The sequence below is a fragment of the Rhinolophus sinicus genome, chromosome 1 (genome assembly GCF_057876585.1).
Source record: "Rhinolophus sinicus isolate RSI-liver-muscle chromosome 1, RSI-T2T, whole genome shotgun sequence".
In the NCBI taxonomy this organism is placed as follows: domain Eukaryota; kingdom Metazoa; phylum Chordata; class Mammalia; order Chiroptera; family Rhinolophidae; genus Rhinolophus; species Rhinolophus sinicus.
In genome coordinates, this window is record NC_142501.1 from 117,027,937 (window position 1) to 117,157,613 (window position 129,677).

Genomic DNA, 129,677 nt, shown 5'->3' on the forward strand with positions numbered 1-129,677 from the left:
TTATGACTTCAAATCCAGGCATATGAACTGGACCAACTCCTTTCTTTATCATTATTAGCATATGTATAGTAACAAGGGGTAGGGAGGAGGAGGGAGGAGGAGGAGATGGAAATGAAGGAGAGAGAGGGAGAGGGAGGAAGAGAGAGGGAGAGAGGGAGGGAGAGGGGGAGGGAGAGAGAGGAACAGCGGGAGGGAGAGAAAAGGAGAGAGGGAGGGAGAGAGAGGGAGAGAGGCCCTTGGCTGTGGACTTGGCTGAAATCACAGGGAGTCCCAGACTGTAGGGTCAGTTTTCCAAAGGGAAGCACTGATGGTTAATAATCTGGGGTCATTCACTGAACTTCCTAGAAGTAGGAGCTAGGAGCTAGGAGAGAATTCAGTGGAGGGAGAAGCCTTCTATTAGGTTGGTACAAAAGTAATTGAGGTTTAAAAGGCTAAAAATAACTGCAAACACCAAAATTACTGTTGCACCAACCTAATAGAAACCCAGAAAAGCAAAATTAGAGAAAAGGAACCCATAGACCAGAGCAAGTGTGGCCTGTTAGAGCAGTGAAATTCCACGTCCTGGGAATGGTGCAAACACCGCCCTCTCCTCTGCGCCAGTTTTTCTCGCCAGTCCAAAGCATCTCATACTTTCTTTTTGGGGTGCTGCATTGGGACTCCAGGAGGATGTGACCCCGTGGGGAGGAAGGCAAGTACAGGCATAGAGCATAGCATTTCCAACTTGGAAAGTCATGAAATCAAAGGGAGTTAGAACTCAAGCCCCAGAGGCCTTGCAGCCCAACACCCTCTCCTTTCTTTCTTCACGTTCTCATCGGCTGTCACACCGACCCTGTGAGTGTGTGGTTTGCCCCAGGCCTCCTGGTGGCTGAGATCCTAGAAGTCGGCCCAGATCCTTCCTGTCCTGTGGTGTCTTCCTGTAATGAGGAGTCTGCTCAGAAACAACTGCAGATGAACCTTTCCAGAGACCCTGGTGCAGAAGCTGCTAACTGTACATTTAAGTCACATTTGTCTTTATGTTTCATTAGGGTTACAGCGATTTCCTGGGATGTCAAATCCCGAAGACTTACTAAGAGCAAGAGCAATAGGTTACCAGCTGTCCATCTAACTGGGCAAGGTGTATACACAGGCAAAATGATACCCTGACCGCCTCTTAAGCAATACACAGCCCACTTGTCCCGAGCCGTCCACACGCAGTGGAGAGTCTGAGTGGGGCAAAGGGATGGGATGGGAAACCCTACACGTCTGAAAGCTCTGTGGCCCGAATTCTCTACATTTGGGGGATACTAAATGAAGTAGCCTCGTCTCTGTAAACACTGTTCTTTACTCTGTATGTTTGGCAACAACATTTGTCAAGAACAGGAGTTCAGAGTGTTATCACTTGTACTGCCAAAGCAAATCAACAAAGGGCAGGCACATCAGGCCCAGCTCTCAGGGCCACCTGTAGGCACACAGGGATTTTGGACAACTTCAATGGTGCTGGAGAGATATCAGAAGAGAGCACAGGCTGGGTTACAAGTCACACGGAGGGAACGACGGAGTGTCCTCGCCGAGAGCATTTGCTGACCATCCCAGCTGTCTGTAGCATTACCACTCTGGGCTCTTTCCAAAATCACCCGCGTCTTAAGGAGCACATAGGGAGTTTTAAAAATTGCCCTATAAAGTTGCATTTGTAAGTAGGTGACTTTTGACACTCACCCAACACCCTCCTACCATGCCTATGTTTGCACTCGCTGTGCAATGCGTGGGGTGCACGCTGCCTCAAAGAGGCCCACCTGTCCACTTTTCCTCCTACTTGCCTGGCTTTTCCATCCAAGCCTCCCTGGTAGCTTCTTTCTCTGCCTGCTGTTTCAATACTAGTGATTCTCAAGGCTCTGTCCTAACCCATTTTCCTGTCACGCTTAACCCAAAACCCACTCATTCTCAGTGAATCCACAGGTCCACTTGGGGGACAGAGTCCAAAACCTCTACTCCCCTAAATGGCACTGGGCACCAGCATAAATAGTACACTATAAATGGGTACTTCTTCTAGAAAGGTCTGCAGTACACATCGAGTTTTGGTGGCGTCTCTGACCCACCCCCAGTTCAGAACGCTGCTCTCTGTTCTCTCCAGGCCTTTTCATTCCGTACCTTAGCGCCAATGTCCCCTGGAGGCTCCAGATATTGTCCTCAGACCCAGGTGCCTCTGCCCAAATACTTTCTGGAAATCTCCCCTATAAGGCCTCACACTTAACACATCCCAAACTAAACACGTCACCTTTCCCTCAAACCCACTCCTCCTGTGTTTCCTTTATCAGTAAAATATTTCACCGTCATGAATCCAGCTGCCCAAGCTCCTGGAGCCAGACAGCTTGCGTCTGCTCCCTACCAACACGTGTCTTTTAGTCAGTCCCTTAATCCTCTCTGTGCCTAAGTTTTTCCATCTTCAAAATGCAGATAATAATCATAACACCTTCATCATTATTGTGAAGTGCCTACCTGCCAGCAAAAATAAAAGCATCAAGTATTCGAGACGTGTTTGCTCATATCGTGATGTGGTCAGGTCACCGCCCTTCCTGCCTTAGATCATTACGACCGCCTCTACCTTAGCTTTTGTCTCGCTCAACCTTGCAGCTCCAGCCATCATTCTGAAGGGCAATTCTGGTCATTGTACCTTTCAACCGGTTCAGATCATTCTTTACATCTAGTCCCCAATCTTAAGATCGATTCCACCGCTCTGAAGATCAAGTTCAAATCTCTGGCTCCCAAGGCTGTTCCCGACCTGTTGCCCTGCTTACTTCCTCACTCTTCCTCTCCCCATCTGCTTGCTCTTGCTCTGCCTTCTGGTCATAGATGAATGCTTATCCTTTCCTCTGGGACCGTGTTAGCGTCCTCTGGGCAGTGACACAGGTTGTTCTTTCTGCTTTGTTCGCAGGTCAGCCACATCCTTCTTCCATAGCCTGTGGGATAACTACTTATCTTTCAGATTGCTTCCTCTGTGCTCACCGCAGAGCCTGAAAAGTGAGGGTTTTACATTTGAAATTATTTTAAAACCATAAGAGGAATACCTTCTTGGGTACATCTCATAGACCCAGCATATGGTTGCATTCTTTTTTAATCCATTCTGACAATTTTGCTTTGTAACTAGAGAATTTTGTTTGTTAATAGATCATATGAAATACAATCACTGATATTTGGGGTTTAAATCTGCCATCTTGCCTTGTGTTTTCTATTTGTTTTTACCTGTTCTATGTTTGTTTTTCTTTACTTTTCTCCCTTTGCTTTTTGATTGACTAAAAATTTCTCTCTTCCAGTTTATATGACTTACTGTTTGTTCTTTTAAGGATTGGCCTTATAAGTTAAAATGTACATATTTATTAATTATTTTTATTTTTTTTCTGCTGAATGCTTTTATTTTTATTTATTTTTTAAATTTATTGGGGTGACAATTGTTAGTAAAATTACATAGATTTCAGGTGTACAATTCTGTAATACATCTTCTATAAATCCCATTGTGTGTTCACCACCCAGAGTCAGTTCTCCTTCCATCACCGTATATTTGATCCTCCTTACCCTCATCTCGAAAACATACATATTTATTAAAGCCTACATTTAACAAAACTTCCAAGATAATAAAAGCATCTTCCTTTACTCACTCCTCACTTATCCATTATTTTTGCCCAGTATTTTAATTCCATATGTACTTTAAGGCCCATGACACATTACAATTACTATTTTATGCAATCAATGCCCATTTACACTTTTTCCCATATTTACCACTGTCTGTTTTTCATTCCTTCTTGCATCTCAAATCTTCCATCTGGGATCATTTACATTTCTGCCCAAAGTATTTCCTTTAGAATTTCATTTACAGAATGTCTTCCAGTGATGAACTTAATTTTTACTTATCTGAAAATGTCTTTTTTTCTCCCATTCCTTAAAGTTGTTTTGAGAATTCTAATTTAGCAGTTTTCCTTTTAGCACTTGAAGATATCATTATATTGTCTTCTAGCTTTTTATATTTTTGTCTGTCTAATTGCTGTTCCTTCTGAGATAATATTCCATCCCCACTTCCTCACCACCTGTCTTTTCATATTTTTCTTTTGTCTTTCTTTCTTTTTATGTTTTGCAGTTTTATTATAATGCACCTATATGTATGAGGTGTGATCAAACAATATGGTGAATGTTTAAATTTAAAAAATGTATTACAGTAAAAGACACATTGCCATTAATCCTCTTCAAAATACTCCCCCTCGCATCAAACACACTTATCCCATCATTCTTGACACTTTCTGAAGCAGTTCTGGAAGTCCTCTTTCGTGAGTGTCTTTAGTTGCACAGTCGTGGCTGCCTCGATGTCCTGAATCATTTTGACTTTCAGGAAGAGCCAGAAGTTGCACAGATCTTATCCAGTGAATAAGGTGGATGAGGACACACTGTAATGTTTTTATTTGACAGAAATTGCCATATACCAGAAGTGATGTGTGACACGGAACATTGTCACGATAAAGAAAGATCTATGGCACACTTTAAAACACACCTTCTCTCAGCCGTAGCTCACACCTGATTGCACTGAATAGGAAGAAACGTGTCACACACTGTTACTTAGGTTGTACACGCCGCTTCCTGTACTAAAGATCCCTGCCTCTCTGTTGGATGGCACTGGGGGGCAGCTTTCGCCATATTTTGTGACCACAACGGAAAGGCTCCGTGTCACACATCGCTTCTGCTACGTCAATTTCTGTCAAAACATGATGGTGTGTCCTCATCCACCTTATTCACTGGATCTGGTACTGTGGAACTTCTGCCTCTTCCACAAACTCAAAAAGATCATGAAAGGTAAACGTTTTCAATCAATTCAGGACAGCGAGGCAGCCACGACAGAGCAACTAAAAACACTCACGGGAGAAGACTTCCAAAACTGCTTCAGAAAGTGGCAAGAATGATGAGATGAGTGTGTTTAATGCGAGGGGGAGTAAATATTTTGAGGAGGATTAATGGCAATGTGTCTTTGACGTAATAATTTTATTGAAACATTCACCGTATCGTTTGATCACATCACATCATAGATCGCTTTCTTCTGAATCTATTCTCCTTGGAATTGGTTGGGCATCTTTCAGTTTATGACTGGTGTCATGCATCAGTTCTGGAAAAAGTCAAAGCCATTACCTCTGGAATATTGCCTCTGCTGATTCCCTCTTTTGTCTCTTCTGGGATTCCAATCAAATAGCTGTTTCTAGTGGTTTTCTCTTGAGGGCAGGGTCAATACATTTTTACCTGAAGACAACTCCACTGTTGAGAAATGATGCAGGACCTTGATTATGGGCCTTCAGGAAGTATCTCTCACATAAATTTGAATACTGGGTAGAAGTTTAGCCCTCCCAAGTATAGTTAATCACAAGATGTGCCAAGTCTAAAATAAACTGACATCAGCAAGAAGGGCTTTACCAATTGCAATTGGAAACAGCAATAATTTTTTATATATGTATATATATACTTTTTAAAATTAAATTTATAGGGGTGACAATGGTTAGTAAAGTTACATAGGTTTCAGGTGTACAATTCTGTAATACATCATCTATATATCACATGTGTGTTCACCACCCAGAGTCAGTTCTCCTTCCATCACCATATATTTGATCCCCTCTTCTACTATCCTCTCCTCCCCCCTTATCTTCTGGTAACCACTAAACTATTGTCTGTGTCTATGAGTTGTTTTTCTTTATTCGTTTGTCTTGTTTCTTTGTTGTTTTCAGTTTCATATCCCACCTATCAGTGAAGTCATATGGTTCTCAACTTTTTCTGCCTGACTTATTTCGCTCAGCATAAAAATCTCGAGATCCATCCATGTTGTTGCAAATGGCACTATTTCATCTTTTCTTATGGCAGAGTCGTATTCCATTGTGTATATATGCACATATTCTTTATTCATTCATCTATCAAAGGACACTTTGGTTGTTCCCATGTCTTGGCCACCGTGAATAATGCTGCAATGAACGTCAGAGCACATATATCTTTACAGATAAATGTTTTCAGGTTTTTCGGGTAGATACCCAGGAGAGGGATGAGTAATAATTTTCAGCAAAATTAGTTAGCCTAATTTTATTGAAGCTTTGTGGTGCTGAGTAACAGCTCTCAGTGGTAAACACTGAAAATGTATATAACACCATCGACTGCCTATTTTCCTTGATAAAAGCAGCCCTCTTTTTATGTATTTTATATCATTACCTAAGAAGGAAGTGTTTCCACAAAAAGTAAAATTCTCCTGAGTCATCCAGTGCTGTTCTGCAGCTTTATGATGGCTCTGGGCCATGATTGCTAGCGGATTCCCCGCCTTCTCTGAACTTTCTTCCTCTATTTAAGCAAGTCTTTCTGCTGTTCCCAGTGTCCTGCACTGCACCTTAAGAACTGTGGTAGGTTGGGGGATCAACGTGGGCTCCCAGGAACAGTTCTGAGAGCCACTTGTTGGGATTCGAGGAAATCCTAGGATATAAAAGGATAAAAACCATGACAAATGACAGATCTTTTGCTAATTATTTTTTCTTCTCTTTTTGGAATAGTTGCAGTTTACAAGATTGGAAATTTGGCACAGTAGTGAAGTCTTTCTAGACTTCCTAACTCTTCCTTGAGAGTTTGAAAGAAAATGTCTTTATAAATATCAGGGGTGCCAAAAACATGTATGCATCTTAAGAGATGTTATCTATGTATTATTTTTTGAAGTTGAATTGAATTACAGTAGGAGTGTGTAGTATGACAGTTGCTCAAAAGATGGTGTTAATCAAATGAATGCTGGTGTCATTCATTGTATTACAATTTTAATACAGTTTTTCTTTTCTTAAAATGTGCATACATTTTTTTGGCACTCTCAGATTTTTTTAGCACCCTCTGTATTTAGGAAACCAAGACTTTCATATTTTTAAAGCAAACATCCCCTCCGATGCAAATTGTCTAGTAGGTGTTAAGTGTTTTCTGCTTGATTTGCCTGCAGGACTGTTTAGTTGCGAGGTTTAGAAATGCTGCACCTTTTCTTCCTGCTGGAAGTTCAGTTAATGGAAGCCTTTACTGGTAATTGAGAATGAACTGAGGCAGGAGAACTCTAATGTTTGATTTACATTGGTGACATTGCTTCTAACCCACTTTTTTTAAAAAAATAGGGTTGGAGCAGTAAATACAGTCAACAGATTTAGAAAGAAATCTGGTCGCTCTTCTTTGTGTACAAGGCTGATTAGAAGTTTTGCTGGCGAAGACGTACTGGCCAATAGGTCGTTGAAACCAGCAATTTTGCACCATATTCTCACACCGTGGAGAGAGAAAACCAAGCTGGGATGGCTAGGTACGTCATTCTGTGTGTAGCCTGGTTCTTCCCTCAGCCCGGGTGTTCTGAAACTCTGCCTTTGGAAGGTCACCTTGTTAGATTGAAAGGGGCTTCTCACAGAAGCCTCACTTGGTGGCTATTGACCCTAGTGCAAGGTATTGTAAATGTCACTAACCACTCACTTTGTAAAATGGTATTGAATTGGCAGTGATTTTTAAGGTGAACTTGCAAATCCATGACTTGGGCTGAAGCACTCATGTGGATAAGGAGAGGTGAAGGCGAGATTCAATTTACACACCAAAGCAGAGAAAAGGTTCTTGTCCCAGACTCTAACCAAAGCTTCCCAGATATGTTCTCCACTTTCTGCCACCTAGTGGCCCACTGGTATATTGATGATGGGAATATGGGAAAAGGGTTAAGCAGGGAAGTAGCTTTTGGGATTAACAGGATTTGTGTTCTAATTCCTGATTTGTCACTGACTGGCTAGGGGACGTTGGGCAAATGACTAAATGTTTCTTGAGTCTCAGTTTCTTCAACTGTCAAATGAGTAATAATAGGTAACATTTCTTTTTGCTTAGTGTGTACCTAAAACATGCTCAGCATTTTTGGTACGTTTAACCCAAATGTAGGTAAAACACTATTGTTATTCTCATTTTACAGATGAGGACATTGACAGTTTAAAGCACTGAAGTCATTTGCCTAACATCACATCGACAGGGGTGTGGTCAGGATTTGAACCCAGGTCTCTGTTTCCATAGTCTTCTTCACTAGGTAGTAATAGTGGATTAAATGATTTCATTGATCACTTTCAACTCTAAAATTTTAGAATGCTACTATTTAACTCAAAAATGAAGAGGAGACAAAGAGAAGGAAAGTTCAGGTACAAGGCTTCTACCCAAGGATTGGCTGCCCTGGGCAATGCAGGTTTTAATGGTCTGATTCTTTCTCTCGGTTAAGAGAAGAGGTTGGATGGATGGGGAGAGAGGGAGCCGTCCTACTAACTGTCCAGGCTCAGCAGCAATGGGCATTAACCTCCCAGGCTCTACTGTCCCATGAGGTCTTGGCCACGGCTTCGCTGTGCAGTGTAGGCGTCCCATCAGTATGGGTTCTAAGGGCCCACTGATACTGACATCACGCTAAATAAGTGAATGGCAGCTCCTACCCCAGTCCCAACCCAAAGAAAGATGGTTTTACCTTGAAACTAATGATCCAAGATTTTACACTTCATTTTGTATTCATAACTTTGTATTGTTTTTCTTAAAGAACTCCCCTCCTTCCTCAAATTACATCGTGGGCTTCAGGTACTGCAAAACCTGTACCCACTCTTGTCCTAACACATCGTTGTTACTTAGAATGCACATAATTTGAATAGATTGAAGTAGGGCTTCTTACTTAAAAAACATGAATTGTTTTAAAGAAATGTTGAGATCAAGTGATTATTCTAGCAAAAAAAAAAAAAAAGAGGGTCAGAAATATCACCCATTTGCTGTGTACTTTTTGTCAAACTGTGGTAGCCTCCACTGAAGGCTTTGTACTTTTTTTTTTTTTTTTTTTTTAATTGGGGAATATTGGGGAACAGTGTGTTTCTCCAGGGCCCATCAGCTCCAAGTCATTGTCCTTCAATCTAATTGTGGAGGGCGCAGCTCAGCTCCAAGTCTAATTGCCATTCAGCAACCCTGTTGCTGAGAGCCCACGCTCCAACCAACTGAGCCATCTGGCCGCCCAGGCTTTGTACTTCTTGAAAAATGACTCTACAACTTTTCAGGAAAATGGTAGAATCTATGGGATTCTCACTTAGGGCTGATCAAATGAATTTGTCAAAGATGGGGTTGGTTAGTAGGAATACAGCTTCAAGTATGAATGTTCTTCAAAAGAAAAAACTAAAATTAGTCCTTTTTGTTTATATTGTAAAATCAACAATTATTAACTTATTTGCCCAAATATAAGGCAAGGAGTTTTTCTTTGAAAATTGTCATTCCCCCTCAAAGAAGTTTAAATTTGCGCTTACGTTTGTGTAAAGTACCTCATATTATGTGCTCCCTCAATTATTTTATTATGAAAAACCAAGTCTTCTTTAGAGAAAACATGTTACCTGAAAAGATCTCAGTCGGCGTAGGTTTTGAATGCTTATAGAGAGCAACTCATAAAATTGGTACTTAAAAAAGAGGCAAAACAGATTCCATCATTATGGAATTGATGGCCTCACATTTGGAAAGATTCTATATCTTTGTAAACATTTTAAGGATCAATTTGAAAATTTTATAGGAAGTGTTTAAATCATGGAGAGCACAGATATATACATATAGGATGAATTTTTAAAACAAATTATCCTACTACGAGGTGAATGGATGCTTGGATCTTGGGGTAATAGTTTCAGTGACAAAATTATATACAGATGCAAAAAGTTGTATTATTCCAACACTCAGAAGGAAGTGAAAATTATGTGCTCTGGAGTACCTGAACACTTAAAAAGTGGCTCTAGTGGTCATGAAGACACTGAGATCAAAGCTGCCGGTAAACTGTTTAGATAAAACTATTCTCCAAATTGTATAAAAGGCAATTTCTAAATTGTGTGAAAGGCAATTTCTAAATCATTTTTATCATTTTAAAAATGCATATGAAATGTACTTACTAAATGTTATACAAAGATACTGACTATTTCACCTACATTTCTAAAAGTTTATATATTCAGATTGTCAAAAAAAAAAAGCAAAACCATTACCCTCACACTTTCATTTTGGCTTTTCTTATTGGAAATATTGGCGATCACTTTGTAGTTGAACATATGGGGTGTGATAAAAAAAAATTACAGTGAATGTTTAAATTTTAAAAATATTACAGTAAAAGACACAAGCCATTAATCTCCCTCAAAATACTCCCCCTCGCTTTGAACTCACTGATCACATTGTTCTTGCCAGTTTCTGAAGCAGTTCTGGAAGTCCTGTTTCATAAGTGTCTTTATTTGTGCTGTCATGGCTGCCTCGATGTCCAGAATTGATTCAAAACGTTTACCTTTCATGGTCATTTTGACTTTGGGAAAGAGCCAGAAGTTGTGTGGTGCCAGATCCAGTGAATAAGCAGGATGAGGACACACTGTAATGTTTTTATTTGACAAAAATTGCTGTATCAGAAGCGATGTATGACACAGAGCGTTATCATGATGGAGGGTGAGGTAAGGATACTCACGAAAGAGGACTTCAAGAACTGCTTCAGAAAGTGGCAAGAATGATGTGATAAGTGTGTTTGAAGCAAGGGGGAGCATTTTGAGGGGGATTAATGGCAATGTGTCTTGTACTGTAATACATTTTTTTTATTTAAACATTCACCGTATCGTTTGATCATACCTTGTATTCTCCTTATAATCAATAAAGATTTCCATTAAAACACACCTAATTCAGTTTGAACAATTAGTTGATATATGTAATGTTAAACATATTTGATTTTTTTCTCCTAGGAATGAAAATGTTGTGAACTGCTTATACCCAAAGCGTGATGCAATTTTTAAGCTGATTTGCTTTCCCTGGGGAGGAGGTGGCTCCACTTACTTTGCCAAATGGGGTGAAACTATTCATGATTCAGTGGAAGGTATGAATTTTTATTATTTTTACTTTGAATAGTTATAGTTCAAAAATTTTAAATGAAAAAATATATTTTATATTTATCTACATTGCTATCATTTTTAACACTTTCTTCCTTGGTATGGTTTGCATTTCTATCTGGAATCATTTTCCTGCAACCTGAAGAAAACATTTTTATAAAACATGTCTGTTGGCAATAAACTCCAAAGATTGAAATTGTCTGTATTTTTCCTTCATTTTTGAAAGCTATATAATCTGGATATACAATGATAGGTTGACATTTTTTTCCTTCATCATTATAAAGATGACATAACAATTGTCCTCTGACCTGTGCTGTTTTCTATGAGAGACGTCAGCAATATTTATTAAGTACATATGCAATTGTCTTCTTTTCTCTAGCTGATTTTAAGACTGTCTGTTTATTACTCTTTTCTTGTCAGTTATGATGTGTGTTGGTGTGGTTATCATACTTGGGATTCAATGAGGTATTTTTGGATCTGTGGGTTTACAATTGTTATTGATTTGGGAAAATTTCAGCCATTACATCTTTTTGCATCTCTCCTTCCTCCATTTCTTACATTCTAATTAAACAGGTTATACCAGTTGATTTTGTCCAACAGTGCACTGGAACCCTGATCAATATTTTAACCCCCCTTTCCCTCTGTGCTTCAGTTTGAATCCACTACCCTTTCCTTCCTAGGATCTTGGTGGTGGGTTGTAGACTTAAATTTTTTCTTGCAGCATGGTGAAACTCAATTAAATACCATTCTTCTTTTCAGTAATTTGCTGCTTATATTTTCCTAATCTCTTGATATGCCTAACTTAAGAAGAACCCAAATACCTTGAGGGAGAAAGCACTGTACTTTTTGTCTCACTGAAATCACGGCCTCTTAATTTCTAGCTGCCTTTGCAGCACTATATTCCAATTTTTGTCTACCTCGCCGTGAGAGAATGCAGAAAACTCTGCGGGTTTCTTTCTCTTAGAAGTAGCCCTTAGCCTGGAGTCTAGACCTCTTGACCTGTGCCAAATTATTGACACATCTCCATTGTGGGAAACAGGCTGAAAGCATCTCAGCTCACTTTTCTAGAATTCCCTTCTCTCCAGGCAAGTCCTAATTGCCTCAGTGGCTCACTGAGGCTTTCAAACAGATTGTGTGTGCGCGTGGGAGTGTGTGTGTGTGTGTGTGTGTGTGTGACTTATTCAGTTTTTCTATTGGTTTAATGAGAGTGTTGGTCTGCTGCAGGCTACTTTTGAATAAGGAGACGTGGAAAGCTGGTTATATAGCATAATATAACAAACCAACTACCGTGTTTCCCTGAAAAGAAGATCTAGCCGGACAATCAGCTCTAATGCGTCTTTTGGAGCAAAAATTAATATAAGACCCGGTATTATATTATATTATATTATATTATATTATATTATATTATATTATATTATATTATATTATATTAGTGACCCGGTCTTATACTATATAAGACAGGGTCTTATATATTATAGTAAAATAAGACCAGGTCATATGCTAAGATGCATTAGAGCTGATTATCCGGCTAGGTCTTAATTTCGGGGAAATATGGTACCTGTCTTTCAATATTACCATTTTAATGTATTTGTTTCTTTTTTTTTTTTTCGCTCTTGATTAAATAAGGTCTCTAATTTTTTAAGCACAATTAGAAAACCTGGTTTAGATTTACAGAAAAGTTGCAAAGATAATACAAAGAGTTCTCGCATACCCCTCACTCTGTTTCCCCTGTTGATGTCTTACATAACTATGGTACATTTGTCACAACTAAGGAACCAATGTTGGTGCATTACTGTTAACTAAATGCCATAGTTGATTCAGTTTCATTAGTTTTTCCCTCACGTCCTTTTTCTGCCTCATTTGGAATAGAACATTACTTAGCTGTCCCACCTCCTTCACCTTCTCTGGCCTGGGACAGTTTCTCACACTTTCCTTGTTTTTGATGACCATGATCGTTTTGAGTACAGTTCAGATATTGTGCAGACTGTCTCTTCATTTGGATTTTCCTGATCTTTTTCTCACAGTTAGACTGAGATGGGTTTTCAGGGGAAAGACCACGGAGGTGACGTTATGTCAGGGCTATGGGCTGTCATCTGGCTGAAGTGGTGTTTGCCAGGTTTTTCCACTGGAAGGTTACTTTTTCCCTCCTTTCCACCCTCTACTTTCTGGAAGCAAGTCACTGGAAGCAAGGGATAAGGAGTTAAGCTCCCTCATCCTGAGGAGAGAGTATCCACATAAATTATTTGGAGTTGTTACGGATATTTTTAAGAAAAAAAATCATTTGAATTTCTTGTGTATCTTTTCTAATCCCATTTCTTTCTTTCTAGTTAGAAAACAAGGTGACCTGTCTTTCTTTGCTTTGCAGGTTAACTAAGATAATAAAACAAATGGGAGCTGGATTCTTTGCCATTATAATACTGTGACTTGTCCAGAGTCACACTGACTAGCTCTGGCAAGCTAGGAAGTTTTGTAAAATTACGTATGGATTTTTCAGTCCTAGTAATTACAGTTTTCTCAATTGGGAGTGAGATGTTTGACCAAGCTCATTTCCTAAGTTCCCTCTAGTTCTAATATTCTCCATTTTCAGGAGCCAAGAGCCTTCCTGTTTGGTTTATTTGAGAGTCAGTTCTAGGCATTTCACCTACAGCAATATTCCCTAAAGTGTGCGACCGCAGATGAACAGGGCTCTTCACTATAGCATTGTTTTTAGTGACAAAACAAAGAAACAATAACCGAACTCCCCCCTCCCTTAAAGTCCTGGAAAAACATCAACATCCATTAATAGAAAATTAGCTAAATTATGGAACATAGCTACAATTGGATATGATGCCACTGTGAAAAAGATTGAGTAAAGTCTATGTGTGTAGATATGGAAAACAGTTTATGTTATATAATAATGTGAGGGAAAATGTGAGTTGTAGAACACTGTCATAGTATGCCCCCATTTGTGTAAAACCTTAAATATATATATATATATATATATATATATATATATATATATATATATATGTTTTTGTATGTATGTATACACAAATAAAGTATAGAAGAATATACACAGAAAAGATACGGAAGGCACACAAAAACATGGCAGAATACACAAAACAATGATTTCCTTTGAGGTGATGAAATATGATTGAGGAAATAGGAACATTTTTCCTTGTATTTAATGCATTTTTATATTTGTGGGATTTTTTTTTCTGGTCACTTGCTTGCTTTACTTGGAAATGGAAACATTATTTTCTATACTTCCACTCTACAGACGTAAGGAAAGAAGGGTTTTCTCCAGGTCCCAGCACTAAGCAGATCTGCTTGGAAGTATTTTGGAAAATGTAACCCACTTTGTAAATGGGAACCATTATTGTTCTTTGCAAAGCAAAGATTGGCCTTAGTAAGAACTTATCCACGAGTGTGCACAGTTATACACAAGCATTTTCTGGGGTTTCCTTTTCTTGGCATTATTTTTTATGCCAGCCCCTACATCCATCTTCATTTACAACAAAGGTCGGACCGTAATTCCTTGGGGTTTTTTTCTTTCAATATTTTATATTTAGGTATGATTGTTATAGCTATTTCAAAAAAGAATTTGAATGCTTTCCTTCTTTTTCTATGTTCCGGAGAGTTTAGGTGGCATTTGGTATTACGTCCTATGAAAGTTTAGAAGAATTTTCCTAGAAAACCATCTAGGCCTAGTGCTTTTTTTGCATGGATCCTTCAGTAACTCCCTCTATTTCTTGTATGAAAATTATCTGTTTAAATTTTCTATTTTTATGGGGATCAATTTTGGTAAGTTGTATTTTTAAAAGAGACACAAATTTCATGTAAATTTCCAAATGTACTGCATAGAGTATTGCCAAATAATGTCCTTTGATATTCAAAAATGTCCTCAAGTTTCAGTTATTTCCTCTTATTTTGTGTATTTGTACTTTCTCCTTTTTCTCTTAAAGTTTTATAGTGGTTTGCTTATTGTATTGATTTTTGTTTTAAAGACCTGTGATTTTTATTTATTAGTTCTACTATTTTCCTGCTTTCTAACAAATTAATTTACTTTTTATATTTATTATTTCCTCCATTCTACTTTTTCCATTTAATTTGTTCTTGTGCAACATTTGTGAGTTGAGATATTGAATTCATTTATTTTCTTTTTTTCATTTTTGGCATAACTATGTAAGGCTATGAATTTTCTTGTGATCACTGCTTTAATTGTATCTCATGGAATCTGACAGAGTAAATGTTTAAAATCATTTTTAAAATTTCAATAACTTCATTTTCTATTTCTCTTTTGACCCAAGAATTAGATAACCAAAAAAGTAGCTATAGGGGCTTTAAAAAATGTATTGCTTATATTTATGATTTTTAGTTGTATTGCTTTTTTTCAGAGATTGGCGTTTATTTTTACTCTGTAAAACTCTAGTGATTTTCTTTGTGCTCATAAGATATTATCAATTTTCATGAATGTTTCATGAGTACAGAAAATAAAAGTACATTCCCCATTTCAGAGGGCAAAGTTCAATATATACCATGTTTCCCCGAAAATAAGACCTAACCTAAGACCTAGCCACACAATCAGCTCTAATGAGTCTTTTGGAGCAAAAATTAATATAAGACTCGGTCTTATTTTACTATAATATAAGACCAGGTCTCATAATATAATATAATATAATATAATATAATATAATATAATATAGTATAATATAAAATAAAATAAAATAAAATAAAATAAAATAAAATAAAATACCAGGTCTAATGTAATATAAGACCATGTCTTATATTAATTTTTGCTCCAAAAGACGCATTAGAGCTGATTGTCCAGCTAGGTCTTATTTTCAGGGAAACAGGGTACCCCTAACACCTACCTTATTCATTATGTTTACTTTTCTTGTCTACTTGACTGCACTTGAACTGATAGTGGTGTATGAATTTTCCTCTTAAGAGTTAATATTTTAACTTGACTATTATGGGTCAATTTTCCCAAGTATATGATATGTTCTTTCAATACATAGTTTCATATTTTATTCCAGGCAAATTTGCATGGATTATAATTTCAAATAATTCTTTTTGAGTGTTTCATTTTGGTTAGCTTTCTTGAGAGTCTCCATTTATTCCTTTGTTGAAAACTTTTCTGCCTTTATGATTATCACTTTCTTTTGGGATCCTTCCCTCTTTCTTTGTTTTTCTTTTCATGGCTCTATTATCCCTGTTCTCTGTATCCATTGAAATATTTTGCATCTATTGTCCCACAGACAACTTTGTTACAGTCATTTTTGAAATAATTATCTTTTGATTCAATTTCTTTCCAGTATTCTATCAGCTCTTTTTGCAATTTTTTTGTCTATTTCTATTCAGAATTTTAAATTTGTGAGTTACAGCGTTCTTTTATTGCTCTAATTTCTTGTTTGATTAAATTTAATCATGTTGGAGTGTTGTATTGAGTTTTCTTCTGCTGTGTGAGTTTTTAAAAAACATTTTTATTACCTGAAAAGGTTTGATTTATCACTTCATGTATTTCTGAACGTTATGTTTATTTCTGTTTATGAAGTGTGTTGGATTTTCCTGACCAGCAACAGCAGGTGAGACCAAGGTATTTCATTGCTTATTCTATTCCTTGGCTCAGATATGCCTTCTTCCACTGCTATGGTGAAGTGCAGTTTTAAAAAAATAAATGTCCCCTTATTTCTATGGCTGGGGATTCTGTGTATTCTTCTGACTCTTTGATATTACCATGTCTCTTATCTTCAGCCTCTCCTATGTTTTGCCATCAGACCGCCAAGAGATATTTCTTCTTTCCATAGTGCCGCTCTCTCTCCTACAAGTGCTGTCTTTCCAACACTACACCTCTATGTTCAATCATACTTTCCAAGCCCCTTTCTTTCTACTCACATACCAGGTCTCAAACAAAAGAAAACAAAAAAAAGAAAAACAATCCATTCATTGGAAGAAGAGAGCCTATTATTAATGCAGAGCTAAATCTTTAGAAATTGTTGGAAGTACTTTCAGACAAAGTTTTCATCAACAGCTGGTGATTCAATACAGACAATTAAAGGCTGCTCCTTTAAACTCGTTTTTAAGTAGTTCATATGTAAAAATGTATAAAGAATAATACTTCATACCTAACTATTCCCACTGCTCCGCTTAAAGAATAAAACATTACAACTAAATAATTAATTTTCCATGTACTCCCTTTCCAATTGTATGCATTCTCCCCTTTTGGCCTCCGCAAATACTGATCCAAATTAGCTATAGCATTATTTCATATATTTCTAACTTTATAAAAATGTATCATATTGTAAACATTCCTTTAAAACTTGCTGTTTTCTCCTAAATTTATTTTTTTGCGATTCATCACATAGATATGTGTATCTCTACTTCATTGATTTTTCACTATTGTATAGTATAGTATCCATTGCATGACTATAACACAATTTCTGCATGTACCCTTATCTTTATAGGCATTAAGGTCATTTTCATTGGTTTGCACTTATTAATAATGCTTCTAAGAGCAGTCTGATATATGTCTTCTTGCATACATGCGTAAGAAAGTCTACATCTAGAAGTGGAATTTCTGGGTGGTAGGGTATAAATGGCTTCAACTATATGAAACATTACCAAATTGTTCTCCAAAGGCATTGCAATGATTTACACTGCCAAAGCAGTATATGAGAATTCTTATTGCTCTATATCCTTGAGAACACTGTTATTGCCAAAGTTTTTTATTTTTTTGCAAATATGTGCATGAAATTATTCTGATTTAATTTTTCCCAGTTTTGTTGAGATATAATTGATATTAAATACTGTATAAGTTTAGGGTGAATAACATAATGATTTTATATAATATTTCAAAGTGATTATCCCAAAAAGTTAACATCTATCACCTCACACTCACACAGTTACAATTTTTTTCCTGTGATAACTTTTAAGGTCTACTCTCTTAGCAACTTTCAAATAGTCACCATGCTGTATATTACATCCCTAGGACTTATTTATAATAATAGAAATAGTGTGATACAGGCATAAAAACAGACACATAAGCCAATGGAATAGAATCGAGAGCCCAGAAATAAACCCATGTATATCTAGTCAACTAATATCCGACAAGGGAGACAAGAATATTCAATGAAGAAAAGACAGTCTCTTTAATAAATGGTGCTGGGAAAATTGAACGTTCATATGTAAAAATGAAACTGGGCACCTACCTAACCCACTCATAAAAATTAACTCAAAATGGATTAAAAACTTAAATGTAAGAACTGAAATCATCAAACTCCTAGAAGGAAACATAGAGAAAAAGCTCTTTGACATTGGTATTAATGATTTCTTTTTTTAATATGACACCTAAAAAGCATAAACAACAAAAGCAAAATAAACAAGAGGACTATATCAAACAAAAAAAGCTTCTGCACATCAAATGAAACAATCAACAAAATGAAAAGGCAACCTATTGAATGGAGAAAATATTTGCAAACCACATATATAATAAGGGGTTGATATCCATAATATATAAGGAAGTTATATAACTAAATAGAAAAAAATAATCCAATTAAAAAATAGACAAAGAACCTGAACAGACATTTTCCAAAGAAGACATAAAGATGGCCAACATGAATATGAACAGATGGTAAACATCCCTAAACATCAGAGAAATGCAAATCAAACCACAATGAGATATCACCTCACACCAGTTAGAATGGCTACTATCAAAAAAATAAGAGATAAAAAGTATTGGCAAAGATGTGGAAAAAAAAGAACCTTTGTGCACTGTTGGTGGGAATGTAAATTGGTACAGCAACTATGGAAAACAGTATGGAGTTTCCTCAAAAAATTAAAAATAGAACTATCATACATGATCCAGCAAAGCCCACTTCTGGGTGTACATATGTAGCCAAAGGAAATGAAATCGCTATCTTAAAGAGATACTTGCACCCCCATATTCATTACAGCATTACTTACAAATAGCAAAGGTTTGGAAACAACCTAAGTGTCCATCAACAGATAAACGAATTCAGAAAATGTGATATATATATAATGGAATGTTATTCAGCCATAGAAAAGAATGAAGTCCTGTCATTTGAGACAACATGGATGCACCATGAGGGCATTATGCGAAGTGAAATAAGTCAGACAGAGAAAGACAAATACTGTATGATCTCACTTATATGTGGAATGTACAAAACAAACTCCGTACCACTGTTGTTGTTGTTTTTCAGCTTCATTGTCCCCAGATTACCAAGACGATATAAATTTAAACTTTAAAGTTACATAAATGCAAGGTTTTGGTTAAAATATATGTTACATACACACACACACACACACACACACACACACAGACTTTACGCCCATTCAGGGCCAAGGTAAACACAGACAATTTTTGTCTCCCTTTGCTGTTAGGAAGATTTTTTTTTTTCCCTAGTCTACTTTTCACTGAGAGTTTCGAGCTGAGAGGTTACTGGTTTTCTGCAGAGGATGCCGTTGTCTCCTGGCCCTCTAGGTGACCCTTGAAACCTGGTGCTTTATTTTCCTGCTAGATGAGGCAATGGGCGTCAGCGTAGCCACTCCATTAGCACAAGCTCAGCACTTGAATTTTCAGTTTCGTCTTTTTTATTCTAGGTATTCCCTTTTATTGTGAGCTAAGCCATGCACCTCATGACATGCGCTCCATCTAGTATGTCTAGGTATTTTGCAGCTGGAGAGTATTTCTCAGACATTTAGTCTGCTGTATTTTATGCTACTGCTTTTTTATCAGCAAATTCTAACTATTTTATATCCCTGGAGTTGACCATGGTTATTCATTTCTTTGAAATGATTCACGTCATGTTAACATAAACTCCTTTATAACACCCACGTGGCTCCCTCAGTCTGCACCTAGTAACGCGTGTCTCTCAATCTCCAGTGCACTCCATAAGGCTTGCTGGAAGAGAAAGTCGCTGGAATGAACCTTTCGCAACTGACCCCGACCAGCTACTTGAGGAAATTGTTTGTGCTCTGCTACCAGTCCTCCAGGATAAACCATTCGCATTTTTTGGCCACAGGTATTTAAAGTCTGTTTTAAAAGACATTTGGGGCAGTCTCTTCCATCACAAGTCCATGGTAAATATTGTTCTTCGCGTCGTGTGAGATGCATGCTTTTTGCATGGGTTACACTCATCACTGCTTGAAGGAGTGATGGATTAAATACAGTTATAGCTGTTCTTGAACAAGAAAAAGAGACTGAAAGACACTGCTCAACAGGGACCATAAAGACGTAAATGCCAGATGGTATGATGGATTGAAATCTTTCTTCAAGGAGTGTGCAAATCCTGGGCTCCTTTTGGCATCTTCTCTTTGGAATATAGAATATTATGGATGTTGAGAAATTATGACCAGTCACAATTTTTAACATTGGCTGCTTTGTGTAGTAATTATACCTTTTTTCCTTTTAGGCAAAAGAAAAAAAATCAAGACCTATAAAATCAAGACTCTAGCAGTAACTTATATTCCACTTATTTTTAAAATTAAAAAAATACATAAATAGTATATGTCCCTTAAGCTAGGTTGTATAATTTTAAGGTTAGATTGTGAACCCTGGAGTTTTGACTGCCTCTTACTCAGCTAGACCTTGGGCAAAATTCCTTAGGTGTCTGAATTAGTTTTCTCCTGTGTAAAGCTGGAATACGAATAGTTCCTTCTTGTGAGAATTAAATGAATAATGATAATAAATTACTTACTATATGGTAAGAACTCACTAAATTTTGGCTACTACAGTTTATAATAGTTACAGATATGGTCAGGCAAAAAATAAAAAGTATCCATCATCCTAGATAATACTGTAGTTCCGTAGTATTTTTACTCGGTGAGGTCCTGTTTCGTATCTTTTCCTGACCTTTCTTCACTTGCTATTGCTGTGGAGGCCTTTTACTGCTCTAAGAATACATCGCTTCACGGCTTGTTTTATCAATCTCCTTCTGTGGACATACGAATACGAGTTACTTCTACCTTTTTCTGTTATAAAACCACTTCCAAAACCAAAGTAAACATTTTTGTAGAAAGTTTAGTGTACATCTCATAAGTTTCTTACGATGAATTTCCAGAATTTAGGTTAAATGACATGCACGTTGTTACAGCTCTTGATATATATTTCCAAATTGCCTGCAAATTACACCCCATCAGCAGTGAACATGGGGCTGAGATCCTCTTTTGTCCCCTAAGATAGTTACAAAGAAATCTCTAGCAGAATTGTCTACAAAGTATGTCTGTTTAATGTCTACAGCAGTTCACAAACTTTTTGGTCCCAGCACTACATTAATACTTTTAAAAAGCATTGAGGACCTTGAAGAGCTTTTGTTTATGTGTGATATGTCACCATTTACCCTATTAGAAATTAAAACTAAGAAATTCTAAAGATATTTAACTTACCTTAAAATAACATTAACCAACCCATTAAATGTTGATATAAATAATATATATTTATGTAAAGGATTATATTTCTCCTCCCCCACACCCCCCAAAAAGTAGTGAGAAGAGTGGCATTGTTTTATACTGTTTAATATCTGGCTTCCTAGAAGACAACTAGATTTTCATTTCTGCTTCTGCACCTAAACTATCACAATATCTCATGTCATGTAGCCACTGGAAAACTCAGCTATGCACTCATGAGAGGATGAGAGTAAAAAAGGCAAGTAATATTGTAGGATTATCGGGAAAATAGCTTTACCTCAGAGCCCGCCTGGAAAGGTCTGAGGAATTTCTGGGAGAACGCAGACTATGCCTGTTTTGAGGACTGCTGATATACACTATAAAAGACATAGTGATTATCTATCTGAAAGGAGAAAAAGAAATTTAAATGGATTTCAAGACATTGTGGAGACAAGTACTAAATCTTGGACTGAATTATCTAGGATGTCTTAAAACACTTTTTATCCTGATAGAAAAGGGCACCTTTTATTAATACTCTTATCATTCAACTACCTTATGCTTTTCTTTTCCGATTTCATGCTATTGCGGTGTTTATGATCCTTGTTTGTTCTGACTTGACTTCTAATGGATTATCATGAGTTTGCTGAACAGTTATTATATTTTTCTTTCCCAAATTTAGTATGGGATCCTATACTGCTTTGCTGACTGCACTACAACTGAAAAACAAACATAAGCTAGAACCCATACATTTATTTCTGTCAAGCGCCGTTGTTCCTTGTGTAAGTAATTTCATTTTCCTTAGGGTGGATAGTAGCGAGGAGGGACATGGGGATGGAGGGAATCATGACAGTTATGTTCCTATCTGGTGAATTTGGGTCCAGCCTGGGGAAGATGGCAGGGATACTACTATTGGCTAATGAAAAGCCCCTCAAATCTCTTTCAATATCATCATCTCCCCTTTGCTCTGAAATGCACTTTAACTGTTCCTGGTCAGTGCCTGCCATGTCCCTGGCATCTCCTAGCACATGTATATAGCTTTTACTGTTTTTTTTTTGTGTTTTTTTTATCTTTTGTTTCTTCTTCTCCCCTCCCCCTCCCTCTCCCCCTCCTGCCTTCCTCTTTCTTCTTTTTTTCTCCTAGTAGCTAATACTGACCCTAGTGCTTCTTCATTCTGGGTCAGCTGGGAACTTAATCAACTTTCAGCCAAGTAACTGGACCAGAGCCAGGAAAGAATGCTTGAAACCTCCACAGGGGACAATGACGTCAATGTTTCGGAAGCCCCCTCGCTTTAAAGTCAGTGTTCCTGTTGCGCATGCGCCTACCCTTTGCTCTCCCGTCCCCCTCCCGCAGGAAGGCCCTGATTGCCATTTGGGAGGCATTATGACACTGGGGTTACTAGTGTTGAGGAACTTCCTTCTCCCTGCTTTTAAAAAGGAATAGGTCTCCCCTGAAAAGTGTACATAAAGAAGTCCATTTCTGAACCTTGCTTTCATGACTTTTCCCTTAGATAGGGACTTTATGAACAAGTACATTATATGAAATGTCAGACTTTGTTGTCAATGTTTCAAGGAAAAGAACTCTCAAATTACCAAATTACAACAAATGGAAGAAGAACAAATCAAGTCTTTCCTTGTGACTTTCGGAGGCACTCCCAAGGATATAATTGAGGAGGAATTTCTACAACAAATTCTTCCCAAACTAAAAGCAGATGGACACATTTTTAGAAAGTACAAGTAAGTAACTGAGATAAGTGATTTTTTAAAGAAATAATTATCTATAGAAAAATGTAGATTGGCAGTTCTCTGAGGCTGCTTATACAAGAAGACAGCATTCTAAGAGTTTGATTTCATTTCCTTGGGGGACACCTCTGATATTTTTACTGGCTTAGAATGGAACCTGGGCACAGAAATTGTGTCAATAAAGGATGATAGAGCATATTTTTCATTTAAAATAATAGACATAATATATGTGTGTAGTTCAACACACATGTTTTATCACATAACAAATATTTGTTGAATAAGTTAATGCCAAAGCATTCTCATCTGCTTAGAGGGGTCAACAGAAGCAGATTCCTACTTTTCCAGTTGTGTGGAAGTAAACCAGGGAAAGAAGTAGTTGGCTTTTTTGTGAAATATTTTTCCAGAACTCGTTTAACTCCACGGCACCTGACCACTCCTTTGTCTCATGAAATGGGTCTACTGATGCTTGATTCTTCTGGTAAGACTGAAGTCCTACCATTCTGTAAAGCCGTCCCAATAATCAAAACCTACCAAAGGCTCTTCCTAGTCTAACTGCCCCATAAAGTTGTTGTGGGGCCAGCCTTTGGCCCTTACTCATCATTAAATTCTGACATGCCTTTCTCCTAATTGGCCTGGGCTTTGTCTCCTGCGTGTGCATTCCTTGGGCCTATGTTTCCTTCATTTCGTCCACAAAGTCTAGAATAGGGCATAGGGCCACCCCAGGAAGTGCTTGTGACTAGAAGTTTACACAAACAGCTACAGAAGGTGGAGCCGACTTGAAGCACCTCGAGAACAGAGGCAACCCCTCCCTTCACTGCCCACCTCCAACCTGTCACTAAGTCCACCCACCAACTTCTGGATGCCCCGCATCCAGTCACCTCTCGCCATGTCTGTCCCAACCACCTTCACCCAAATGTGCTTCTCCCAGGGGTGAGCTGTCCGCGTTGCTGGCTTAGCACAGAGTCAGAATTAAAGAAACACTCGTCTGACATACCACCCCCCAGCGGAAAGGTAATCCACATCACCGCGGACATTCAATGACATTTGTATGCAAAAGCTGGTTTTTAATAAGTAAGCCCTGCAATGTGGTGAAACGTGCCACCTGTAGACTCCGCTAACCAGGATCAAAAACTCTGCCAGTGGGCGGCTCACAACCTGGGAGATTCAGAGCAAGTTTCCGTAACAGTTTGTGTCTCACCTGTCAGAGGCAGGGACCAGAGTAACTCCCTCTAGGTGTTGTGGTGAGCGCTGAGGTCAGGCTGGCCACAGAACTAACCACAGCAATTTCTAAAAGCAAAACACAACAAAAAGTTCACTACCCAAAGGCTCTGTGGCTTCATTAACATTTGGTAAGTGGAGCCCCACCCAGGGTGTCTATGCGGCCCACATGTTCAACACCAGACCACCGGAGAAATTGAACTAGAGAAGCTCATTACTCACGGGTCCTGGCGGAGGTCCACAGCACGCCTGGGGGCCCCGAGGAGGCCAAGGCAGGCTGCAGGCAGAGGATGAAGGACCTGGGGCCACATCTGGGGGAGTGCTTTGGGGTTCCTGGCCTGAAACCCATTGGTCAATTCAAACCAAAAAAACCCAGGGTTCTGGTAGACTTCCCAGAGCTTTTACACAAGGGACACAGAAGGGGTGGGCTCTGGGAGGCAGGAAAGGGCTGTTGGGGGAGTCACATCCGGGACCTACCTTTACTTGTGACTCAGCAGCTGTTGATAAGACAGGCAGACACTCACGGGAGGGCTCGCATCAGTTCAAGGACCCCACAGGGGTATCTTAGCTAAACTCTCAACAGCTCTCCGAAGACACCTCCCCAACACCACAATACGTGATAAATCACTCATGAGGATATTGCACCCATCCAATGTGGAAACCCTTAACATTCTCACCCTCTCCCCGTGAATCAGATCACAATCGCCATCCACAACGACTGGCTTCCTCTCTCCAAATTCCAAAAATTCTCCCCAAACCCTGCTCTCCAGACTCCTCTTCCCTGTTCACTCCTGCTCCTTCCACCTTCTCAGTCTGTTCTGTCTTCTCATCTCTGTAGCTCAGCTGTTTTGAATGTAAATAAAATCAGGCCTCTAGAGCATCTCTCAGTCCTCTCCACTTCCAGGCTTGGGGCCTGGTGGCCAACACGGAAATCTGTGACAGGTGGGAAAGCTGTGGCTGCTTCTTACTCACTCAAGCTGTCCTCATCTCCAGCCTGGGCTTCTCCGTTGCTCTCAGCTCTCTTTCTGGGACCCTGATGACACACAGGTTAGGCTGTTTGCTTTTGTCCTGCAGCTTTTGGATGCCCTGTCTTTTTAAAACTCTTTTTCCCTCTGAGTTTCAGTTTGGATAATCCCTATTGGCCATGTTAAGGTTCACTGATTCTTTCCTCAGTTATGTCCATTTGACTGATGGTCCTGCCAAAGGAATTCCTCATCTGGGTTGCTGTGTATTCCTACAATTTCCCTTTGACTCTTTCTTATAGTTTTCACCTCTCTAATGAACTTCTCCATTTATTCACACATGTTGTCCACCTTTCCCATGAAATCCTTCACATCTCCAGCACAGGTTTTTAAAGTCCTTGTCTGATAGTTCAAGCCTCTGGGTCTTAACTGAGCCTGACTCTCTTGGTTGCCTTGCCTCTTCACAATGGAGTCAGTTCTTGCTTTTTCATGTGTCTGATATACTTGTTTTTTAATTGAAAGATGCGTATCATGAAATACATATTTTTTCGCACCTAGATTTGAGCACCTCTCATCTTCTGGCAGGCCATCAATGCGGGGAGTTGAGTTGATCCAGACAGGAGATGAGCTGCCTTTGGGTTTTGTTGTTATCGTTAATTCATGGCAATGACAGCTTCCAAGGCCCCTGGTGTCACTGTGTGCTCCGCGTGATGATTGGGCTGCTGGAGAATTGTCCTCAATGTTTCAGGCTTTCTGTGCCTCTGCCCACTGACAGCAGCGGTTGCTTGTTACCCCACGTGTGGTGTCAGCCTCTGGGGTAAGATGGGGAGCTCTTGGACATCCTAGACACTCTTGAGCTTCCATCCTCAGGCAGGCCCTCTATGTCTGGGCCCTGTGGGTGGGACTCTCTCAGCATGCCTGCCCCTTCTCCTTGTGTCTGTGGTTGGTTGGTCATGGGTGGCAGCTTCTGCCCTCCCCCCCACCTCCATCCCCAGAAGTAGAAGTTTTGGTACCGATGTGGGACCACGACCATTTTCCACTCTTTCCCCAAAGGTAGAGGGTTAATGCTTCCATTGCCTGCAGTCATGGATCTTTGCCTGTGGCGGGCTGATGCCCCTCCTTCAGCAGATTGAGGCTTTGCTCAGTAGGAAAGAAGGGCCTGGGCAGTTGCCAGGGTTTAGCACCTATTGTATGGCCTCAGCCAATTTCCTAGGCCCACTTGCCCCACCCAGGGGGCTCTTTCTGGCCTCCTGCCTTGTTCCCAGTCTTTTTCATGAACCCCCTAATGGAGGCCCATGGAAAAAGGCCTATGAATCAGTGTGGACTGCATCTGAAAACTTCCCCACCCATCACCTACCGCCCTTGGTCTCCAGCACTTTGTTTTAGCTGATTTCTTCTTCCTTGAATGTCCAGCAGACGCCCCATCCCTCCCATGCTTTGCTCACATGAGCCAGTCTACACATCCCACCTCTCCTTGGAGGGCCTGACCCTCCTCGGAATTCGGTTTCTAGTTTACTTTTCAAACTCAACTCTCTCATGAGTTCAAGAAAAGTTATGATCTTGTGGCTTGTCGGGCTTTTTCTCATCGTCAGGCTGGGATGGCAACCCTAGGTTTCTGTATCCTGGGCAGGAGCGGGAATTCTTGCCTGGACTATTGCAAGAGCTACTGAACTGGTCATAGAGTCCTTGCACCCCTCCAGTCCCGTCCCCACATTATACCCAGAGGGAGAAAAGTTAGGTTTGGTCATGACACACTTGCCTTAACTCCATTGGATGGCGTTCTGTCGTTCTAAGGATGACCAAAATCCTTCATGAGGCCTGGACCTGGCCCTTGCCCACCACTTCTACCTTCATTTGTCCCAATCCCTCCACCGCTCTCTGAATGATTCCCACTGGTCTGTGCTCATCCGTCTCCCTCTCCCCCTGCTGCCTCTCTCCCCTTTGCCAGGCTTTGTCCTATTCATTTAGATCTCAGATCCAACTTCTTCCCAGGGAGAACTTGCTTGATGCGACCCCCACCCCAAGCTGTCAGGTGTCTGCAGCTCACCCTGAACTTGGTAGCACTTACACAGCTCTCATCCTCTGGTTCTTTCATTGATACCTGTCTCCCCAGCCAGGGTCTACGCTGCAGGAGGAAAGGGAGCATGCTTATTTACCCACCGGGCCCTCGTGGCAAACACAGTTGCCAGCACCTAGCTCGATAGTTGTTTATTGCTGTTGTGATTACATTGAGAATAGGTGGCCCTCCTCACGTGAACCTGCTTTTGTTCTGTTCATAGCCACCCTCTGATGGACCATGGAGAGCTGGAAACAGAGAGAGGGACGTTTCTGGGGAATGGCAGTTACAGGGACTAGTTGTAACCAGCCTCACCCTGAGTTGCACTGGGGACTCAGGTGCCATCCTGTAGCCATCTGTATTGTTCTAGAAGTCAAATGAGCTTAGAAAAGTGGCCTGGACCACAGATGGGCTCTGACAGGTGGAAGTACCGCTGGTAAAAATGTTTGGATTGCTGGAAACAGCAAAAGAAAGAAGAGAGAACACATCACGCTTCACTCAGGTGACACTATTAACAGAAGATCCTGGGATGTTGATTATGAAAAGCTACTAACTGGCTCTTTTCTGTTTACAGCTTTGATTCATCATCTCACTTGCCCAGTATATCTTGTGACTTAACATGCTTTTGCGGATCTGAAGACTTTGTACAGGATATGAAAGGTGAAATGATTTTCACAGTTCGGGGTATTTTATTGAGATATTTGTTTGATGATTTTCAGCTAATATCAACTAGTGGTGACTGCAATGAGTAGAAAATTGGCCCACTTTTTATTTAATGCAAATGGAGAGACGTGGGTCGTGTATAAAAGGAGAGATGCAGGATACACAGTATACTGCTGTATACTGATAGGTCTTAGAGAAATTAAAAATACAGGACTTATAGAACCCAAGACCTTGGAAGTAACTCTATCACTGGTGTCAGATCTTGGAAAGGTAATACTGGAAGTAAATCTTTGGTTGTTTTCGGTATCATTTGTGACTAAATCTAATTTTGTTTATTTTTAGGGTGGAAAGAGGTAACCAGTGGAAATTTTGATGTTCACGTTCTTCCAGGAGACCACTTTTATCTCATGGAAACTTCCAATGAAAACTTCATCAAGGACTATATAACCAAGTGTCTGGAACTATCGCTGCTTGCCAGTGTTTAGATATTTTTTCCTTTAGGTCTTAAAATAGTCAAAGTGACAAGCTACCTTCTTAATTTTTCAGAAGTAGCTCATTGGTTTTATTCAGAGGCTGGAATGTTATACACTTGTTATGTAGAAATGTGTTTCTCCATGGGGCGTTTATGTATCTGAGAAGATACAAGCGGATCCGGCATGTTCCATGCACGATGCTTTATCTTTGGATTAGAATATTATTTGCACCTTATCTGTGTGAAGTTTGGCGACAAAATTCCTGCTTGGTAAATGATTCATTTTTTTTTAAAGCGTGGGTATGTTTATGATCATATCATATAAGGGTTTATGGTTTTGTTACGATTTTAAAATCATATAGAGAGTCTTAGTAAATAAGATCAGGGGAAATACATCCAGGAGGTATTTTTTTAGACTTTATCATTCCTTTTTAACAAAGTACAAATAATATAAAATTCATTATGGGGGGAGGGCTTTGAGTTCGCATTCAGGTAATAAACGAGCTAAAAATAGCATCAAGCAAATGATGTTAAATGTTTAATTCAGTATGTGCTGTGCTTTACTCTCGCATGATATGATTTCCAGAATTCCCGTACAGAGGATTGTTACGGAAGTAGTTTGGATTCTTGATTATTGATTTCAACAACTTCCAGTTAATATAGTCCTCAATGGGAGTCCGACGATGGAGCCAAAGCCAGGCTTCTGGGGTGGGCCTCCTCACCTGCCTCCTCACCTGGAGCAGGTGAAGGCCACATGGGGATAGCGCGAAGAGTTCCCAGGCCCACGATTAAAAGGACCAGACCTATCATTGCTGTCTTCTTATTGTTGGTTCCGGATGTTGATGTCATCGTGGAAGGTGTCTATCTTAAGGCAAAACTTCCAAGACGTGAGAAATCAGCAGCACTTCCCCCAATTTTCCAGATTAGAAATCAAGTTAGATTTGTTTTTAATTAAACGTTTTTATTGTGAGATAACAATTACTCCACATACAGTTGTAAAAACTAACACAGAGCTACCCAGTCTGCCCTAATGGTGACACTGGGCGAAATTCAAGAGTGATATCCCAGCCGGGACACTGACCAGGTATAGTCAAGTCACAGAGCACTCCGTGGCCACAGGAGGCCTACTGGTGCCGTTTGAGAGACACCGCACAGCCCTTCTCCCTGGCAATCGCTTTGCTGTCCCTTCCAGGACTATGATTTTGCCATTTCCAGAATGTGACAAATGGGATCATACAGTATGAAATCTTTCTGGGTCTGGCTTTTTTCACTCAGCACAATTCTCTGGAAATTCATCTAGTCGATCTAGATTTTTTTTCTTAAAAGTCACATGAAATCAATCTATCCTTCTGGCAGGACCATACCAAACCTGAACCCCTTATGCAGGCAATAGCGGTACAATGTTTGGGGGGGGCTTTTAGCCTATGGAATCTCAAACAGATTTTAGAACTGTTAAAGTGAGACCATCTCCTTTCAGAGAGTCTGTGTGCCGGCAAGAAAGACAGAGTACTGGGCCAATAGGGTATTTCAGATTCTACATTTTCACTCCGATAAAGTTCAATGTAAGAGATAAAGTAGTTGTACCTTTGTCATCACTAGATACTAGTAATACATTTCAGTTTGATTTTTTGATTTGTCTTAAATGTAAGAAATAGTTGATAGTCCCATGGTAGGTTTTTTTCTTTGAAGAGCTATAGACTCATACCTTTATCTTTTTTAAAAAATGTAACTGATTTGTTGTTAGGTTTTATATAGCAGAAGCCTTAAAACAACGGTAGGATAACTACAGTTATCTCACTCAGTTCCTACAACTCTGTGAGACAGACTCCCCCCCTCCCCCACTATACAGATGAGGCATAGCAAAATTAAGTAATTTGCCGCAGGTCACCTGCTAACTAACTCACAGAGTAAGGGCTAGAATCAGGCCCTGGGTCAGTGCGAACCCCAAAGCCACGTGGTACCACAAAGGAACAATCTTGTTATCGGTTCTTTCAAAAATGTTTTGACTACACTAGTCATACTAACCCGTTGAAGAAAAAACAGACATGCCAAAACAACAAACAATTGTTAATGTTTTTGTGCATATATTACCAGAGCAATATTTTTTAAAAGAATTTTTAAAATCACCTCTATGTTGATTAGTCTTTGATGCATGCGATGATTCCAAAAGCTAAATAAAGATAATTTTTTTAAATGTAAAAAAACAAACACCAAAGAACCCACCTGGTTTGAGCAAGTAGAATTTCATTAAATGTGTCGTTTCATCATACCTCTAATAAAGGATTACAATTCATGTTACCAGCAAAAACATTCACGATACATAGAGTTCACAGTGCATTTCTCCCCCAAATGTGGGATATCATCATGAAGGCTTCAAAGGAAAGTGTTCTCACATGCTGAATTCTAAATTCCATATTTTTCTATCAGTTCTTTTGCTTTAGAAATATAGGCACTCATGGCATCCTCCTTCGATAATCCTAGAAAGATACAAACAGATGATCTCACCAATGGATGTACTGGGAAATTAAGAATGTTTATCGAACTTATTGAAGAATTAACCTTTTTGGAGGTTCCATGCTTCCCACTTAGCCTTGCCTTTTAAGTCTAACATTCCTGGGCACTCTGTCAAAAGAAAGATAGATATATGTTCAGGTCTACTTTTAACTATAACTTTTAACTTATAGAAACATTGTCCAAACAAAGTATATCACTATTTTTAAAATGACAATAAATACCGATATTAACGTCTCCGATTACAGACTGTTTGTAGAGCCCATAGAGTTCTTTCAGTTCTTCGTCCTCTGGCCTTGTTTTCAGCTTCCTCACATCTTCGGCAGCCCTGTCAAAATCAGCCTAAAGCAAAAAAGGGGAAAAGGCACACAGTGCATTCGCTAACTTCAAGTGGCCCGTCTGCTTTGGAGGCATTTACCACCAAGCAGTGGGAATGCACAGAAGGGTGTTTGTGAGGAAGGGAGTGGGGCGGGGGGGGGGGGGGGCTGCGATATCAAATAGAAATGAACTATTACTGCTCTGGCTCCATCAGAGTTATCATAACTCATTTTAATTCATGGACCTGTGTCGTGGCACTTACCTGATATGTAGACAAGATGTGGAGAATAAACTATAATTATTTCTGAAAATGTTCAATTTATCCATATTTAAAAAGTGAAGACACAAATAAATGAAACGCGATTCTGTGCTCACGGACTGGAAGAATTAGTACTGATGGGGTGTTCATACTACGCCAGGCAACCGAACGAGTCAATGCTCTCCCTATCAAAATCCCAACATCCTTTTCCCACAGAAATAGAAAGAACAACCCTAAAATTTGTATGAAACCACAAAAATGCCAAATGCACAAAGCACTCTTGAGAAAGAAGAACAAAGCCGGAGGTATCACACTTCCTGATTTCAAACTATATTACAGTTACAATAATCAAAACAGTATGGTATTTGCATAAAACAGACACATAGATCAATGGAACGAAAGAGAGAGAGCCCCCAAATAAACACATAAAAGGTCAATTAATACACAGCAAAGGAGCTAAGAATATACAATGGGGGGAAAACAGTCTCTTCAATAGATGGTATTAGGAAACCTGCGCAGATACATGCAAAGCAATGAAACTCGACCCTTACCGTACACCACACACAAAAAGCAACTCAAAATGGATTAAGGACTTGAATGTCAGATCTGAAACTGAAACTCCTAGAAGAAAACACAGGGGGTGACCTCCTTGACATTGGTCTTGGCAATGATTTTTTGGATTTGACACCTAAAGCACAAGCAACAAAAGCCGAGATCAACAAGTAGGACTATATCAAAGTAAAAAACTTATGCACAGCAAAGGAAACCATCAATAAAATGAAAAGGCAACCTACTGAATGAGAGAAGACATTTGCAAATCATGTATCTAATAAGGGGTCAATATAAATATAAAGAATATATATAAAGAACTCATATAACTCAATAGCCAAAAAAAAAAAAAAAAAAAAAAAGAAATCCGATTAAAAAATGGGCAGAGGATCGGCATAGACATTTTTCCAAAGAAGACATACAGATGGCCATTAGACATATGAAAACATGCTCAGCATCACTTATTAGCAGAGAAATGCGAGTCAAAACCATAATGAGATACCACCTCACACCTGTCAGAATGGCTATCATTCAAATGTTGGCAAGGATTTGGAGAAAAGGGAACCCTTGTGCACTGTTGGTGGGATTGCAAATTGGTGCAGCCACTATGGAAACCAGTATAGAGGTTCCTCAAAAAATTAAAAATAGAACTACCTTGTGACCCAGCAATCTCACTCCTGGGTATTTATCCAAAGAAACAAAATCACTATCTCGAACAGATATCTGCACCCCATGTTCACTGTAGCATTATTTACAGTAGCAAGACATGGAAATAACCAGTCTCCATCGATGGATGAACAAATAAGATATATATAACAGAATATTATTCAGCCATAAAAAAAAAAAATCCTGTCGTTTGTGACAACATGGATGCACCACGAGGGCCTTATGTTAAGTGAAATAAGCCAGATAGAGAAAGACAAATACTGTATGATCTCACTTAAAAAACAACAACAACAAACTCATAGAAACAGAGAATAGACTGGTGGTTCTGAGAGGCAGGGTGCAGGGGAAATGGGTGAAAATGGTCAACAGATTTTCTAAAAGAAAAAAATTGTATCAGAGAAATTTCCACATGTTGCTCTTATAAGTTAAAAAGCACCTAAATAAAAGTTTCTATTAGATTGTAATGGCGTTACATTCAATGCAGCTTTCTCAACCACCCTCACGGACACTTTCTCCTCTTCCTAAATCCACACTGCCATATGTCTATTGGCCATTTATAGGCAATAGCTTTGCTACCAATTAATATCTTGTCAGGGCATCTATCTCTCAGTGCGTCCCTGCCCACATTCTCCATCAGTATTACTGTACCTATTTAGTGGACTAGCTCGTTTCTGAGGGCAATGTTTCTGATTTCCTTCAGTTGCTTGCATAGATTCCTTTAAACATTGAGACCAAAACTTTTAAGACTTATTTCAAGAAATGTTTACAGAAAAGAGAAGTTGTTCAGCCAACTTTGATCTGACTAGTGAAAAGAAACTGGCTTCCTGGAAACTCTGTATACAAACTGTAATAAACCTTGTCCCCCCTTTCATGCCTTAACCCTGACCTGCCTGACTCCCCAAAACCCTCAGGCTGGCCTGGGCCCCTCAGCCCAGGACTTGGCCGGCAGCTGCCCCCTTGCCATATTCTTCACAAAGCGCTCCTAGAAACTTTGTTCCTGTCCCATTTTTAACCTCTTAGTTTTTATACAAAAACTATGATGATAGTTTTCCTTAATAGAATGTTTCCATTCTTTTTTTTTTTAATGGACTGTATTTTACCTTCTGTTGTTTTAAACCACAGATAAGCAGGAATGGTCAGGTATCAAACAAGAGACGCACAATGAGGCATTCTACCTCTACCCCGTATTTTCTTTCCCCAAAGCCAGACTCCCTTGTGATCCAAGGATCCAAAGGCCCAGCAGAGAAAGCGATAGCCTCACTGTAACATCAGAACCACAGTGATCTCAGCAGAGCTGCTGGATAAAGTTTCCATTCAGCACCTGAGACAGGGCAGTAGCCCGACTAGGACAGTTCTTTTTGTCGGTCTGTTTTCTGTGATGAACAAAGGTCACTTGTAAACCAGAAACCAAGGTCTCCAACCAAAATAACCTTGAAAATGGCCCAGCCTTCTAATGCTTCCCTACAGGGGTCTGAGAAGCATGGGTGCATGTGATGATGGACAAATACCCTGCCTGATGATTTTCAGTTTCTAGGAAACTGTCAAATGCTTCATACATAATGTCATGGTTAAGAACACAGATTCTGGAGCTAGACCGCCTCAATTTGAATCTCATCTTCACCACTTCAGAGCTGTGTGACCTTGAGCAAGTTTCTTAACCTCTCTGTGTCTGTTTCTTCATCCAGAATATGGGCCAATAACACCACCTATCTACAAGGATGTCAGGAGGATTTAAATAAGTTGACACATGTAAAATATTTAAAATAGTACCTGGCACATAGTGAACGGTCAATGAAGTTTACTATTATTTTTATTCTAAGGCTCCTTAAGAAAAAGAAACTAGTTCTAGAAAAAAGTACTTGCAACGAAGACATGAAAAATACTTTATAATTTAACAAGGAATACCGTTGTTTTTATACATTCAGCTTCGTGAGTAATATAAGAAAAAATAAAGACTAGAAAAATATACTAAATATACTAAAATATGTAAAAATTACCTTTCATTATTGGTAAGTTTTCTGTTTTTTTAATACTTTCTGTACTCTTCGAATCTTCTATCCTGTGCACATACTGTGTCTATAATAAGCATGAAATAAAAATACTACCTTAGTGGCAGGGCTATTTATTCAAGGAGGTTATCGGATTTTCCCCTTCAGGCTTATCAGGGGTCTCCCCTGTTCTGTTTGCTGTAAAGTCACATGCCATTTTCTAGTGACAGCGCCTCAATCCCCCTTGGCAAGCCAAGCCTCAATTAGAATTCTAAGGCTTCTCGAAAACCACGCTAGGTTCCTGCCTTCCACGAAGGAGTTTCTAGAAAACTGTTCTTCATATTTCAGGGGGTATAGAACGATCTGGCAATGACACGCAAGTCCCAGACCCTCTCTATGGAAGAGTTCAGCCCCTGCCACATGCAGATTCAGGGGTCCCTCTCCCTCCTCCCTCCCTAGGTAGAGGAGCCCCTCTCCAGAGCAGGGCCCAGGATCATTCTCTGTCCGGCACGCGCTTCCTGGGCATCTGGACTTGATGTACTGCTCTGCGGTGGGGTGCCCTCCTCTCTCATGCCTTTCCCCATCCAACCATCATCAGCTGTAATGGGAAGAACACCGGCGTCACAGCAAGATGCTGGATTTGAGTTCTCGCTCCGAGACACACGGCTGTGGGAGCAGCTAAGCTCTGAGATTCAGCTTCAGCTGAAAACGAGATCCTATCCACCTCAGCGGGAAGGTACTACGATGAAATACGATTAAGAATGTAAACATTCTGGATTTCACTGCTGATTCCATCCACCCGGAGCCCATCACTTGCGTCGTACTGTCTAACAGACGGTGGAACACTAATTGCGGTGCCAGGTCTCGGTTCGGCAGCCGGGATGAAGGGCAGCTGGCTCTCAAGGAGCGCGGGGTCTCCTGGGAGATGACCCAGTCAGCAATAATCATGTGATATTAGGGTGCTCTGGGCTCGAAGGGGGGGAGCAGCAGCAGGTGTGGAAGAAAACTTCCCAGAGGAGACGGAGCTCGGCTGAGCAGAGGGTCAGCACTTGTGGGGTGGAGGGGAGCAGGGAAGGGCTCAGGCACCATGGACAGCATTTATTAGGGCTCAGCATACAGGCTGGGCGGGACCGCGTTTGCTCGCTCCCCCACCTATCTGCAGTAGAGGGCGGGCATAAGTGTTCATCTCAGGAGCAAGAGCTGTGCCTTACAGAGTGCTGCCAGGTGGTACGGCCTGTCAGAGCCCCTTGTTGAATACATGGATATGTGAGTGGATGTTGGGGGCTGCAAGTTACCATAGGTGAGAAGCAGCTTTTAAATGTACAGCTGTTTATGTTTAACTGAAGCATTCTGGGCAAAAGGGACACTTAGTAATGTTTTTAAACATTAGGGCTCACTGCTGTGGGTGAGGAATTTCAGCCTCTGCCTAGCTGATCGTCCCGCAGCCATGTGCTCAGCATCCTGGTGGAATGCATGTGTGCGTCATTTCCCAGGCAAATGTGGACATTCCTCCAAACACACTGCCTTCAGGCGTCTCCCCAGACCGTTTCCTGTTCGTGTGTTCACAAGGCCCCCTGGCCACACCCATGGTAAAGCAGTGACCCCAGTGTGACTCCCGTGCTCACAGTGAGCACATCCTGACTGCCTGGAGATGGAACCCCTCTGTGAACACCGAGTAGCACTCACCACCTGGCCTCTCTGTAAATTTCCTTTCAAATTTCACCACCTCTGAAGACAGCCTCCGAGGGTGACTCTCACCTAATCTACCTTTGCTTTCTGCAGTCAAAGATCATGGGCATCCCACATGGGCTGCCAACGCCTTCGTGAGCAATCCTTTCCCACTGAGGACCTGAATCAGGAAGATCATACATTCTCACTCAAGGAACTGCACGGTTCTTAGCTCATACAAACGTGTGTGTGGAGGGAAAGGGGTTAGTGATGTGCCGATCGTAAAATCATGAATGCCCTAGACACGGAAAGACACATCTTCTTGAAGAATCAGTCTGCCTTTTAGCATCATCATCTAAGGAAGCAATAAGTCCTGTTTACATGACTGTCTGCTCACCTAAAAGCTTTGCTGTGGAAGTAAACACATTGAAATTTTAACATAAAATTTGAAGGTTATAGCTGAATTAGGAATCCCATTTGTTTTGCCTAACAAAATGAAACAAAGTGCTAAGCTAAAAAGGAAGAAAGTTTTGACCTTGCAAGATTTGACTATTTTGTGCAAAGTTCAATAGGAATTATGTCATAAATAATGTAAAAATATCTAAATGTTCAAGGACACACTTACCCTTATTGGACACTTAGCACAAACTAGGCACTGTTTTAAGTGCCGTATGTATACCTGCAGCTCACTTAATCTTAATAGTCCCTCTCCTCCATTTTTAAATGAGGAAAATTGAGGCACAGAGGGGTTAACTAAGTAAGTCACAGGCTAGGAATGGGGAAGGTTTGGATTTGAACCCCACGGACGCTGGAGTATGTGCCATACCCTCCATAACAGATTGCCTGAAGAATGGTTCACGAAGTGAGCCGTGCTCATTCCATACAATTTTTATGTAGATATTTAAAAATATATTTTATAATGATGAGAAAATGCTCATAACATAGTGCTATGTGCAGGAACAAAACTGTGTATACATAATAGCACAATCGATGTGTGTATAGAACATATAAGAACGTATGTTCTTATATGAACATGCCTGCACGCGCGCACACACATGCGCACATACACACTTCTCACATATACGAGAAAGTACCCATTACGTCTCCAGCGGTTATCACCGGGGTGAAGGAATTCCCCAGGTTTTTATTTACTTTATGTTTGTTCTCTTCCCCCCCCCCCCAAATTTCCACCCTGAACACGTATGTTTTCATATATCAGAAAAACGGTATTTTAAAATCGTAGTTTAGCAGATCTCTGACCTTGCCTTAAAAGAGCCCCTGGACGCACCAAGGAGCAAAAGGGCGCGGGTGAGACCACCCCTGCCCTCGCAGCTGTCTCCAAGAAGGAAAGAGCGATGGAGCAGTGCCGCCTCGACCTCCGGGAGCCACCCGGCGTCCTCCCTCCCTGGGCTGGTGCCTACTTTGCATTTAACGAGTCCCCAGAGTTCACAAGAGTTGCCATAGGGAGCCCTGGCCCGCCGTCAAGTGATGGCACCAGTGCGGTGTCCACGGCAATACGGGGGCGCTCGCTAAGGAGTGGGAGTGTGTCCTCAGAGTCACCGCGGACAGCTCCCGGAGGGCTGAGGACGCGGGCGCAGCGGGCCAAAGCGCGGAGTCCGAGACGCGCCTCCACCCCGGGGGCGTCACTCCGGCCCCACGCCCCTTGAGCGCTTCCCTCCGGGGAGCATGCCCTCCTACGTCTGCTCATCCTCTGGCTCACCTGCAGGGACATAGTGGTGACCACCAGCGGATCCGGCACTCCTGAGGCTCGGTTCTCAGGACCTGGGCGTCCCACCGCTCTTTAAAGGGCAGCGCCCCCTGTCCGCCAGCTCCCATTGGCCGCGCTCCCGAGCCCGACGACTCCCATTGGCTGTTGGCACGGGAGGGCGGGGTTTGGCAGTGAGTGGCACCCGCCCTGCCGTAGGCGCCGCTGGGGTCCCCTAAGCCGCGCGGGTGTATTGTCCGCCGCATGCGCTCCTGCAACTGGAAAGGCGAAGGGAAGGGAATTTAAGTAAGTTATTCTCTGTTCTTGGCTCGCTCCCTGATTCTTTCTCAAGAGGCTGTTTGCAGGAAATCCAGAGAGGTCTCCCCAGGGCGCGGACCTCACTTGGGATTCCTTTTTTGTATATACCTCTGTTCTCTCAGTAATTTCTAGAAACCTGGACGGTTGACAGCGTTTGTTCAGCCCTCTCCCGTCTCCCCACCTGTCTCTAAGCACAGTTCATCAGGAATGAAAAAGGCCGGTATTTTGCGTCTTTTCTCCTCTTTATAAAGCAAAAACACTGACATTCTGAACACATGCTGCAAACACCCTAACTACGTAGTTTTCAGTTATGGTCAAGACCTAGGACTACACACCTATTCAATCTGACCCCATTCTCCAGGGAACAAACCCAAAGTCACTCCAAGTCTGCAGACACAGAGTGGGGTCCTGATTCGCATTTGATTAAAATTTCAAAGTCTTGGCTGCCGTCTGACTGCAGTCTTGGTGGAATGCCTTGCGATTCCTCCTGGAGCAAGGCCTGCCTGTCTTGGGGGAGACTCCCACAAGGTGTTTCTCCTTCACTTTCCTAGTTTCAGCTGAGACGAGGGCTTTTCATGTTGCCCTCTCTTCTCTCCCCCCCAACCCTCCATCCCCTTAGGGCCCAGCTGCCGGCTTCTGTGTTGTCTCTGAAACTGCTTGGCTGAGGTCAATGCAGTGTGACCCACCGCTCATAAACCTACGATCATCTGACCTCTGTGATAGGGACATTATGCTGATCTTCCTTTTGCTGTCTTGTAAGTATAACAAATGGTCTGAATCCAGTTAGGTTCTTTTTGTCCTTACCGACCTTATGCATGGACAGGTGGCACTGCCACCATGCTGTTGCCTACGGGTTGCCTAACTGCTTGAAAGGTGTCACATGTATACTGCTACTTTGCAGTATTATATAGTCCTACCTAGCAGAGCTTCCAACAGCACAGGCTCAGAGGCCGTTCTTTGATTTTGTAGCTCATCATTAAAGATTATTCTTAGTGATTGATTTAAAATAACTGATTACTACTTGTATAACAATTGTTGTTATATATAAGAACAATCAAACTGTGGTGGTGAATTTTATGTGTCAGCTTGACGGACTGTGGGATGCCCAGATTAAACATTATTTCTGAGTGTTTCTGGATAAAATTAGCAGTTGAATCAGTGGACTGAGTTAGAGTAGATCGTCCTCCCCAGTGTGGGTGGGCATCATCCAGTCCATCCAGAGCCTGCATAGAAAAGGCAGAGGAAGGAGAAATCTGACCCCTTTTCTCCCTGCCTCTCTGGTTGAGCAGGGCCATCTCATCTCATCTTCTACCGCCCTTGAACTGAGAATTATATCGCCTACCCTTTCCTCTCAGGCCTTCGGGTTTAGACTGAATCTATACTACCAGCTTTCCTGTGTCTCTAGCTTGTGACAGCAGATTGTGGAATTTCTCAGCCTCCATAATCGCATGAGCCAATTCCTTGTAATAAACTGTATATATGATATATATATGTATATATGATATATATACATATATATATCATATATACATATGTATATATGTATATATACGAGGTCTGCCAATTAAGTTCGCGAACTTGTTGCAACGATGTTGCTAACCTTTTTTGATGTCAGAGGGATTATTCATCATGAATTTGTACCAACTGGACAGTTAACCAAGTTTATTATTTGGAAGTGCTGAAAAGGCTGAGTGAAAAAGTTAGATGACTTGAACTTTTCGCCAACAATTCATGGCTCTTGCATCATGACAATGCACCAGCTCACACGGCACTGTCTGTGAGGGAGTTTTTAGCCAGTAAATAAATAACTGTATTGGAACACACTCCCTACTCACCTGATCTGGCCTCCAATGACTTCTTTTTTTACCCAAAGATAAAGGAAATATTGAAAGGAAGACATTTTGATGACATTCAGGAGATCAAGGGTAATACGACGACAGCTCTGATGGCCATTCCAGAAAAAGAGTTCCAAAATTGCTTTGAAGTGTGGACTAGGCGCTGGTATCGGTGCATAGCTTCCCAAGGGGAGTACTTCGAAGGTGACCGTGGTGATATTCAGCAGTGAGTATGTAGCACTTTTTCTAGGATGAGTTCATGAACTTAATTGTCAGATCTCATATGTCTACATACTTCCCACTGGTTCAGCTTCTCTGGAGAATTCTGAATTCTAACTAATATACACACAGCAAAGATTAGAATGCCATAGAAAGAAAGAAGAATCTGTCAGTGAATTCTCTTATATTCTTCTATTGTTTTATTCCTTGTTGGGAATAAAACAATAAAGCAAACTTCCTTGTTGGGCCTTTTATTTAGTTCATCAAAGGACTGTGGCTAATGACATATCTTATCACCAAGTATCTTAAACCACTCTTACATCATGGCAAGCATATAAATCTAACAGTAGTCCAATTCTAGAATTAATATGAAAAGAAAGCTTTGTTATTCAAAGACCAAATTGAGTTTTACATGGTAAAATTACTGTTAAGAGCTATCATTAAAAAGTAGAGCTCATCATTCAGTATAGGATCCCAAATATATGGGTTTAAGTGATAACTTGAAGACTATGGTTGAGAAACATGGAAAAATGTTATGTGGAACAGAAATCAGAACACAGAATTTAATCTATATTATTATTTTAACAATGCAAATGCACACATAAATGTGAACAAATTAGGATACTGAAAGGAAATGTGTTTTGAGGTAATTTTCTCTTTATTTTTTTTTAATTTTCCATTTTAACCATTTTTCTTAAATTTTATTGGGGAATATTGGGGTACAGTGTGTTTCTCTAGGGCCCATCAGCTCCAAGTTGTCCTTCAATCTAGTTGTGGAGGGCGCAGCTCACTGGCCCATGTGGGAATCGAAACAGCAACGCTGTTGTTCAGAGCTTGCGCTCTAACCAACTGAGCCATCCAGCCGCCCCTCTATTTTTTGTTGCAATGTTTGTGTGATACAAATGAGAGAGAAGTTATCTTTGAAATGCAGTTATTCATTTTAGCAAAATTTCTGTGAAAGTTATACGACTAGTCTTCAACAAGAACACAAGCACAGCAATCACAGAGGCTACAGTTTATTTTTATTAACTTAGTTCTTAATTCAGGTTGTCACTAGAGTCATCACAGTTCTCATTATCAAGCACTTTCTATGTGTCAGGATTGTGCTAAGCATCTTACATAGATTTATCTCTTCTAATCCTCACAACTGGTATTATCTAATCCTCACAATTGGTACAACTGGTATCACTTCATAGAGAGTTAATTAGGGTCACATGCCTAGTTAGTGACGAAATTAGGGTTTCAATCTAGCCAGCCTGGCTCCAGAGCCATGGAAGGTAATGGCAGGTAATCTTCATGGAGCAAATGTAAACTGAGCAGATGCTGTAACTCTCACTATACAATCTGGAACTATAAATGTGGAACCTTAAGGGGACAAAAACTGATACACATTTCCTTTTCACTATTCTAGCATTTCAATTAGACATGTGTGTCTCCATTTGTCTCACAGCTTAGAAACTAGATCTAAGGCTACTTTAGAACTGTATGTTTACAGTTCATCACAATGAACCAATAGGATTCATTTTATTAAACAAAGCCTGCTGTTACATTCAAACTCATTGTAACTTTTTCTTTTGATCTTTCTAATTGGGATTTAAAAAATCACAGCGTACTTTCCCCTGTGCAACCTGAAATAACCTTTGACAAAAAGCAACACAGCTTTTTTTGTTGTTGTTTACTTTATAACCAGTTAGGTACATGTAAGTGATGAAAATTGAAAATACAGAAACTAGACCAAACAAAAGGGGGGGGGGGACGAGCAGTGAAGAGATTGAGGAAAAAAAAGATGTTGATAAGAGGAAAAGGAAGGGGGGCGCTAAGTTAGATAGGAAAAGAAAAAGAAAGGGGGTAGGGAGGGAAGAGGCTCATTGTGTCATAAGTAACCTACTGTCTTCCAAGTGCTTGCCAAATGTAAATCAACAGATTCTGATGCCTGACCTTGAAAATGTTCTTCAGCTGGTTTACAATTGTCCATGATTTCCCAGCGACTCCATTCATAACCGTTAGTCTCCATTAGTTGGCGTAGCCACAGCAGACATTTGGGGTTTTCTGAACTGCTGTCGCAGAACTCAAAGCAGCCTTTACTCCCTCTCTTTAAAGGGGCTCAAGATTGCCTACATTGTTGACTGTAAGCATGTTTTTTTTTTCCCCTCAAAGCACCCTTCAGCCCCCATTTATTTTGATTTTCACGGTGCTGGGGATTCCCGCAGGGATGCGAAGGAGATGGGGTCACTGGGACGGGGTTTTGCGTCCCTTTAGGCAAGCCAAATACAGAAAAGCGGGAAGGGAGAGAGGGCTAAGACTGCCAGGCGCTGAAAGGTAGAGACAGGGTCAGAAGGGAAAGGGTGACAGTTGAGAAGACCAGCCTTCAGGAGACGGCAGACGTTAGACCGGCCCCCAGACCAGGCAGAAGAGCTAGGTAGCGGCAAGTTACCGTAGCAACGTGAGATCTCGCGAGACAGACATTGCGCCTGCGCCCTGCTGCTGTAAGGCCCTGCCCGGAGCTTCAACCCCCGCTCCCAAACAGGTTTTCAGAGGTTGCTTCGCTTCTCTCCCGCGCGATGCCGCGAGCCAACCTTCTCTCTTGTAAGTGAGCTGACGCAGAATGGTGAAATGTGAAGTTCCTTGAGCATTTGGAAATCGGGGCTGGGGAGGGCGAGGGCTGTGCGCATGCGCGTGGCGGTGCACGTGGAGCCGGCGCCGTAGCGATCGTGAGTGGGAATAGGGCGCCCCGGACGCAGAGGGGCGGAGGGGCCCGCCCTGGTGGGATCGGGGCTGGGACTCGGCGAGCGTGAAGGCTTGCGGGCACGCGAGGTCTCCAGGGCTTCCCCAGGACTCCCCCTTCCCCGGCCGCCACCGTCCGGATGGGCGTGTTTTCCTGCCTCCAGCCTTGGCTCACGCTCCTATCTCTGCCTGGAGTTGAGCGTCTTTTGGGTACGAGAAATACTAAAGCCCCATCCTGGCCCTTCAGTACTCCACAGCCTGTAAGTGGAGACGGACCACAAAATAGCGACCGTCGCGTATGCTAAGTAGTAAAGTACCGAGGCACTAGCTATAGGGGCGACACACAAAGGGAGGAGTTAACTCCGGCCCGGACTGCAGCCTCTGGGAACGGGCTCCCCCCCCGCCCCCCCCGCCCCCCCCCCGCCGCCGGATCCAGAAACCTGGAAGCATCTGTCAGTTACCTGCTTTACTCGCAGATGATCCCAAAGTCGGGTAGATTTTTACCTCTTGATTATTTCAACTAGCATGTGTCTGTCCATCTCCTCTGCGGTGACTCTGGCAGGCCACCATCATTTCTTACCTGGATTTCTGCGGGACCCCCTTTGCTGCTTCCATTCTTGGCAAAGGACCCTTCCAGGCCCGCATCCACAAGGATCTTTCTGCAATGTCTTTGTAATCATGCCACTTCTCTGCTTGAAACGTTAGTTGCTTCCCCCTGCGAGGCTTGCAAGGACCTTCATCATCTGGTCCTTACCTACCTTTCCTAATATGTCACCACTCTTTAGCATCTCTACCCCAGCAACACTGAACTTACTTCATGTCCTTTAACGCTATTCCCTGGATACTCTTTCCACTCCTACTTCCCTTGGTAGGCATTCTTTAGAAAGTGGGTTAAAAGGTCACTTCCTCCAGGAGGCCCTGCCTGATCTCCCCACTAAGTCAAGCTTCTGTTACATGTTCCCTTAGTGTCCTGTAGTTACCTGACCTGAATGTGCACCCTAATTGTATTATTACCTGCTGATACCATGTTTCCCCGAAAATAAGACTGGGTCTTATGTTAATTTTTGCTCCAAAAGACACCATAGGGCTTATGTTCAGGGGATATCCTGAAACATCATGCTAGGACTTTTCTGGTTAGGCCTTTTTTTCGGGGGAACACAGTATGTCTTGCTCATAGATTCTAAGCTCAGTGAGGCCATGGCTTTTTTCTAATACTTTATGACTTGGTGCATTGTGGATAATCTAGAAATACTTGTGGGAGTCAGAAAAGTGGTTGTGGGGCTGAGGAAATAATGTGTGAGGCAGAGGAAATAATGTGTATACAGATGTGGAGGTGACACAGTGGGTGAAATGTGCATGGTGGGGCACATAAGGAGAAAGGCTGATGGGGACATGGGGACAGAGAAGGGTCTTGTATGTCACCTTAAAGAGTTTGCACTTGATCCTATAGGCAGTAGAGGCCTCCAATAGCTCAAACGGCACTGCCAAGGCTTCCTATTTTTCTCCTCCAAAGCTGTTATTTCTCCTTACCAGCCAGTACTTTGTTTTTGGATTATAGGTCGTAAGATTCTGCTTATCTGAACTTCTTGGCCGTCGTCTCCCCGACTAGATTCTGAAGACAGGAGTTAAATGCCTACCTTGCTTTCCCTCTGAAGCACGGAACTCTAAGTAAGTATTTATCGTGTTTGAATGCTGAGACGTTAACTGACTTGCAGTGTGGCAAGAGCTGTCACATCCTGTTTGTCTGCTCGTCTTCCTGACCACCTCCAAGCTGGTGCAGTCTCTGCCAATCACCCTTGGATTTGGATGAGCTACTTCCTGGTTCCCTGAGCGGGAGGGGAGCATGGAGATAATGGAGGTTGGGGAGGGCTGTGCAGTGGGGCTGGTGTGAAGGCTGCAGGCACCGAGTCTCTGGCAGTGGGTATTACTGAGATGGACAAGGTCTGACCTCTCACCTCAAGGAGCGCAGTTGGGGTTTTCTGTAAGAAGGTGACTTATGAGCAACACTGGAGACCAGCAGAGGTCAGGGCTGTCCAGCATGGAAGGGTCGCCTGTCCTACACCTGCAGATTGTTCCTAATTACAGTTCCTATCAGATTGACCCAGATAGCTTTTTACAAGTCCAGATGCCTAGGTAGACTTGTAAATGTGGCACAGCCCTATTCCCAGGGATTCCAGTTGAGTAGATCCAGTGTAGGGACCAACCATCTGTATGTTTTAAAGGCCACAGGTTATTTTTGAGGTGCAGCCAGGATTGGAAGAGCATAAAATTTAGATTTGGAGACCAGCTATGACTTTGAGCAAGGTATTTGATGTCTATTTCCTCATCCTCACATTGGGCAATTATACAGGAATTCCGAGACTTAAATAATGGAGAAAGTGCCGTATAAATTCTAACACACTCCACAGACACTTGCTCGTGAACATCGCTAGCCAGCCTGGTAACCAGGAGTTTAATTGGAGAGGACTTAATTACTAATCCTGCAGGGGGCGTTTCACGGAGGGTTGGCCTCGGTGCGATAAAGGACCTGGGTGGAGTAAGGGAACATCTAGAATCTGGTTACCTGAAAATAGGGACAGTTCCAAACTGCAGACTTCTCCAGGGCTGGCTTATTTAACTTCCTTGAGTTTTGCCACGTGGGTCCATATGGTGCTTAGCTGAGCCCAGGAAGAAGATGAGGAAGAAAACTGAGGGAAGAGAAAGGGATATGCAGTTGCCTCTGGGCAGGAGAAACAGGATATGCTCCCTAGACCAATGCTTTGTAACATTTTCCCAGTAAAGGATCCTTCTGGTTATTTTTCCTTAATGGATTTGTATATTTAAATTTCATTATAACATTTCCCCCGTTTTCATCAAATTGCCAGCTGAAGGAGCAGTCAGCTTGGAATAGCCATAGGAAGGGTGACTATCCGCCTGCATATGTATTAAATGTTTTAGGAAGGATATATAAGAAGCTTGGTCCAGGGAGGGATGGAGGGAGAAAGGCTTACAGAAGGGCATACAATGTAAGTATCATTTAAATTTTCAATCGTGCATATATTCCTGTTCTAGTTCTTTAAAAATATCACAACTGGTTAATTATAAATGGCAGAGGCTTCTAAGGCCCTCACAGACTGTGAGCTCCGTACAGGCAGACATGGGGACTTGTTCACTGCTGAACCCCAGTACCTAGAACACTGCCTGCAGTTGGAGGGGCTCGGGAATATCTGTTGGATAGAAGCCTAACTAGAGAGCATTTTAGAACATGGTAAGAAATATGTAAAATTAATACCATAGTCATTGAAAAGATAAATAATTATGAACAAGTAGAAACATGGAACATCTTTAATAAACAAAAATAAACAGATTTTCACTGACCGCAGTAATGCAAAACATTCATATATTGCCTGTATGTGAATAAAGACAAAGTCATGAAAAAAACGGGAAAATAAATTACTGAATCTTAAAGGAGAGGTTAAGTGTGTGGTCATATAATTGGTCCTCTGTAATTAGGCGTGTGCTAGCCTAGCAAGAATCAGAACTAGTACAATGGGATATTAAGACATGCATTGGTCGTTAACATGAGTTTCCCTTTATCGTTTTGCTTCTCGAAGAAGGGGTTTCAGAATGGCCGCAGCCCCTCAAGCACCAGGGAGAGGATCTGTTCGGAAGACCAGACCTTTAACTGTCAAGACGTCGCTGAACAACCCATACACTCTCTGCTGGAGCGCTCTGGAGAGCGAGGATATGCACTTCATTTTACAGACACTTGAAGACAGATTTAAATCTCTTGGGCTTAAGAAGATTGAAGATAAGAAGAGAAAGAAAAAGCAGCCGTTTTTGAAAAAACAGAGCAGAGACAATTGTAGCACAGATGTTGATGTGCGTGAGGATCTGAAGAAGCAAGCAGAAGACACCCTACAGGTGTCAGGGTGGACTCCTGTGCACGTCCGGGCGCAGCTCGCCATAGGCGTGAATGAAGTCACCAGGGCTCTGGAAAGGAACGAGCTGCTTTTAGTTCTGGTGTGTAAGTCCGTCAGGCCTGCCATCATCACCTCACACCTGATTCCCTTAAGTTTAAGCAGAATGGTTCCTGCTTGTCAGGTTCCTCGTCTCAGTGAGAGAATCGCGCCTGTCATTGGCTTAAAGTGTGTCCTGGCCTTGGGGTTCAGGAAGAACACCCCTGACTTCGTCAGTGAAGTGCAAGCTGTGATCCCTCGAGTCCCCAGTTTAAATGTACCATGGCTTCAAGACAGACTTGAAGACTCCAGGGACAATTCAGAGACCGAATCTTTGGAAAGCCACGGCAGAGAGATTCTGGAAACTTCCTTTGAAGACCTTCCCAAACATAGAAAACGCGTGGAAGGTCAGCAGGCCGTGGTGTTACAACCCCTTAAAGTAAAGAAACTGATTCCAAACCCTAATAAAAAAAGGAAACCACCTAAAAATAAAAAAACTACTTTAAAGTAATCTTGTATAAACTTATCATGTCACACAATTGGAAAATGATGCTTTGTAAAAAAGCCTTGGAACTAATAAAATGAGTTAACTTTTACATATATTCTTGGGACATTGGTGAAGTTCCTTTTAAATGGGTAAGACTTTGTACAGCACAGATATGCTGAAGCTTAAAAACGCTTAAGTGCAGAAAATATTTAGAAGTATGCGTATCAAAACAAAAGTTTATTGAAACTAATGTCCATGCTTGTATAAGTTCATTTTTTAAAAGGCTGGTACACTGTGAGCAAGAACATCTGAGTCCTATAGCTCTTCCCATCTTTCTATCCAACTTGGAGAATGTGCCAGTTACACAGTTTTAGTTAGTAGGGTGGATGAAACTGGATGGCAGATATGTCATCAGTGAAAAGAAAGATATTAAATGCCAAGCAATACATTGTCTTCAGGAACAAATACATCATTTTTCCTTCCTGTCTATTTGACTTTGTAGTTAGGTGTACGCGTGGGCTTGGGAGAAAGGCGTGACATTTACAGAAAAAGCCAAATAAGGTCCTTTGACTAGTTCGAATTCACCCCTTTTCATGGTTAACTTACTTCTGTGGCAATTTAACATGTATAAAAAGTATGCTGTAAAAACAGACCCATAGATCAATGGAACAGAATAGAGAGTCCAGAAATAAATCCATGCCTATATGGCCATTTAATCTATGACAATGGAAGCAAGAATGTACGGTGGGGTAAAGACAGTCTATTCAATAAATGGTGCTGGGAAACTTGGACAGACACATGCAAAAAGATGAAGCTGGATCACCTCCTTACACCACATACAAAAATAAATTCAAAATGGCTTAAAGATTTAAATGTAAGATCTGAAACCATAAAATTCCTAGAAGAAAATATAGGAAGAAACTTCACAGACATTACCCGGAGTAAGATTTTTACTGATATATCCCCTCACGCGAAGGAAGTAAGAGAAAAAATAAACATGTGGGACTACATCAAACTAAAAAGCTTTTTCACAGCAAAGGAAACCATCAATAAAACAAAAAGGGATCCTACTGATTGGGAAAAGATATTTGCCAATGATATATCTGATAAGGGGTTAATATCACAAATTTATAAAAAACTCACTCAACTCCAAAAAAACAAACAACCCAATTAAAAAATGGGCAGAGGACATGAAGAGACATTTTTCTAAAAAGGACACACAGATGGCAAACAGACATATGAAGAAATGTTCAACCTCACTAACCATTAGAGAAATGCAAATAAAAACCACAATGAGATACCACCTCACCCCAGTCAGGATGGCTATCATCAATAAATCAACAAACAACAAGTGCTGGCGTGGATGCGGAGAAAAGGGAACGCTGGTGCACTGTTGGTGGGATTGCAGATTGGTGCAGCCACTATGGAAAACAGTTTGGAGGTATCTCAAAAATCTGAAAATGGAACTACCTTATGATCCAGCAATCCCACTCCTAGGTATCTATCCGGAGAAATCCAAATCTCCAATTCAAAAATCTTTATGCACTCCTATGTTTATTGCAGCACTATACACAATAGCCAAGACCTGGAAACAACCGAAATGCCCATCAGTAGACGACTGGATTAAGAAACTGTGGTACATTTATACAATGGAGTATTACGCAGCCATAAAGAAGAAAGAAATCTTACCATTTGCAACAACATGGATGGACCTAGAGAACATTATGTTAAGTGAAATAAGTCAGAAAGAGAAAGACAAATACCATATGATCTCACTTATATGCGGAATCTAAAGAAAAGAATAAGTGAATGAACTAATCAGAGACAGTTTTGGAAACATAGAGGAAAAACAGGGTTGCTAGAGGGGCGGGGGGGTGGGGATAAGGGGAAGGTGAGAGGTTTTGGGAACGTACGGGGGGATGGTGGATGGGGGGAGGAGGGTTCACACAGTGTGAGGGATGTAAATGATAAACGTCTAAGTTTTGCTTTGTCTTGTGCACCTGAAACTAATAAAAACAAACAAACAAACAAAAAAATAAAACTCAAGCACTAAAAAAATATTCATTATCCTTTTACAGAAATCAGCTGAAGTCAAAATTAGTCAACCCTGAGAGGCATTTGGACCATATCTTTATCAGCTAAGGTGGTAGTTTTCAAAGAACACTCCACTTTAGTATGGATTATAAAGGACAGAAGTAGATGACCCAAGGAGTTGGAAAAGAGTTCAAATAGAAGAGACGGGAGGGTCCAAAAGCCAACCAGCTTATGTGACTAGGACTAATTCTTTACTGAAATCACCTCACATCTCCCCTACAAGAAAACCCTTCTGTTAGTCTGTGGACAAAAGATGCTTTCAAATAACTGATATTCCTAAATTCTCTTAAAAATAAAACTGAAGCCTCTAACAGCAAAAAAAAAAAAAAAAAAGTATGCTGGTAGTTAGGTGAAATGAGGCAGAAGAGAATAAAATGGTAACTGAGGAGCTCAGACTCTTCAGAGGTGGGTCTGCAGTGATGGGCACCTTTCATGTTAAGAAACGGAGCATAATCTGCTGGGTGTTAAAGTGCTCCTTACAGTGTGTGTTTGGAAAAGTTCCTTTCTCTAGTTTAGGGGGAAGGGTTGCCAAAGTTTATTTTCAGCCTACATTCTCATTGACTCATTGACTCATGGACTATGCCAACTCCACTCATTTAGATTTTACTGAATGCCATCTTGGCAAAATAAAAAAAGAAGGGATACCTCATGAATTAACATTTCCAATGTTGACAAAGGATACAGGACAAGTTTTTTCTGAATATATAAGACTGCATATTACATTGAAATTTGGTTCCAATTGCTACTTAATAAACACAAGCAGTTTTACTGATTATTTTAAAATGTTCATTGGCAATCTATTTAAATTATAGAGGAAAATGTGCTAGTTAATAACTTTTTAAATGACAAAAATATGAATGCTATAACAATTGGAATTTTATAAATGAATAAATTAACAGTGCCACAGTTTCATCACGAGGTAAGCTCATGACAAAATTTCTGACTGGCAATTCTGCGATTACTTGAAAACCTACTTTGTATGACTGCCATAAAAATGAATGGAACATTAATTCCCAACTAGCCTTGATGCCAGATTAAATTAAAATCTCATTTAGTTAATGCTGGTATCTCAAAAAAAAATGTTTCAGTGAATTGGTTCAGTTTTGCTTCTCGGAGCCTTTCATCTTCTGTGAAGAAAAAAAGGTAATGCAACTAAGTTTGAATCATCCCAAATTAAGAGGTCTTACTTTGTGTCTTCAATAAAGTAAACAGTGCTGTCCTAATTCTGCTCTACTGTGGGGCCCATGTGCGCCCTCTACTGGTAATTCAGGGAGACCACAGCTGTGCACTGGACGTGAGGATAATGGCAAGCGGCAGGAGTGGCTTTCAGTTCCTTAGTGTAAATTAGGCTCAACAAATTTTGTCTGTAAAGGGCCAAAGAGCAAACAAGTTAGCCCTTTTGGTTGACACAGTCTCTATCAAAACATCTCAACTCTGCCCTTTGTAGCGTGAAGCCGCCACAGGCAATACATGAATAAGAGGCTGTGTTCCAATGAAACTATGGATGCTGAAATTTGAATTTTGTATAATTTTCACATGTCACAAAATGTTATTGTCCCCCAATCACTCAAAAATGTAGAAAACATCTTTTGCTTGTGGGCTTTACAAAAACAGGCGGTGGGCTGGATTTCGCTGAGGGGCCATAGTTTGCTAGTCCCTGCCTGGTATAAGATATAATTGGTTTCATTTGACTACTTACAACATGAAGGAAAAGCCATCACGTTGTCTAAACTGACTAAAATTTTCTAGAACTGAACAGCCTAGGCACTGGAAGAGGAAAGGCAGGAAGAAGTATTTACTTTGCGGTATTTGAGTGAAGGCTAGTTTCTGTGGCTTCAATTAGTATCTTTTTTCAACTTGAACTATTGGCAATATATACATATATATGTACACTGTGAAACTTGGTTTTTCAAATTCTAGATAAAAACACCATCAGTAACAAAATTATGAATACTTATTTACAAATAAGACATTTTCCATTAGCATGACACCTTTCATGATAAATTAAAGTCAGCCTAAAGGAATATGTGCAATTTTGCATAAGTAATAAAAACATTCAAACTATCAATGTCCTGATAGCACTAGTAAATTCCACCGGGCATTTCTTTTGACTTTAGAGCTTTCCTTTTCTTTTCCTCACATATCCTTGCTGTTGCTGAGAAGAAACTGGATTGTTGCAGCAGCGGAAACGTCTAGCCAGCCATGGTGTATACTATTTCAGAGAGCTCACTTACTTGCACAAAACTGCTTTTGAACCAATCCACCGACCTGTTGAAAATTAAAGTACAAATGTGTTGTTTATTGATTTGGCAACTTTGCTTCTGGAGAAATAAATGTAGTCACCAGTACATTTTTATCTCGCTTTACACGTAAACATCCACCACTCATCACTGAGTTACAGAAGTGCTGATTCCATAACTTCCCAATGATAGTAAGGAAGGTGATGTAAGTAAAAATTTCCCACATGGATCCTCCATTCTGTTATACAGACAGACCACAACTTAATAAATAGAAATGTAGCAGTTTACACACAATAGCAAGATTTTCTTACACAATTCTGTGACTTCTGTTCCGTCCATTAAAAATGTCCCTTTTCTAGAGAATGGAAAAATATTTCCTCTTCATCAAGAGATAGCCAAAAGTCTGAAAATTAGAGGAATGTGCTTTTTGTACCCTTTCATCCCTCCTACAAATGAGTAAACAGTGAAAAAAAGGAAGAATGTTAACGTCCTAGCTAGAAATGTGTAGTTATTGGTCACATATGGATGTTTTTCATCTTTTCTGATTGTTACCAGCTGCATTGATTTCACTTAAGTTGTGCTTTTATTCTTCTTTGGAGTGTCAGTTCCAGGAATCAGTAAGTGGAATATTAACACGATGGTGTCAAAGTTCTATAAATGGAAATATCCACCTATTGTAATACAAGTCCAACCTAAAGGGAGGGAAGAAATGGAATACTAAGAACAGGTAAGCAAGAAAAATTAAATTATAATGTAGTACAATAGATCTGTATTTTTAAAAAGCTACTAAAACAACTTAATCCTAAGGGAAGCAAGTATGGAATTTCCTTGGTAAATCTGTTAACGTTTACAAAGGGTACATCAACTTCTCATACCTTTTCAGAATCTGTTCCTGGACACCTCCAATTGTACAAGTAATAGTGTAAATTGCCATCTCCTATACCAAACTTGAGTTTTTCCAAGAATGTCTTATTTTCCATCAAATCTAGTGCATTGAATACATCAAATCCTTTCTGCCAATGTAAAAATAATTTAACATTTAAAATTTCAAAGGACGAGTATTTTCTATTGTATGCATTTCAGTATAACATTTAATTCCTCTACCAATAACCTGAATATGCATTTATAATAAGGTTTAATGTCAGTGATACACAGTATAGGTTAAGAATTCAATTAAAAATGTCTTATACATCTAGCAGTGAATCTAATGGAGTCAGCAAGATTATCCAGAAATGCTGAATTGAAAAATAGTATGCTGGCTAACACTGACATAAAGTAATTATTAAAATTTCAGAAAATATTTTGTCCCTGTTTTAGAAGGAACAGTTGCCTAGATGGCTCCATCTCCAGAACTGTTAGTTACTGGTCTCACTTCTGACTTAGCTGAAGCTACATCCAAGAAAGCAAAGATGTAAAAACTTAAAATAGTTTATTTGTCTTGGGCTGATTCTGAGAAATAAATTTAGTAAAATTTTAATAGTAAAAATCTAATTTCTTTTAAATGTTAGATAATACTATACGAAATGTAATATAGGTGGAAGCACCTAAATTTCTATTTCTCTTGACTTTTACCTTAAATAACTTATAGGCCTTTTTGGAGAAGTAGTTGAAAATGAGCAATAGGATCAAAGCATCAGAGGAGAATGTTGATTTGGGGATCCAATAGTAATAACTTGTCAAAAAAATGTTTTCAATTATTAAATACTAGATAAATGCAAGGAAGACACTTCTGATGTGTTGGTCTGAATTTCTCAATAATATTTCTCACTTTCAATAGTTACATTAAAATGTATCAGCTAGCTGATTTCAATTTCTTTTTAAAGGAAAATGTTTATTTGTAGCAAGAGTTTAACAATTGTCCTAATCTACTACACAAAGATAAAGAAAAATTATGTTACTATATAGCAAGGCACATTTTGAATTTAATTCCTTTCATTTTAAATTCTGTTAATTTTAACAATAATCCTCTTAATTTTAAAAATAAAATTCTTTTCATTTTAAAATTCAGAGATGACTTAGATGAAGAAAAAGACTTACTTTTTCTAATTATTCACTGCAACATAATTACTCATGTATTTTTCTTATATTACTTTTATTATGGGTTTTCTGTAGTCTTATATAAGGGTTAAAAGTTTCTAATTTGTACAAAATGTCTTTCTGGTTAAGCTGCAATAGAATTAATGAAGAAAATAGTCACTAAAGTTTTAAAAGACACTCTTAATCAAAATTCTTCCTTTGACTCATGGTCAACAGTAAAAAATATCTCAAATGAATTTCACAGTAAGACGTAAAATACAGTAAGACGCATTCTATACTTTGACACACATATTTGGAGAAATGGGACAAAAGGGAGTGAGTTGCTCACCAGTTTAGCTATAATGAGCGCATCGTTCATGAGGTCCAGCAGGGGTGTCTCTGTGTGGATGTTGTAGAAGGAGTAGGCAGCTTTGAGGCTCTGGTGAGCGGGGTGATGCATGACTGTGGACGGGAGTGTGTAGAAGCTCAGGAAGTCAGTTAGCTTCCCACTGGAGTTCTGAAGAACAAAGGCAGTGTCAGGCAAATACTTCCGAGAACACATCTCATCCGTGCATTTTAGCTAACTTTTTGATCTTTGTGATTTACACTGTAACTTCTGTTACAGCAAAAGAGCAACAACTCATATGTCTGTCTCAGCAGTCTGACTTGGAGCCCTGCAGAGTATGTTGGGTAGAGACCAAGAAGGGGAAGGGCTGGAACCTTAGCCTGAGTGCCAGTTAACGATTTGCATAAAGAGCTAACGAAAACAGTGTTGTACAATGAAAGCTTCCCTTGGGATGAATAATAAATCTCTCTGGACTTATGGAAAAGTGGTCAAAGTACATGTATTGTTTTGGCAGAAGAGTACTGAGGATTAGTACTTCTCCATCTAAAAGATACTGTATAACATCTACCATCTTCTTGGCACAAGGTGAGAATTTTATTGGTTTAAAGCAAAGTTGGATAGAGTTTGGGAGCTGTTTTTAGAGGCTTGTGAAAGGCACTGATACTACAGCAAAACATACATATGTGAATAACAGGAAATCTGAAGCTATCAAAAATCAAAGGAGATGCAAAAGTGGTATTGATTTCATTGTCATTGGTACATCTGAATATAAGAAATTAGCCACTAGAGTTTCCAGGTGGGAATTCCCGCCCGTTCTCAGTAATTTTCTTCCGTTCTCCCGTTCCCGAATCCTGAGATATAAACTGTTTTCTGTTCTCCACGATGAATCGTTTCCACAAAGTGAGGGCCGATACTACCAACCACCTGTTTTCCTGATTTCCCAACCAACTTTTCTCGGGATTCGGGAACAAGAAAGCAAAAAAAATTCCTGAGAACGGGCGGGAATTCCCGCCTGGAAACCCTATTAGCCAGTATTGCTTGGGTTATTTTAATAGCTGTGGTGGTCTATGCAGTTTGCATGTAATTCAAAGTAGGACATGTTTGAATTATACAGCTGAGGAGGCTAGACCACACGCATGCCATTGCTAGTATTTCTTTCAGCAGAAAAGATAATTCCATAAGGATGGATTATCTGTTTTTTGAGCACTTCTGATTCATTAAACCTTTTTTTAGACATTAAGAAATTAGAGACATTAAGCTAAAGTGATTCTCTATTGTGCTGTATTAGCAGCTCACCGTTAAAGATGACTCAAAGACCTAAACTTTCAGCGTTAATAAAGATTTTCAACTTAAAATAAAATAGAAATTAAAAAAACAAAAAAAACCTCACTGGATGGGCTTAATGGTATAGAGTGGAGACGACAGAGGAAAGAATCACTGAACTTGAAGAATTCAGTAGAATTTACCCAATCTGAACAAAAGAGAGAAAACAGACTGAAAAATAAATGTATTATGTCTCAGGGATCTGTGGGACAATAACAAGAGATACAACATTCATATTAATGAAGTCCCAGAAGTAAAGGCGAAAACATGGGGTATTTGAAGAAAAACCCCCAAATTTGGCAAAATGTACAAAATAGATCCAAGAAGCTGAGTAAACAGGATAAACTCAAAGAAATCCACTCCAAGACACATCATAATTGAATTTCCAAAAACTAAAGACAGAAAAAAATCTTGAAAGTAGCCAAAAAGAAAGAAAGCATTGCTTACAGAATACCAATTCAACTGACAGCAGATATCTCACCTGAAATCACAGAGGCCAGAAGGAAGTGACATAACGTTTTTTAAGTGCTGAAAGAAAAGAACCATAAACTGTTGAATTCTATATCTGGTGCAACTATCCTTCAGGAATGAAGAGGAAATAAGGATATTCTCAGACAAATGAAAACCAGAAGACTGTGTTGCTAGCAGATATACCTTTAAGATTAGCAAAGAAAATTACTAGAGAAAAAGGGGTATTACATGATAATAAAAGACCAATCCACTAAGAAGATATAAAAATCCTAAATGTATAAGTACCAAACAAGACCCTCAGAATACATCAAGAAAAACTGACAGAGCTGGAAGGAGAAATGGACAAATCTACAATTATAGTTGGGGACTTTCACATCTCTCTCATCAACTGATAGAACTACTAGAAAGAAAATCAACAAGGATTTAGAAAATCTTAATAAACACAACCAACAGGTATAATTGGCAAATACAGAATACTCCGCCTAAAGTTTCACACACACACACACACACACACACACACACACACACACACACAACATTCACCGAGATACTGCCCTAAAAAGACCTCAAGAACCTTAACAGAGGTAAAATCATACAGAGTGTGTTTGCCAACAATAATGGAATGAAACTAGAAATTAATAGGAAATCTCTAAATACATCAAAATTGCACAACAGAATTGTATGTAATCCATAGGCCAAAGAGGAAGACTCTCAAAGGAAATTAAAAAATACATAGAACTGAATGAAAATGAAAATACAACATACCAAAATATTTAGGATAAAGCGAAAGCAGTGCAGAGAGGGACATTTACAAAACTAAATGCTTACACTATAACAAGGAAAGGTCTTAATAATCTAAATCTCTCCCTCAAGGAATGAGAAAAAGAAGAGCAAAATAAACCCAAACCAAGCAGAAGGAAGGAAATAAACATAATATCAGAAATCAATGACAATGAAAATAGGAAAACAATAGAGAAAATCAGTGAAACAAAAGCCTGGTTATTTGGGGGGGGGGGGGAATCAATAAAATAGATACAATGCTAGCGCGACTGATAAAAATAAAGAGAAGCTACGACTCAATAGCAGGAATAAAATAAGGTTTATGATTACAGATCCTATATCCATTAAAATAATAACAAGGGAGTAATTATAAATTTGACAATTTAGAAGAAATGAACCAATTCCTCAAAAATCACAAACTATTAACACTTATTCAAGATGAAATAGATTATCTGAATTGTCCTGTACTATTAAAGAAATTGAATTCATGATTTTAACAAAAAAAAGTTCTCTAAGGTCAGATGGTTTCAACTGGAGAATTCTAGCAAACATTTAAAGAATTATCACTGGGGCCGGCCGTTGGTTCAGGAGGTTGGAGCTCCGTGCTCCTAACATCGAAGGCTGCCAGTTCAATTCCCACATGGGTCAGTGGGCTCTCAACCACAAGGTTGCCAGTTCGACTCCTGCAAGGGATGGTGGGCTGTGCCCCCTGCAACTAAGACTGAACACGGCACCTTGAGCTGAGCTGCCGCTGAGCTCCCAGATGGCTCAGTTGGTTGGAGCGCGTCCTCTCAACCACAAGGTTGCTGGTTTGACTCCTGCAAGGGATGGTGGGCTGTGCCCCTTGCAACTAACAATGGCAACTGAACCTGGAGCTGAGTTGTGCCCTCCACAACTAAGATTGAAAGGACAACAACTTGACTTGGAGTTGATGGGTCCTGGGAAAATCCACACTGTTCCCCAATAAAATCTTTAAAAAAAAAAAAAAAGACCGCTCAATTGTTCCCCAGAAAGGTCCCCTAAATTCACCCTGTCTCTCCGACCATTATTGCCCTAGCTTGGCCATAATCCTACATCCAGACAATACCTGATAATGCTGAAAATACATTTCTGATTCAGTGCTTACAACTTAACGGCAAACAGACCACTACAGTAGTTCCTAAGGGGCCTCTTCGCTCCTTTCTCTCCTCTAAGTACTGATCAGATTAAATCTCAACTTCTCAACCCAATCCCACTTCAACCAAAGGAGCTTCTAAGTGAAATGTCACTGGAACAACAAATTCCAAGCTTTTTTTTTTTTTTTTTTTTTTTACAAAAAAGGTTTAAAAAGCACTGTGTTAAACTCATATAACCAATAAACAGAAAATCTGGACGGTTACTCTTCCTTCCCTCTTCTGAACAAGGGTTAAGAGGTTGAATTATGCCATCTCAACCAAACGCAGTTCATTTCCAACCAGTTTGCAAAACCAAAGGAATATTAAACTTTGGAATATATCTGCCTCAAAGGAGGTCTTCCAAATTGGCTTCTTCATCACTGAGAAAAGCCACAATTGCACAGGTAACAGAAAAGTATCCTGATTTCCCACTCCTAAGTAGTAAAAGTGTGCTCTTATCCAGGAATGGAAACTGTAAGAAGAAAACCTGGGTCTACAGAAATCTGGTATCGACTCCCTAAGTCATGCAGGAAGAAGAGACAGGTGGGCATTCCATGGTCTTTTTGGAAAGCAGACTCAACGGCCCGGTACTTTTGTAATTCCCTGTACTGTCGTATGAACTTCTCTTTACCTCCACGACAAACGTGTCAATAATGTGCTCCTGGGGGAGGAACCAGTGGGCTACTTCCTCTTCGTCCATCACTGGAGCGAGATGAAACCGCTTCAGGTAACTGTTGGTTAATTCTCGAACTTCTTTGATATCTCTTGGTTCCATCGGTCTCAAGCCTGAAGTCTTTGTCACCTTGTTAGAGAGAAAAACAAAACCCACTGGGAAGCGTACATAGAAGAGGAGTAAAAGTCCTTTGCACTCAGTGTGATCAGCAGACCAGCTTGTTGGAACTGCAACTCTTGGCCCGCCCCAGACCTACCACGCCAGACCCTGCGATTCAATAAGATTCCCACATTAAACTTCCAGAAGCACTGAGTTAGAACATATGCTGGACAATGTGCTGTGTCTTATCTGTGTGTGCCAGGTCTTTGGTCGGTATTGCCCACGACCCAAACAGAATCAAAGGGACATACCTGGCTGATCCGTATACCAACGCCAAGAATTTTTGCAGCCTACACAAGAGGGCAGCGCAATCTTAGCATGTGCTCTGGAGTATTATGCTTTAAAATTGCCCTGTCTGACATTTTGAAAACACAGTTGAAAGGAGTTGAGACACTTATTTTATTCAATGGCCTGTGAAAAGGATGTAGCTATTTTGTTCTCATGAACAACAAAAATGAAATGAAAGTCAAGCATATTGATCAGAATGGGAAGGCAAGCATTTTTATAACCAAGCATTTTCTAAAGGCAAATGGCTGGCTGCCAACGACTGACCCTAGCCTCTCATGTCATCTTTTGATTAAAAGGTGACACGATAGGTATTTGAATCCATCCTTGCAGAGCGTCACAATTTTTCCATTAGGCCACAGGAATAAAATAACCTAAAGGTCAGGGCATTTGGATTTGTTTAACTTCCTGTCCTTAAAAGAGCTCCAGACATCACTTAGCTCTCTAGGGATTGTCCAGACACTAACACTAGGACACTCAGGCTGAGAAGTGAGAAAACCCATTCCATTTGCTTGTTTGTGAAACAAAAATATTAAAAACTTAGATAAACAATTTCATTTTTCCAGTTAACTTGATTTTTTCTTGAAACATTGGATACACTTTGAGCGATAACTTCTGTGTTTCCCCGAAAAATAAGACCTAGCTGGACCATCAACTCTAATGCATCTTTTGGAGCAAACATTAATGTAAGACCTGGTTTATATTATATTATATTACATTGCATTATATTATACTATACTATATTATATTATAGCTGGTCTTATAGTAAAATAAGACCGGGTCTTATATTAATATTAATGTTTGCTCCAAAAGACGCATTAGAGCTGATGGTCTGGCTAGGTCTTATTTTCGGGGAAACAAGGTGGTATGTAAATACTGCTATTCCACCTTTTCCATCCTAATTATTTCTAAATACTTAAAAACTAAAAGTTGCCTCTAAAATTAGATCATTACGATTCCTGCATGCCCCAAAATAGCAGTATGGCAGAAGGCCAAGGTAAAATACAATAGGTTTTCATCTTGCATGCCAGCTCTGCTCAATGTTAATAGTTGCGCTGCGGTTTCTAAGGTTCCGTGACAAAGAATGCTGATTGATTATTGATTAGTGGGGGCTGGGGGGATGGGAGATGCGATCTTTGTATTTACAGACCTAATAGTCCTTAGCTTAGTATTTACTATGTGCCACTCAGTTGTGATTTATGTAATCTATAAAGACAGTCATGCAGCTAAAATACAGTTTAATAGTCTAAATTGAGAATTTACGTCCTTTACATATAATGGAGAACTTGTACTTCTAGTCTTTCTGTGGATCTCCAGGTCCGGGCTTCCATCCAAGGCGTAACCCTTCAGGAAAGCAGGGCAGTAACAGCCTGGGAATGTGCTGAATGAATTCCTGTGTTTTGTACCACAATCACTTATCCAATAAGGTGAGGTAAAGGCTGCAGACATGGCAAAAAGTCCCTGTTAGCTATAGAAAGATGACACTTCTGTGGCCTGGCATTTATGTGCAAACCAGGCGTGAAGTTCTATTTTTCTTTTGTTTCCCTGAGCCAATTTTAGTCTTGGTAGCATTTTTATATTGCAAGTCACTGGAAGGTGAAACCTATGTGATTTCTAAATACTGTCAAATATACATATAAATATACATTTCTAAATGCTAGTGGGAAGACCAAAACCATATGGAATGCATACTGCAGTTATTAAAAGATTATTTTCTGCTATGAGGACAACCTTGATAAATTTTAAACAGCCTTTCTCAATATTAAGACTTGTTTTCTTTTGTTACTGCTTCAGTTAACAATCAGCAGTATTTAGCAATTAGATTAATTAATGAAAGCAACAGGATATACGATATCTATTAATAAACAATAATGAAGAAAAGGCTTGCCAACTTCTTTCTAAAGCAAAATATTCTTCTGTAGCATAGTTTTCGTGCACTGAATATTCATACTATGAAATCACTAAAATCAACATCTTTGGCCCAGCAGACATCCTTAAAACAGCTGTTCTCAAATATTTTGGTCTGCCCTCCCCGGCTTTACGCTCTTAAAGATTATTGTGTACTCACAAAGAGCTTTGCTTATGTGGTTATATCTGTCTGTATTTGTCATATCAGAAATTAAATTAGAATTTTAAAACAAAAGACTGTATAAATACACATTTCATGTAGCCTCTGGAAGACTTCATAGTAAACATGTGAGATAATGAAAGTAAAAAAAAACCCCAGCAAATTATGTTTCATTATTATTATAAAAATAGTGTTGACTTCATGGACCCCCTGAAAGGGCCTCGGGGACTTCCAGAGATCCCTGGACCTCTGAGAACTGCTATCTCAAGTCTCTGAAGGTCAGTAAAATGGCTAGTAGAATTTAGATAAGGAAGACTCAGTGAAACAGTATGTTTGAACAAATACGCAGGAAGAAAGTATATAAACTTAGTAATTTATAAGCACTTCAAGTTTTTACAGAAGCATTATAGCAGAGAACATCAGACTATATCAGCTATTAAAAAATATAAGATCCTAGAAAATGGGGAGAATCTTTATTTCTGCTGACTAACAATGAATAGTTTATTTCAGGGCCTAAACTTGCATCTTTCTAAATTCATGAAATCACAAACTCTCCAAACAAACAAACAAAATCTATGGAAGCATGAAATAAATTTTAAAATGTAAAACAAACACTTAAATTATAGCTGTTGTCCTCAGGAAGAGGTGGGAAGAAGGTTAAGCCTAGATAAAAATGATAAGCTTTGGCATAACCTGAAAGAATGGAGTGGTAATGTTTCTGAGCATTCAATAAAAAGCAAAAAAACATTTCCAGTAACTGAGAAAATCTTAAATTTCATAAGCAAACTATATCTTAATAAGCACTATTTTCCCATGGTCCAATAAGATGCAATTCTTGTTGGACTACGTATTTTGAAACATGTGTAAAATCTGCTTAGGGCACAAGGAAATAAAGCTCAGAGTCTATCAAAAAACAGAAGCAATGTTGTTCTCTGTCAAACTATGTGGTGTGAACTGTTTTAGAGCGAAGATTCCAGAGTAGAGATGTAAGCAATGATTAAGGTTATTTGATTTTAAAAAAGGAGCAGTAGGACACTCAACACTGAAACAGTCATCTACTGTACTAAACTGGAACATCTCATGCGTTTTAGCATGTCTTTACAAGTGTGTCCTTGCAACACAGTGGAAAGATGCTGGGAGATTAATCTGACTCCTGCTCTTTATCTGCATCAAATTCCTTCACCTTTAAAAGCATTGACAAAACAACAACAAAAACTTTTGTTTGGAAATGCTCAACACCAAATTAAAAACAAAGCAAACATTTAAAGGGTAGAGAAATGTGTTACTCTTGGAAAAACCTTAGTATTTTAGATGTGGTAGCTAATGACCTGGGCTCCAGGGTGGTTCCGTTCTGGGAAAAACAGTCTGGTGTGTCCATGTCTTCTTCTGTGAAATGGGGAAAATGGTCTGCCCTCCTCTGATTGTTATGGCAGTAAATGAGATTATGGGGGTTCAATGTCTAGCATGATGCTGGCCACGTAAAAGTTAGCTCTTGTATTCAAAAGTCCACGAAAAAGGTATAAAGCAGGTACCACAAGCAGAAGCAGTAATGATGAATCAGAAAATGATAGTGCTCCACAGAACGAAAGCTGTACTCAGTAAGGTTCCTCTGTTTATACTTAATGGTCCAAATGGTCCTTAATGATGAGACTGCTAGCAGTGGTGTCAGCCATCGGGGCCCTGGGAGAGGAACAGGTGGTCTGGTGTATGCTGCATTGTCCAGCTTCTAACTCAAGAGATTGCTGTCAGCACATTACAGTTCTCCAGTATCTGTCCTTTCATCTCTTCCACCCTCTCTTTTTTTTCCCCCCATTAATTTACTCTTCATTTTTCTTCCCATCTCTGAGATTTAAGAGGAGGAAGAGAGACTGGAACGTGCCCACGAGAGCTAGTTGGACCTTGACAATCGTCCTTTCCCATCTTAACCTACGCTCTAATGACTACACGGAGCCATCTGGTGGGACTCGGACATGATGCCCCCACAGCAGGTGTGTTAGAGGCGACAGCAGAAGCGAAGAGATCTAACTAGAGAAACATGGACGTCTGGGGCCTGCATCCCAAGTCCTCCACTTATGAGTGACAGGCCCTTGTCTAAGTGTCCACCTTCAGGAGCCTTGGTTTTTTCATCAGAAAAATGGGGATAAGAAGTACCCACTTCAAAGCATATATAAGAGCACTTTATAAATTTCAGTTTATGAGGGAAATAAAAACCAATGCCTCACCAGTGATTTATTACCACCTTGTTAAAATTTTGTTATCTGAGTTGATTCTTGTACAAAAACATAAAGACTGAGGAACAACGTCAAATCAAAAATACTTTTAGCAGCTCGAATTCTAATCATCCTGCATAAATCAAGGATAGGTATGAAAAACTCCTTATTCTTCATTCCATTTGAGGCAACCTCTGTGTAAGTGGGCACTTTCCTTAGAAGCAAGCTAGACTGCTTTACGCTGAAATTTCGGGAGACCAAAGTAGAATAGCGTTAGCTCCTAGTGAAAAAGTAGGCATGCCTGAAGTTTTTTGTTGTTGTTTTTCCGTTTTTTACATTTTTAAATTAAATGTATTGGGGTGAATTGGTTAGTAAAATTACATAGGTTTCAAGTGTACAATTCTGTAACACATCATCTATATGTGCATTGTGCATTCACCCCCCAAAGTTAAATCTCCTTCTGTCACCATATATTTGGCCCCCTCCACCCTCTTCTACCATCCCCCCGCCCCCCTTTCCCTCTGGTAACCATTAAACTTGTCTGTGTCTATGAGTTTTTGAAGTTTTTAATTCAACTCACAGATAACAAAGTAGTTAACAACGGGCAAGGAGGACCGTGAGAATCAACAGTGCCTGTAGAGGAGGTATTTCATCTCAGCTATGTGCTGCGCCCCTTTTCTCTCTGCCATTTGTGTCCCTGTGACTGTCCCTCTCAGTTGCTCTGGATCTTGGCCGTTAGCAGAAATTATTTCTAGCTTCAAAAGAATAAATGTTGATTGTCATAACGCTAGTGCGACCTCTCTGAACATGTTCCTATTTCTCCATTTCAGAGCATACACCCCCCTGCTCTCACCTTCCTTCCTGCCCCCCTAGCTTGAGAGGCCTGCTCCTTCTCCCCCAGGTTGTATGGACCCTCCTGCTTTGCGTCACCTGCATTTTTTATTCCCATCTGTTCTGATCTATGGTTTCCCTGCCCTCCTGGGCCTCACAGAGAGGCAGTGGGCTCATTAGTTCGAGCCCCCACTGCCCGCAACAACAACGAAGACAGAGGGAAGGACAAGCCTTCTGAGCCCTCTGCCAGGTCACGAAGCCCGAGAATGACGACCTGGACACTTCCAACAACGACCCTGCTTTCCTTCCCTTCCACTTCTCTCCTTACTAAATTCTGCCTAAGGTCAGACGCTAGGTGATTCTCATCTAGCATCCGAGGACATTAATTCATGCCGTCGCTGATGACATGCGTTTGGCAGACACACAACTGGCCGAGAGACAGAAGGAACTGGAGTCTGCTGCCCCAAGAACGGCCATGACAGGCGAAGCCCTCCTCATGCTGAAGAGGAACACGGCTACATTCCACATGAATCCCTCAACCCCGTCAAAAACAAGATCTACTAAACCACCTTGTAAATACCCCCACTGAAAGAACTCCGGAGAAATCAAAACTTCAAATACAAGATCCCATTGGTTGCGGACAGATTCTAGGATGGGCCCCAGGGGTGTCTGCCTCCTGGTGTTCACACCCTTGTGATCCACTCCTCTCAAGTGTGGCTGGGACGTGTGTGTGACTTACTTGTGTCTAACTGATGAAATATGGCAACGGTGACTGGATGTCACCTTTGTGAATCGAGAATAAGGTTCTAATCTTGCTGGCAGATTCTCTCTGTAGCCTCTCTCCTCACTGGCTTTGATGAAGCAAGCTGCCAACCGCCCTGTGGAGAATCCCATGGGACAAAGAACCAAGGTAGCCTCTGGCTGACAACCAGCACGGAACAGAGGTCCTCAGTCCAAATGCCCACAAGGAACTCAAGCCTGCCAATGCCCTGTGAGCTTGGACGTGGATCCATCCCTGTCAAGTTTTCAGATGAGACCCAGCTCTGGTTCACATCTGACGGCAGCTTCATGAGAGACCCTGAAGCAGAGGCCTCAGCTAAGCTGTGCCTTCATTCCTGATCCACAGAACCTGGGAGACAGTAAATGTGTTGTTTCAAGCTGCTGAGTTTGTAGTCATTTGTTACGCAGTAATAGACAGCGAATACACCATTCAAGCTAAGCACATTAAAATTTTACAATGGAATATTACTCAGCAATAAAAAAAGAATGAAATCCTGCCATTTGCAACAACATGGATGGACCTAGAGGGTATTGTGCTGAGTGAAATAAGTCAGATAGAGAAAGACAAATACTGTATGATTTCACTTATATGTGGAATCTAAAAAAACAAGTGAATAAACAAAACAGAAACAGATCTACGGATATAGAGAATAAGCTGATGGTTGCCCAAGGGGAGGATGGGTGGGTGAAATTTTAAAACTTTTTGTTTTAAATAATAAAAATAAATAACTTTTCCCCTATTAAAAGACAACTTTTCATACTGGGAAGTTGCTCGTTTAAAAAGACGATAATTTAATGAGATATTATTTCCTTTCCCCAGGTCTCTCCTCTAAATCTTATGCCTTAGTTCCACTGTGAAGATATCAGAAGTCTGAACTTTTCTTCCCGTTTATCCTAAATACTCAAATTTTCAAAACGTAGTATCTTGAGTTCAATCCCATCCAACCACAAACTGAAGAACCTAGAAAGACTTTAAAAAACAAACTGGTTATTTCCAAGTGAACGCTCTTCCTTTTTCTAGCCCAAGTTCTATGCAGTCTTTTTAGCTACATATTCATGTCCTCAGATACAGGAGCCAGTTTTAAGACTCCTGCACACAATTCTTTTCTCCATTAAACGCTTCAGTGTTACAGCCTTGGAAAACTGCACATCATTCTTACTTACATCCGGGAGTCTGTACAGCTTCATCGTCCTCTGTAAAGTCATGTTTCTACTCAAGTGAGAAAATTTCACTTCTACCAATTTTCTGGGGTTTAGTGATCGATGCCAGTATCTGGAATATAATAAAGGTTTGAAAATCGGATTGGTTTCTAACTCTGCCAGTTTTGACTCTTCGTCTCGGCTCAGCTGTCGTAGTACATTAACGAGCACTTACACTGTTTCTGGCACAGGGCTCGATGCCGGCCCTCCTTCTACACAATTATTTTATCAGTCATTTTTTAAATCTACAATATGTCCTGCACTCACAGTATGTTCCTTTCTAGTTTGTGACCTTTCATCTGTTTTAGTAAAGAGGAATCTTAAAATGGCAAGTCATACTAATAACGCTCAGTATTTAATTGCAAGTATGTAATGACCATCACTGATTCTATAGAAAGCAAACCACAAAGTTTAAAAACATGAAAATATTCCCCCTAAATCAGTAGCCTTCGTGTTTACATAACATACACCAAAGAAAACAACTTTATGAGAAACTAGCTTGAATTTCTTAAGTGATTCCAGTTTAGATACTAGGATGAATGATTTGTATTAAAATATGTCTGTGAAGTCTTATTTATTCTGTTTATTTATGAATAATTTAATAGGAGATAGTAATTTTATAGTTTTATCTTTCATGCTATGTTTACCTTAAGTATTGTTTTATTTGAGTCAATAAAAATGAAAGGAGAAACAGGTTAGTTAAGTGACAATTTGATAAACAATTTTCTCACTGGATTAACGTTTGAAATCTTGATAAGAGCAGATGGGGAGTCATAAAAACGGAGCTTAAGCCTCTCCTAACTCTTACTGAACAAGTATGTCTGGGCTTTTCAACTGATGCTTATCAAGCTTCTGGAATAATTCCTGATAGCGCTACAGAGAACGCAGAGAACGGTGTAAGACTGAGTGTTGGAGGAGTTCGGGAAATGGAACTACATTGGACATTTCAAGATCATGACGCCCTGGGTTTCCTCAAGGTAGAGCCAGTGCTCGTCTCTCAAATGGAAGAGACACTGAAACAGAGCTTCAGCTCATGAGCATGCAAGTGGCTGTACACTGAGGGAAGACTGCACTCAGGGGTTCTTGTTCTAGTCTCCATCTCTGCTACCAACCAACTACATGAGTGCGGGTGAGCCAAAATCCCTCTGAGCTACACGTGAGGAGAAGAACATTCTAGCAAGAGGGCAGGGAGGCTCAGTGCTTAGGTATAGGGAATATGCGAGGGAAGGGTGCTGCTATTACCTGCATGTAGCCACTGGTTTAGGAAGAACCACGCCAGCGGTATAAACGGCCTGGAAAATCCCTTCCAGGTTCACTCTTCTAGTTATTTCTCGAATTAACACTGGGGCTACCCGTTTTGATCTCAATTTCTTATGAACACAAAGAAAGTTGATTTCAACCATCTTCTTCACACTAAGAAATAAAGATGTCAAAAATCAAAACAAACAGAAGATGAAAACATTGAAAACAATAAGACAACACCTGTAAAATTTCAAAGAATAATGGAAAAACATCCTTTAACACAATATTTAAGAAAAAAATCTTCTATCATCTAGACATTTCACAAACTCAGATTGATACACCATTCCCCGAAGTCACCTGCCAAAGTGATCACAACTCTAGACTCTGGAGACTCAAACCCCCTTGTTCTAAATAAATTGTAGGATTTGGGTCTTTTATAAGTTTTCAGTTAGAAATTGGATCAGATGTGCCTCAAAGTTTCTCCATGTGTTTTCCCTATAATGTATACAATTATAGCAATAACTGGGTCTGATAAGATGCTGCTCTGGATGTAATGCCGTCTCCAGGATCCCTGACAAGCGCTGTTCTAAGCCGTAATAAACCTCGAGAGCGCCAAAGCCAGCTCCTTGCTCTGGTTCCAGGTACACAGGCATTTCGTTGGACATACAATATTCCTTGAGATAAAATGCTTTTCGCAGTAAATCAGCTAACCCAATATACTGAAAGGTAAACAGATCTATTAGGCCTCAGAGCTTTCACTTTCTGGGCTGGAGACCCAGAGCAAAAATGCAATGTACTTATCCTACGAGTAGAAAGAGTTTTTAAAATCCCTCCTAATACATTTTTTAAAGTAATGTTTTACTTAAATCTGAAATACCTACTTATAGCTTTGTTTATTCTGCTACATACATATACACATGTATATGTGCGTGTGTATATGTATAATACATAAAACATCTGTGTGTGCATGTATAAGACTAACAGGCAGAGAGAGAAAAAGAGTTGTCCTTTTTTTGTTGTTCACAGTCCAAAATCTTTAAAAAATTAATTAACTAATTTTTAGAGCAGTTTTACGTTCATCGCAAAACTGAGCAGAATGTAGAGTTCCCCGTCTACCCTTTTCCCCACCACACACAACCTCCCCCACTATCAACAGCCCGCATGAAGTCATTTTTAAAGCCTATTATAATTGTGATTCTTGGAAAAGCAACATATCAAAACTGACACAGGTAAGCTTTATTATGTACCTGTCGTAAATCCGAATGTTTGCTGGGATGGCACTTATGAACCCTACCAGTTTTTTGTTCGAAGACACTCTGACCCCACAGTGCCACTGAAGAAGCCAGCCAGGGGGACGCAGAGCCCTGAAATCAATGTAGGCAAGGAAAACAGGTGCCAGTTAGTGCCCAAGAATACAGGGACAGACGGAGACGTGCCAACCCACCTGCCCGCCCACAGCCCACGTGACCAGCCAGACTCACCAGAGCAGGAACTCGGGCGAATAGTCAAATCGGAACATGTTGTCGTCGTCCTCCACGTAATTCTCATTGAGCAAGGTGTACAGCTCCTTGAGCTACAAGATCAAACAGGTGTCCTGTCTGTGGTGCTCAGAACCAACTCAGAAGCCATCTGTGTGAACGCAGGTATTGAATTTAAGAGTTTTACTCACCACTTCGGCATTACCCAATTCCAAAGTGTCCCACATAAAACCCTGCGGCAAAGAATAGGGTTCTCGGCGCACGTTGTCTTTATCTGCTTCAATTGCACCGTGAGATGTTATCACTTCATCTGGAGAGGGAGAGACAGAGAGGAAGAAAGACAGAGAGAGAATATTCAATGACAAAGTGTGCTGACAATCCAAAATGGTCTATTACATAAAACAAAATCATGTTTAGTTTAATACAATCTTTCAAAATACGGTATTGTTTCAGCCACCTCTAGAGCTAAACAGGGTACCAAGATAGTGGTGGAGAATAACTATTTCACCAATAAAAGGAGAAATCCTCTGTCATCCAACGACAAGGTGTACAATGAAATGACACTGATTTCTCCATCTCAACCCCAAGATTACAGATAAATCGCCCAGCACCACTGGGGACAGCACAGGCCGGATGATAGCCTTAGAGATATTCTCCTTTTGTACTCTGCATTTCAAAAAACTGGGGCGGGGAAGGGCTACAGGGACCCCTGACTCCTTCCAGCAAAATCTAAAATTAATGTCAGGGCTGCTGACATCTGTCCACCTGGACTGCTGTCAGTGCAGTTCACATCATAAATGTCTCTACGATTTCCACAAAGGTGCCCTTTTCCAATTCCTTCTCTGCAGCTTCCCAGCGTGGTTGGGATAAAACCCACTCCTGACTGGCTGCTGCTGGCCTGGCCACCTTGGCACCCTGCCTCCAGGCTTGGCCACACTGACGACGATGACCTCAGGCTGGCCCCGGCTCAGGGCCACCTGGGGCTTCCCTCTACTTGCAAGGCCCTCGCCCTGCTTTTCAAGGGGCTGGTCACGTGTTTACAGATATAAGCTTGAACATTGCTTTCTCACCGTGTCCTTCCCGACCTAAGCTTTTTCTCCCCTGGTGTATATCCTCCCTCCACCTTTAGCCCCCACCCTGTGTGGCCACCACTCATCCTACTTCCCCACCACCATTTCCCTGGTGTGTACCCCAGTGCCTGGTATTTAATAACAGACACTCAACAAATATCTGCTAAATATTTTTCAACCACAAAAAGGAGATCTGCCATTTGTGACATGAATGGACCTCGCTAAGTAAAACAAGTCAGACAGAGAAAGACAAACACCATATGATCTCACTTAAATGTGCAATCTAAAACAAAACAAAAAAACCCCAAAACAATAAAAAAGAACTGATACAGGGAACAGATTGGTGGTTGTCAGAGGCAGGAGGTGGGGAGGGATGGAGAAATGGGTGAAGGGAGTCAAAAGATACCAACTTCCAGTTATAAGATAAATAAGTCCTGACAGCATGGTGACTATACTTAATAATACTGTATTGTATATTTGAACGTTGCTAAGAGAGTAAATCTTAAAAGTTCTCATTATAAGAAAAAAATTTCTGTAACTGCAGAGATGGATGTTAACTAGACTTACTGTGGTGATCACTTCACAATACAGACATATTCCGAATCATTATGTTATATACCTGAAACTAATACAATGGTGTATGTCAATTATATCTCAATAAAACAAACAAATAAATAAAACCAGAAGGGGAGGAACCCAAGTATCTGCTGAATAAATAAATGACCCTCAGGTACAGGTTCTTACCATGACAGACCTTTTTACAAGTGGACGCCACAGGGGTTGCACCAGCTTCACGGTACAACCCTTCTTTCTTTCTAATCCCTGACTTTGTTCCCGTTGTCTTACCTCCACTCTACCAGCTCATGGCCATACAAATACCTCCCTCATGTAAGCCGAAGTGGCCAGATGCCCAGCTGCACCCTTCAGAGTCCTTTTGGACCTTGGGCTTGTCTGTCTGCACAGCACCAGGGCACCATCCCATTCAAGCAGCTGCAAACAGCTGGCTGTGTTTAGACTGAACTGGGACATGGCTCTGGAGAGAAACACAGAGGCAGTCTCTCTGACATTCACATGTTCTCCCTACCTTCTTCCTCACCAGGGCTTCTAGGAACTGGAAAATCCTGCAGGAGTTTGGGGAGGGGCCAAATGTGGTGAGTACCTGGGTTATCTTCCCAGAGAGTGTGCTGGGGTTAGGTGCCCTGGAGGTGGCTTTCTTCCCTCCCCGCCACGTCCCCGCTGTGACCTAAAAGCCACCAGCAGCTTGCCAAGTGGCATTCAGCTAAACCAATACATTCAGACCAATAAAATGCATCCTTTCAGCTAATGGTCATTCAATTCAATGTCATTTAAAATCCTGTAAATTCACTCTAGAGTGTTCCTCCACTATCAAATACACTTCTAGAGCCCGAAAGAAAAGGCATTGAGGAAATTTTCTTCTTTCACACTCTGAAGCTCATACTTTTTAAGCTCTTTGGGGTGGATGCAGGTGGGAGACAAGCAGTAAGTTCAAAAAAGTGTGAAAACCATTCTTTGAAGGCAGAGAGAAAGACTGTTCCCTGATTTATATGTGATGAAAATGATTATTTGTACATAACGGGGCGATTAAGAGTTTTGGATAGCAATTAATCCTTTATATTGTATTCTGGAACTTGAACAATCAAGAAAGAAAAACAGAAATAATTACACGATAATCTTTCTTCATATAAACATAATACAAAGTGCAGCAGGTTTGGCTTGTAATACATTTATAAACATTTACATGGCATTGATATCATCCTCTTTTTTTGCATAACATGAAAAAGGAACAATAAAATGATATTTATCGAAACTGAAGTGATGGAGAAGCAAAGCGCTGAGTGAGGCAAAAGGCCTACTATACAGCTTCTTACACGATCCAACGCCCTTTCAAGGCCCTTCCAGAGGAATCCCGATCCCGATTATACTGGAATGTTATCGCATCGGTAGTAACCACCACCACTGGTGAGTGTTCGGAATGCTACTGTTAAACAGCACAAAAGTTTCCACTGCAGTAATTTAATAGGGCAAATTTTCTATCTTTTGGAATAACTGAGATGTGAGACTGCCAAAAATTTATGTATAGGAAAAACAACTCCATGAAGCTCAGAACCAAAAAGCAGGGGGTGGGGGAGACTCCCTCTTTTATAGGTATTTTTAATCGGTTCATGTTTCAAGTGTGGGGAAATTGGATTTTTCACAGGATTAGAAATTAGACTAAAATTGTTATTACTGACGGCCAAGGTCATACTCCAATATTTCTATTTTAAGAAGAAAAGTATTACTGTTGTTTACAGTTCTGATCTGTAGTATGAAACAAGTTATATAAGTGAAGGCAAGTCTCTTCTGTGTGTTTTGTTTGTAGTTAGCCTTGTCTTTTGGGAGGAAAAATGAAAAAAGGCAGAGAAGCTCACTTAGTTTGGGTACCGGCTGTGTGTCCCAAAACTGGTATCTGTGTTTGGCAGCCTCGTCAATGTTCCTGGCGGGGCCCTGGCACGCTGACAACAGCTCCATTGCTCTCTGGATGTCCTGCAACTTCTGCATTGGAATGGCGGGATTCTAGAAGAGCAAAGACAGACAGATACAAACTATGAGAAACGTGCCGCTGCTGCAAAACCTGGGGCAGAGATACGTGCATCTGCCTTGGAGTCTACACACCTAAAAACGACCAGTCCTCTAAGCCCGGTCAGGCCCCTGGGCTCTCATATGCGACCGTATTAAAACATAAGCAGACATATTATGTTAAAGATAATGATAGCACTACAGTTTTGATGGGGTTCTCATAGTGTGGGAATTCTAACGGAACTCAAACCACCCTCTGCGGCAGGTACCCACCCATCTGCAAATGGTCCTCACCGTTACTCGTCTGGGTGGAGCAGCAAAAGGGCGTGACATGCAATGCATGCATTACTGTCAGATAGCAGCCAGTCAGCCACCAGCCTTGGTGTCACTTAGGGTTAATGCTCGGCAGCAGCAATGTAGGGACAAAGGAAATCACTTCTAGCATCACTTCTAGGCAGCCAAGGGAGACTTTAGTTCATTGAGAAGAAAGAAACCTGAATTTAGTACTGAGCTGGGAAGGAAGCGAATCAAGAAAGGAAACCTCTCAGGATGCCTTCCTCTTGGACCACACCCTGCCCTCTCCTCACGCTGATGCTCCTCCAGAGACAAACCTTCCAACAAGGACGAGCACTTTCCTCTATGAATTTGGACTTTGTGCAACCCTAGCTGTTCTCCCAACCCAAGTGTTGGAAACTAACCTCCTTTTTAAGTAAAACATATTCTCAGTCTATAAAATTGACAGTACCTTTAAGTTCTAAAGTTCCTTCCTCAAAGCCAATATTCCTGTCATCTCTGAAGATTCTTTTTTTTAAAAATCCCTCAGATAATGTCATACTACATGGAAAATGAGACTCTCCTGGACACAAGAGTAGTGTGTAGAACTGAACATAGAAATCAGTTGAGTTTTCCAATATGCAAAATTACTGATTAGTTTTAGAATTTTGATGCCATCCAAAGAACGCTCTTCACTGCAGTTCAGAAGAGGTTAGAAGGAATCTCAGAGCCCTTAGGTTTCCTGGATGGCAACACACCATGGGCACCAAGGAAAGCGACCAACGACCCTCGATGGTTTATACACAGCAGCTCTGAACTTCTGCTCAATTTTGACCATGATGTGTGTGGTCTGGAGCAAAGCCTTTAACCTGGAAGGGTACTGGGCTTGACCTGGTACAAAATGGGGTTTATTTAATACAGGCCATTCTGTGGTTCCTTTATTCACTGGGTCCTTAAGTTTCTTGCCATTAAAATGAATCAAGGAAACAAAGTGCTGGAGTCTAACTGGAGGTAAAGTCTTAAAGTCTCCCGCTATAACTCTAACAGCACCACACGGGAATGCCCCCGTTTTTGTAAGCTGTTTGTCTTGTATTTTGTTGGAAATCTAAATCATAAGGCTCATATCTCAAGTACACATACTAATTTAACAAAATACTTTTGCTATTGCAATTTATTGTCTATTTATTTTTTTCTTTCTTTTGTTTAGATCTCTTTTGAACTTCCAACATAAAAGTAACTGGTTTCCAGCAAAGTGAAATTTGCACCCGTTTGAACCCGCCAATAACACAATCTGTTAGGAGACCTATCCCGTACACAGGAACTAAGCACAGCATATTGCAGCTATTAATGCTTGAACATGCATCCATTTATCTTAAAAAGGGCAAAGTAGAACAACCCACTCTTACAAAAATACACCTACACTACCTGTACTCAATTTGTCATGGTAAGCTTCTTTCCTGATAGGCCTTAAATCCCCTAACACTTTAACACACCAAACTCAAACTGTTTTGTAACCGTCATGAATCAGCATCTTTGTTCCAAAGGAGCCAGTGATATCTCAACTCCATGAAGACGCGCTCAGAGTGCTTTCTACTTCACCTAATGCGCCTCATCAGGTTGACCAGTAGTGTTCGCATGAAATCACCATTTATGAACTATTTACATCCCAATGCTCACTACTTAAATGCTTTCCTAAAGTGGATTCAAGTAAATACAATTTCCAAATCCATGGTGACAAAGCAGTAAGGAAAACTCAGCTATGATAGATTCTTAAACCTATCCATCCGCCTTCCATAGCAGCACCCCCTGGGGAGAAATGAATTAGGATTAGGGAGGGGGGGGAATGTATACCAACCCTGCACTAGCTTCTCCCAGTTAGAGTCCTATGTAAGAATCAGGTATACCTCTTTCCTCCATATCTTCTCCTCATGAAATAAGTACATCAACTGTACTCTTTACCCATTATTTTCCAAATTTAATAATTTGGAAAAAAATGTTTAAGTCCTCTACCACTAAGAAGTCTACAAGGATGTAGGCAAATATCATTTTACTGTGGTTCTTGATTGTACACCAGAATAGTCTCTAAACACAGGCACTGTAATTTATGGTGTTACCTAGAGCTGGCATCGCCTTAAAAGAAAGGAGCCTGAGTTTTAAAAAAGCAATGGAGAATAGCCCACATCGAAACAATTATGAGTTTTCTTAATTTAAAAAGAAAAGAATATCTTTGCCATATAATGCGAACTGCTCCTCCAGATTGGGCTGGCTCTCGCTTCTTTTAAGTGATCAGAAATAGGGGCAGGGCTCAAAATCACTAGAGGTACAGAGATGGTAGAAGCTGACGGCGATGACAGAAGCAACAAGGAGATGGTCACAACTGCATATAAGTGACACCGCATTTATCTGATGAAGCAACGCTTAGAAACGGAAAGAAAATTCTTGCAAGCTCATGGTGTACCTTATATGAGTTACCTTGGAAATTATGTCCGGTGGATAGAATATTTATTACCTGAGAACCAAGGTGAAAAGCTAGGGAGGAAGACTCCATTTTCTTCTCACCCCACAAAGGCAGTCAGGGGAAAATTGGGGGTAGTAATTTTCCTTCTCAGTGATTCCTGGTCCTTATGTGTAAAACAGGCAACAACAACAAAACTACCTGCAAGATTCACTTCATGCGATATAAAGCAAACGTTGTACAAGAAAAAATAAAATTAAACCCCACAAAACTTGCATAAGGGTCATAACTGCCATGTAGACAGTGCTTTATAATATAAAAACCATTTAATAAAAATGATCTAATTGTAACCTCATAACAGCACTGTGAGTTGGGGAGAAGGCATCGCCCCACTTTTCAGATGAGGAAATGGGCATGAGGAGGGGCAGGACACCTGGTGCCAAGGCCAAGCTCGAGAGCTGTGGGCCAGGATGAGCCCAGGTTCCCCACTCACGTCCTGAGCGCTTCCCATTACACCACACACTACAAACGTCAAAATATATCCATTTCATACTTCTAATTCTACCCCTTTTCACTGCGTTTCTTGCATCAAGAAGGCTCTGTGCCTCCCTGGGCCCAGCACACAAGACCTGTGTTCACAGCCAGGGTGACTGGGGTTGGCCCTACAGAAAGGGGCACCCCTAGAGGTACCAACCTGCCAACACAGTGTCCAGCCAACAACTTCTGGTTTGGTCTAAAATGGGTGTTTCTTCAGAGGGAACAGTAAGAGCTATTTCCCACCCTTGGCAACGGAATTAAGAATGGCCACTGAAGACTGGTCTGATTCAAAGGCAACGTAAGACTTACCTGTGGCTGCTCCTGCTGAAATCTGCTGCCAGATGGTGTTGTGCTATTCAGATAATTAGACAGACACCCAGAAAAATTAAAACGTGAATATCTTCTGAACTAAAAGTCATCAAATATTCAGTGTAACTTCAAAAACAAAACCTAACAGCTCACAATGTGACTTTGTCCTAGGACTACAATCTACATACTAACTTGCTGTGAAAGGGGGAAAACGCAGGCGGTACCCTCATACACACAAGAGCACGGCACGTACCTCTTAGTTACCTGGGAGCCATGTCAGTTTTCGGAAGACTGTACATACCCTCAGGTTACTACCAGTACAGTCACAGCAAATTCTAACTACACCTCTAATCCAACAGGGCGCTTAGCTGCACAGACCTGCTCTCACGTGCATGAGCAACCACACAGGTTAGAATAAAACAGGGCTCTCACTTTTGACGGCTGCTGAATCTTAATCTCCTGGGAATCAGATGCAGAGTCTGACTTGGTGCCTCCGGAATTGGGTTTCTCCTTTTTTCTCTTCTGTTTCTTCTTTTTCTTTTTGGCACCCAAGTCCCCTCTGGGACTTCTGTTAGGAAATTCACAGGGGGTAAAACAACAACAATAAATCATTATATAAAATTAATCATTTAGAACAACACGTTATACACAGGAGAAAAACTATGTTAGGATGTAAGATACTGTGATTTACAAGAAACATTCAGATGACCCAATATATTATTTCTTATATATATTTTGTTTTCATTGATGGTTCCTGGCTCACAGTTCCTTTAAAAAAAAAAAAAAAATACCCTTGGAATTTCCTGAGTGATGACAGCTTAAAGATGTCTCTTATGTTAATGAGGTGACTTTTGGAAAGCACCTAAGGATGGGGGGTTGGCTGCCAGTGGAGCCGACCATGTGATCAGAGGGTTGGAACTTTCAGTCGCACACTGACCTGCAGGGAGGAGAGAGGGGCAGGTGAACGGCCAATGATTTAACCAGTCATGCCTATGTAATGAAGCCTCCAGGTCGGTTAACATGTGGAGGTGCTGGGAGAATGGGGTGTCTGGAGAGAACACAGAAGTTCTGCGTCCTTCCCCACGCTTTACCCTACGCATCTCTTCTGTCCGGATGTTCCCGAGTTATATCCTCTTATAATAAACTGGTAGTCTCGTAAGAGCGGTGAGCAGCCCTAAGCAAATTAATTGAACCCATGGAGGGGGTCCTGAGAACCTCTGATTTACAGCCAGTCTGTCAGAAGTACAGATAAAAACCTGGACTTGCAACTTGTGCCTGAAGGTGGGAGGGTTGGAAGGGTTCTTGCAGGACTGAGCCCTTAGCCTGTGGGATCTAATACTATCTCAGTAGATACTGTCAGGATTGAGTTCAAGTCTTAAACACTCTGCTGGTGTCCAAAAATCGCTTGGTGTTGTGTTTGAAGTCCCATCTCCCACCCCAAAACACACATACACATGTTGGAATTGGGTCCAGGAACCCCAAACAGTATGTAAGTGGGAAACAAAATTTAGTCAGATTAGGAAGTTAAACTGACAAGGAACTCAGAAGGACATTAGTCTATACTCAGTTGTCCTGCAAGGGGCCTACACGTCATTTGAGCAGGAAAATTGTAGATATAAACCAAATTTTATAACAGAAGTCAAATAGTTTTCACAGTATTGCTCCACTAAGCTACCTTTGGTCAGCCTTTTAAGGAGAGATACACGCTGTAAAAAATTCCATTATTAACATCTTGTGGGTACAACAAACCACTAATTTTGACACAACAGAACCAAAGAAACTGCTTCTCTGCAGAGGTGGAAATGTTTCCTGATAAAGATTTTTACAAGAAGGATTAACAATTAAAACAAAGCAAAACAAAAAAACAAAATAAAACTTAGGCCGGCCCAGTGTTCAGGTGGTTGGAGCACCGAGCTCCTAACGCCAAGGTCGCCAGTTCGATTCACACAAGGGCCAGGGAGCTGTGTCCTACACAACTAGACTGAGCAACGAAGGCGTGAGCCGGAGGGGGGGGGGGGCGCGCAGTGGAAGGGGGAAAAACAACAACTCTACATGAGAAAAACTTTCACTGGTAAAACACTTGTGTTTCACTGGTAAAGTATTTGTGTTTGGAGTTATCTTACAGCTGTCATCTTCTGAAAGAGCAGAAGAGACAAAGGAGATTTAAACTTTCCATTTATTTGGGCCTATCCTACCACAGTATTCCCAGAAGGTAAACTAAAATTTCGAGTCAGAGATTATTATTGCATTATTGCCTGATGCAGAGAAAAATGATGGAAAGAATCAGTTCTGTTCCATTGTTCTCAATTAGCTCTATGGGCCCCTACCCATTTTCTTTCTTGAATTTTTACCTAATTATCAAATACATATTTATCATAGAAGACACAAGTGTCATTAATATACTAACAGCCTTATGACACTGTCCCTCAAAGGCAACCAATAGTTCTTCTGGTATATTCTTCCAAAATTAACTGTCTTCTCTAAGCATGCCCTCATTTTCACTATAAATAAGTTTTAAATAAAAACTGATTCTTAGACATACCATTTTGAAACTTGCTTTTTTCCCCCTTCCACTTCACAATATGTCTTGAACTTTCTTTCCATGTCAGGATCTACTGAGCTACATCATTTCTTTTTAACAGCTGGACAGCATTCCACCATGTAAATACATCACATTTCATTCCTATATTAAAAATGCTGCTGCCAAAACATATTCTGGTACTTACATCTTTGTTCATTCACGCTAATATGTCCAAAGGTGGAAATGCTAGGTCAAACGGCATGCAGTGTTTTAGTTTTAGTAGATGATTAAGACGAGTTTAACAAATATTGTACCGATTTCCATTCCACCAACAGTAAATGAGACAGTTTCTGGTTCTGCATGTAAGGAGCTTGGAAATCACCAGTCCGTCCTAACAGACTGAAAAATCAACATCTTCTTGGATCCGTAAGAGAGGCAAGGACACAGGGCAAACTGTTCCAAGATTGGAGAGACAGCGAGATGAATGCAGGGAGTCACAGCTTCCCAGAGCAGAGACTCACCAGCTGAAACCACCACAGGAACCAGCTAGCGCCCAGGTAGGAAAACGTCAACTGTAACTGACCAAGTGCTGGAAGCTACTTGTGGACAAGCCTGAGAGTTAAAAACTCCAGGGGACCTAGTCACACTTTTGTGAGTTTTATTCCAGGAGCCCAATCAGATTCCCACAAAAATACTGGAGAAAAATCCCTTCAGGCGGGGAAGAGGAACCATTCTGAAATATGCCAGAGCACTCGGTTCCTCTCACACATCCGCCCTCAGGGGAAACTCATCAGCCAGAGCCTAACGTTCAGGGGCACTGTCAGAGCCTAACTGACCTGGGGAAGGGAAATGCCCAACTCCAGCCACTGCGGCCGTCCTGTGCTGCCTACGGTGGGAAGAAGAAAACTGAGGCACACTTGTCGAGTTCACAGTGCAAGGGCACAGGCTCCCTAAAGACTGGGGCCTGATCACAGGGCTACAGAATGTGACCCCCCCACACACACCCCTCACCACCAGAGCACTCACCACCACAGCACTAAAAACCTATTTGCAGAGGTTCCTTTTACCTGGTACATCATGTCTGCAGATCAGGGAAAAAAATTACAAGGCGTACTAAAAAGCCAAAAACACATTGGGAAAGACAGAGCCAGCATCTGAGCCAGACACGGCAGGGATGTTGGAATTATCAGACCAGGAACTTAAGACAACTATGATTAATAATGTGCTAAGGGCTCAAATGAACAAAGCAGACAGCATGGAAGAACCGATTGGCAACGTTAAAAGAGAGACGGAAATCCGAAGGGGAAAAAAAAGAAATGCTAGGTATCAAAAACATGAACAGAAATGAAGAATGCCTTTGAGTGGGCTTACTAGTAGACTGGGTACAGCTGAGGAAAGAATTTCTGAGGTTGAGAATACGGCAATGGAAACCCTTCATAGAAACCTCCAAAACTGAAAAGCGAAGAGAACAAAGGCTGGAAAAAACCTAGATTATCCAAGGACTGTGGGGCACCTACAAAAGGTGCAACAAAGAGGTAACGGGAATACCCGAAGGACAAGAAAAGAAAGAAGGAACGGCAGGAATATTTGAAGCAATAATAACTGAGAATTTCCCCCAAATGAATGTTACACACGAAACCACAGATCCAGGAAGCTCAGAAAACATCAAGTGGAATAAATTCCCAAAAAACAACACCTAGGCCTATCAGTTTCAAACTATAGAAAATCAAAAAGATAAAGACAAAATCCTGAAAGAAGCCAGAGGTTAAAAAAACCTTACCAGGAAAGGACAAAGAAGAGTAAATAAGAATGTCAATTTCCCTACTTCTTTGGCAGCCCTGATATGTTCACATTCTTTCTTATCCCAACAGTCTTATAGGTAGAAACAAATCTCATTGTAAATTTAATTTTTCTTTATTTAATGAGTGAGGCTACACATCTTTCCATATGTTTATTGATCATTTATATTTTGCCATGAATTGTTTATTCATATCCTTTTTGTTAGCCATATTTAAAAAAATTGATTTGTAGGTGCTCTTTAAGTATGGATAGAATCTACCATTTATTAGGTATTTTTACTTGGGCACTTTCATCTCATCTAATCTTCACAACAGCCCCATGAAATACTTCTGTATGGTTATATTACATTGCCTAGTTTGTTGTCTGTTATTTAGATTACATATATTTTACCCAGTTTATTTTTTAGCTTTCAGCTTTACTTATGGTATCTTTTTCTGTAGAGACATTTAAAATTTCTGTGGAATCTACTATTTAAAAATTTTCCCTTGAGACTTCCTTGCTTTTAACTCTTGCTTAGAAAGGCCTTCCTTATTCCAAATTACATAAATATCCTTCTATACTTTTCTTTCTATTAACTGTATGACTTTTGGAAAAAAACGTTATTTAGCTTTCTAATTCATTTGGAATAAAAGGTGCACAATGGGAAGTGCTGTGTCCTTATTTTTCAAAAACACATTCCAAATACAAGAAGCCCCATTCTAACGTAATTTGTTATTATGGGGGCGGGATCACACTGCATTTCCCCAAGACCAACAAGCAGATACAGTAAGAGAGGCAGACACGCCTACTTCTTGGATGTAATTGCGTAGTGAGCTCTTTTTTTCCCAGACACTACTCCAGATGCAGCAGTTTCAAAACATGTCTGAAAATTCTTTGCTACTTCTCCCAACAAGAGGTGGGGGTCTCCTCCTCTTCCCTTGAATCTCCGCAGTTTTGTCACTTTGTTCTTAACATAGAAGTGACACTGACTTCTGAGGCGAGGTCACAAAAGGTCAAGGAGCTTCCACCTGGCTCCTTGGGAATGCTCCACCTGGGGCAGCCAGCACCGTGTGAGAGGTCTGACTGCCGGGACACACCAGGCTGGAAGACAGCGCAGCGGAACTTCCAGGGCAGCAGCTGGCACCCACGGGGGACCGTGGGAGGAAGCCCTCACGTCTGATCAGCTAGGGCACGTCTGCAGAGGATCCCCAAGGCCACAGCTGGCGCACCTGCACCAGAAGCCCCGAGTCAGTCGCCTTTTCCAACCTCCGTACCCACAGCATCTGCGAGCATACGAGCAGTAACGTGGCCATGGTTTTATGTCACTAGGTTTGTGATGATTCGTTATGCAGCAATAAAATCCAGAACAGAAATTTGGTATCTGAGAATGGAAGGGTGTTCCAACAAAAATCTAAAAACCCAACATACCGGTATCAAGACCAGGTGGAAAGACCTGAGGAGACTGTTAGCAGAAGCCTGACGGCTTCGAGGATCCTGCTGATGACGGCTCAAAGAAAAACACAGAAAACGGTATTTTATTTAATGGTTGTTTCAAAGATTTCTTCATTTTCAAATACAGAAAAGATTTTGGAAAGGAGACCCTTGTTATGCAGTAGAGGAACGTTTATAAAACTGTTCCAACAATCATGTGGAAAATAGAAAATGTACCTAATGCACTTGATGATCTAACTAAAAAGACTTCTGGGCAGAGGATTAGAAGTGCTGGCTTCTCGCCACTGACTGTAACTGAGAGACGAGTGATTCCAGAATGAGCTACTCAGTTTTTGAATGGAAGTTGGAAAACATATAAACCCAGCCAGTATTTCTAGATTAAACAATAAAACTGTTCCTCATCCCCAGCATTTCCTGAAGGCAAAGAATCTGCATTTGAAGCAATGGCCTCAGGACTGAAAGTCACATCTAGGGTGGCCTATAGGACCTTTCCTTAGGACCCTGGAAAGCCCTACACACCGACCATTCCAAACAGATGAAAGGCCTTCCAGGTTTCTGAAGGAGGTGCCTGGTATATCCTCTCTAAACAATATGGCTTCTAAAAATCTTTGTCCCACAGCAAAGTCACCAGGAGTCCAAGGAAGAGAAAAGCTTATCGGCAAGAGATTTGTGGGTGGCTTTTGTCTAATGCAGTGGATTATAAATTGAAACACAGGAAGCCCATGACATTTTAAAATGAATTACATCAGCTTGAAGAGACAGAGCAGAAAATGAAAAGAGGCCTCGGACCCTCCGCTTCTTATAGGCAAGAAGCAGACGGAGGTTACTCAGGTGCAAAGTCAGTTTTCGTTTAGAAGGATGACTTCAAAGGGCACAACGAGAGCCCCAAGGAAGAGCCGGAGCCACGGAGAACAGCTCCCAGAGCAGGGCTGACCTCGGATCAAGGAAGTGGTGACACGTTACTAAACAGATTTCAGAACTGCTACAGACCACAGACTGGGGTGTGCTGTCTATTTCCCTCCTTTTGAATGGAAATAGCTCCCGTGGCTCTCGTACATCTGTCCATCGCTTCACGACGGGTGTGTGGAAAGCAGACAGTGTATCTGCTGAGCTCACTGGTTCAGGCCGACCGTGAGCGGCCTCGCCCACACCTACAGCTGCTTTGGATGACAAGATCCTGAACTCCAAGGCTCAGCCTAATTATAAGCTAAAACACGGTATGATTTGGGGAAGGGCCTTAGGGAGGGTAAATGCATTATGCATGTGGGAGAAATGGAAATAATTTTTGGCCAGAAGTTGGACTGTGGCACTTCTCAACACGTCCTCAGAATTTTTAAAGACTCCTCCCAATGAAAGACAGAATCAAGTTGCCTCCCTTTGAATGTAGATCGGCTTCTGACTCACAACCAATCGTTCACAACAAACGTGTCAATATGTGACTTCTGAGACTAGGTGAGAAAAGGCCACGTAGCTCACACCCAGTTCTCATAAAATGTTCTCATCAGACAACTGCGAGACGCGTGCCACGCTAGAAGGCCACAGGTAGGCACGCGGGGTGAGCTCCAGCGAGCGGCCAGGACGGGTAGCCAGCCACGTGAATGAGCCACCCTGGGCGTCCAGTGCTTGGCTGACTGCAGCCCCCGCCGAAATCTGACCACAACCACCTGAGACCCCCAGCAAGAACGCCACCCAACTGTGCTCTTTCCACATTCTGAACCCCCGGGATCTGTGAGCATAATTAACTGGCTGTTGCTTTGTGATACAGCAATAGTTACTGGAGCATAAAGATACAACCATGAACAAAGAAAAGTCCTGTCCTATGCAGCATATATTTTTAAGGCAGCAGACAAAACACAAATGGGAGGCATCTGGGAACGTAACGAGGCAGGGCCTGTAAGTGTGTAGCCTAGTGGCTGTCATGGAACAAGTCATTCGACAAATATTAGGTACTGTTCTCATTACACATTTAAGCATGTTTCCTCTTCCGGGACACCCTTTTCTCCTTCATTTCCTGGCAAACTGCTTGTCATTCAAGATGCAGGCCAAGAATCTCCTCCTCTGAGAAACCTTGCTCCTTCCCTAACCTGAACCAGGTGGCCCTAACGCAGCGACCCACCATGAGGGCACCCTTCCATCCTTCCACCCAGCACTCTCTAAACCTGGGGTTCTTATCTGCTTTCCCCACTAGACTGAAAGCTCCTGAAGAACAGAATAGCTCTCATTTCTCTATAAAATGTGTGAATAATAAAACATATATGTATTAGGAAAACCCACCCCACATCTAGCGTCAGAAGTGCTGTGAGTGTGACAGTCACGTGAGCGTAAAGGAGAGACGGGAGGAGAACTGGGGCTCTGGCACTCAGCTGTGTGGTACACTCCTCTGTGCTCAGCAGGATTTCCGAATCCCCTGTCCTACGGGCACTGGAGCGGCGCACGCATACACGGCCTGCCCTCCTGAAGTGGGGCATCGAGGGCAGTTTGCTGAGCCAGTGGGAGACGAATCAAAGTGACCTGTGCTCCTCCTCCCAGGGTAGAGCCTGCAGAGCCATCAGCCTTTTCTTGGCTGACGTCCCTTCTAGCCAAGGCCTGCAGCCCTGTCATCATGGCACCTCCTTCAGCCTGTGCCCCTCAGCCCCGCTACGTGCAGAGGCCCCTGCCTGCATGCGTGTAGTGTAGGTGGGAGACAAACCTCTGCTGACTTAACAATGGAACTGTGGGGCTGTTCTTACCACCTCTAACTTGGGGCACCCTAACCGACACAGTGCCAGGCTTATCACCCAACATCCAGGTCAGAAAGACTGGGTATGACCTGTCAGTTATTCATGTATTAAAATCATGCACTTTTTAATTTAAAATGGATAATTTGTTCCTCTATAACATCAAACTATGAAAGGTATGTTCAACAGTGAGAAAAACTGTTTAAGAGACGAGCTTGAGCTATAGCTTCATTATTTCCCTGTTCCTAATTCCAAAATAGAAAGCAGTGCTCATTTTTGAAGAAACATCAAGACCTCACCAAATGGCACCCTGGTGGTCTAAAAATAGTAATGCGTTCCCACCCCAAAGTGAGCAGTTTATTTTCATCAGTAGACTCAATCTGTACTATTGTGATGTTTATATTTAAAATCATCTGGTGGCTAAGGGCTCCCATAAATATCTGACTAGCAATTGGGCTTAAACAAACATATCACAGCCAGCTACTGGAGCGCAAAATACGCCACAGATAAGCACGTATCCACTCCTCTGATTTGGGAGTCCGAGTATTTCAAGCTTTCCTTCCCCCGTGTTCCCATGGCTGGTTCCTTATAAAGAAGCAAACTTGCTGTACTGTGACTGCGTGATTTCCGTGTGCGTTTGTGTTGGTACTGGGGGGGGTGTACAGAAGGAAACTATTTATATTTGTATCCCTAAGGTCTCTAATGCTTCCATGCAATCACACTAGTAGATTTTTATAACAAAGGCTTGGTGAATGAACGAGTGAATAATCCTGGCTTTTGAGGTGGCTCCAATCCCATATTGCCAGGCAGTGACACACCTCTGAAAGCTACAATGCTCCTACCTGGATGGTCAAGTCCACTGCAGCCTATCATGCCTTATCTACCATGTGCTCAGCACTGTGTCATGTGCGGGGAGTGGGGGCAGTGGGGGGTGTGACGGCAGTAAATGAAACCATCAAGGACGTGCCCTTGGATTTGAAACCCAGAGAACCATCCTGCTCCTGCCTCAATCTTTTAACTGCTGCTGGTTATGGCTTTTCTGGAAACCATTAGGAGCCCAGGACCTCAGAGCTTTTGTCCAGTACACCCAGTTTCAAATATCTCCAAGTTCCCAAGAAGCTTTCATCCAGAGGGACACAGGCTGAGAGGTGCTGACTGGCATTGATGTCTAGCCAATTGGATGGAAACATCTCTAGCAATGAAGAATCCAGAAATTTCTGTCTTGAGTGTGAATCAATTTTTTTCTAAAACAGATAAACTAAACTCATGGAAACTGGAGTGGATACAGACATAAAAATTGCAGACTATTTCACCAAAAATTCTTTAAAAAATGTTTATATCACCTATTCTGTAACCTACTGGACACTTGCGCAATGAAATTTTCTGTCAAGTTACATTTTGGGAGTTAATCGATAGTGTGTACCAATCCCCCCCCCCCCGCTCCCCCCCAAAAAACCTGTATTGTTAAAATTATACTATCTTATTTGGTATAATGGAGACACTGTAATCATTTTTGTTAACTTAGTTTGTCAAGGTTTTATTTTTCCCCTCTCTCTCATGTGAACTTTACAAATATATTGACAGGGACCTACAGAAATTAGCACTGAATTAGCCATCCCCTCGTCCAAACTCCCAGACATACCTGACAGCATTTATACAATAATGAGAAGCAGAGCTGCCCAACCCTTGCGTGAGGAAGAGCTACTTTTCCATTCCCCAGAAGTCTCGAATAGAACAGAACTGCAGGCAGTAGCTAGAGTCTGACCACCTGGTTTTGAATCCTAGCTCCACTACTTCCTAGTGTATTATTTACCCTCTCTGTGCCTCAGTTTCCCTCCCATAAAAGGATGAAGTTTTCAATAAATAGTGTAATGAAAACTGAAGATAAAATGAGTTAATACATTAGTATTGGTAGTTGGCACAGAGAAATCACTCACTAAATGTTAGCTATTACTATGAATAATCTGCTTTACTTCATAGAACTTATCGCTAGCTAAAAATGTATTATTTATTGGTTTGTCTTCCTTTAACTAGAACATAAGATCCATAAAACAGCATTGTCCATTGTATTCTTAGCACCTAAAACAGGGTCTGACATATAAAACATTCTTAACAAATACTTGCTGGATGAATGAAAAATCAATGTAAAAGTCAATAAAAAGATAAAAGACTGACAGAAGAATAGGTGGAGGATATGAATAAGTGACTCACAAAAGAGGCAACCCTACCAGCCAATAAATTTATGAAAAGATTTCAACCTCACCAGCAGTAAGGAAAATGAGAATGAAACAACCTGATTATACTTTTTATCCATTGATTTGCCTAACATTTGAAAGTCTAATAATACCGGAAAAATGTGAGGAAAGGGAACACTCATAGACTGCTGGTGAAATGCAACCTGATTAACCAATTTGGAGAACCACCACCACCACCACCACCACAGTCACTGCCATCTTCACCGTCACAGCAGCTAACACTTTATCACACTTACTATGTGTCCGGCGCTGTACTAAGCACCGTACAGACATCAATCTTGCAAATTGTCACAACTCTGTAAGGTAAGTGTTATTATTATTATTTTCCCATTTTATGTAAGAGGAAATTGAAATACAGAGTAACTTGCGAAGATTCCACAGCTGACAATGGCAGAGCCAGAATTGAAATCCAGCCAGTCAGGCTCTGGAATCCATGTAATTACTACATTATATTGTCTCTTGTTTATGCATTTCCACTGGCTGAACATCTTTTTAAATATTTATTGGCAATTTTTTGGTCTTCTTTTGTGAACTGCCTATTCAGGATCTTTGAACATTTTAGCCGAGTTGTCTTTCACCACATTGTAGCAGATCGTTAGTTGTGTGTGTGTGTGTGTGTGCATATACACACACACATGTTTGGGAAATCACATCACTTTACTAGAGGGAAAGGAACCACAAGAGAAAAAACCTATGAGGAGGTTTGGGTGGAGTTTCTAAAAAACAGCACAGGGAACCCAAAGGTCCATCATGGTGCCCTGCCGCTGACGGAAGAGAATCCCCACCCACAGCTGTGGCAAGTCCCGGCCGAGGCAGTCAAATCCTCCCGTGCGCTGGCCACAGCCTGTCCTCATGCTGGATCAGGGCACCGATCTGACGCCAGCTGGTCCCGTGGCCACCCAGTACAATAGGATTCCACCTGCACTTCAGGATCTTGAAGAAGTCACACAAGTGGGTCTGTTTTTGTCAGTGGCTCATCGATACAACCCGTCGTGACTTCTTCAGCCTCTTTCTCCCCACGTGTAATGCACAATCCAGAGCAGGATGCTAACCTTCCAGGTGCCGGCATCTGGCTTCGGTACAGCCTGACACAAAGCAAGATTTCAGCTACCTCCTCAGTTGGGTAGCTTCGTCTCTTTCTTGGCACGTCCCTTCCCCTCTTGAGATTGATGTAGGATATATCTGTCAGAGGTTCTTCAAAGCCACATCATCTCTGGTCAAAGCAAAGTCACAGAGAAGCCCTTGCAAGGCTCAAGAGCTCACAGCTGCCCTAAAGTTTATGGCCAGTGAGAGGCAGAATCTGATGATGACCTTTATCACTATAAAGGTCTGCCAAGGAGGCAGGTGGCTGCCGCTTCTGAGGCTGAAGCGCTGGGTACAGGTCACAGTGGGACCAGCCAAAAATTTCAATATTTACACAGGTGTAAGCAGCAGAGGGCAGCTGGTTCCAGGCAGTGACTGAACTGCCCAGAACCCTGGATTCAACCCAGGCCTGGCTGGTGTAGAACCTGGTGACGTTGTTAACCAATCTCCCTCTTAGATATTGGGTTGTTTTCAAGTTTTCAGTTCTTTCTACTCTTATCATAATTTAAACGTGAGCAAGCATGTTCTATCTCATTAGCCTTCTTTTTCCACGACTGTTTCATAACCAATAAACAAATTTGGTGTCTCTTTCCCATAAATACCACAATTTGAATAATAGTTAATGTTAAATCATAATACAATTTTATCAAGACTCATTGATCAGAAACTAGTGTGACATTTAGTTTATGAAGACCTGTCTTTGCAGACTGTCCAAAATCAGAATAAAGGAGAAAATATTTAAAATGCCCAAATGAGTTTTTTTTTTACATATCTTTAAGATCATTACATATAATTGAAAGACTAAATACAAATTGTTCAGCTAGTCAACAAACAAATTTCTTAAAGGCTTACTTCTTTGCCTCTTAGGTAAAACTGTTCCTAAAGATGAAATGATAAACAAGTAGAAAAATCAATATTTAGAAAAAGGCTTGAGGGAGTTGGCAGAGTATATCCTTCATGACGGTCCAAATTAGAGAAAAATTACCCTATTTCCTACAGCCTTTAATCACCCACGCTCACAAATGTTTTTCTGATAGAAGAAAAAATGATATACACTAGCTTCTACTTATATGACTTTTCTCATTTCTGGGCCTTTCAGAGTTTATTAAAGGAAGACAGTAAGTCACAAAAAACTTTTTTTTCTGGCGGAGATTCATTTCAATATTGCACTAGCAGTTGTATTTAATAACATGAATGTGTTCAGCAAAGTTAACAATTTGATGTGCTTTTCAAATTCTATCCCAATTTCTAAATTCCTTTGGACAATCTGCAAAGACAGGTCTTCAATAAACTAAACTTCGTTTCTTACTTCCTCTTTTATATATCCCAATGCTGATCACGAACCGAGTCAATTCTTTCACTACAGGAACATTCCATATTTAGGTAAAATCCTTGTACTTACAGAGCAAGACAAAAAAATTATGCTTTTTTTCCCCCCAGAAAAGTCTTGTGAAGAAGTAAGAAGTGGGTTCTGCATCGCCTGGAGGGAAAACTGCCATCTTAGGCAGTTAATCTGGGAGAAGGAGCACTGAGGCTAGAACAGCAAGAAGGTCATGGTCAGTTCCTAACTCAGAACAGATCCACGGCATATGAGGGCTAAGGGATTCTGGGGACGTATAGCTCAGACGGAGTAGAAAAGACTGGAATAGAGAAAACACGATACCTCCGTGAGTAGAAGGTCTGAGAGATGAGTCTGTGACACGTCACCAAGAGCAAAGGCCAAAAGCAAGATAGAAAACAGGAGTTCAGTGGAGAAAGGCAAGGGTCACAGGCTGCGCAGAGGGCACTTTTTAGCAAAAATGAACCTGGAATTCTCAAACACAAAAGGATATGACCTCCCAAATCTAGAAGGGAGCTAATGGTCATGGTGGAGGAAAGAGATGAGAACAGAAACACCCGGGAGCGAGGAGACGTTGTCTAAAAGAAAAGGAACTGACGGTGCCGACAAGGGACAGCTTAAAGCAGGGACAAGCCAGGAGAGAATGCAGGGCTGGGGTCTCTTTTGCCCACGTTTATCTTTTCCCTGTACCCTTGGGCTGACAGCAGAAAATTAACACAAGAAGAGCACTGGAGAGTGATGGGTGCCTGAGCACGAGGTATAGGGTCCACTCACGGGGCTGTGTCCTGACCGTTCCCCCCAGAGCCCCCCACTGCTGTCCCTGAGGGTAAGGACTGGGCCTGTGTCAAAGTATTTGCATGTATTTGTTAAATCATAAGACTATCAGAATCAAACTCTTCAATTCCCCCAAGAAGAGATGCATGTCCAAAGAGGTTATGTGACTATTCTGAAATCAAACAGGATTAGTGACAGAAGTTTCCTGATTCCTGGCTTAATACTCATTTCAACACACCACACTGCTTCCCTAAAACTTGCTAGCTGACAAAGATTTTAAAATATTAAGAAATATTCTAGAGAAGTGATATACATTCAAGGATATTAATTTCAGCACAGTTAATGAGCACAAAAGATTGGTAACAACCTCATGATCTATTAACAGAGGACAAATAAAATAATGATACATCCATTCAACGATATAACACACAGCCTTTAAGAAAATGAGGTTGGGGGCAGCCGGATGGCTCAGGTGGTTAGAGCGTGAGCTTTGAACAACAGGGTTGCCAGTTCGATTCCCACATGGGCCAGTGAGCTGCACTCTCCACAACTAGATTGAAGACAACGAGTTGCCGCTGAACTTCTGGAGGGGCGGCCGGATGGCTCAGTTGGTTAGAGAGTGAGCTCTCAACAAGGTTGTCGGTTCAATTCCTGCATGGGATGGTGGGCTGCGCCCCCTGCAACTAAAGATTGAAAAGGGCAACTGGACTTGGAGCTGAGCTGCGCCCTCCACAACTAGATTGAAGGACAACTTGGAGCCGATAGGCCCTGGAGAAACACACTGCTCCCCAATATTCTCCAATAAAAAATTAAAAAAGAAAAAAGAAAATGAGGTTGGTCTATGTGGTTCAATATAGATAATGATTTCCAAGATACATTAAGTTAAAAATCGAGGTAGAGCAATGGTATGTATGGCATGCTACCATTTGGCATTGAATGCATGTGCAAGGACAGCATGCATACACATACACTCACGCATGTACACACACACACACGCGACCCTGGATATGTAGAGAACACCACCGGAAGGACAGGCCAAGAATTGCCAAGAGTAGCTGCTCATGGGAAGGAAACAGTACCAGGAGAATGAGACTTACTTTGCATTGGATATCCTTTTGAATTTTGTACCGTATGCTCATACTACCTTTTCAAAATACTAAATAATTTAAAACTTAAGGTGTCTACAAAGCCAAAGCTAAAATACAGATGTAATATTAGTTACCATACGGGTCAGGCTGTGCGTGGCGAGTCCCAAAAATAACAGCAGCATCCGAAACAGGAGCTCAATTTCAATTCTCTTTCATGGGAAAGTTGCAGCTTCTCTCCCCAGGGAGGGTTCTGCTGAAGACGGGGCCAGGCTCCCTCTGAGTGGCTCTCCACCACCCATCCCTGGGATGTCTGCTGCTCACCTGGTCCGAGGTGACTTCCCATCACATGCACACTCGGGCCAGTGGGATAGAGGAGGAAGACACTCCACGTGCCAGAAAAAAAGACGCTGCTTTGGAAGAAGGGGCCCAACAACAGTGGCCTAAAGAAATGCTGACTCTCTCCCTAGAACCATCATATGGACGAGCTCGCCATTTCACAGGACCAGGCAAGGGCTCTGCGATGTCCTGGAAAGATGTTCAAGGCACACCAGTTGAAAAGCAGGAACTTCCGGGGCAATAGGAACTGTAGGCATATTTGCATTTTTGTAAATCTATTATCAATAGGAAAATGTATATATGAATATCCCACGGCGTTCTTTTTGCTTGATGATACATGTCTAACTTTCTATATTAAAAATGATGTGCTTTTGCAAAAAGGATTTTTTTAAAACTTCATTTGGAAACACAAAACTGTTTCCACTGGTTCTCTCTTCAGTTTCTTTAAAATATTAATAAATACCCAAACGGTCGTGGAGAACAAGTATTCTTCCCCCCCCAAAAAAAAAAAAAAAGCAAATGAAACTATGGGAAATTATCATATTGAGTCGCCATCTTTCTCTGGGAAAGCACTACACGAACTTGTACACTGCGTGAGCACAGCCATGGGAGTAACGGGCTCATACTTCCCTGGGGAGGGGTGGTGTGTGTGCATGTGTGCGTGTGTGTGTGTGTGTGTGTGTGTGTGTGTTAAGCCAGTAACAGAAGCACAACATGCTAACAAAACAGAAACTATAAAGTTTAAATCCCAAGTCAGTGTGGGACCTCCACCAAGTGATTTGTGCACTGGATTTTCTCCTGTGGCTGGAGAGCATGACAGGCCACTAACGTACAGGGACTCAAAGAATACACAAAAGCACTACCCATCTCAAATGCTGGACGGAGCTGGGTACCTGCGTGTTGCAGGCAGTTCCTCCAGCAGCGCTGTCATGCAGAGATGCTCAATACACACCGCCAGCATGTCTGGCTTCTTACAGGAAACTGACTGTGGAGGCCTGAATAGTCTCAGTGTGGGAGGCACAAGGCACCAGGGAAAGGATCTGATGTGTATGAGACCACATGGGGGCAGCTAGAGCACTCGGTCCAGAAAGAAGATGAGACAGCTGTGAAAGAAGCATAAGAGACCTCACTGCAAATTACAGTGATGCTATAATTAAAAGTAGCCCTTTAAGAGACTTGAAGAGAAACTCAAAAGGGTTCTCTGTAATCAAGCTGCAGTATGTTTTTAAACGAGGAAATGTATTCATTTATCTTTAAATTCACTGACATTTAGTATACCCATTACACTTGTGAATTTTGTCTCCAGAGGCACTCAAGTTGCTGATCTATGACTTGTGGGGAGATGAGCTTGAAACATTATCAAACAAATTACTGTATTTTATTAATTTATGGTCCATGAGACCATGCAGTTTACTGCAACGGCAAGAGTTTACATTCAGTGAGAGGCCCAGCTCAAAGTCTGAATCTGAGATGCGGCCTGGGCAAGTTATTTAAGCTTGGATAAGCCTCAGTCTCCTCATCTGTTGTTACAGTGATTCAAGAAGAAAAAATGTATATGCAAAGCAGGAAGTGCATACCAGGAGTTCAAAAACTTAGCTATTATTTTACCATGCTGGATCCTATACAGCACAGAACACACACAACTAAAAACTCTACATTCCAAGTTGTTTCGATTAGAATTAGAAAAAGACAATCTTTCACATATTCCTAATGCACACAGGGAGGTATTTTTGAAATTGGAAATGAATCTGTCAAGGGGGACTAAGACCCCTGGAATGCAGTCAACAAATCTTTATTAAGCTATCAATGTGTGTGCAACATACGTGACATTGCAAGGCTGCTCCCAGCCTGAGTGCTGTCTGTGGGCACTGTGTGCCTGCGAGCAGACTGGCAGACATGCACACGTGCTGTGGACGTGTGCCGCGGTGCCAGCCTTATTTACTGTTGCCTCTGAAAACCAGCTTTGACCACACACCTCACTACAGGTGGAGCGCTCAGTGACCTTGCACCACATGACAATCCTTCCACCTTCTCACCCTCTGCCCCGCTGACTGGACCCAGCCTTGCTGGCCAGAAACGAACGAGATCCTTTCTGCAGAACCTGAACCAAGAAAGAGTCTTCAGGCAGTTAGTAGTTGACTGATGCAGGGAGAAAGGGAGGAAGGCTAGAGATAGGTAGACCCTGAATTCCTGAACTGCTGGTCCCCAATTCTATTTCTAATACAGTTCTATCATACATCATTTTGAGAAAACCTACCGTATGTATAAAACGAAACTTTTTTTTTCAGCCAGTTTGTAGATAACACATGTACATTAAATGGATGCAAAGAATGCTGTTCCCCACTTACCAGCCATGTGATCCTAGACAAGTCACTTTATCTCTATGAGCCACAGCTGCTTTTGTAGTAAAAATAGGGTCTGCCTGAGAAGATGAGTGGGAGACGTGGACGGGGTGTGTGTGTGACGGGTGGGAAGGCCGCTACCTGAAGGACACATTCAGGAAGGGCTTATGGGGGCTTTGCTTGTGATGCCCACAGAAGGCTCCATGAAAGAAAGCACAGCAGACCTGGACCTTGAATTTGAGACAATAAGAGACCCCTCACTCTCATGGGAAGAGAGGACTCCCAGAACATTGTAGGAAGTGCCCTACAGAGGGGAATGGGCAGTAATAAATCCCTTTGGTGAAAAATAATGTCGGATGGTAACCGTCCCTCATTATTCACAAACCCACCAGTAAATGGTGTGCACAAGTCTTACATTAGTGGATCTTGGGGGGCAGGGATGAAAAAGAGCTAACTGTATTCCACCCAGGGTCCAATGCTTAGGGAGAAATGCTAAGGAGACCAATGAATTGGGAGCTGGTGATGGGCAAGCCGGCAGAAAAATGGATAAGTCAGAGGAACACGGAAACCTCAGTCCCCAACAAATCCCCACAAATATGTATGAGCTCGAGCCACTGTGTTTAGATATTTAAGAAAAGAGTGATCGTAGAAGGTAAAAGGATGTGGAAACATTTGAGAAAGGGAGAAAATCCTGGACGCTTCCAGACTAAAAACAAGTCAAAACAAAGAAAAAGAATAAGGTTTCCTATATAAGACAGAGAAGCGGATCGGCAGAGAAACAACATCTGTGCCACTAAATGCTAGAAGATAATAAACCAATGTTTATGGAGATTGAAGGAAAATGATTGTTATCACAGAATTACAGGCACAGCAGACTGTGGTTTATGTGTGAGGGCAAAAGAAAGCCATCTTCAGACACACAGGAATTCAGAAAATATGTCATCCACGTATTTAACAAAAAAACGCAATGAGAAAATACTCAAAGAAAAAAAGCAGAAGGTATGATTTACACAGAATAAGTGGTCAGCAATAAAAACAGCAAAGCTGTCAGGAAAGTCTAAGATGTTTTTGATACTATGAATGTGAATATACAATTACATTAATTGTTAAGAAAAAAGCTTTAACAGATACAAGAGCGAAAATAAAAGAAGCCACATGGAATTAAAAGTCTAGAGTATTTCAACAAAACCTAGGAAATGTAAAGGAAAAGGAAGTCAAAACATCCTACACATTGTCTTCTTCAGTAGCAAAATATTTTGGGTAATGGTTAATTTTGACATATTTGATAGAGAAATGCAGATAAATCATGTTTGTTCCAAATTTAAAGATAATTACCATAAGAAGAAAAACAGGCTATAGAGCTTCTAAACCAATTAAGAGAAAGGGGGAAAAAAGAGGGAAGAATGGAAAGTTGACATACTCGATAAAAGACAAAAAAAGAACAAAGAAATATTGTGAGTGCCACAAAAGCTTATAAATTCAAAGCACAGATGTGATCTAAGCTGTCCAATACGATAGCCACTACCCACACTGAGCTATTTAAATTTAAATTTAAATGTAAAATCCAGTTCCTTAGTCACTGTATTGAACATTTCCATCATTGTAGAATATTCTAGCAGACAACACTAATAGACAGTGAAAAATAGAAGGTCCATGTAAAGTATACTATTTACGTTAAATATACACTTTATACATATATTAAAATGTGAGTTGATTAAACTGTCAATAGTGGTATCTCTAGGAAATAAGACGACCAGGGTGCTTTCACTCTCTATACACTTCACTGTTCTAATTTTTAATAAGCATATTTTACTTTTATAATGAGTAAAAGTCATTAACATATCTTCAGATGGAATAACAACAAGCCAATCAACCAACGTCTTTCTTGAACTTGGTGCAGAATTTGGCTCCAATCTCTGAGTTCACCGACTGACTGACTTTAACTCTTATATATTTACTGTGTACACTTGTGTTAATAAATAACTTCAAGATGGCACAGTATATGGCCTATACCTAGAAATTTTCTAGGGTTCAACCAAGCTCTGGAGAAGGTTTGCTCTGGGCCAAAGGGTGATATCACCATTTCAGATACAAGTCTGAGCAGACATTTGATCATTTCAGTCTGTATTTCTTAAGTTGAGGGGGTTCCTTGGGCAAAGGCTCTTAACACACCTTTCCATTTTGATTTATACAGGTGATAACAGATCAAGTTTCAGAAAGAGTAGCTCTGAATTATCCTTTAAATTTTCCATCACAAGAAAAATCTATTGAGTTGTAGTCATTTTTTGTGTCTTCCCATTGATTCTACACAGTTGACTAAGGAGAGAGTTCCCACAGCCAATCTCAGCAATACACAGATAGTCAGAAGTAACAACATATTGCACAGAAAATAACTTCAATTTTTTCCCCCCTAAATTGGGGGTGGGAAAAGAGAGGTTATGTTTTTCGTTAAAAGAACTCCAAAGTTTTAATCTTTACTAAATACCAGATCTTTAATTTTTCTAAAAATATGTACCTAAAAGGTCTGGGAATAACCCTCAAATACTAAAACTATTTCATATCTACCCCAGGGAATAATTTAGTCATGTATCTGCCAACAAAGGCATATTCATATATGCTTATTTTATTCACTATATAAAAATCCTTGGCAGCTGCCTCCTATTCCACCATAGTGAATATTAAGGAAAAAACTCTCTTTGTGGAAAGGAGATAAAAAAACATCAATTTGTCCGAGAAATATGCATTCTGAAAGCCAATGTTGGTAAAGCAAAGGGAGAGATTTGGTTTTGTTGCTACCTTAAATGCTAATTTTTATTTGGGGCCAACTGTGACAGTGTTTCCAAAACAGGGAGATGACTATGCTTCCGTACTGCGGGATGGCAGGCTGAGTAACAGATAATGACCTTGGCCCAGTGTAATCTACAAATCCAGAAGATGCCCATCAAGGCCTCAAGGACAAGAAGACAGCTGGAAGTTAATTTTTATCTACATAGAAAGTCTTTGCTAAGAAAATAGCAGTATAAACAAGATTACCTTACAACTTTTAATGTGCTTGAAAGTTTTCAAGTGCCTTCACGCTCTTTACAAAGACCTACTTACTTCCCTAATTGTAAATCATTTGTTAAAGCAACTTACTTAAAGGATCTTTCTAGGTAATCCTGTCAGTTTAGTTCTAATTGCTGCACATTGTTTGAAGATAATAAAAGTACACTTTTTTGGACTAGTCTAACTAATTAAAATGTTTTCTGGAATTGCATGGAATTTTTATAGTAGTATGCCACTTTCATACTTGGGTGGCTCAAAAAGCTAAACAAAAAGTACACTTTCCATGAAAAATAAAATATAAAGAAAGTTGCGATGCAAGTATTTTATAATGCATAAGACATTGCTTTTAATTAAACATAAAAGCTATTGCTTTTAATTGAACATAAATTATATTTCATTCATGGACTTCTGGCACTACCTACAAAATGAAATACTTGTTTTAGTTCATAAAGAAAAGTCTATGAAAATGAAAGAAAAGCATACACTGTAATATTTATATTTGGGGGCAAAACAACCTAATTTGGTATTTCCTTTTTATCCAAGTCTCTAGTTTTAACTTAATATGTCTGAAACCACTATTAAATACATTCTATTCAATTGTGGGGGTAAATTAATTGTTTCAGGCCACAAGGGTACTATCTAGTAAATTACTGCTTTATGCACCAACCCATACCCAGTAACCTCAAAATGATAATTCATCTTTAAAAGATAAAGCCTTTACGTAATCATTCCTCCAAAGGCGCTTTGTCACGTAATTTGAATTGGTGGAGAATGAAGATGCCAAGTGTAGAAAAGAGGAATCTTTCAGATTTTTATATTTGCAAATGTGAGCTACTTAAGAAAAAAATCTAGGTTTCTACTGAGCCATATTATCAGTACATGAGCCAAGGGAAAAAAACAAAACAAAACAAAAAAAAAACACACCCACAAATAGTCTCCCAAATTTGGCACATATTATCTAAATTCAAATCCAAAAAAAACAGCAATCCAACAAGCACAGCAACTTGGATTTTTACTCATCTCCTTACACCTTAATAGACTACAATAAATCTATGATACCAACCTCTCCCACTAGAAGCCGTTGTGTCATCTGCTCTTGGTTAAAACAATTCAGTCCACTGGGCATCCCTAAATTTTGAGTAACCATGCTAACATATATTTAGCGTGCTGATGTAGAAAACTAAGAACCGAAGAGGGCAGGGAGATGACTGTGGGTGCTAATTTGAGAACTTCACACAGTACAGCAAGGCTCCTGGGGACAGGCCCGGATCAATGGGCGCAGAGATGAATAATTCTTTGTACTGTGGACATTCTTGACTGTGTAAGCAAACCTTCAAAAGAACGAAGGGCAATGAACAGAATTTACAGGAAAGAAGGGAAAAGTCCAGGATTGCTCCAGAAAGATCATGGACAGGTGGTAAAGTTTTGGGGTAATCTGTCACATTTGCATCTGGGCTTATTTCTGGTACTAGTGCTATTGTTTCAAAAACATATGTCATAGGCAAATTTCTATCACTGCATAAACAGAACTCACTCTCAGATTTCTGTAGAATTTCCTTTCCTCTCTTTTAAAAAAGCATTCTAGACTTGAATTATAACATTGGGTACTTGGCAGCTGCCACTGAAGTATTCACGGGGGGGAAAAAAAACACAGCGACTCACAAATGGGAGATAACATTTAGTCAGCTTTTCTTTTTCTTGATCTCTTTTAATATTTTATAACACGTTAAAGCTCAGTAAAAGTTCTTTTCTTAAATAATTCTTCAAGCAGGCGTTACAAATGCAAATGCTTGACACTTTTTAATCATCAATCATTTAAAGAATTCTCTCCATGAACTGACTAAATAAGCCATCTGTGTGACTAAGGCCTTCCTATCCTGTTTTTAAGCTGACCCACTTCTTCATCAGTCACCACGGTTCGCAAAATCCCACTTCAAGGGGCAGCACGAAATGCTCTGTGCCAGCGCATACCTTGAATCCAACAGGGAAAAGGGGAGTGCACACATCACCTTTAAGGACGCTAGTCTTTATTCAAAATGACCTCCGCCCCTAAAAAGAGAACTTATATACTACCCTTAACCGGAAGCAACCTTTTCTCCCATGGAAAGCAAATCAAGTCTGCGGGGCGGAAAGGCACGAGAAACCTGATCAGGCGTGAAAACGCACGGTGCTTTTGGCCTTTGGAGATTAAACGCCTGCCCAGCAAGCGGGGTCTCGTTAGGGCTGCGGGTGCTGCCCCCAGGACCGACCTTAAATCAGGGGGTCGGACCTGTTCTTGAGAGCTCTGCAGACACGCTCTGCAGACGCGCTCAGCCAGGGCAACCATGAGCATCCCCAGGAACAGCCGGGCGGGGACCCCCTGGGCACCCCCGGTCCGGCTGGGCGCGGGGCTGGGGGCGAGGGCCCCGGCCCGGGAAGCACAACTTTCCGCAGTTCCCCGCCAGCAGGAGCAGGAGAAAAAAAAACACTCTCACTCCTCCCGCCTCACAGACCCCGCCACAAGCTCCTCATTTTTTCTGGTAGTGGCGGCGGCTGGGGGAGGGGTGGGAGGGTCTGGAGGGACTTCAGGAGAAGATGACAAGGAGCGGAGCGAGGACGACGACTTCCATAAACCCGGCCGCCACAAAGAGAAAGGGGCTGCACCTCCCCTAGATCCCACTGAGTCACCCGCGGGCCAGGCATGCGACGAGGATGGGCGAGGGTCGGCTGGCCGCGCGGCAGGTGACAGCGGCGTCGCCGGTCCCCGCACGGGGGCCCAGCGCCTCCCCGCCCACCCCGGGCCTCGCCTCCACCGCGCCGCTCCGCCTGCCAGCCGCGCGCCCCGACCTCACCACAGGCGCGCAGCCCGACGCACCCATGCGGAGACCCCTCGGAGCGGCCGCCGGGCCCCGCCCGCGCCCCCGGACCCGCGTCCGAGCGGAGTCGAGGCGCTCGCGCGCCTACCCTTTGGCGTGCTCCGTCTCCTCCTCATTGTCCCCGTCTATCCCGCACGTGTCCTGGTCGTCCAGCTCCAGGCTCTGCTGGCTGGCCGCAGACTCGCTGTCCTCCGCCATCGCGGCGGCGCCAGCTGCGGCAGCGACGCCTGGGGCCGCGAGCGAGGGGGCCGGAGCGGCGGCGCGAGCAGCTCCCTCTACTGCCGCCCGCCGTCTCCCCAGAGCCCGCGCCCGCGGCGCCCGCCCCGCCCCGCGCAACCTGGGCCCGCCCACCGCGCTGGGGGGCGGGGCCAGGGGTCTGCGCACCGCTCGTCGCCGGAGGGAGGAGGGGCGGAGAGGGCCAGTGTGAGGGGAGGCTGGTCGGGGGTCGCTGTGGTGGTGAGCCCGCGGCTGGGCGCAGGGCGTGAACCCTGGAATCCGAAACCAGCCCGCGCCTCAGCCCGGGGCCTGTCTCTGAATGCCGCACGCAGCCTCCAGACTCCAAATCCTGCGAGTCTTCATTTTTGGATCACAGGCCACGCGATTTTCACATCTCTACATGTTAGTGAGCCCGTTTAACCATTGCAGATTTTTGGCTCAGGAGTAGGCATGCCAAGGACAGAGATTTCCAGAAGTCTTCCCCACCCTACCCCCTCACATACACTTTTAAAAAATTCCATCGTATAGATCTATAGCTATATTTCCAATATACTAGCAAATCAAAAAGTCAAAAGAGTGCTTCCTGCCTTCCTACCTCCCTGTTCTAACCAGGTTCGCAGCCGTAAAACTCTTAACAGGAAAACTCTGGAGCCGCCCCTGTTTTTGCTGGACACAACAGACAGTTGGCTTAGAACACGATGATGCTGGGGGTTGTGTTGGGAGATTGGACAGTTTCAGGCAGGCCACTCTGGCTTCCCCAAGCGGAGGTCATGACGTAGACCTCTAAGCAAAAGTAGGTGGTTTTCCAGGCTGAAATCTCTTCCCGTGAATGGAGGAGGAAAAGAAGGCGCTCCATGGATTGCCAAATGAAAGGCAGGTGAAGTTCAGGCTCCAATTTGCTGTTGCCAACTGTATACAACAGCCCTTCCTTTGCTTTCCTGTGATGGGTGATGTTCAAAGTCCCGCTAGGCCGCGGGAAGGTTTTACAAACGCAGTGGGAAGATAGCTATCAAAAATTGCTCAATGAGGAAAGCAAGACTGAAAAACCACCTGAAATTTTTATGCAGAAGGTATTGGGAGCACTTTGTGGCTTCCCCACCCCCTCCCTGCCCCAGCACACACAAAGGTCCTTATGCCTTTAAAATGCAATGAAAGTCAAAAATTGCAGAGCGATTTCAAAGTCCACCAGCCTTTTATGACTCACTGATGTTGAACCAGCTGCGGTTCTGTAAGAAAGGCAAAACAGGGCCAAAACACAAAGGAAATAGAATACTACTTCTCATAATTGCAACTATTTCTGAGGCAAAAAGTCATCTGTGGCCTCTGGCTTTAAACATTAGAATAAAGGCAAATATAGATCAATGAGTTTCCTGTAGCTCATCCCTGTTAACATGAAGAGTTGGGTGACTGTAACCTGGTTGGGTAACGGGTAGGATGCCAAGTCTATCAGATCAGTCACTGTAACCTATCAGAAGGATTCTCTGAAAGATTGAAAAAATACAAAACAGGGCAGCTGCTTGGCTCAGTGGTTGGAGCGCAGTGCTCATGGCACCAAGGTCGCAGGTTCGATTCCTGCATGGGCCAGTGAGCTGCGCCCTCCACAGCTACTAGATTGAAGACAAGGACTTGACTTGGACCTGAGCTGCGCCCCCCCACAACTGGATTGAGAACAGTGACTTGACATGGAGCTGATGGGTCCTGGAAAAACACACTGCTCCCCAATATTATCCAGTTAAAAAAAAACTATGTATAAATACATATTTAAAAAAAATAAAAATACAAAAAAGGAAATTCAGCAGACATACATTTATTTGACTTTTTAAGAAGCTTTGACTAAGAACCTCCCAAAAAACAATAAGAAAACAAATAATCCCAGAGAAATCAAATAAGGTCATCAAAAACTAGTTAAACAAACAAACAAAAAAAAAACTAGTTAAACAGTAGCAAACAATGATTAAGAGGGGATATCTGTTCTCTAGAATAGAAAGGAGTTGGTCCAGACGTCTGTTCCATAATAGCTTGAGGTATTATGTACTACAAATGTTTGCCATTGCTAATCATTTGAAGGAGGACAAAGTTGGCAGATGACCCTGGAGATGATCCTAAATCCTATCGTCATGTATAAAAACTCACTATGCTTCAAAAAATGTTTGCTTCTTTCCCTGGTTTAATCCCAAAGTTTGGGGGATAGGAACCAAGTGGCATCTTCTAGAATCTTAGATCCAAGATTTACTTGGGAGAAGACAATACAGTAGAGTGGCCACCAGTGAGTCAAAAGAGGCCTTTGGGAATTTCCTATCCTGCCACAGTTGTATAATTGGTCTTGTTTTATTTAAAATATTTGTAAATTTTGCTTTTTAAAAGAGTTGTGGTAAAATACACATAAAATTTACTATCTTAACCATTTCTAAGTGTATAGTTCAGTGGTGTTAAGTGTATTCCCATTATTATATAACCAATCTTTAGAGCTTTATCACCTTACAAAACTGAAGCTATACTGATTAAACAACTCCCCATTTCCCCTCCTTCCCTAGCCCCTGGCGTCTAGCATTCTACTTTCTGTCTCTATGAATATGGCTACTCTAGGTAGGTACTTTATGTAAATGGGATCATACAGTATTTGTCCTTTTGAGAGTGGTATTTCACTTAGCACAATGTCCTCAAAGTTTATGGATGTTGTAGCATGTATCAGAATTTCCTTCCTTTTTAAGGCTGAATAATATCTATTGGATGGATATACCACATTTTGTTTATCCATTCATCCATCAGTGGATACTTGGGTTGCTCCCATCTCTTGACAATTGTAATTCTGCCACGAACATGGGTGTTCAAATCTGTTTGTAATTTTGCTTTCAATTCTTTCAGGTTTATACACTGAAGTAGAATTTCTGGATCATGTGGTAATTCTATTTTTAATTTTTTGAAGAACTACATACTGTTTTTGATAGCAGCTGCACCATTTTACATTCCCACCAACAGTTCACAAGGGTGGGGAAACCAAATCTTTGGTAGTAAATGAGCCTGCCCATTGCTCCAAAGAGAGACACCATCTCAGTCTTCCAAGGTTTGATATATTATAATTATCCTTGTAAAGATAACCCAGAACAAAGAATAGTTAGTGCCTCACTTGCAAGACATGGAGAAATATGAGTGACCCATGGAGAATTCTCTCTAAATAGTATGCCTTATCTCCCCAACCTCATTGCAATCTTCTAGAAGTCAGCAACCATCTCCTCCTTTTTCTATAATCCACATCTGTACTTAGTTGATAGCTTGCTCCTGAAAGATATATCCATGTCCTATCCCCCTGTGCATGTGCCCTTCTTTGGGAAAAGGATCTTTGCAGATGGAATTAACTTAAGGATCTCAAGATGAGATCATCCTGGATTACTCAGGTGAGCCTTAAATCCAATGGCAGGTCTTTCTAAGAGTGAAGCAGATATTAGACAGATGAAGAGGAGGACAGTAAGTATTTGGGAGTGCTAGTCATTATAATGGGCTCTGGAAAAAGAAGAATTAAAGAATGCAAGTATTGATCCTCGTCCCTCCTCTGGTTGCTAAGCCATTGTGAGAAAAGTAAATAATAAATGCAATGAAGTACAGAGACTTGGTAGACATTTCCATGGTTGGGGAGGCACACACATACCCCAGGGAGCAGCTGGGGTAAACAAAAGGAGCCCTAGGCTATATGGTGGAAGGTCAGGGGCATTCAAGGTGTGGCCCTTAGTAGCTGTGTGATCTGTGCAAGCCTCTTAACCCTGTAGAGTGTCCATGATCTTAGCTATAAAATGGGCCGATATTAGCTGTCCCACCTGTACCATGGGCTTGCTATAAGGCTGGCCAGTTCATACAACAAGTGGTGCAAGAGAAAGTACTTCACCAATTTTCAAGCACAACATACGTGTCGATGCACAGAGTTAAGACAGGCTAGGCTTCAGAGGGAGCCTGGCAGCACTTACATTCCAGGGAAAGACTGCCCATTTGTCACTGTCTATTGGTTTTTCAGCCTTGTTAAACACCAAACATTCAAGTGTTCTTGTTTAGTGGAACAGATATGACTCAAAGTGTAGCTGGTATGAGTTTCCTGGAGGAAGTGGGCTTTGAGAAGAATTTTGAAGAAAAGATTTCTTGAATCTTAGGTAGAGAGCAGGGCTCTCTGATATCATGTCAGAGAAGGAAGGAACGCTAACATCTTTTGCATAATTGGCAGGGAAAGGATCCGTGTGGAACTGGGAGGTGATGTAATTAGGATAATTTGATAAAGAGTCTCAAAATCAAATGTGAATAAATTGAATCCACTGCAGAAGCATCCACCAATTATGCTGTCAAGGCTGCAGGTGGGAGAAATGGATTTATCTACAGTGTTCTGAACCTCTCGTCAGAAACAGTCTGGAGGCAAAACTGCCAGTTACTGTGATTTATTTCAGAGGAGAAATGAACCCAGACTGTCCCAGAGACACTAACTACAGTGGAGGAAAAAAACCAAGCCAAACACACACACATACAAAATTTAAAAAACAATAAAAATCCCCTAACATTTAGCAATGAGTCAGTTGCAGGAAGGAATGGGAAATTATTCAGAGGTTCCCATACCTGAGGGAGAGTGGCAGTGCTTAATCAGGAGAGCTAGGGGAAATGTGTTGGATGTTTCAATGGCGTTACTGAGATTTCTTGTAAATACGAGGCACGATTGCGTTTTCATTCCTTGCATGCCAACCTTTGAAATTTTTATGTTTACTTTTATTTTGCATGTCAAATTGATTAAAAAATTTGTTTTTTTGATAAAAAAAACAACAACAACAAATATCTAACACAATTCAAGAGGGTGTGTTCCAGGTAAGCACTGTTTTATCTGGTTAACAATATGTGTTGTGTATTTTCTCTGGAGGTGATAGGGAGGGTGAAACAAAGGTGTATTTGCTGTACGTCAGATATACAGCAGAGACCTTTAAATATTTTATTTCATATTAATCTCTACAATAGTTCTGTGATGTAGATATTACTCTCATTTTCCATGTAGGAATCTGAGACTCAAAGAGGTTACGTAACTTATCCACAACAGCATCTTAGCAAATTCTTATAGCACAGAAGCTACTGTGTGGCAGTTGCTTGTTTTCTTGTTAGAGCAGACGCTGTCTACACAATATGCCAGCCTCTACCTGTCATGCGAACCCACTGGGCCCTGTCAACATTGCAAACGCCAGCTACTACTCTTGTCGCCTCTCTTGCAGCGAGAGGTGGCACTATGACCCCGTTTTGTCAATTAGACATACAGGTGCCTCCTGGGAGCCATCAGGGGAATTTTAAGATGTGCTGCATTCATTGACCTGCAGCAATACTATCCAGCCACTTGGCAGGGGGGAAAGATTTGAACGACCTGGTCCTCAGGGGTCACAGAGCCTCTGAGCTCTCGGCTTCTTGTTGGGGGAGGAAAATGATCTCCTAGTGTTTAGATTCCTTGTATTTGGGTATTGTCTTACTTGCAGCTGAGAGCATTCCACTAATAGAGATAAGACAGTCTTGCTTGGGTGCCTGACTTCTCACCAAGCACTTGTGGGGAGAGGTCACTGCTCACAGGTCACCCTGCACGGAAGTGATCCCTAAAAGAGGGTGTGAAGACCAAGTTAGGTTCTCTTTTTCGGGAATTTGACCTGGAAGTAGAGGAAGATGGCCATGCATTTGGCAGAGAAAGGAGACGTGAAAACAGAACAAAGAGAAAACAAAAATCAAACAGAGGCTGAGAGGAAAGCTGAGTCGTGCCAAGGTGGATCTGTCCATTCGAGTGAATATCATCCGTAAACTCGCGATGCCTGAGGGAGGATGGGTAACCAGAGGGGAGGGATCACAGTATGGACCATTTACCCCCATTCACTTCGTACTCTATGATGCTGAGGCCAGTGCAACCCCAGGAGACGGACTCAGGGAAGTCAGAGCAGCCTAGGGCCTCTCCACCATCAGTACTGTGCTGTTTCCTTGCCAAGTCTGCAAACAGACCAGCACATTCTTAAGTAACTTCAGACTTCCATGTCATTCATTGTCCCAACCACCCCCTCAACCTGTACCTCGGGTGCTGTGGTGTCCTAAGCCAAAGCAGCGCCCTATTCTCCAGTTGTCTCTGTGTGGCCTGGCAGGAAGGCCTATTCTTTTGGGTTGTTTGCTTGCTTCGCTGTCACAAGTAGTTGTAGAGGAAGCTTCCACCAACCTGCTATAGGCCGAGACGTGTCCTGCAAACAAGACAGCCTGCCTAACCCAACCCGTCTGCCTCTTGTACTAAACCACTCTCTCCTTATGTAGCAACCTGCTCAGGCTGCCATAACAAACAAAGTGGCTTAAACAACTGAAATTTATTTTCTCACAGTTCTGGAGGCTGGAAGTCCACGATCAAGGTGCCAGCAGGGTTGGTTTCTGGTGAGGCCTCTCCTCCTTGCTTGTAGACAGTCATCTTCTTGCTATGACCTCACATGGCTTTTCCTTGGGGGGTATGCAGAGAGAGCGGGAGCAGGAGTGAGCGCTGGTGTCTCTTCTTATAAGGACACTAATTCTATTGGATCAGGGCCCCACCCTTTTGACCTCATTTAACCTTAATTACTTCCTTACAGCCACCATCTCCAAATATAGATATACATATATGCATATATGTGTGTGTGTGTGTGTGTGTGTGTGTATATATATATATATATATATATATATATATATATATATATATATATATAACTTTGCGGGGGACACAATTCAGTCCATAGTGCCATATCTGGTTCAGCTTTTAATCTTCCATCAGAGCACAGTCCTGACATACCATATTTTCCAATAAATGCTAGTTCAGGGAAGTCATGAATGAAATGACAGAGCTGGGATTTTAATTCAGGTCTTCTAACCACCAAATCAAATGCTGGACACCCACAGAGAGTTAAAGGAAGAATAAGACATGATTTGCAGTCTGGGAACTTAACCTTGTTAGGGTGGCAGGCCAAACAATTTAAATCAATTATATTAAGATGAATCATGGCATGCTTAGTGAGCCCAGCTGGGAAATATGGAGGGGGTTTCGGAAGGGGTGGGGCATGAGCTGGTCCTCAGAGGCTGGTTTGCTTTGGGACTTTGGGGAGTAGACAGGAGGAAAAGGAAGGGCACTCCAGCCAGAAAACCTTAGGATCTGAGATCTGAGATGGAGGTCTGAGATTCAGCATGATAGTCCAGGATAGAGTGAGGAGACCAGCTGGGCTGGACAGAAGTGCACGATGGGGTGAGAGTTCAAGACTAATTGGGGTGGGAGGGACCAGACAGCAGGACAAACATGTGGAGAGTTTTCGAAGATTCTGAATAAGATGATATCTTACAGTCTAAAGCAGGGGTGTCCAAACTTTTTTCAACGTTTTTCACCAAGGGCCATATGCGGTAAAATACACAAACAGTCGGGCCACTCACTTGAGGTGAAGTACGTATTGCCTCACCTGGTTTATTTAAGTAAACTAAATATATTTTTGGAATTTGCTGCGGGCTAATAAAAAATGGATTGCGGGCCGCAGTTGGCCAGCAGGCCGCAGTTTGGACACCCCTGGTCTAAAGTAACCTTTCCACTCAGACCAATAGTTCTGATATTTGAACCAACCCTTTAAAAATAACTAGAAAATGTAATCCTTTTTTCGGTAAAAGGAATTACTTCATGGCTATGATAATCAATGGTGAATAACTTAGGAAAGACTTTTTTCATCATATGGATTATTGATGTGGCTGGGCAGAAGCTGCTACAATTTTAAAGCTGGAAGTGCATTCAATATTCACGACGAAATTTCAGGTGAATTCTTTATACCACTAAATATAGCTTGTCACGTGTTTTTTTCCCAATCAGTATATTGGATTGTATAACACCTGCAGTCATGCTTTATGCTGTAACTTGCTCATGTTTCTAAAAGTATTTATTATTCTAAAATTATGTATTCCAAGTGAACTCATGGAAGTGTATTTCAGCGATCAAGCCCAACTCCAGAATTTTCATATATATTTCAGGAGACAACTCTAAGAATATTTTTCAAAAGAGGATAACATGAAAGACTGCATGTTCAGCTACATGCAATTCCTTAGCAAAACGATTGAAAACCACACCTACTCTTGGGAAAATATCCAGACAGTGTGATAAAATGAACAACTCTTTAAATGTTAAGAAATTCAAAGCCTGAAGGGCACTACACTCCCACTCTCCACTGTCTACAATGTGTCATCATGTCCCCAACACCCACCAAGGATCTGCCCATGGAGACAGTGATGTCCGAAAGTTATTGTGAGACATTTAGAGCTTTTAATCCAAATTTAAGTAAGTCAGAAGCTTTTAGGAAGTGTGGGTATTTAAGAGCGAGCCTTCCTCTGTGTGTATGTGTATGTCTGCGATTCTTTTAATGATGTCAATTTAAAAGAAGTTGGTGTTTTCAGTTTTTACAAATGCTTTAAGAAGATCCTTTTGGATGATATCACACAACTTTCCATATTTAGTTGGAACATTCATTTTTCTATTTATTCTTTCAACATCTGAATGCATACCATTACCCCAACTTTGGGAATATTTGGGGCTTAGGAAGATATCTATTGGGACTGTATGAGTCAAGCTGGATGCCCCCTCAGTGTTCAGTTTAACAGTCAATTTTGGATCATATGGTCTGCACCCCCATTATTTCACATGAAGCCATTTCTTGCTTTCACTATTTTTCCTCATTCACATCAGCATTCCCATCAGTTGCCCTATATGCCAGTCTCGGCTCTTCTCCCTCTTTCTTTCTCTCCCTTTGGGGAATGTAAAAACAAATGATGACAGGTATCACTCTGCTTTTTGGAGATCCTTCAGGAAGCAGCCCTCCCTGGAGGGCAAATACAGTGTAATAGAAAGTGAAGGTCAAGTTGACTGTGAAGCTCAGGCTTTTGTTTGGCTGTCCTATGGGTTCTGCTACTGTGGCCCAGAGCCTTTGGCTGCTGCAGCTTCTAGCAGATGAAGAACAGCCTGGTACTTACAAGTCCTTCTGCTGCTTTCAACACAGACCAGCCTGAAGGAAGGGACAAAGAGAGCATGTGTGGGTTCAGGGAAGCAGAATTTCCAGTTCCCTTTCAGACTTCTGGTGAGCCATCCTTCATTCTTAGAGAAGTACGAGTGACACTGAGTGGCTGAGGGTAGACAAAAATGCTGGCTCCAACTCACCACCTGTCTCCTGCCTGAGCATTCATGTTTCCCAGCCAGGCCCTGGCTCTGATTTGATACCTTGACTCTGGACTGTTCAGTCAGGCTCATTTAATCCCTGGCTCTGAACTGCCTGCATCTTCGCTTACCCTTGTCTGGCGTCTTACCTCTGGCTTTGATCCTGGATTTCAGAACCTGATTCTGCTTCCTTCCTTCTGATCTTCTAGCCTAGATTTATTCCCTTTGCTGTTCGGGATTCTCAACCTTGGTTTCTGACAGAACGGGGCTGGGAATCATAACCGGGTCCTTGGTGCATATGTGGGTCCTCGGCTCTCTGTGCAATCGGCCATTGGACCCAGCCAAGCTGATGCATTTCGGGTCTTAGGCTCCAGTATCCTCCAGTCCTTTAGGCGAGGCACCCCCTAAGTAGCTGCAGTTGGTCACAGGCTGTACAAAGTCTCAAAGGAGCCCTTCATGGGGATTTGAAGGCCCAACATTATCAGCAGAAGCCTGGGCAGAGAGAAAGTGTCAAACAGGTGGCAGAATGCCTGCTGCTTGCCTGGTGGCATCAGCCCTGAAGGCCATCTTTCTGTTTCCATGTTCGGGTCAGGAGTGATAAACAACGGCTCCTCTTGCTTGTGGCGCCCCCTGGCGTTAGGCTTATGCAAAGAAGGGACCCCTTGAGCTTGCTTGGCCCCTTCCCACTCCTGGCATCCTGGGTTTCCCTCTTTGGATATTATGCCACCACCATCCCAAGTTTCTAGGTCCCAGAAGACTTTTTATTTCAATTCAGCTTTACAAAATAATGCTCTCTACCCAGAGAGTGCCCGCATGCTCCATCTCTACCGCCATAAGGCATGATATGCAAGAGAAGGTCTAACCTGTCCCCCTCTCTCAGCCCTTCCGTTGCCCATTATGGCCGGAATCTCAGGACGCTGACTCACCTGTCCCACCCCATCGTGCTGAAGGTGTGGTCAGACGTGGAGCTGGAGAAGGTTTTAGCATCCCTTGGAAGATGGTTACTAAGAAGAGTCCTCTCTGTTCCCACAGGTGCCCTGTGGGAATTCTGTTCTGCTGTCGATGGGAAGGGTCTATCTATACTTGGGGTTCTCCCAGGCAACCCTTTCCTCGGGAGAGATTCTGTGACTTCATGGACAGAACCACTCCTGCTTTGATTTCCCCTTTGATTCATAGCAGTGGCCCTACTCCCTGGTCTCATTTCTTTCCGTCCTCATGGTCATTTTGTTTCAGAGATCTTATAGACCTTTCTTTCCATCTGGATTTTGGTTTTCTTTTCCCTGTAGCTAACAGGCCCTTCCACAGAGTTCCCTAACTTTAAGTGCTGCGGAGAACGGATTGGGTGTGAGTCTCCACCCAAAAGGCCCTAAGCACCTTATGGAGATGAACCCACTCCCCAGGAAGACAATTTTGCCAAGTCAAAGGTAAAAAGTCCTACTAGACCCTTCTCCCAGGCCGGTGGCAGCCACTTGCCTTACATTTATGCAACTTACATGATTCTTCCAAGAATTAAAGAGGTCTAGCTAGGTCTCTACCTCCAGTCATTGCAAGTAAGTAGGAAATTTAAATAACATGTTCGGCCTTCATAAAAATGTAGGTATAATGCCTTTCTTTCTGCAGCTTACCAGGGAAGGGACATCAGAGAACCTATGAGATCTATATTCCTATTTTTATGTTCAAATCCCTTTTAACAATGTAAAAACTGTTCTCCTTGTCTGCCTGTGAGTAGAATAAATCCTTTGTGCTGTGGGTAATTAGAGATGAGGAAAGAAGGTTTACTTTCATCAAAATTTTCTAAATTACCTGTTGTACTGATAGCTCTAATCACACCTCACTTTCTTTTTAAATAATTGTGACAGTGTGAGCTATCACATAGCATATTCTGCACACCTCTATTGTGGCATTTCTCAGAGTTGTAATGCATTACGGTGACTTCTGGGGACTCACGTGAATAATCTACAGACATTCAATTTCAGTTCGCTCTCCCACACCCAGTGACTGAATCAAATGAAGTGTTTTTAATACGAGGCTTTAGACACATAAAAAGCCTATTTACGAGGATGTGAACAAAAGGACAAGATAAAAATTGCAAATGAAAAACACTGGTCCAACTCTAATTTCATAACCCTGGCTCCACCAGGGAAGGGTCTCAGAGGCTGGACATTTCTCCTCAGGAAAGATTTGGTGGGAGAAGAATGCAATTACGTGAACGACTTTCTTAAGCCAGGACTTGGCTGCCCCAACTTCTACTCTCTGCTACTGTTTTTGTTCTTATGGAAGGTTGAGTAGGACCAAGTTGGCTCTCAAAATATCATCTGAATAAGCAAGACGTCACTGCATGCAGCAGCCCCTACGTGGGTTCAGCTCTCTTACAGAATTCGTTTCCCAGCCCAGGTTTCAGAGCATCCCACTGGCTCTTCTTCCCTCAGGCTATTACAGAAGGTGGGAAGCCCTTGTCTTTTATTGCCCCATTTATTTTTACACAGAGGTACAATATTTATCAATACCAGACCTCAATACATCTCTCTGTACAACGTGTGCTGACCAGCTCGTTCTATGGGATGTGTTAAAGCCTTTCTGCAAAAATGAGCTTTGTGGACAGAATCTTGTCACATTTTTCTCTCTATCCCGGGACTTTGTTTGGTGTTTATTGCATAATTGGTACTGGAGAAATAACTGCTAAGTAGTCAATGACATTGCATGGATGAAAACAACACACTGTTATTAAGAATGTATCTTCTATGCCTTCAACCTTTAAGGATGTCACTATGTGCCAGAGGAATCATTAGAAAAGCTGGAAAGATAAAGATGGACCAAATCTAAGTCTTATTCGATAGGAAATGATTATTTAACAGATTTTACCCACCTTCTCCAGTGAAGGAGGGAACAGGGAATAGTCAATGCAAATTCAAATTAAAAATAGTAAAGTGCAATTTATGCATAGATATTTTTCAGAGCTCATTCCCCCAAATATCTTCAGTGTTGAAGGCTCTGGATAGATTATGTCAGGGAATCCATACAAGGGGCAAATAGCATGGGGAAAATTTTACCAGCTATTCCAAGTTCCTGACGTACTGTTTTCGAAGGTCCTTAAATAACTCTACCTTTAGAGTAGAATAACCATTTTTAAAGGGCTCAGCTTGGGCTGGTTGGTCACTGTTGCTGTTCACAGCTGTAAGTTGCCTATATGTGGACAGTGAAACCAGCCTCAGTCTAACCATTCATCAAATCTGCAAGTGAGGAGATTGGACCAAGTGACCTCTGAGCACCTTTTGTCTCCTTGTTCTGTGCCAATCAGACTAGATCTGGAAGCAGTGATTCTCTCTGCATGTTTTTCTTCTGTTCTTCTGAGTTACAGCTTGGAGGGCTGTTGCTGAGGTTAAGCTTTTAAATCCCTTAAATGGCTCAATTTTAGCAACCCTTGTTCTCCCTAATCCTGACCTTGAGAGCCAATGTAGATATCTTGCTGTCACCCCAGAAGACGCTGAGGGATGCAGGCTCCCCGCATCTTTTCTTCTTAGGATGTGAGCCCCACTCTGCATGCGGTGTAATACCCTCCTGTTTTAGGATTGCTGTTGTTATCTTCCACGTCCTCCTTCTTCCCAGTTCTCTCCTTCTGATACTTTTTCTTTTTAAAGCATAACAGCACAACTACTAGCACAGAACAAATCCTTGTTGCCACTGCCTAGGACAATCGTTTTCAAACATTATTATTTTTCTGTAAAAAATGAAACCATTTTTGAAACAGTAATTGCACCAGGCCCCTAATATTTAAGTCAGTAAAAACTGGAATATCCTCTTTTGGCTTTCTAACTCACGAAACGTCGGCACACTTCTGAATAATTTTAACACCAATTCTTAAGGTATCGAACAAACAGAAATTATGAAAAAAATAAGCATCAGTAAAGACACTTTTCTTGCTTCCTTAGCTGTTATGAGTGTACAGTAAGGAAACAAGGCCAATGTATGCCTACTTTTAAGAGTTTTCTTTGAGTTCTTCTGTTTTCCCATTCATATGTACGGAGGTTTCATGACCCAGGTCAATCAAATAAAGAAAAAAAAAAGTGGAGTAGAAAGCCAAGGAGCGAGTCATATAGAGCGCTCTGTTTATGAGAATTAGATCCAATTAAAAGAATGATGAACAGGAAATGTCCAACATTACACCAGGAGGTTGAAGTTAAAGAAACAAACTCTACTGAAGTATAACAAGAATAGAGTCAACATCATGAGCTTGTAACCAAAGCCAGAGAGCATGTCTAGCATAGCCTTTCAATCTGGAACTTTCTTTCTGCTAGCCGTGAGTTAATGGCCATGCTTCCATCTCGGTTTCTGCCCCAAGGGAATTAAAAATAATGACCTAGGATGAGGAGGCCAGTTACTCTGTGCCCTGCTCCTATGCTACAACCCACCATCTACGCAACGAAATTTTGACTCTCTCCAATACCTGTGTTTAGGAGAAGCATGCCTCCCGGGAACCCTGCTTATCTCTGCTGCAAGATTTCCTCTGCTGATTTGAAGTGAAGAGTTTGACTTGTCCTACCATGGCAGACTCCAGATTTTGACACTGTCAGATATCTTGAATTGCAGGCTCTTTAAAACATTTGCTGACATTCCATTTTAGCAAAATATTATTTCCTTTCCCTGGTAGCCTAAGCATGTCTCTTTCTTGTGGGATTTTATGGAAAGCTGCAATAACCAAACAATATACTCCAATGTCTTGAATTTTTCTAGACATCGTGTTAGATCTGGGCAGGCACATCTTCTGAGTTCCAATTTATTGCCACTACGTAGAAGGACTGCCAACTTCCTAGCTCACTATAGAGTTGTTCTCACTATTTTCCACTCTGCTTACTTAGCCAATTTCACATTTTAGGGTCTCTAACTTGTAATTCCCTTCTTCAGGGAAAACATGTTTTACACATCAGGATGGAGCAGGAGACACAGTTTAAACAGTCTTAAATAACAAAAGGAATGTATTGAGAATGCATTAGATCACATTTCAAAAGTCCAACGGCATTGGAAGGCTTCAATCAGGTTTGGTTTGATCCAATTACATTTCTCTGTGATTCTTTTGGCTTATTGCCCTCCTTCTTTTTGTCAGTTGCATCCTCTGACTTCCTTTCTGGTCGCAAAAAGACTCTAGCAGTTTCTGCTTTCACTGTGCAGAAAGAGAGTTTAACTCCAGTCGGTGAACAAGAGCCCTTCATTTCATTTTCATCAGACCAATTTAGACCACATGCTCATTCCTCAACAAATCACTTGGCAAGAAGGATGTGTTTATGCTCATTATTTTGGGCCAAATGAGGGGGTCACATCTCCAGTCGAGCGTACTGCTCAGCTGCTACGTGAGGTTTGCAGAGGAATGAAAGCAGGAAGGCCAGCAACAACATGCAATATACCCCTTGGAGAATCTGGGGACTAACCAACTGCTGGGGATAGTGCTGTGTTCCACACTGTGGCTGCCAGAAGCCCACTCGTGTGACCTCGTGATTGTGTGGGATGGGAGAGCAGAGTCCAGAGAGCGGGACCTAGCAGGCAAGCCCAGGGGTGTCCATTACACCATGAGAAACACACATTCTCTTGCTTCGCCTAAAGGGCACCTAAAAATACCATGTCTGCCAACCAAACAGGTACTGATTATTACTGTGAAAAACATCCTAGGAAGAAAACAAAAATCTTTTAAAATAGTACAAAAACCTAAATATTGGAACTTGAAATCATAATTTGGTGAAAATCTCAGTCTGCCGCCTGCCAGCTGATCATTTCTTTGATTGTTCATCCGATCTTACGGCCAAAGGTTTTCTAGATATTGTGATGAGTATGGATCTGTCTAGATGCTGATAGAAGGGACCTATTTCTTTATTTTCTAGGGCACCCAGGTGTGATTCTGAGACCCAGACCCCTGGATTAGTGGGAAATTCAATCTCAGTCATTATGGGACCACCTCCCCTCCCTCAAGGTTGTACAAAGATGTCCAAGGGTCTTAACCAGCAGCTGCGCAGTAAGGTGCTAGGCAGAGACTCCTCTGGTGTATCTTTCCTCATAGGTTTCTCCTGGACACTTGGTGCCCAGGTTTACATGGCCTCTCTTGATCCAGTGGCTGTACTGCCTCCAAGTCTTGCCAGGACAGGGGTGTCTTGAGCAAGACTGGCCACTCTGGACTTCAGGCCCAGAGTCCTTGCGCGTACCCCAACCATTCCTCGTCTTATCACACACTTCGGCCTCCTTCGCCCCTTCTCCCTACTGTCAACCTTTCAATCCCTAAAAATATCATCCCTCCTCCTTATCACTGTCAAAGTCAGTCTTTTTTTTCTAATTTTTAACTTTTTTATTGGGGAATATTGGGGAACAGTGTGTTTTTCCAGGACCCATCAGCTCCAAGTCAAGTTGTTCTCTTCAATCTAGTTGTGGAGGGCGCAGCTCACTGGCCCATGTAGGAATCAAACCAGCAAACTTGGTGTTAGGAGCACCACGCTCTAACCAACTGAGCCAACTGGCCTGCCCACCCTCAAAGTCACGCTTAACACAATGTTTTTACATTAGCTGATGCTTTTACACAAGATAGGAGCCCAGCTGCGCCAAAGAAATGGAAGAGATTCTACTACATGGGCGGAGAGTGGAGGAGAAAATATAGGCCACAGCAGTGTAACCAGGATGTCAAAGGAATCTGACTTGTCACACAATCAAACACACCTTAACCTTGGTCTCTCTCCTGCTATCCTTTGATGGGGGTAGCGGCAGTTTCCTCTGTCCATTAGTTAAAAACGGTCAGGTTGGTGACATTTCTGGTCACTCTTCAAGTCACAACCATTCATATAGACCACTCGGTGACAAAGTGAGTTTCCACTTATTCATCAGAATGCTCAGTCCTGTGAACAATCGGACGTTCTGCTGTTTTTTTCCATGAAATCTTTTCCCTTCTCCGCAGGTGGGGCTGGCCGTAAAGAACATGTGGTCAGAGAGGGAGGTGGTCAGCGCCTCTCCTCTTTGGACTCCAGCCTCTTTTCCTTCACAGACGTTTCTGCCTTTCTCCAGGGTCTGGCCCTGGGCATGGGTACAGGTGGCTGGAGTTCATGGCACCACTTTGTCTAAAGAAATCCTCGAAAATGCTCCTCCCCCTCTCGCATGCCCCTTTGAGAAGTGGGGTAAGATTTGTGGGACCAGTTCCCAGCCGTTTCCTTTGTAAGTTCTGCCCGTACCCTGCTCTCCCGGCATCAACTTCTGGCAAAGTCCTTGCCCTTTGTGACTCATTCAAAGCACGCTTCACAAAATGAACGCATTCTTCTTCTTTTTTCCTTTTTCTTTTTTCAATTACAGTTGACATTCAATATTATATTAGTTTCAGGTGTACAGTCTAGTGGTTAGACATTTCTATAACAACGAACTCATTCTTAAGAGAGTAAAAGCAGAAGTCTGTAGGTTAATCTGCACTGGACCCCAGGATGTCTCTCAACCTCTGCCACGTGTGGCTGCCACGTTCTTTAGCAAGAGGCATCCCTCCTCTGTGCTGCCACATACGAGGCTGTCCAATTGTCCACAAATTCATCCTAGAAAAAGTGCTACATACCTCAAGCTGAGTATCACTACAGTTACCTTCGAAGTACTCCCCTTGGGAAGCTAGGCACTGACACCAGCGCCTAGTCCACCCTTCAAAGCAATTCTGGAACTCTTTCTCAGAAATGGCCATCAGAGCTGTCGTCGTATTACCCTCGATGTCCTGAATGTCATCAAAATGTCTTCCTTCAATATTTGCTTTATCTTCGGGTAAAGAAAGAAGTCATTGGGGGGCAGATCAGGTGAGTAGGGAGGGTGTTCCAATACAGTTATTTGTTTACTGGCTAAAAACTCCCTCACAGACAGTGCTATGTGAGCTGGTGCATTGTCGTAATGCAAGAGCCATGAATTGTTGGCGAAAAGTTCAGGTCTAACTTTTTCACGCAGCCTTTTCAGCACTTCCAAATAGTAAACTTGGTTAACTGTTTGTCCAGTTGGTACAAATTCATAATGAATTATCCCTCTGATATAAAACAAAGGTTAGCAACATCATTGCAACAAGTTCGCAAACCTAATTGTCAGACCTCGTTACAGGTAGCTGATGTTTCACATTAAATAATTCCACAGCATCATTTTCTCCAATGACCAGAATTCGTTTTTCAAAGATGCTCTCTTTGATCACGACTGTAAGACCTCAGACAGTTCTAAGGGAGAAGCATGTTGACTGTACCTATTAGAACCTGTTAACCATACCCCCGATCTTCAAGGAGTCCAGGGCTTCCATCTCGCATGAAACCTGTATTGCTTTTTTCCCTTTAGTTTTTCCATGTAAATTAGCCTAAATTCAGTCACCCTCAGGGTGGAACAGTTTCATACATAGACATCAATGTCTTACTTACATCCTCTCTAGTTACACAGTTAATATCTCCAATATGTGTACTTGTGTCCTCAACAAACCCCTAAGTTCTTAGGAGAAACAAGGGGGGTGCTCTGCCTTCTGTAGGAAGGAGCCCCAACTCCTCTGGGTCCGGTCACCTAAGTTTTATGGGTAAAGTGACTGGAGCATCTTCCCCAGAAGCAACTGCTGCAGCTACAGGACTTGGGGGTCCTTGGATGGGTCAGGAGTCCCTCAGTCTGAAGCAAGAATGGGAATTTCCTATTCACATCCGTTTTAAAGAACTTCAAAACCATATCGAGGCTGATTACACTTGGAAGGGGGAGCCAGATAGAGTCATTATCCTGTTATTTATCTCTGTTATCAGCAGACCAGGTATGAAGAGAGGACAGAAGATTTCATGTGCAGATTCACACATTGCAACAATCAGGAGTGACTTTATCCAAGGAAACAGGTAACGGATAATCAGACTCGTGAGTAATCTCACTGAGAATGTACTGACCTAATCCAGCAAGGGTTTCTGGAATCCTCAATTCCTAGAGCAGGTCGATGTCATAGGCGTCAGAGGACAGAGGGAGAAAAAAATATTGAGTCATACGGAGGCATTTTTCTAATGATTCCCAAGGTTATTCTCAAATCAAAAAAGTTATTGTTACTATGGGGTTCCTGAAAACCAAGAGATTCAGACTTACCATAGATGCCATCATCTGACGGCTAATGTCTCTAGGATAAAGTTAAAAGTTTTTTTGTGAAAAGATTCCTACCATTTAGTTAATTAACACACCCATCACTTTTTTTTTTTGGAGTGAGAACATTTAAGTTTTACTCTCTTAGTAAATTTCAATGCTATAATACAGTGTTATCAACTATAACCACACTTCCCATTAGATTCTCAGACCTTATTCATCTTATTGCTGGAAGTTTGTACCTGTTTACCAACTTCTATTCCCCTATTTCCTGTTTCTACGAGTTTGACTCTTTTCTTTCTTTCCTTCCTTCCTTCCTTCCTTCCTTCCTTCCTTCCTTCCTTCCTTCCTTTCTTTCCTTCTTTTTCCTTCTTTCCTTCTTTCCTTCTTTCCTTCTTTCCTTCTTTCCTTCTTTCCTTCTTTCCTTCTTTCCTTCTTTCCTTCTTTCCTTCTTTCCTTCTTTCCTTCTTTCCTTCTTTCCTTCTTTCCTTCTTTCCTTCTTTCCTTCTTTCCTTCTTTCCTTCTTTCCTTCTTTCTTTCTTTCTTTCTTTCTTTCTTTCTTTCTTTCTTTCTTCAGATTCCACATATAAGTGATACCAAGCAGTATTTGTCTTTCTCTGTCTGGGTGATTTCACTTAGCATAATGCCCTCAAGGTCCATTCCCGTTGTCACAAATGGTAGGATTAAATTGTTTTATTCAATTAAAATCATTAATTAAGGTACAGCTGACAAATGCAAACTGTTATGAGGTCGTTAGTTCAGCTCTACATCTTCCAGCCTGGAGGCTCAGGCATGAACAAAAAACATCCAAAGAAATGCAGCTTGGGAATCTGGAGTTGGATGCTGGCAAATACACTGAAAGCTAGCCTCCTCCTGGCCTGATTTCTGTTGCCTCCTCTCCTCTTTTCTCTGAAAACTCTCTCTTTTGACTTTCTAAACTGAGTGAAAGTCTCACTTCCTCCTTGGACCTTCCAGGCTCTCCTTACTATCTTAGCCCTTATCTACTTAACCTTTCTATTTTGGTTAAGTCTACTGGGCTTTGTCTCAGCAGAAAAGGCACCTGTTCCTAAGATGACAGCTGTAATTGACATTGACATAAAAGCTTGGGTCAGGTGAGTTGGTGGTATATTTATTTTCTGTCCTTTGGGCTTATTTTATGGGTGTGTGTTAAGGCAATAGGCAATCATAAAATCAGTCACAAATGAATTTGTCTCCATGCAAATTCATGGGTGTATCTGCCAACGTGTTTAGAAGGCTTGATGCAGGGCTTAAAAGAAATGCAGAAGCTGAGTTAGTTAAGAAAAAAAGGGAGATTTAAAAAAACTAATTAAAAAGACAATTAAATCAATAAAACCATGGGATTTAAAAGACAAGTAAATCAATCTAAATACTGACTGTTAATCAATTTCTGTGTCTTTGCTTTGACGGAAATCTTTGTTCTCATTCCCTCCTTACTATCAAAAGCAAAGAATGTATTTTTTGTGAACTGAGTTAGAGAATGATTTTGATTACCATTCACAAAATTCATGATTCTTATGTACCATTTCTGTATTCATCATGGGACAATACCATACTTCAGAGGTAGGGGAAATTAGTTCTCATCTAAATAGAGAGCATAAAGAGCATCTAAAATCCAGCAACATGAGAACTTTTTGCTTTGTCCTGGTGACTAATAATTGCTATCGTGATGACTTATGAGTGTAATAATTAGGTAGTATGAGTTATCTAGGACTTTATGATGAAAATTTTCGTGTACTTCAATGCAAGCCAAGTTAAAAACTTCTGGAAGTATATATCCCAGTTTATTTATGTTTTCAAACACCGGCATGCCTTCAAAGGTCTCAGTTGTAATGTGTCTGCATAATTTAATGCAAATAGAGATCCCATTTTCACTGACTAGGTTATTTCAAGAGCTGAGCTGCCAGGTGTGGAGGTGCTCAATTAAGACCACAAGCCAAACTGAAAGTAACAGTCAAGTCTTTCATCACTTACTGTGACAGTATAAGCAAGAGGCTGAACAGGAAGAAGCACCAGCTCCCGCCAGGAGAAGGTCAATGGATCGGGACTGACTTAGAGGTCATCGTACTGCAGAGGGTCTGGCATTTCGTGGACCCAGGAGCAGGTGGGAGGACAGTGCACCAAGGTTGGTGTGGGGAGGGCAGCATCCCTGTGAGGCCTGCTGGGTAAAGCTTTGTAACTGCCTATGGTTGGACCTGAAAAAAAATCACACATTGATTTTTAACCAGGAGCAGGACCTCTCAGTTTATTAGGCCACGTCTGGCCTCTAGGATGTTTCATTTCTGGGTTCTATTAGTAGTGACAAAGCAGCTCGATGTAGCTAAAAACAAAGAGGGAATTTTCTGGAAGGGTTTTGGGACATTTTAAATAATAGAAGGAAGGGGATGAATAATAAGATTATGGGAATGACCATGATACAGTTGAGTTTTGGAATCAACCAGAATCAGAGTCTTGAATATCGCCAGGACTCTCCTCTCAGCTCTTCTCTGTGTCAATTTCATTCTCTCTTATTGTGGCCTGGCTGCCTTAGGCAAAATGGAGACTTCATTGGAAAATTACTGGCGTGGCTCATTTAATGAAAAGAATATGACTAATAACAACATCAGAGTTTCATATATTGTAGCTTTACCACTAGCCCTACTTTTCCTAGTTCGTTTTTTTTTTTTTTTTTTAAAGACATAAAACTCTGATTGGCCCCTATTTGGATCAGTCACTGTGGATGTGGACCAATCACTCTACTCTGATAGTAGAGATGTGACCATTGGGCTCCACCCTGTTTATTGGGCGTCATTCCTAAAGAAGAAGGAATTATTAGCCAAATAGAGGCACATGTCTTTCAACCCATGAAAAGAAATGTCATTTGGTACTATGTCTCAAAATGTAAAGGAAGAAGGATTCTTGAGAAAACTTAGCAGTTTTCATCTGCCAAAATACCTATTTTATAAATAGAGAAAACACCAAAAGTCACTACATGGTTCAGTAACCTCGTTTTTATAAACTTTTACTAAATTCATTTATCAGCCAGTGGGTTTTTTGTTTGTTTGAGCTCTTACATACACTCTCTCTTCCCCTTTACACACACACACACACACACACACACACACACACACACACTACTGTGTAAATGTGTCTCTGGAAGTAAACATGCCTTTTCCAACCATAAGACTTTCTTGAAGGTCCAAATTTTATTCTATTTGTTAATTGAGAAAGTCAAGTTTAAAACAGTGTGTGGTATTCTTAATAGACCAGAAGGAATGACTGTCGTTCTAGTTATATTAAAGGACAGCGGATGCTTACAGGGCTTAAAACTTCACTGCAGTTCACCTTGGCTATTTATTGATATTCTGTCTCATCCCAATAATGCCTCAAGAGGAATGAACTATGGAATAATAATCTCTCAAAAAAACAACTGTCTTTCCTATGAATCCGTCCAAGTGTTCCACCACCAAGCATCGTCTCTGCTCTGTGTTGTTCCTTCTCTGAAGATGCCTCTCTCCAGCTTTCTTTTACCTCCAATCCTCTTCTCTCATGCAAGACAATGAAAACCTGTCTTTCTGGCCTCTTTCAACATAAAATGTAATTGACCTCCAATACAATTTGAGCTATTCTCTATTTCCAAGTAATTCTTTTATATTCATCATCATTTATGCCCCTTTTGTGTGTCTCCTGATAGCAAACATGAAATTTTCCACTACTGGGCATTTGATCTCACGTTAACCTACTTTCTTACCTTCTCTGGCCTGTAAGGGGTGACAAACATCATAGGACTCCAATATATCCTACCTTGGTGAGTAGATATCAAGTTATCTTTCTATAACACTACCTCATAAGCATTTCAGACTGGACAGTTACTCTGCCTCTCCAGTTTCGTTGCCTGTGAAATGACAGAAGTACTGATCTCACAGGTTATGGTGGGGATTAAACGAGCTGATCCATGGGAAGTGCTTAGAAACACGCTTGAAACATCCAAGTACTCACTGGTAGCTGCTGTTCCCATGCCTGGAATTAATCTCTGTGAAGCAGGGTGCAGTGGGGACAATACCTCACTTCTGGGCAAAGCATCTGGGTTTCCATTCCATTCTGGTCTTTACCACTATTTGGGCCGTACACTTAATTTCAGTGTCTTTGTATTCAAAAGTGGATTAGCATCACCTGCTTGAGCTATAGGTAGAGCAGAGAAGTTGTGAGACTCAAAACAACATAACACATTATGAAAGCAGTCTATAAACATGAAACCTTCATGGGTTGTTATTACTTTGTCTTTTCTAGTTTGGTTCCCTTGTACAATTTTGACAGCGTTTCCAAGGTGTGGGTTTTCCAACACCACCAAGCAATTCTCCAATGCCACCTGGGTGTCTTCCAGTTTAACTCAATTCCGACACTATCTACCTGGAAACAGCACAAGATCTCACAGGTGAAGGGCTCGGTTCCACAGGCCACCTCCACTTGAGATGCCAATTGCAAATCCAGGTTGTTACTTGTGCTTCTGAATAGATGGTTATAAATCAGAGGTGATAAAACCGCTCCTTGGGTTCCATAAATTTACTAGAGTGGCCCACAGAACCCAAAGAAACATTTTACTTACTAGATCACCAGTTTATTATTAAAAGATGTAACTCAGGCACAGCTAGATGGAAGAGATGCAGAGGGCGAGGCGTGGGGAGGGGCCTGGAGCTTCCATGCTTTCTCCAGGCACGCCACTCTCCCCAAATCTCCATGCGTTCACCAATCCAGAAGCTATGTGAAACTCCCTTCTTTTGGGTTCTTGTGGAGGCTTCATTACATAGGCACGATTGATTAAATCATTGGTTACTCTGTATTGATTCAACCTTCAGCCCCCTCCCCTCTCCTGAGGTCACGAGGTGTGACCGAAAATTCCAACCCTCTGATCACGTGGCTGCCTTCCCTGGCACCCAACCCCTATTCTTAGGTGCTTTCCAAAGTCACCTCATTAATATAAACTCTGGTGTGGTTGAAAGGGTTTTGTTGTGAATATGAAGACACCTTTGTCACGCTCATCACTTAGGAAAACTCCAAGGGTTCAAATTTTCTGCATGGAAATTTGATGAAGACAAAACCTCGAGGTTCCCAATGAAAGGTGCTGGATGAAGACAAAACATCTGTTTCTTATCATAAATCACAATATCATACCTGGTTTCACCCGCCTCCCAAATCTCCCTTAACTATGAAATCCCTCAATTTATGCTAGTTTGAGTTTGGGTTCTGGCATTCGCATCCACAAGAACATTGCCAAATGTAGATAGTGACATGGCTGGATGGTGCATTGCGTGTGGGTGTGGATGGTGAGACCGAGGCGGGAGACAGTGAGGGCTGTGACAGCAGAGCAGCTTAGAAATGGGGTGGGGACAGAAGGGACAGGTCCGGGAGGTATTTAGCATATGGTTAAGTCTTTATGTATTTATTTTACCCTACAGCAAACACAAGATTTCTAGATCAAAGGCAGACAAATATTTACTTACAAAGTATCTTCACAGTATTTCCTGATCCCCATTTTGCCCCTTGTAAATACAATGGCATACAATGAAGGCAGATATTCTTTTGCACATATAATGGGCATCCTTGGTACATGAGAGGAACCTCCAAATTATGAATTTTGAAGCTAGTGTAGGTACTACAGCACAGCTGCCATCCTGCCCTCCAGAGAGGGCGAGAAACCTTAACTTTTCAAACAAATCCTCCCTGGGAAGAGAAGGGGAAGGTCCCTGTGTATTACTACAACTGTACATGAAGATAAACGAGTGGCAAATGAATGGCTCTGGGGGAGATAAACCTGTAAACCTCACTGGAGTAATTCACTATCTGTCTTCCAAGAAACGGTCCCCCTTCACTCATCCTTAAATTGCCAGTGAATTTTGCTCAGAAAGTCCTGGCCTGTCAGGTACAGGAAATAGCCAGCTTGTTTCCCAACAGCAGTGGAACTGATATGAAGTGGTGACTGAATTTGGGTGGGAAGGTTGACATTGGATTGTTGGGTGACCCTGAGGTTTCTGGCTGAGGAAAACATGTTTGGGGGTGCTATTGACTGAGGTAGCAGATATGGGAGGAAAGTAGAGCTGGGCTGGGAAGGATGTAGAGAGATGCACCGGATGATGTCGGATGAGTCCATCTTGGGACAAATTGCGTTTGAGGTGCTTCAAGGTCATATGGATGGAGATGCAGAATCAGCAGTTGGAAACTCATCTGAATTTCAACAGCGGATCTGAGCTGCAGACACATCCCTGGGTGTCCTTCACAGAGTGTCATGTGAGACGTGGGGACTGTGTACTATGTGAACAGGACACAGGACAGAACCCAGGGTTTGTCAACATTCAGGTTTCAGCAGGCAGCGTGAACACAGAGGATGGCCCCGGTCACATGTGCCAGGCACATGCCCCTTGGCGTGGGAGGCTGTTATTGACTATGGTTGTCACCTCCCCACCTCCGGCTGCAAATCTAGGGCAGTGCACCTAACCTACCCTGGAAACAAAGGGGAAGTCCATCATTCCTTGAGGTTCCCAATGAAAGGTGCTACCAACCTGTAAAGCATCTTCGGGATTTCTAAAGCAGTGGTTTACAAGCCTGTGTGCCAGAATCAGCTGGGAAAAGTGCTTTTGAAACTATCCCAGTGCCAGGTTTCTGCTGCAGATTTGGATTCTGACGTGTCTGTGGGGGCCCCACCGACTTCAGTATTTTTTCGACCTCCCCAGGTGATGCCGATGTGTCTCTGGGTTTGAGCAGCGCTATTCAGCAGGGACAAGCCTGTGAGCTTCCTACAAGAGCAACTAAATAAAGAACGAAGAGGCTCCTGTGGCGTTTTACAAAGGTATTTATGTTTGCGGTCAGTAGCCAATCAGTAGCCATGGCTGTGGGGCTCCTGCCCAACACGGACGCCTGTGAGTGGTGCCTCATACGGGGTTCTAGAGCAACTTGTAAGGCTGCTTAGCACCGAACACTTCATAAAACACCCTGCTAGCAGATAGGGAGAGAGGCTTGGAGAAGGCAAGTAGGCACAGGAAAGAGAGTCTGTTGTTTTGTCTACATGTTCCTAAAAAGCCACCGAGAAGCAGCTGGTATAACAAAAGCTGACCTTGGTTACACGGTAGCAACAGGATTAGGGAGCTGCAAGATACAAAGAATGATTAACAGGAGCCACAAATTATGGTTGTGCCACAATTTATAGTTTCCGAGGAACTTGACTATTCATTCCTTTGAACTCAACCAACGAGGGAGGTGAGCTGAGCAGAAGCCTCCAACCCCTTCTACAGCTGTAGAAATTAGTCACGCGTCTGATCGCTGGAGGCAGGTCTGATGCCCTGGTGATCCGAGTCCAGGGAACCATCCAGGTCCAGGGTTCTTCCCAGAGCCCTCGAGTTTTAATAATTAGGGTGGCTTACAATGCTTTATCCTCTCTTATCTACTGTACACACACGGTGAACAGATGGCAGAGGGTGTGGGAGAGCTGGTCGAAAGTGCAGGGGACAAAGAGGCCGCATGAGGTGTTGGACACATACAGACCCAGGTGTCAGGAGATGGGGCCCTGTCTTGTGCTATGGCCTGAACGTTTGTGTCCCCCTCACCCCCCCCCAATTCCTGCGTTGGAATCCTGATGCCCAAGGTGATGGTATTAGGAGTGGGGCCAGTAGGAGGTGCTTAGGGCACAGGATGGCGCCCTCACGAATGGGTTCATGCCCTTGTAAGAGACCCCACAGTGCTCCCGTCCCTTCCACCAGGTGAGGGTACGAGGCGAGGTGACACAGATGAGGGCTCTCACACTGGCACCCTCACCCTGGACTTCAGCCTCCGGAACTGTGAGACATAAATGTTGGTTGTTTGTAAGCTGCCCCATTTATGGTATTTTTATTATAGCAACCCAAATAGACTACGACACTCCATGTGGTCACTCACTGGCCCCGGGGGGAGGTCATCTCAACACTTTTGACTTCATTTTCTTCCTGTGTGAGATTATCAAGGCGCTTTCATGTTCTATGCACATTCTCCGATGCTTTCATTCCTCTTCAACCTGCGGAGGTGTAAATGGTCTTACAGGAACTATTAGCCACTTTACAGGAACCCAACTACCAGCATTACACAGGTCAGGCACTGTGAAGAATAACAAAAAAATTGACCAGGTATCTTGGTATGTATTTATATCCACAACTTTGAAAAGACAGTTTTCGGAGGCAGGTTGGGGGGACGCTTGCAAATCTACTTCCCCTAAAGAACTTAGCTGGCGCTCTCCTATGGCTACTATGTCCTTCTTCTTCTCCATCGCTCTCCTTCTTCTATTACTCTGTGGAACAGGTTCTCCGTGATGTTTAGGGTTGTCATAAAAGTCCCAAAATGTAATTGCAACTTGCTTTAATTACGGTATCAAAATAGCAAACCAGAAGTCGTGGAATTTCAAAATCGTTGCAAAATCCCCACTCATGACTGTCACTGCACACTCATTTTTATCCCCTTGTCTTCCGATTACAGAGGTCTGCAAAAGTAAAATCTAGAAGACGATGAACACGAGAAAGCGTACAGAGTTTATCATACTTGTGGCCTGATTATTTTTGGCTTTTACGGTCTACTTCCTTTTTGGTACTGGTCTCGTTTTCTTGGGTGCTTTGCTTCACTGTTTTAGCATTTATGTCTGTTCGTTTATACTAAGTAAACTCACAGAGCACAGACAGGGTCTTTGTCATTTAAGTGACGCTGCGTATCCCCTGGCCGGGTGGAGGGCACACTCTGTCACCAATTGCTCCCAAGTTCTGAACCACGAGAAGGCAGGTGGTCGCGCCGGAGAACAGCGCTGGTCTTGTACCTGGAGTCACGATACAGTCTGGCGAGCGATGTCCACTAGATGTTTCTGTTCTAATTAGGGGTTCCACGTGAAGCTTCAAAAAGCAACAGACCAGGTTTTGGAGTCAGGCAGACCTTTGTACACATGCCGCTACCGTGTTGCTAGTGGTATACTGGAAATGCCAGGAATTTTGCGAGTCAGTTGGTAGAAAAAGCCATTACGAAAAATTAAATTTTCCCAGCTTACAATGAAAGAATTATATTAAAAACAAAGGTACTAATTACTTAAAAGTCATCAGCTCCTGATTATTTACTATCCTTGATTCTCATTATTCACAGTAGTTATGTTCTTTAAAGTAGACGTGAACGGTGAATGAGGGAATACAATGCGAGAAGCACGCCCAGTTCCTGGGGAAATACAGGGTTAGGTGCCTGAGAGCTTCTGGTCACGCGATTTTCATCAACCCATCAATACACAACCTTGTTTTATGTACATTTCCATTCAATGACACCTATTTAACACATACTGTTGATACTGTGACAGTGAACCCAACAGCCAACAGCACTCTACCTCACGCCTGAATGACGCTGATCTAACACGTGTCTTCTCTCCGTGGGGCCCATCACAGCCTTCCTGTCCTCAGGAACACCAGACGGCACTTCAGCACTTTGCCTGGGGGCCATCGCAAACAGCAAAACCACCAACAAAGGCACAAAAATGCAGGAAATGTGGCAATGAATAGACTCCAAAACAGGATACTTGTTCACAGTCTGAGAGCTGAAACAAGAAGACAGAGTGCTGCTGGTTCAGCCTCAGCTGGGATCAAGCGCGTTTGGGCAACTCAAATGTTTCATTGCTCTGCACGGCTATGAATGACTGCGAAAACATGGCGAGGATTGACTTTGAGGTTACAAATGCATTTTAGCAAGTAGGATTTGCACATATGGAATCCACAAACGATATGCTCTTGAGGTTATTGATCTTTATTGTATCTGTTTGGTGGAAATCTAACTGTGTGCTACAATGCGTCTCTTCCCAAGTCTTGAGTGCAGTGGTGTCACTCTAGTTGTTTGAAACTGGCCACATGGGAGTATTTACACCATGGAAATTGGCACTGCCACAGACCGAGGCTGGATGTGTTGATTGTCTAGATTTAAGATAGTGATGGAGAAAATGTTAATGCAGATTAAACTTAAAACTGTACAATGTCTAGACCCATTACATCGCGAGTAGCACAAAAAGTTGAGGAAATATTCTTCCAGTATTCAGAAACTATTACCTGACTCAGCAAAGAAGGCACACCCTGACAGGTGAACAGGTGACGTTCTGACATGTCTTTGTTGTTCGTTTCATCTTAATCTTTCATGTACAAAAATATCCACCAATGTTCATATCAGAGCTAAAACCTTTTGTCAAGTGCCATAAAAGGTATGACAAAAATCGACACGAGCATTCTGTGAGAACAACTGTCAAACGTAATTTACAATTATGTATTTTATTAAGATGTGTCAGTTGCGTCCTACCCATCCTTTACCAGGGACATTTATAACTTCAGTGTGTCCATTTCCAGAGAGCTGGCTGTTTAAGCAGCATAATCCTGCTCCTAGCGGCGTGGCCTCAATTGAGTTAGATGTAAAACAAAGAGAAATAAACACACCTTCCTCATACAGTTTTGAGCATTGAATGCATCATGGCTCCCAATATATCATTTCCAGGGTAGAGACTTGACAAACTGTCAGTCCCCATCTCCTTACCTGGAGGACAGAAGCTGGTCCGATCACCTCTGGGCACACCCATCCTGTATTCCCAGAGCTCGCCCTGGACAGCTGTTTGTCCACACTGAAGTCTCCTTCATTAACAGGCAGGTGAAAACTCACCACTAGGTGGCATAAGCAAGATGCCTTTGATGGCTTTAGTGCTTCAGACAACAGAATTGATTTGCAACACTGTACATACGTAACCCTCACCAGGCTAGAGAGAAGATCAATGAAATGTTTACAGTCCGCAGTCATGGCGTTCTGTGCAGATAATTCGAGTCTGGTGATCCATGCCGGCACCCTGAACGAAAACGTTAACCTCCCAGCCTCATTTTGACAAGTGTAAATAAAATGAGTTAGGCTCCGTCTTTGGCAGAACCAAATTCCCTTTGGCAAACCTAGGCTCACAGTGTCGTCTGACCACGACTGGCTGCTTTGCACTTTCCATCTTCGTGGCAGGTATGTCCAGCGTAAGGTGGAGTCAGAAAAGCCCTCCAGCCCCCAATCTTCTTGCCAGATCTCCCATCATCAGTACTGACGTGTTATTCTGGAAACTAATGCTGGAAGGAGGTGACTGCATGGCAGCAAGTGTAGGCATAGCTGCAAAGAGCCGAGGAGCTCCCAGCATTCCCCTAGTCACCTCGGTCTGGACCTGGGGACTCTCGGAGAGGCCACTTACCTTTCCTTTGGAGGGTAGGTGACAAAGGGTCCCTCCCTGAAGTCTAAGTGAAGTCTGCAAGGGTTCACCTGCCACCTGTCGGTGAGAATGTTCACTTCCAAACGGTTCTCACTTGTTCAACCACACACTTCCATCCACTTAGATGCCCCAGCACTGTGGGGGAATCTCTCAACCAGTTTCCCACTTAAAAACAAAACACTAAACATCAACATTTTAGAACTAAAATAATAAAAATAAGC

General features: G+C 41.7%; 4 protein-coding genes across 10 annotated transcripts; 2 read left to right on the forward strand and 2 right to left on the reverse strand.

Moving 5' to 3' along the window:
* Positions 1-22,424: 22,424 nt before the first annotated feature.
* Positions 22,425-28,789, forward strand: OLAH (oleoyl-ACP hydrolase). Its single transcript, XM_019738274.3, has 4 exons — positions 22,425-22,568; positions 22,845-23,008; positions 27,825-27,910; positions 28,256-28,789. Exons 1-4 carry the CDS (start codon positions 22,533-22,535, stop codon positions 28,396-28,398), a joined length of 429 nt encoding a protein of 142 aa, XP_019593833.3. The 5' UTR covers positions 22,425-22,532; the 3' UTR covers positions 28,399-28,789.
* Positions 28,790-28,901: 112 nt separating this feature from the next.
* On the reverse strand, positions 28,902-38,216 carry ACBD7 (acyl-CoA binding domain containing 7). Its single transcript, XM_019738300.3, has 4 exons — positions 38,065-38,216; positions 31,121-31,238; positions 30,945-31,007; positions 28,902-30,862 (listed from the first exon to the last, which is right to left on the reverse strand). Exons 1-4 carry the CDS (start codon positions 38,074-38,076, stop codon positions 30,789-30,791), a joined length of 267 nt encoding a protein of 88 aa, XP_019593859.2. The 5' UTR covers positions 38,077-38,216; the 3' UTR covers positions 28,902-30,788.
* An 8,235-nt stretch (positions 38,217-46,451) lies between these two features.
* NMT2 (N-myristoyltransferase 2) lies at positions 46,452-100,044 on the reverse strand. Of its 7 annotated transcripts, none has more exons than XR_016018103.1 (14): positions 99,816-100,041; positions 76,574-76,709; positions 72,420-72,564; positions 69,112-69,230; positions 68,924-69,015; positions 68,690-68,806; positions 67,443-67,613; positions 66,165-66,273; positions 58,626-58,796; positions 54,270-54,437; positions 52,780-52,917; positions 52,216-52,596; positions 51,899-51,932; positions 46,452-47,117 (listed from the first exon to the last, which is right to left on the reverse strand). XR_016018103.1 is itself a non-coding variant. In XM_088789007.1 (14 exons), the coding sequence occupies exons 1-14, from the start codon at positions 99,923-99,925 to the stop codon at positions 52,576-52,578; spliced, it is 1,593 nt and encodes a 530-aa protein (XP_088645133.1). In that variant the 5' UTR covers positions 99,926-100,044; the 3' UTR covers positions 46,452-52,575. The 7 variants fall into 7 exon arrangements, 3 of the variants coding, with proteins under 3 accessions (XP_088645133.1, XP_088645132.1, XP_088645131.1); XM_088789007.1 differs by adding exons at positions 76,142-76,184; positions 98,800-98,852 and having other exon boundaries at positions 46,452-52,596; positions 76,574-76,711; positions 99,818-100,044; XR_016018099.1 differs by lacking the exon at positions 52,216-52,596 and having other exon boundaries at positions 49,041-51,932; positions 99,816-100,043.
* RPP38 (ribonuclease P/MRP subunit p38) lies at positions 46,752-47,685 on the forward strand. Its single transcript, XM_074324796.2, has one exon. It carries the CDS (start codon positions 46,752-46,754, stop codon positions 47,592-47,594), a length of 843 nt encoding a protein of 280 aa, XP_074180897.2. The 3' UTR covers positions 47,595-47,685.
* Positions 100,045-129,677: the final 29,633 nt, after the last annotated feature.

What these genes read in the sequence shown, in the direction of transcription:
- RPP38 (XM_074324796.2), top strand. Translation starts at nt 46,752, where the DNA reads ATGGCCGCAGCCCCTCAAGCACCAGGGAGAGGATCTGTTCGGAAGACC.
- OLAH (XM_019738274.3), top strand. Translation starts at nt 22,533, where the DNA reads ATGACGTCAATGTTTCGGAAGCCCCCTCGCTTTAAA. An exon ending in GGAAGCCCCCTCGCTTTAAA is followed by an intron (nt 22,569 to 22,844) that starts GTCAGTGTTCCT and finishes CAATGTTTCAAG; the next exon opens with GAAAAGAACTCTCAAATTAC. An exon ending in CACATTTTTAGAAAGTACAA is followed by an intron (nt 23,009 to 27,824) that starts GTAAGTAACTGA and finishes TTCTGTTTACAG; the next exon opens with CTTTGATTCATCATCTCACT.
- NMT2 (XM_088789007.1), bottom strand. Translation starts at nt 99,925, where the DNA reads ATGGCGGAGGACAGCGAGTCTGCGGCCAGCCAGCAGAGCCTGGAGCTG. An exon ending in AACATTCGGATTTACGACAG is followed by an intron (nt 67,614 to 68,689) that starts GTACATAATAAA and finishes TTTATTTCTTAG; the next exon opens with TGTGAAGAAGATGGTTGAAA. An exon ending in TTGACACGTTTGTCGTGGAG is followed by an intron (nt 54,438 to 58,625) that starts GTAAAGAGAAGT and finishes TTTGTTCTTCAG; the next exon opens with AACTCCAGTGGGAAGCTAAC.
- ACBD7 (XM_019738300.3), bottom strand. An exon ending in AATCGGAGACGTTAATATCG is followed by an intron (nt 31,008 to 31,120) that starts GTATTTATTGTC and finishes TTCTTTTGACAG; the next exon opens with AGTGCCCAGGAATGTTAGAC. An exon ending in AGCATGGAACCTCCAAAAAG is followed by an intron (nt 30,863 to 30,944) that starts GTTAATTCTTCA and finishes GTATCTTTCTAG; the next exon opens with GATTATCGAAGGAGGATGCC.